This window comes from Aquila chrysaetos, chromosome 6 (assembly GCF_900496995.4).
Source record: "Aquila chrysaetos chrysaetos chromosome 6, bAquChr1.4, whole genome shotgun sequence".
NCBI lineage: Eukaryota > Metazoa > Chordata > Aves > Accipitriformes > Accipitridae > Aquila > Aquila chrysaetos.
The window spans coordinates 12,804,883-12,926,778 of NC_044009.1; the positions used below are offsets into that span (position 1 = coordinate 12,804,883).

At 46.3% G+C, this 121,896-nt stretch overlaps 1 protein-coding gene and 1 long non-coding RNA gene across 7 annotated transcripts; one reads left to right on the forward strand and one right to left on the reverse strand.

Annotated features, from left to right (window-relative positions):
• The first annotated feature begins 14,661 nt into the window (after nt 1-14,661).
• LOC115343347 lies at nt 14,662-44,591 on the forward strand. Of its 2 annotated transcripts, XR_005932735.1 has the most exons (9): nt 14,662-14,908; nt 15,811-15,931; nt 17,216-17,331; nt 21,423-21,508; nt 21,604-21,679; nt 23,422-23,563; nt 30,009-30,186; nt 35,979-36,123; nt 42,776-44,591. It is a non-coding gene; the product is annotated as an uncharacterized LOC115343347 (long non-coding RNA). The 2 variants fall into 2 exon arrangements; XR_003924086.2 differs by lacking the exon at nt 21,604-21,679.
• Nucleotides 44,592-56,953: 12,362 nt separating this feature from the next.
• COL6A3 (collagen type VI alpha 3 chain) lies at nt 56,954-120,610 on the reverse strand. Of its 5 annotated transcripts, XM_030018412.2 has the most exons (46): nt 120,292-120,610; nt 111,651-111,799; nt 110,090-110,707; nt 105,664-106,266; nt 100,917-101,519; nt 97,469-98,068; nt 95,588-96,154; nt 92,256-92,876; nt 90,527-91,126; nt 89,312-89,914; nt 88,309-88,911; nt 86,520-86,866; nt 85,967-86,045; nt 85,478-85,623; nt 83,998-84,090; nt 83,509-83,562; nt 82,420-82,491; nt 81,438-81,464; nt 81,276-81,320; nt 81,117-81,170; nt 80,872-80,934; nt 80,399-80,464; nt 79,655-79,708; nt 78,961-78,996; nt 78,384-78,446; nt 78,013-78,075; nt 77,235-77,297; nt 76,493-76,555; nt 75,673-75,723; nt 75,117-75,152; nt 74,948-75,010; nt 74,740-74,802; nt 74,056-74,088; nt 73,912-73,948; nt 73,792-73,803; nt 73,136-73,629; nt 72,395-72,494; nt 71,193-71,891; nt 69,852-69,960; nt 68,814-69,094; nt 67,314-67,574; nt 65,429-65,503; nt 63,087-63,266; nt 62,921-62,974; nt 58,055-58,225; nt 56,954-57,842 (listed from the first exon to the last, which is right to left on the reverse strand). In XM_030018412.2, the coding sequence occupies exons 2-46, from the start codon at nt 111,736-111,738 to the stop codon at nt 57,802-57,804; spliced, it is 9,654 nt and encodes a 3,217-aa protein (XP_029874272.1). In that variant the 5' UTR covers nt 111,739-111,799; nt 120,292-120,610; the 3' UTR covers nt 56,954-57,801. The 5 variants fall into 5 exon arrangements, with proteins under 5 accessions (XP_029874272.1, XP_029874261.1, XP_029874268.1 ...); XM_030018401.2 differs by lacking the exon at nt 110,090-110,707 and having other exon boundaries at nt 120,292-120,605; XM_030018408.2 differs by lacking the exons at nt 105,664-106,266; nt 110,090-110,707 and having other exon boundaries at nt 56,955-57,842; nt 120,292-120,600.
• Between the last annotated feature and the right edge of the window lie 1,286 nt (nt 120,611-121,896).

The window sequence follows — 121,896 nt, forward strand, 5'->3', positions numbered from 1 at the left end:
AGGTGTTGTTTTATTGTTCCCTGTGCCAATTCTGAACATTCAGTGATGTTGAGTATTGCTCAGAGTCTGATTAATATATTGATGTGCTCATCCTCAAGTTGCCTAAACAGGAGAGGAGAGTACCTGGGCTGAAGTTCAGGCAGATGGGATGGCCCTGCTGTGAGCTTTCCAGCATTTAAAATCTAGGCTCTATGTGGAGCACACTGAGCATCCCCCTTGCATATGTATTCCCTAGCAGGGGAACTGAGGTCAGGACAAGCACCAGTGTGCTTGGGAAAGATCATTTCCAGTCTTAGGCTGAGGGCATGTGCAACTACAGTAGCCCATGATGTCAGGGAGAAATAAATCCTGTGCTGCTGCAGCAAAGTTTGCACTCTAGTTTTCTAATGGTTGCTGTCTCTCAGGCCCAGCTACTGCTGAATTTGTTCCTCGGGACCATTCAGCATATCTATATTGGGGATTTTATTTGGAACTGGAGAGAAAGCGTGATCCTTCTGCATTTTACGCCTTCTTGAATCAAGGGTTGGATGAATTTTCTGTCATCCTTTGCAGTAGTTTCAGGAAATGTTGTTTTGTTCCTGATGACGCTTCATCAGAGTTGCTCTGAGGAGACGCTCTGGCTGACACGCAGCTCAAGCCTTGGCACTTGCTCCAGAAACGCTTCTGCCAAATGCCTCGCCACTGAGTTACTGCTCCTGGGCTCCAACTGTTTGCTCTTTGCAAGGTGGGGAACTGCTGGGGAAGGGAAGCATTTAGTGAATCACAACTCCCACGCCTTTGCATACCCACTAATTCCGAGCCAAAATACTTTCACCCTTACTCACACCAGATACCACCTTTACTCCAGAATCTTTTCCATCCATCCTGTAGGCTGTGATGCATAAAGGAGATGAGAGACTCTGGGGCTTCTCTGAAGACAGATGGCTGACCTAAAGCCATAAATATGTGTGTGCCTGCATCAGACATTCGAGTTACCTTAGTGACTTCTGTTCTCTTCTGTTCCTGCTGTCAGCTGCCATCGCCAACACAGGAGCAACAGCAGAAAGAGGACTGAATTACCCATCAGTTTGGCTGTAGGAATATCTTGCAGCTTGACAAGGGGCAGTATCAATTTTTTAAATGGGTGCTTGAAGAAGCTTTCTCAGCTCTGCTAGCTTTCACTGGTACTGTGCTAATCCTTTGTCAGATGTATGTTTAATAGTAAGCCAGAAAGAATATTTCTTCTGCGTCTTTAGCTATATAGTGACAGGGATTTGTTACAGTATGGCCTATTTTAAGCACCTTAAAACATGTGCTGACTGGCATAAAACACTCTAAAATGGCTTGATTTTAAGATTCATGTGTGTTGATGCCAAACAGGACCCTTTCAAAAATTTGTCTGAACTCTTAGACACTAGAAAAATTGTAGTCAGTGAAACAGATTGTATTGTGTTTGGTGCTGATGTGAGTGGTTAAAATCCATGTTTCTTAAAGATAGGACAGGTCTGAGAGGAAAGTGCTTCCTGGGTCTTCACAGAGCTGACTATCAGAAGTGAAACTGTATAGCATGTAGTAAGCAACTCGGATAATTTCTTCTGTGGCCCCTTGGACAGTGAAGGGGGTGAGTTTGGTGCTGTTTGTACCACTGAGATTTGAGGCAGCAGTACAAGATCCAGGGTGGAAGCAACATGTGTGGAGACCCACAATCTGGAGCCACCAAGCCTGAAGCTGCAAAGGTGGGTCTGAACCCTTCTGCTGGGCCAGACATGGAGCATCTTCTGGCACAGGGTCAATGTCAGAACATGGCACCAGTCTGAATCTGTGGTATTCATGGGATGGAAGCTTAGCCTCAGAAAATAGGGAGCATCAAGTCAGATATTCTCTTCTCTCCATAACTATTTGAGCTCATTGTGTGGAGTAAAGGCAGGTAATGGTGGTGTTACTGGCACAGAGCGTTTGAAGGACCTAGATGTGAGTGTTGGGTAACACCTGAAGCTCACGTGATCTTATGACATTAGCAGAGCCTGGAAAGGAAAAGATAGTGGGTTTTTTGCTGGTGTGAAGTGGTGGAAAAAAACCCCTATTGTTGCAACATTAATCATGAAGGTATTGATAGCTCTTTCTACCATATGTTGAGGTGGTAAGAGTGGTGTTCTTGCCACAGTCCTTTTCTTCTTTCTTTTTCCATATCTGTGAAATAAGGATGGTCTGCTTACTTGGTAGTCTTCCTAGATGTAATGAAAGGTATTTGTCTTGTACTTTGAGTTGGTATTTAGGTACCCAGTGAAATGGATAGGCGTTAACTGGCCAAATCCCACTAGGCATATGTTGTCCTCAGAGGGCTGAATCTGCTAGCTAAAATAAGTATTGCTCAAATATAAATAGAGCCACTTCAGTTGGGTTGATGACGTTGAAGGCTGGTAAAAGTGACTGCAGCTGGCTCATGCTTTGAGGAGGCAATGCCAGGCAGGAGTTTGTCACTAAAGTGACTGATACTATTCCCTCCACCCTGCTCCCCTCCCTCAACCTAAAGCTTTCCATGGAAATTTTAGCTGCATTGGCTCTGGCTAAGACTTCAGGCTTAAAAACATCCTTGCACTTCTGCTCGCATTCAGGTTTTTACTAAAACACAGCAGTGAGCCAACCAGTGTGAGCTTGCTGGCTAGTGTGGCCTTCCAGTGACTGATGGATAAAAAGTTGGCCCTGGCCCCCAAGACGGTGGTTATTTTCTTTATGGTCATGCCTAATAGTCTCCAGTGTGCTCAGGTTACAGAAAGGGGGTGACTCAGCTATATCAACATCTGAACAGCCTTACAATGTTCTCTGTCTCTTCATTAACCATGTAAAGAGCTTGAGCAAACTGGGAGTGGAGGTCAATGCCTGCAGTTAGCTGGGTTGAATCTTGGCCATGGTGAGAGGCAGCTTCTTTTCCCCAATTCAATGATAAACCGTTGACAAGTTCGGCTAGCACTAAGGATTAGGAACGTTTGTTTTGGAAAGAAATTCAGCATTAGAAAACAGTCGAGATGCTTATTTTGTTCAGGACTGAGATACAGAGAATTTCAGGATGTGGTTCTGACTTCTTCTCAACCACAGAGTAGCATTTTATTTTACTCACAGTTTTATTTAATGTGAAGGTCTACCCAGGCTTTAAAGAGTTGGTTCAGCCAGAGTCAGGTCTTCAAGAATCTGCAGAAGCTCACACTGGCTATGTGTGGTAGAGCTAGAAATAAAACCCATGTCTCCAGAGACTTGGTTGTCATCACTATAAGGCAGTTCTCAAGGTGCTTTGTTTTCCTTGTGTTATATGAAAAGAAGGCTAGACTAGAGTGTCTGCCTTGACAGTTTTTCCTTTTGCAAGGAATGAGGGGAGATTCACTCCTTCCAGTGGTGATGAGAATTGCCTCTGTGTTAAAGTCCATAAACTGCAAGAGATTAAGCTGAACATTATGTACAGATTAGAAATGTAACTTTGCCCAAGAACTAAAGATGCAGGAAAAAACAGAATCATGGCCTTGGCAGCAGCCTGGAACATACAGTAAGTACTTACGTTGGGTGTGGGATGTAACGCCATTACTTACTACCGTTACAGTAAATGCTTCAAGTCTGTCTTCCAACAATTGCTGGAGGCTTCTTGAGAGCAGAGAACTCAACAAGGCCATGGGGGAATACTGCGGGATTTCTCTAAACCAAACCAACCACTCATTAGCCATTGCCTTAAGTCTCTAAACCTGCTCTGCTCCCCAAGCTGAACGTGCTCCACCGCTCCAGGCAAATCATGCGGTTTAAGCACTTGAATTAGAAAGCAGGAGGCATTCTGGTTTTTTATCTGGGAGACAGAGGTACAAACATACCTAGTACAAACTCTTGGGTTTTGGTTTTCTTTTTTTCCTCTTCACTGTGTCTGGGTGGGGGAAAGTTTTTTTTAATATGAATGATAAAAAGATGAGCTGTAATTCTTTTTCCATTTGGAAACTGAGGGGGTAGAAGATAATAAAAAAGGAGAAAAATATGTTACTGGACCCGTTGAGGGCGTGAAAAATTTCTTACCTTTCAGTTCAGCTTCAACAGCAGAGCTTGGAAAAAAAAAAAAACTGTAGAAGAAAGAAACATTGTTTTAAGTGAAGCCATTTCAGGCTCTAAACTTGGAACTTTTCCCTTGAAAAATGTTACAGTGCAACATCTTGAGAAATTTGAAACTTAACTCATCTGAAGTAACTCTTTCCTATGAATATTTTCATTTTTAGTGAGGTGTCCATTTGCTCCAATGTCTTAATGAAATATTCCTAAATAAATTTTATGCCCCCGAAAAAAGTGTCTCTTGCCTGCATTCAAACCAACTGTTATTGAAAGAAGGTTTTGGATGAAGGGAGAAGATATGTCAAGTTATGTTTGCATCAGGTAGCACTTAAAAGTTCAAAACCCATTCAGTCATTCTGATCAGTTGGGTGGTACTATGCTCGAGACTGCAGAGACCAGCATGCTGAAAGCTCAGTGCTTTGTGTGTTTCCTTCTGTTTTTAAATTCCTGGCTACAAACATCACAGAAATTGCTGCCATGCTTTGAACACTCACGTGTCAGAACTTAAACAAATTTTCCCATCAGTCATCCTCAGGTACCCAAGGTACTTCAGGCCAGTGTGGGGAAAGGTTCCTGGCTGGGGGCAATCTGGAGCACCTACAGAATGTTTCTGCTGTGTCTTGCCCTCTGGAGTGGTCTCTTTCTCTGTTAAGTGACTGGAGAGAGATTCTGGCTGGCTGCATTAGGTCCCTAGACAAGCATGATGCGATAATCTCCCTGTGCAATTCTGGCTCTTAGAAGTGATGAGAACGTCACCATTGACATCCATGCACCCAGGGTTTCACCTACAGTGACTGAGCGTGACATTTTTATTCCATCCAGTTCTTTTGGGGGCTCTGCTTGTTGAAAGCACAGCCACAAGGAAGATGTCTGGCACTGTGCCTCCTGGGTGACGTCATGGACTGTGATTCTTAAAAGGCTGCTACATGCATGGGAAAAAATTTGATCTTGTACAAACAGGACAGCCACATGCAGTTATGGTCAACTTACATGTTCTCCTTCCCAGTGAATAAAGGCTGTTCAGCTGAGACGCATGCCTTCTGTTTTCACTTGCCAGCAGTTTTCAGCTGATATCACAGTCACACGAAGGCAACACCAAGTAGGAACTGTGTTAACCAGTTTATTTTTTTTTCTCCGATCTTCCAATTTTATCCTCTTCTGTTCCTCTCTGTCTACCGTTTGATATAAAATGCTTTGAGTAGAAGCATACTGGGGGTTTGTTTTTACTTGCTATTAGTTGAAGATAGTGTAAGACTCTAAGCATGCAGGCAGAGAGAATGGGACTCTGAAAGGTGGTGCTGGGGTTGATGGGACTATGGTTCTTAAAGTTTTTAGACCAACCAGGCTGCCATCATCTGTCTAACTTTTCCCCAGAGCACCCTCAGGCAAGAGGTAGAAGCAGGACCCTGTGTGACACTTGACGTATGCTATGAGACCAATCTGGTCACACAGTTGGGGTGAGTTTAAAAATCCCTGATGAATTGCATCCTTTGCTGCAGAAGGGTCTGTGTGTTTCCCAGCTGCCAGAGAGGGAGCAGTGCTCCACGCAGCCAGGGATGCTTGGTGTCCCGTGGCTTTCTGGTGAGCTGGTAACATGCTCTTGTCTGGGTACCAGTGGTAGGATATCGATGGAATCTCTGCAGAACACGGCTTGTGTAAGGCTAGATTAAAGTATGAACTTGCAAAGGCTGTGAATTCCATTAGTCAGACTCAAAAATGCAAAGCAAAATCAGTTGGAACCAATAATAGGAGAAAGCAGAAACTTGTCTACATTTAAAAGCATAAGAATGGCTCTGCTGGGTCAGATCACAGGTCTGCCTGGCTTGCCATCTTGTTCCTAGCATGGTCTGGGTGTAGAGGTCTGGAGAAAGTGTCAAAATAGAATATGTATGTAGCGTTACTTCCCCTGGATACTTTCCAAATCTCCAGCAATTCTAGCTGGAAGGCTTCCTGAGCCAGAGATTGTTTCTTTGTGTTTATTAATTCTAATTTTTATTTCAGAAGATATTTGTGCTCTCCTCCAGCATAGGGAATTGCAGAGGGTCCTGGGTTGCAGAAGCAGCAGTGTAACTAGCCTTGCCCGAATGCAGCATGACCTCCTGGGCAGGACTGCGAAGCGCTGTTCCGCGCGCAGGTCGGCTTGGTCCGGCCGTTCTTCGTCCCTGTGAGGCTGTTTGTCTGGCAGCCTGGCTGTGAGGACAGCTCGTGATCACGGGGTGCAGGAGGTGCCAGTCTGCCTTCAGCTCCTGCCTGTGGTGCCAGTGCAGGTCTGAGGGGTCAGTGGGGTGGGTGGAGAGGAGATGCTTCATCCTCATTCAGGAATATCGGGCAGGGAGAGGGTGGTACTCTCAGCTCTTAAACTGGTAAGTAAGGAAACCCAGGCTATGGTATATCCATCACTGTAATTGAAAAGACTGTTCTCTGCAGAGGCTGAATTAGCTCTTGGATTAGGATATCCAGTTTACTGCTGCTACAAGCAGCCATGTGTGTGCTGTCTCTTCATGAAGTTACCTTGGGTGCCCTGGCTTTCTGTGTCCATAAGGTGGAACATGACTAGGCTTTGGCTTTCACCAGGGCAGCAACAGGCCCAGCACTTTTACAGGCACTTTGCAGTTGAAACCAAGTCAAATTTGCATTAGACATCACAGGCTGAAGTCAAAGACATGTAGGGATAATGCCAAGCAATAATCCTTGCCATATTCCTGGACTGTACTAGAAGTCATTCTTCTTCTGTACTGAGGCTGTTCTAGTAACTAGCTGGCAGTTAGTAAAAAAAAAAATGTCACCATTAAAGATGCTACTAAGCCTAGCCCATTTGTCTGCTGGTGGAGACATTCCTTGTCTGGCTTCCTCGTGAATCACAGGGAGAGTGAAAACTTACTTGTCAAGCCTCCTACTCAAATTTTTCCTGAGAATATTAATCTAGGGTCCTGATGCTGTTCTCCAGAAGCCTCCTATGTAGCCAAGCCAAGAGAACAGGAGGGACTTCAGGAGCTGGTCCAAAGTCCTACAGCTTCCAACCTTGTTTGTGCCATGAAGTTTCCACTGTGGCTTTGCAAGATCAGAGAGAGAGAGTCCAAACACCAAACTGACTAGTGTATAAGATGCAGTTCACTAGTTTCAGTGCATCATGCTGAGGTCAGTGGGATCCAGGTAGAAAGGTACGCTTTTCCTCTCTATCCAAACTGTGATATGATGCAAGGAGCTTCAGGTATGATTACCGGAAGCACTGTGTACCACTTTTTCCAGTGTAATCACTGTGATATCAACTCTATTACTTTGTTTATCTGCCTCTAAAAGAGGTACTGTAATATTTACTTCCCAGTATGAATTTACAGTTGTTTTATTGCTTAGGAAGAGTGGATAAGGATGCAGATCTGAATGAATAGAAAGGTCTTAGGGTCAGAGTTTGAATCCAGTACTCAAGAGGGTGACATACATTTTCCCTACTGGTTCCAGGAAGATTAGAGTAAGTACTTTGCAAAATGGGTGACTTAATATTTTTGGATTTTTCTGTGTCTTGGTGAGCTACCATGCTAATAGGAATACTGTTACTTTAAAGATTGTTGCCCTCCTTTCCTTTTTGTGCACCAAACTAAATGCTAGACCTTCAACCACAAGCCTTGCTTTAATTAGGTCTGCTTCAAACAGACATACACACATGCTATGAAGAATTATGGGCTGTCGCTGCCAAGGATGCCATCAAATGACTGAGTGAAAGGGAACATTTACAAACAAATAAAACCTGTTATTAAGGGGATTATTAATGAAAGGTCTTTGAACAAAATAACCCTCTCCTCCTCAAAATGTTTGAGGTTATTTTTTTTGTAAGCTCCTCTTTTTTTTCTTTTTAGTAAGCTTTATGGGAAAATAAATACCACACAGTTCCTCCAAAGGAGTGACTGAAGAAGCAGTCAGCATCATATGGGTCAGTTCTTTGGGACCTGGAGGTTTCGCAACAGCTCATGTCATGTGTCTGTACACCCCTGCCATTTTGCACAGATGTACTGAACTTTACAATCTGGGCTAATTAGCACCAGGCCTGATGAGTAGCTGTGGAGTGGGAATTCAGGAGCCGGGGGACAGAGAAAAATAATTCATAGGGTTATTATTTGGTTTTGGTTAGCTAGGGAAAATGTTTGCAGAGCTGGAAAATACGACTTGGCACTTAGGGTTTCATTTAGCAAATGGGGGTGAATAGCTGGGAGACAGGGGAAGTGGTCTGTTTTTCTGGTTTTCGGATCATGTAGGCAAGAGTTTGCCTGTCATGTCGTCTTTGCTTGCCATGCTAGATATTAAGGCCTTGCTGTACTGAGCACTGAGCTGACAAGGTGAGAACAGTGGTTGCTTGCTTTGTTTTGCTGCTGGGAGGTCACTGCTGCTGGGCAGAGCAGCAGCAGTGTGTGTCCTTCCCCAGCAGCTCCAGTTCCTTATCCACAGTAATTGGTGCTATTTCCTAGTGAGCGTAACATCAGCAGGTCAGCAACACGTGGTCTGTGTGCCTGAGAGAGCTCTTCATATACTGGGCTGGATATAGCAGTGCCTGAGGAGCAGATGTTCTCTCTTTTGTACCATGTTTGCTGTGGGAAGAGCTGGGAGGACAGCGCTCTCAAATCACTGAAGTTCTTGCTTGCTGTGAGAACCCGGTCCTGGCTCAAAGATGGCTAGGCAGATGAGGAATGCCAACAAAAGAGGGGAGGAAAGAGAAGCCCTGAGAAAGGAACTGATTTCTCCATTAGCCTTTTCATCGGGCAAGTGGCAACATGAAGAGAGCCCACATCTCCTGAGGGTCTATCTTCCTTTACGTTTGCTCAGCCAGTTGCTCATAGCCTGAGTTACAAGGTGACTCTACATTCCTTGTCCCTGTTACGGTACTCCACTCCTGGTGTGTATCATCCATTTTGAAACCAAGCAGGGCTGATGGACCAAGTTCAAAGACACTTTTGCCGACAGTAGCACCTAGTTTACCTACAAAAGCATGCGTTGTTGCTGAGGAAAAGGACAGGTCTTGCTGTGCAATTCTGACTGTCAAGGGTGAGGTGATGCTCTCCCATGCTGATGTGCTACAGGCAGGGTGAGGGAAGCATATTTCTGAGCTGGAGACTGACTGGGGCTTTCAAGGGAAGCCAGGGCTTTGCTGGGAAACTCAGAGCAGTTTGGCAGATGCTTGGGGGCTGGAGGAGGTACCCAAAAGAGAAAGGCAGGAGTTGATCAGTGTGAAGAAGAGGGAGGGCAAGGCCAAAGTACCTGGGATAGGGGAGGCAGCCTGTACTCCATCAAGGGACCTAGTTTGCTTGTGCAGCTACAGGAGTCAGGGTCCTGCAGCTTTCTAGTATTGCTTCTGGTCCGACTCTGGTCGTGAGCTCAAGTAGCTGGTAGAAAATGGATGATGCAGAAGAAGCATCTCTGGAGTTGGAAACGGTAAAAGGCTTGGCTTCTTCCACAGCAAAAGTTTCCGGGAATCAGGATGGAAAAAAATTCAGCTGGATTAGGAGAGTGCAGCTGGGAGCAAGGACCCTGCCAGTTCCTCCCTCCTTGCTGTCACTGCAAAGGAAAGCAAGGGAATGCGTTTAAAGGGATTTCACATGATGCAATTGCATCCCTTTCTTTGGGAGGCAGAGGCCTTGCTGATGTCTGTCTTGCTTGCATCCGATGTGGATTGCCCCTGAGGGCCACATGCTGCTTGCTCTCTGCCTATGCACTCCAGCTGCCGTTTGCTCCAGATGAAAACCCCTGGTCTATGAAAACCAAGGAGCTGACCTGTTGCTCTGATGAATGAAGCACCTATTTAATGTGTGGCACTGCACAGCTTAGTGGGAACCTGTGAAGGGGAATAAATGGGATTTGCTCTCTAGTAGTGCTCACTGCTCCTTTCCTGCCATCTCCGTAACATAGTAGAGCCCCCACGAGGCCTAATTCAATGCATAGTGCTCTCGGCACTTCTGAGCACCAATGTCCTGTGTTACCTAAGCTGTGCAGCTCCTACAAATGCCTGGAAATGCCACCTCCTGACTGTGGCTGAACTGGCATTCGTAGGAGCACTGTGTTCACCAGCAAGCAGCTTGCAGTATTTAGACTATGGTCTTCAGTGGCTGAATACAAAACTGAGATCCTCAAGTCCTCCTGTTCAGGAGCTGCCTCATGTCAGAAGCATGGGCTGGTTGCAATACTTTCCATGTTGTACCGTCACAACTCTGGCATCTGGTGGGGCAAGTGCCCAGCACGGCTGCTGCTGGGAAGGGAGGCCAGTGTTTAAGGATTTGGATGCAGCTGCAGCAGAAGAGGTCCCAAACCTCCACAACCTGGCTTCATCCCTCGCTGTACCCAATAAGGCAAGCCCCGAGCACAGGATTTACCTTATGGCTGAGGTCCCCCACCAAATCTAGATAAAAGAAGGCAGCATCCTGCCTTTATTAGGTGGTTGGCTTATTCAGAGATGGAGACAGGCCTTTTGCCTTTGCTGCTCAAACACTTCCCTTGCTGGGAGCGTGCCTGGACAGACTGCAGAGCCGCTCTAGCTCTTCCAGGCCAACGTTTCCTGGGCGCAGGAGGCAGGGAGAGCTCAGCCCTGCACCTTGAACGCTTGCCTGGTCTGAAGGGAGGGCTCAGTCCTGGCTCCTGCTCCAGCAAAGGAACTTTAAATGAAGTCTACATGTTTGAATGAGAAGCACCAAGAGCAGCCTTCCTGCCCCCTTCATAGCCTGTTGCCTGGTACTTACTGTGTGCTCCTACCATGTGTGTTTAAACCCCCTCCAGTGAACAAGAGGATCTCAAGGAAGATATAAGAGCAAGCAGTATGTAAGCATCGTCACCTGGTAGGGCTTTTGACTGGCACAGGGAGCAGGGGGTAGGTGTATGAGGGGTAGGATGCAGTGGAAGATGTGGACAGAGAGATCTGTGAGTAGTTAACTTGTTGTTTGGAAGTGATTTCCTGGCTGCTTGCACTTGAGATGACATTGTTGGCTTAACTAGAGGGGTTGCTGTCTTCTGTGCTGAGCAGGAGGGGAGGATCATCAGTGCAGCCTGCATCCTTTGAGTGATGAGAAGGAGCAATACTTCAACAGACATCTTTCCCTTCTCTCTTAATAGTGTAAGATGATCAGGGCAGCCGTGCTTTATAGTTTCTGGTCTAAACCCATGCCACCTTTATTTTGAAAGCTTTCTTGTGTTGAGTGCTCACGGTCCCGCCTGTACAACTGTGCTTCCTGAGATCCTTGCTCATAATAGTCCTCTGCACTTTCTTTCCTTGGTGGTTGATACTCTCCAGTTTTGCTTCTAGGTTTGCTTTTGCTCTCTCTGCCCACTTTCTGCATACCCTCATTGGTAGCCTTACATTTGCTTGAACCTCTCCCAGCTGTTAGTATGACTGGTGTCTGAGCAGCACGCAGTTTCATGTGTGACTTGGCACACAGTCAGCTGAGGACCATATGCCGGCAGCACTGTGTGATTGAGGCTCTTTGTAAGTCCACTATTCAGTACTCCATAGCAGACTGCAAAAGAAAACAAGACTTAACATAAGGCCATAGAGAAAACATTGCACTTGGGTGTTTATTTCTTTTCTCAGGGTCCACCTGTCCACTATTTCTTCCAGTCTGCATGCAAAGAAAAGCCCTCCATGTCAGTAGGTGCACACAGTGACGCTCTCAAACAGATCTAAGTTAGTACACAGGAGGTCCTTGGGTTCCCCTTAGTCTGGGCCAGGTTCTGCCACCTCAAGTGACACCACGGTGGGTGCATAGCTAAGCAGTATCCACGGGCTTACTCTGTGTAGGTAAGGATGGCAGAAGGATGGGAGCATAGTAGGCAGTAACTGCGCCATTAAAGGTTGAGTGATAAACGTATCCACAGGGATACACAGCTTGTTGTAGTCAGATGTGTGAAGAGGGAAAAGTACTGATGGAGAAGGTAGGATTTGGGTAATTTGTTTTCCCCAGATATAGTTTAAGAACTGTTATTTGAAAACCTTTAGATTTAACAAATCAAAACAAAAAAAGGAAATAGATTTTTTAATTGCATCTAATTGATAATCTGGCTATTTTGGAGAAGAATAAGTCTTAATGCAAAAATATCTGTTTTGGTCAGAATAAACATTTTCCACTGGAGTAAAGAGTTGGAACATTTTGACCCATTCCTGCAGCAATGTCTCACTCCTGACTGCATGTAGTTTGGAAGAATAAGCTTATTTAAGGGTTCAGACTATTAAAAACATCTGCTTTCCCATGTATCCTGAAACATTGCAGTATTTGAAAATGGAGAACATGTATCATGCTTGTCCTAGCCACCATAAAACATCGGCTCCACAGTTTAAATTGTGGGATTTTAATTATGGTGTGGATATATTATTCAGTCTTATGTAATGCGCTTTTGGTTATGGTGCTGTGATCTCCTTTCCTTGGTTGGAACTGGGCCAGGTGACCATATTTGCAGTGTGTGGCCAAACATCAAATGCATCCACATAAGCAAAGTAATCACTTCCAGACTAAACACATTTCAAATTTGTTTAAAGTATTGAACAAGCTTCATCACTGGGAGATGGCTCTTCTGTGACATCAAGCTATGTTGATGTGTCACTGCTGATGCCAATCTCTTTTTCTCATGTTTAGGTCTAAAAGCACTAAGTCCCCTGAACTCCACTGAAATTTTCCTTTGACTGTGGTAACTCTTGGCTGAGGGCTAATCTCTCTCTTATGTCTGAGCATCTCTAAGTATTAATAGCGATGTCTTCAGTGGCCCCTGTGGAGCAAAAAGTTATACAGTTATCTTCCTCTTTCAGATGGGAAAACTGGATCATGAACAGACAATAATCCTCATCTGTTTAGCTTGGAATGGCTTGGGGGAAGCTGGTGACAGTGCTAGAGGAAAGCAGAGGTTTGGCATTAGTTGAATTCACTACAAGACCCTTATTTCTTTAGCAAAACTGCTGGTCATCAGTGAGAAAGGCAAGCAAAGATGCTGCAGATCTCAGCTGTGCTGGAAGAGCAAGTAGAGCCCATGTATGTGTGTGACTTCTATCCCTTCCAACTAATAGAGTTTCATAGTTATGATTTTTTTTTTAGGCTTTTTTCTGTTTTGATGTTTTGTCCTGATGTTATCCTGACAGCATGCTCTTCATTTCTTGCTTTCTTTGCCTTTTTATTTAATTCTCCAAAGCACTAAAGTAGGAGTCTCTACATTTATATTGTGGTTTTGAGACAGAGCAGTGAGCAGCGAGAGCTTCAGCTGAACTGCACATATTCTACATCCATTTATGTGCTGATCTGATCATGTCTCACACTGGTATGTCTGGCACCAAAGGCAGTGAGGATGTCCAGTGCTTGAAGGGTCTTTTGTAAGTGGTCCCACAGAGAGAGGGCAGTAGTGCCACTGTAGGTGCTGGCCATGAGATGTGATGCTTGGCTAAAGCTCTGCTCACGTTACAGAATAGGGGTAAAACAGGACAGCCCTCCCGCCTACATATATGCTCTTTTGCTCATTTGGCCGTCTTCTTGCTGGCTACATTTCTGCGGTTGTGGAAAGAGTTTATAACGCATCTGTGGTCCTTAAAGATTCTCTGGCTCCCTCTTTCTCTGGAGTTAAGGGTGCTATTAAATATAGCCTCCCACCAAATTCCAGTGACTAATCACACACAGACCATAGTCCCAAACCAGCCATGACTCAGACACCAAAGACCCCCTGAGTAACACTGCAGGAAGAGCTAACATGCTTCTTCCCTGGCCTTGCACAGGCAATGGGAATGCTGAATAAGAGCAACCCAAATAAACACAAGGGTGGTTCCTGAGACAAAAAAAAAAAATAGGCGCCTGCAGTCACTAGGTATTGTCCAATGTTAACGTTGAACTTTCACATGGCCACAGCTGAAGCACAGTGAAGAGGCTGAACATAGATGCTGTAAAGGTCTGGTGCAGAGTCAGCTGGCTGGCAGCGTGATAGGAGAAGTTCCCATCATGAAGCTTTCCTTTATGTTTAACAAGATATTTAAGCACATACCTCAGGGCAGAGAGGAGGTCTTGGGCCCAGTGACACAGTGTTTAAGCTTAGGCATAAGTTTGAGCATCCTACTGGAGTAATGCTTTGGATGAGAGTTAAAGGATGAGTTCCTGATTGAGCTCTTTCCCACTCAGAGATACAGTTTTCATCTTAGACTTCTTATGTTCTTTACAACTGAACCCTGCCTTCCCCTTTTAAAATAATTTATCTTGAATAGCAATGTACTCGGTTGTTTCAACCTGCTCCTGTAATGTTTGTGCTTGCTGCAAATATTTTTGTACATTCAAAAGGGTAATTTTTTTCTCTGATTGTACCTAAATAGTAAAGGACACATTGAAATGGATAGCATACAGGTTTTTTTCAAAATCATTTGAATACAAGAATGAAGATGGAGAGTTTGTGGCAAGTTGCTGTGTTTATTAACAAATGGGCTCAAAGGAATTAGCTTCCCAAAGCAACTGCAGCTGTTAAAAAGTCCTTCTAAATGATTCTGGCTTTTCTGAACACATTCTTATCAGTATGTTTATTTAAAAAAATACTCTTTTATCTACTGAGAAATGTCTATTCTGTTTTTTTCAGAACATGAAGTTTTGAAACTTAAAAAAAAAACCCCGTTTATATACCAAGAACAATCAAGATTTTCTTTAAGAAGATGCTTTCCTCAAAATTTTTATTTTGTTAAGAATAGGGCATTCAGAGATGAGGCTGGATGCATAGTTTTGTCATGTTTATGAAGTCATGAAAACATCTGGATACATTATGGAAACCCTCAACCAAAAACTTTTTGGAGTCTCTTTTTTATGTAATCATCCAGGCTTACTCCACTGAACTATGTATTTATTGGATTTGGATGGAAGATGAGGTAAGAATCAAACTGATATTGTTGAATTTAAGTGTATTGTTAAGATTGCATCACTTTAGGGATGTTAAATTGTGAATGTTAATTGTATGCACTTTTCAGTACATAGTTGCTACTTCTACAATTGATTCACAACTATCATGCTCATCAAACAAATCAACTAGAGAGCAATGCCTCTTCAATGTGTACTTAAAACAACATTGTGGGATGCCCTTTTCCTTTTTTTAAGTGTCAGAGAGCAAAGAAACAGAGTAAACTGTGTGCATGTCCCTGAGTTTGCAATGCCTCACTCATGCTTGACTTCATTAGCATCAGTTACTTAATTATGAAGTGGGAATATGTTTGTAGAATGAAATATAAAGTTTTTGTTTCTGTTGAATTTTTTTCAGAAATTTAAAAAAATTTTCTAGTGCTCTCAGATACCTTCATCTTTTTAACACCCTCCTTTATCTCATTATAGTCTTCAACTTTGGGAAAACTATAGCCCCTTGAAAGTTAATTTAAAGAAAAACTCCCCCTCTGCTTCCATAGACATCAGAATCTTTGAAGACACTGGACAGCATATCTGTACAGGCCTGACTGCTTCATTTGCCACTACCTTTTCAGTGTTTCAGTTTTACTTAAGTCACTTCTAAATAGCAAAAGGAAAAGTCAAATAACGGTAATAAAACCTGAGGCACCATTTAGTATGCACTGTCGCAGGATGAAGAGCTTCACGCTGGCTCTGTTCCTGTGTATCTCTATTGCTGCTAAATACCAGTGTATGGAATAATGCAGCATGTAGTGTATCAGTGACCTGTCCTTATTATCATTCACCTCTCTCCAGTCTTTGTCTCCTATAAAATTATTGATAATGTTTTCAACTGTTCTTGAAGTCTGATATGTTATAATACTGTTACTTGCAGATGTGATGATACCCACTCTGTTAAGAATAGCTGTATTAGGTGGGCCCAAGGGTCCATCTTGCCCAGTATCATGTCTACAGCAGTGGCCATGAGTGGATGCCTGAGAAGGGTGAAGCTCAAGGTTGGTATATGTGATATTTCCCCCTTACATTCTCCTGTCCTTCAGCAGTTTTCAACCCAGGAGTTACTTGAGTCTATTTATCTCCAGGTTCTTATATGCTTTCTTACTACTATGTCTCTGCCTTGAAATTTTTCAGATATCACAGATATACCTAGGAGAGTGTCTGTTTCCAGGCTGAGCAGAAGAGTTCAATTAAGCTTCTTATTGGAGTGACTTTCAGTTTTCCCACACAGCAGCGTCAGAGCAGGTTAGTCTGTAATGAGAATTACACCTCTATAAGTATTTCCAAAGAAGCCCGTGAAGTAAACTACTTGAAATGATAAAATGAAAGAAGAATGTGATAGCTATAACATTTATTTCTTCCTGTTTGCAAGGCCAAAACAAGCTGGAAAAGAAAGGAGGAATGCAAACAGAAATATACAGGAATATGACCGTTGATGACAGTAACTTTGTTCTTCATGTTGGGAAGTTTTCTGCTATCAGCCCGCTTCAGGATAGCTGGTGACACCTCGGGTTCCCTGTATACACAAGTCATTCACTGGATTCAACACAATGAGTGAGGCCTTCAGTAATCAGTAGAGAAAGACTGATAGCAACAAAATGGTGCCAGTTTACACCAACTCATCTTTGGTTCTAGGGTTAGTCTCTGCTTTTGTTTTATTTGAGCCACTGCTGAAATTGCTAATCAGTGAAGGAGCTAATCAGTAGGACAAAACACTTTCATGGAGCAATTATTTCCCCACTTTCCAACACTGCTGATAGTGTTGGAAAAGGCCATGTTTTCTCTGTGTTCTTCAGGTAGCACACAGGTTTGAAGTGTTTCAGTTTCTTGCAATCCAGATATACAATGGTGTAACTGTATTCAGTTGTGCTCTGCAGGGAAAAGAGGTGGTCAAAGAGTAGAAAGGCATTCCTTACTACAAGGTGGGACGTAACCTGGGATGCTTTCCAACAATCTGTGCCTGAAACTGAAGCCAGCCAACGACTGGAGGAGAGTTCCCAGTCTCTTGAAATCCCATGTCTTAATCTAGGCTTGGGGGGTTGCTGGACTGTAACAGCTAAGGGAGACCAGAGCAAAGATAACTGCTACCTACAAAGCTGCTGTGGGAGAATGGCTTGTATCTGAGCTGAAAACAAGTCAGAAACTGGCAGATCAGTGCCCAGCAGCAGCCATGCAGATGGCCTGGAGGAAGCAGCTGAAAGCAAACAAGCATTGGTTTTGTATTGTTTCCAAGAACTGGCTAGGTCACCTCCTTATCTGTGATTTATGTATCTCCTGAATAGGCTGCTCAAAGGTCTGGATGAGAGGGCTCACCACCTTGGAATTAAAGCTGGGAAATGCTTTTGGAAAAACAGAAGATGTGCTGGATGAGGATAGTGTTGTCCCTCTGGCCTGGCAGGTTCGTATAAGGGTTTTTTTTTTCGATTAAGAGGAGAAACTGATTATATTATTTGGAGAGAGGTATTCCTTGGAAGAATCATGATTTACTTACATGCCATGTACGTGATGTCCTGTTGCTATGATCTCAAAAGAAACAAAACAGTTTCCTTGTCAGAAATCTCCAACTCTCTTCAGCAGGCTCTGTGCCTCAAAAGCTCTGTCTGCCTTCCTCCTTATACAGGCGTGCCTCCTGCTGCTTCCTTTAGGCTTTCTTCTTTGCTTAGGTACTTGAAAGACAGGATGCCTTGTCTTTATTTAGGTCTTTGATTGTCTGTGGATCTCATAGTCAGTCGTTACCAGCTTCCAAAGTAATTGTGTGTTTATAATATTCTGGAAGGACAGAGATTTAGCTCTGGAGTAAAACAAGACGACATTTCTACTGACTTTTTTTTTTTTGCATCTCACTCTTTGGACTGTGTATAGCTTTTCTACTTGTCACCAAATGGTAGATTCTTCACCCCTTGTGGACTTTAGAATAAGATTGAAAGATAGGCATGATGAAGGATAATTGGATTAAAACCAGTGTTTGGTTGAGGTAATGTGATGCTTCCTTCTGGCCTTAGTTTCCAAATTTATAACTGAAGGACATGCAGTGCCTAGTGTCAAAGCTGTAGTGGAAAGTAGGTAAGTGTGGAGGACAAGAAGAATGTAGCACTGAATTACAGGAGAGAGACTATCCTATAGCAGGGTGGGATAATCTGGTCCAGGTGGGAGCACATGTGCTATCCACAGTGTCTCAGAGCACAGTTATTGCATGAACGATGTTACATGACATTATTGCATGAGTGGACTACGCTCATTCATTTCAGCTCTGTTCTTAGGGCTGACAATAGTGAGAAATTTTGTGCCAACCACACCTCCCTGGGGATTTCTTGGCTGTTTGTGTAATCTGTAATCCTTTATATACTGGGCCAGATGATCTCCAGCAATGTGGGGCTTCCCCTTCCTAGGGCGGCTGCTGTTTGCTCTGGGATTTCCCAGCATATTCAGGCAGCAATGAGTCTACTTCTTGCATGGAAGGCTCAGATCTACTCTGGATGCACAAATTGATTGTGTGGCATATGCGCAGCCCTCCGAGAGCTGGATTTCACTGAGCTGCCGTTCACCATTGTGCAGGTCTGTCAGATACTTGCTGAAATCTTTGACTAATGGAGAGAATCTTAAATGCCTTTCAGACTCAGTCTGTGGGCAGGAAAAAAGCATAAATATGAAGAAATATGACCATATCTGACAGACTGTAAACTGCGACTGATTTATATTCTGTAGTGCGACTGGGCCCTGCCTGAACTGCAATAGAAGGAAATTTGCCTTGCAATCAGAGAGTTTTTACATGTGTATCTATTTCTGTCAAACCAAGTGGGAAAACCTTTGGATCCCATTCAGCAGGTGGAGAGTGAGAAGACTCAGTCACCAAACTTAGAGTCCGAGCAGAGCTGGTTACTCTGTCCCAATACATACAGTATTTGACACAAAGATTGATTTCTGCTGGCTCACTTACTGGGGATTTTTTTTTGTTGCATGTTGCAAAATCATGGCCTGTTAATGGCCTGACAGCAGCTTCTATTCTCTGCTGTGCACCATGGTGCGAGCTAGACCTTCATTACTCTCAACGTGTGATGAGGAATGGGCAGTTTCTAACTTAATTGCGTGGTCTTGGTCTCCTCCTTATCATCATTCCCAGGTTCCGTAGGACATTTTTCCAAACATCTCATCTCTTACATATGGCCTGCAATGGGGGACAAGATTTTCATAAACCCTTAGCAGCTGTGAGACATAAGATGGGATTTTTCCAAAGCACTTACCCTATGAACTCCACTTCTCTTGAAATAAGTGGTGAATGATCTCCATTTCCGTCGGTCAGGGTTAGAACAACAATAGGAGTTTTGTAAAATCCCACAGATGAAGCCATGATTTTGGCATTCACCATCCTGAATGAATTCTCTTTAAAGACAAGAAAGAAAATCCCAACAAGAGACCCTAAATGAACATAAAATTTTCCCCATTCATTTCAGCACACAACGTGGGAGCAGAGAGCTCTTGTGAACTTGCCTGAATGTTCCTGCCCTTTTATCCTACAAAACAGATACAAACCAAATGATCTGAACAAAAGTTGATGAATTTTTCAGATAGGTAAACGTGTAATCTTCAGTTAAATGAAACTTGGCCTTGAAGTATCAGGACTTTTTGTGAACGGCCTCCGCTCTAGAGATTGTGACATCTTTCTTAGGGGAGACAGGTTTCTGCTAAAATTATCACCAGTAGCAACCCTGGCCCTGAAATCTGTCATTAGGCTGTAGAGTTAGTTACAGAATTCAGGTCACTAGTGGGTATAGTATTCGGTGGATACGTTCACCAGTTCAGTGGGTGTAGCAGCTACAACCTGTGGTCTAGACTCCCACCAGAATTCACCCCAGGCTGACTCAGCTGCCCATGGTTGTCTTCTCCATTGGCTTGAGGAATGACAGCCAGCAGGGTATGATGCTGTATCACTTCCTTGCTGCTAGCCAGCCCAGAGGGCCATTAGGCATGTTTGACTGGGTCCAGTTCTGGGAGAAAGGCTGAACTTCAATTTCATTGCTCCTGGGGCCTGTTCCTTGAGGCCTAATGTAGTGTTGTACCCCCTCAAAAAGAGGCAATACAGCCTTTTCCTGTAGCTGATTAAAATAATTCAGTATCCTCAATATCACCTGGCTTGGCAAAATGCTGAAGTTTGAGTGAAAACTCCATTAAAGCCAACTTTTATTTAAGTTCTCCATCTCCCAGATGTATCACTGTAAAGGCTCCAGCTGTCTAAGCAGGCAGAATAGAGCTGCCGCTCCCTGTCTGTGTGCAGTGTGTGTTCCTGGCTCTGCATGTCCGTGTGGTAAAAATAGACATATTTTAATTCTATTGGAAATATTAAGGGCTTAATTATCATCTGCTTTGGAGCTTTTTTCAGCCGAGACTAAAGAGATATGAAGAATTTGGCTGCTGTTCTCTGCTCCTGCACCACCCAGCCATAATGAGAGCTAGAGCAACTCAGTGGCTACTGTATTTTTAGTGGCCCCTCTGGCAGGAAGAGATTACAGGGAATGCAGCTACCTCAATACCCCCTTGTTCCAGGCATGTGTCTGTCTGTCCCCAACAGACCCCTTGGCTGTGTGCGTAGCTGTTGTAGGAGCTAGCTTTATATGAAAGAGGGAAAGAAAAATCTATTTATAGGCAGTCTGAGCGGCACATTATTCAAGGCTAGGTTGTTGACTCATGCCCATCTGATATCATTTAAAGGGTTAGATATTGCCAGCGAACAAAAATAAGAGCTGTTACTCCCTTCTAGTCAATAGAATTAACTGTTCTTAAGCTGACGTTTGCTTTACAGCAGAAGAAGCATTGTGTCTCAAGGGTCCTGTTATAAATATATATATTGCTGAAAAGGTGTTAATCCAGATTTCCTTGGGATTATGGTGATGGAAACAGAAATATGAGGGCAGCAAAACCAGCAGAGAGCCTTCAGCTCTGTTGTCTGTCGCTTATGTTCATGTCTTAAAAGGATCTGCAGAAATCAAGGGGGAAGGAGACAAAAGGCAGCCCTGTTAACGCCAAGTGTTCCTTCTTTTCCACGGTAGAGTCTTGGAAAGGCCCTTCCCTCCTCCCCCTCATCCCAGCCTGTCTCAGGAGTGTTCTCTTTGTTAAACAGAAACTGTTCTGTTTCCTGTCTGTCTTGGGCCATTGGCTTTTGGCATCAATTTTCAAGCCCTCAATCACTCTCTGGGGATGCGCACTGGAAAGCTGATGGGAACTGATTGCCTATCAGCAGCTGAGATGCAATTCTTGGCTTCACTATTCTTGGGAATCACAGTGTACAGACCTGGAGAGCATCATGCACATAGCGTAAGAGACCAAGCACCTCTCGTGGGCTGAGTGCATGAAATCCTGAAGCAAATGCTTATTGCAAACTTCAGGGCACGAGGGAGGTGGGAGGGAAAAATACCAGCTCATAAAGCTTTGCCTGTTGGCTCAGGAGCAGGGAAAGAAATACAAAAAGAATGACTGTAGTTCCTTTTCTTTTAGGTCACAACTGAAATTAACCATGAGATATTTAACACTGAAGTGGAGGAGAAAGCTGAAAAACTAGGAGAGCAACTACTTGAAAACTGGTGAGCCAAATGTCTCTTTCCAAAAAGAAAGTTGCAGGACTTCCTTGGTGTAAGGTTGCACTTATCAAAAATATCCTTGTCTTTCTTTCGCACAGCTGGGATAAAGAAACTGAGGCCAAGGCTCCAGGCATCCTGCTTGAAATGTAGCATATGGGGAGATGCGTCAGGCAGGTGGGGAAAACTGGCTGTGAAACAGGCCTCCCATATACACCTTACACTGTGGCTGCTCTGGGCCAGGTTGACTCTGTGAAACCAGAGCAGAAGCCATAGATGAGAGAATGAGAAGACAGAGCTGAACTCCTCCTTACAGCTGCTTTAATTCCCTTTGCTGCCCAAGTCTGACCATGATGGCCATCATGTCCCATTGAAGGGATACTAATACCTGCTCTTTAGAGAAGGTGGACCCTTTGGCTCAGAGTAGTGGCAATGGTACCTTGACTGTACTGTTATAATCAAGCCTAATCAACACCAAATGGTGTTTTGCCTCTAGAACAGTTTGTATATATCATGATAATAATAGCCATCTCAGAAATATTCCTGGAAGTGTTTGGTTTTTTCCCAAACGAGGATGGGGGCAGAGAAAATGGCATTCATAAGAGTCAATACCCTAGTTGATCCCAACCCTTTGTGGGGTCTGGAAATACTTCTTTAAAGGGCTGCTCTGTCTCAGTAGATGCATTAAACAAAATTTAGTCTGCTGCTCTTCGGGTTAGAAGTGCCTATGCTGGGCTGTGCTCTTTCTATCTAACTAGGAAACTTATCCTGGACCTGAAAAAAAAAAAACAAGAACCCTTCCCTGGTACAGATAAATTCCTTTGTAATAAAAACACATTTTCTTTTTCTGACAAAATGAGATTTTTCATGAGGTGAGTGGGAGAAAACTGCATCCAAAAACACACAGCAAGAAAGCACATCGCAAGAATATAGGCAAAGTAGTCATCAACAATTAGAATAGTCTCTTGGAGAGGGGCCTGAAATATCAAAAAAGCCGCTGTCTTTGTGATATGTTCATTAATGATGTGCTAATAGCTGAGACATGTCTGTAATAACTAATTGGTTTTAAAAAAAGCTAAGCAGAGCCAGGATCCTCTTTGGACTGAAAGGGCATTTACAGTTTGTCAGCAAGGCAGACATTAGGATTGTACCCAGCAGCTCTGTTAAATCACAGCCATGGTTCAGCAAAGCCCAGAAAGCACATGCCTAACCCTACCCTTCCTCCAAAAAAACTTGTGATATATATAGACAAGACAGAGCAAAAGAAATATTGCTGTTATTGGAGAAAGGGGTAAAGTTGAAGTGAGTTGGCCAAGTCAGGCAGGAGGCCCATGTCAGAGCCAGGAGCTGAAATCACCTCTCCCGAGGATGGTCTTTAATGTTGTTGCCAAAGGCAGGCTCCCCTCTAATCAAGAACTGACCTCCCTGCAGCTCCTTGTGTGAGATCCCCATTCTCCATAGGACCTGCCACTTGGATCCAGCTTCTTACTTTTATTTTTTTTGCTTGTCTGCCCATGGTCAGCTTTCCGAGTGGACCATGCTAGAATAAGCATCACCAGTGAAAGGCTTTGAGAGGGCTTTTCCTATTGGAAAAAACAAGCAAACAAACAAAAAAACCCCAACCCACAAAAAGCCTTCTCTGATGTTCTTTTTAACCCGAACTCCCAGAAAAGTTTAATGCCAGGGTGGAGGACTAGGTTGTGCAGTGTGGCCCAAAAGGTGGGGAGGAGAGGGAGAGCAGGAATTAACCCTGTGGCATGTAGTGAGCAGAGATCCCAGCACAGGGCAGGGACTTCCAGGATCTGCTCTGCAAAACCCAGGGGGAATGGATGAAAGCTCAGCCCTGACTGCAGGCAGGAGGGATGGAGTTAACCGAAAACAGAATTTCACCTCTTTGCTCTTCTGCTCCTCCCTTTTAGGAAATCCTTGAAGAAAGGAGCTGGTTTTACAGAAACGGAGGTGGCCCTAGGAGTTTGAGGGGCTGCGAGGACAGACTGCTTGCCTGCCTGCCCGCTGGAAGCCCTGCACCAGAGGCAGAGGCTGTTCCCTGGAGTAAAGGAGGTGAGTGAGCAGGCTGAGCCAACACTGCTGTGCTTGATGGTGGTGAGGAGCATGTCAGCAGCAGAGACATGAAGTGTGCTGAGCAGCAGTGGAGAGCACAGGGTGGCCATGCCTGAGCAAGGTCCCTTCCTGCCAGCTCAGCTGTGTTCAGCAGGAGGAGTGGGCTCAGGCCCCGGGCGGTGAAGCAGGTGCAGGTCTGCATCCTGTACAAGCAAGCACATTTCAGTATGTTGATAACAGACCCCATTCACAGGCCGATTGTTGAGAGCAAGAGGCAGAAGGAGCAGCGTGAGAGGCAGTAACTTAAAACGGAACATTTTCAGAGGAGCTAGTCCAGTCCACCCTGCCCCAGGATGTTCACCTTACAGATAGATGCTTTTCAGTGGGGATGCAGTCCCTGCCTAGTTGCATTTGCCCAATCCCTGACCTTTTAGGTCAGTGGGAAGAGTCCCAGGCAGTCAGCAGGCTTGGGAAAAAGCCCCAAATGACAGAGGAAATTAGACTTTGGGATCTTTGAACTGTTATTGCTGTTTGACTCATGGCTGTGGGTATTTTTCTCTCTGTGCAGCTGTTGGGAGAACTGGGGGTGGCTACTGGGAGATGATGGAACACATGTGATGTCCCTGAGGTAAAAGAGCTCTGTGGTGAGACCTTTAAAGTATTACGGCAATCCTAACAACCAGCAACTCTGACAGGCACTGCTGTCTTGCAGGACTGTATCTGGGGGAGCAGACATTGGCTCTGTTGTGAAATTCCTTGAGTTATTTGTGCAGTGATAGCACCCATCGCCCCGAGCGTTACGTGAGCAAGGTCAAAGGGATGGTCTGTTGCCCTCAAGAAACTTACTGCTTACAGAAGAAATAAGAAATAGAAGTAAAGGGGCTGTTGCAAGTTTTAAATCCTAAAAGGAAGAGGATTGGTCAAATGTTGGTGGTGAAGACCAAGCTCCTCTAGCTGCTTTTAGGTGCTTTCTCAAATGGGGCTGGCTCTCTAAGGACAGTTTTAATGAAGTGAAAAGGAGCTCATCTGCTCCAGAAGTTAGGACTGAGGATCACCCCATCCTTGTTGGCCAGGTCCTCTATCACTCGTACAGAGAAAGAGAGGCACTTAGCCTCTGACTGCTGTCAGGCTGCAGCTAAGGAAGCCGCATGGCTGTGCTCCTCGCAGCTGCTGGCTCCTCTCTCTTCCCAGCTCTGCTTCTAAGAGGGGTCAGAGTCAGGGCAACAGTCGAAGTGCCAGGGAAAACTTTCAGTGGTGATAGCTGTAGTTTCTCCTCCATCTGCAAAGCTGAAAATGGAGAGAGACCAAAAAAAAGTCTGAAACCCCATAATGGTGATGATAATCCCCAATTGCCTCATAGTCAGTCTCATCTCACCCCACCCTTTGCTTTCTTCTCCAGAAGGAAAATGTTTCCCCAGCATTGCTGGCACCCTTAGCAGGACAGATCCGGTGCAGGAAGTGTGTTGGGGGTCAGGCAGGGAGATAGCATGAAGGGCTGGGATGGGATGCTGGGTTTCTTTCAGGACAGTGAGTTCAGATCATTGCTTTGCCAGAGGTTTTTTCCACGTGACCTTAAGCCTGCCTTTTAAACCCCTTTGCTTCAATTCTCCAGCAATTAAATGGGATAGTACTTTTGTCTGTAGCTGTTTGGAGTGTAAGCTCTTTACGGCAGAGGCTGTTCCTTGTTCTTGTGTACATCTCCTAGCATGCCTGGTCCTGGCTGTAACCGCTCCCGCAATATCCCTTTTAATGAGAGAGAATGAGCACATGTCCTCCTCTCCCTGCTCAGGATCGGCCGGTTCTTCCCCTTTAGGTTTGCTATCACAGCAGTTGCACCAGGGTCAAGAAGACAGGAACTGACTCTGAATTGTCCAAGTGTGAAAGCACAGCATGTGTACTGGTCAACCCTGAACTTCACGCAAATCCATTGCCTGAGCCGGAGGGGAACACAGCAGCTTCCCCAACATATGTCTAAATAGAATTGCCGCACAGTATAAATTAGCCAGGCACATTTGCAAAAAACATGAGGCAGTCTCTGCTCAGAGAGGGAAGTCCCTGAAGGTTGTGTCTCAGCCCACAGCATGCCTTGGGACAGGCTGTGTGTATACTGAGCATCTGGGTCCCTCTGGACCGCTGGGCTCTCACTAGCAGAGCTGGCCATAGGACTCTGAACAGGTGTTGCAAATTTTGCTCCTTCTCTTTTACAAGCAGGGCAAGACCAGCTGTTATGCTCTGAGGTCATTAATGATTTCCAGGATTGCCAGGAAATAGAAAATACTTCTGCAGCATACAATGTGTAGGGCAAACAAATAATATACATACACATGGAAGAAAACAGACCGGGGTGTAGTATTGTATGAAATATTACAGTGGAGTGGCTTCCAGCGGTTTTGCCTTAGGAAGCTGCACAGCTGTTTCAAGCTGTTGAGCACTTGGGGAGATGATCTGTATTTGCATGACAAAGGCAAAAACAACATAGTTCTCTACATTACCTCTTTCTTGGTGTGCCACGCAGGGGTGCCTTCCAGCTCCTTGCTCAGAGAGGGGATAGGACTGCCTCTGCCTGCAGCCAAGGATCTCCGAGGTGTTACCTTGTCACTCAAACCCACCTCTTATCTGGAGAACTTGGTGTTTTGGGCTGTAGCCCAAAAAGCCAAATGAAAGCCTGCTGAAGCCAGTGGGAATGTTTCCATTAAATGCTCAAGGGCTTGCCTTGGATTTCATTTGCTTTCTGCAAATCTGACCCAAAGCCAGTGGAATGACTCTGTTTTGGGATACTCACAGTGTCCCTTAGAGGAGTGTTGCAGAGGTTAGGAAGAGCTCGCTTCCAGCCGGGAAGCAGGGCCCTACCAGGAGCACGTGGGGTCCCATGGACCTAATCACCCCTGAAGCCTTAATGAAGCACTTTTATGGGGCAGGGTCGCTTAGCGCTGCTGTCAGGCACTCGGGTACAAATCATCTGCTGCTCCCAAGGCAGCTGTGCGTGCTCGGAGGTCGGCTGCGACGTCCTCTGCTCGTGCAGTTTTGCAACTGGCCATCGACATCTGTCTCAAGGAAGCCGTTGACTTCTCTGGGACAGGCAGGATCAGGCTGTACTCCTAAATCAGTTATCAGGAGTCTGACTCAAGTGGGAGGCAAACGGGCTTGTGATAAAAATGCCTGGATGTTTCATTTGCGGCCAAGAAAGGGAGCTTAGTTTTCCTGGACTGGCGTAGGTTTCCTACGTTTTGACAGTACAGTTTTTGTTTTGACACTATCAAAACATTTCATTTTTATGTACTATGCCTTTTTGATGGAGATCCTTTTATTAGAATATGACTTCAGTATGCTATATACCATGTTCTATTTTTTAACTGTTATTGCAACAAACTATTTCTGCATCATTGAAAAGGAGAGGGTTTATGTTACCAGAAAAAAATCAGCATAACTTAAGCAAACTATACTATATTTCTGTGGTTTTTTTAAGCAATTCACTGATAAATTTCCACAATGCAATTTTTATTTAATTTGCTGTGTTCCATCTAGGAGCTTAGACAAAAATATTGGGGCTTTCCAGAGAACAAAGATTATACCTACCAGTCCTCCTGAGCGTGATTCTTTTTGCAGAGATAAGGATGCATTCATTTCGTTAGTGTGAGAGTCCCTTTATATACCTATTTCATGACCCATGTGGTCTGGCAATCAGAACCTGCAGTAATTTAACATTACCGCTTTCGTATCAGTTATTAAATGTACCTGAATTACAACAGCACCCAGGAGCTTTAACTGACCCTGAGGTTGGATACCACACAGAGTCAAAGAGTCCCTGCCTAGTGTAATTGCATAAAATAGCCGAGAGAGATATTGTTAATCCTCCTATTTTATGTCTGGGGAATTTAGGAGTGGAGAGAGGAATTATTTCCCAAAAGTTGTGCAGGAAATCAGAGGGAGATGAAACCATGAACACTGGTCCCAGGACTCCCACGTAGGAAGAGGATCCCCAGTAACTCTGGCAGGTGCTACCTGTGTTTCCCATTCTGTTTTGCCAATGGTTTCTCCAGATGCCAACCTTCTGTAGTGAGGTGCTGTAAAGCTCTTTCAGGAGCAACCACTCTGTCCTGTTGTTTAAAATTTTGCTGTGTTCTTGAGGTAACAGAAGTTTTCCTCCCTCACTTGAAACTTGTGGTATCTTCAGCTGTAGCATCACAGGAAATCAATCGATATGATCCTGCATAAAATTGTTTTCTCAACAGCTTCATCCTATCCAAAATTCTTAATTTCTGAAGGTTATCCCAAGAGTGATGGTTAATACATGCATCTTTTTGAATTTGCTCAGAGTTAGTGGCTTACCAGGATTGTTCCAAACTTAAAAGTCAAATTTGGGAGTAAAAAAGTGCTTAAACAGATTATTGTGGTTTGATGGTCCTACTTGGGTAGATGAGTGCATCTTTGCATCATATGTATGGCCTCTACTCCAGTTCATCTGAAGGATGGCCTGATTTCACTGCCAGCAAACTTTTTTACTCCATCTGGGTGAAACTGGATGAAATGACGAGGACTGGCCAGTCAGATTGCAACACAAGGGTAGGGATTGCAATATTTGTGGTATGCTGAAGTAGAAATCTGGTGCAGTGGAGTCTGGCTTGAAGCAGAGACTACAACTCCTGCCTGTTCTGGAGACATTCCTACAGTCCCATGTAAGGAATTAGAGGGCGTTTTACTCAGTAGATGCACAACACTGCTAGTGCTTTAGGACAGATTTACACATAGGGTGATTGGCGACAGACTACCCTGCAGCATGATTTGTTTGGGTTTACAGATTTCAAAGTGTTCTAATCGCCTTTTAAACAGCTATTCCTTTATTCAAGGAAACCTGCCGCAGGCTTTCCCAGTTTAAATTCCAGATTCCCATGGAAATCCAGGAGTCTGGAGACATGTCAGGCTGACATTTATGCTTTGTGATGTCTCGGCTTTGTTCAGGCGTGTTAGATGCTACATGTAAAGCAAATGCTAAAGTAAAAGATCTTAGGAAAGGGTTCACCTTTAATTTTGTTTACAAGATGAGAAATATAGTCCAGCTTCCAGCCTTTCATCATGTTGCAGTTACCCAGGCTTAGAATAAACAGTCTGTTAAGATAGCATAATAGCATGCAGCTTGCCAAGGGTCTGCTTCATTCCAGTCTCACCTACCAAATGTTTGGGCCAGGCCAGCTCCATCCTTTATGTATTATTTTTTTTTTTTTTTTTTTTTTAGCATTCTGTGAGCTTTCTAGGAAAAAAAAAAGGTTCCTGTTACAAGGTCCTGCAACCAAATATAGTTCTAACTCCTACACTAACAACACTTTTGATGTGTTGTTCAAAGCAAATCCATCGAAGCAGGATACTGTTAATAAAACTCGGGAGAAACAAGAGGTCAAGTGACGTGAGTAAATAGACCTTTCAGTCTCTTTGGAGCTCCTATTCAAAGCCAAGAGGAATTGCAAAACACTATCCTGACAAAAACACTAGTTTTAACTTTGGAGATTGCTCTTTGAACCAGAAAGAACTACTTTATGCTAGTGGATTGCATAAAGACACTTATCCACATCTTTCCAGTGCTCCCAAATGTATCCAGGGACAACTATTTTTTTAATATACTTTTCCATCAAAAGAAATAAACCCCAAACCAGTATATTTACACCTTTGGTGTCCTCTAGACTTGCGACAGCATTTTAGCATGTCAGTAGCAGAATCATTTGTAACATGAGATGAATTGTCATTGTTTCTATTTATCATGTAATAAAAACTTATATTGGACAGTTCTTGTGGTAGTACAAGCTCTCTCACTTGGGCAGTAGGAAAATTCAGTGAATTTAAAGAACTTCAGCTGGTAAAAATTGATTCTTCCTTAAGTCTGTCTGGTTTCACCTGGCAGCCTTTTGAGAGAGCACCTGTGACTTCATACAGAGGTGAATGTCAGCCAATACGTAAGTCCTAGACCTTTTTTGGCCTTTGAACTTCTTAGGTTCATACATAATTTCTGAATGTAGTCCAAGGTGTTTAATCTGAGGAAGACATGCTGGTGATATGCAAGGGTTTACATGGGATGGCAGCTGGCCAGGGCTATCTTTATCTAAGGAGCCTCTATTTCTAAAATCTGCTGGGTATTTGTTGGTTTTTTTCCCCTGAGAGAAATCCATGACACTACTTTCTTTTGCACATGACCCAGTCAGTGCTTTTAGCTGACTTTCCACCTTCCCCTTAACATAACTGAGATAATGCCAGCATGCAAAATACTGCATGTCTTGCAGAAAACCTATGCCCCCAACATTTTATATACAAGTCACACATGTGAGGTTCTTATTTGGAGGAACTGCTGCCTGCCTGTAGGATGTCTGCCTTGTATATATGGTAGTGGGTAGGACTTGACCCACTGGGTGGGCTGCCCTCTTCTGCAAGGTTTTCACCAGCTGTATCTCTGTCCTAGTTTCAGGTTGGTGCCACCAAGATGTGCGTCTGCCTTAGCCAATGAGCATCCGTGCATGCAAGGGAACATGTCTGTACCCAACAGCAATGACCTGTCCCACTCCTTCTTCACGCAACACGTGGGAAGCCATTTACTAATGCTGTTACTTCCTTGTTTTCACCGGGATGGGAAACCAGAGGTAAGGAAGATGACTGTGGCTGAAAATTTCATTTCACGTGGCCCAGGCCCACCCAGCCCTGTGGCTTGTCTCTCTACCTCTTGTCAATCAATAGCCTTGAGCTGCTCCTCAGTATGGTGACCGCCAGCAGTGATGGAGATGTGCTCATCTCTTGGCAAAGATGTTTTTCATGTAGCCACAAACCCAGAGCACTCCTGTAATGCTCGCTGCTCCCTGCCACTTCCTGCCTGCTCCCAGGGTCCAGAATTGACCTTGCAGAGGCCGCTTGCAGGTTTTTCAGGCCTCCAGTAATGGGAGAACTTTAGCAAAAAAGCACGCCTCACCAAATTTGGCTTTCTAAGTCTTGTATCTAATTCAAATATCTTGGTGTGGGCGCTGTGTCAACCATGTGGGCTGTCAGCCTGGCAAAATGCTTATTGTGTGCAAGCTTCTGCATGTCCTGAAACCTCAGTCCCACTATTTCCATGTAACCTGAACTTGTAATTACTGCCTGGGGAGATTGAATTAAGAGAAGCCTGTGGTATCCTTCAGGGATGAAAAGGAGCATATCGGAAAACCTGAGCTGGCCCCAGCCTGTTGAATGTCCAATGAATACTTGCTGATGGGAAGATAGTATGTGGGATATACTCTGTGGGGACTTTCTCCCTTCTTGCCACTCCTTTGGCTCTGTGCTTTTTGCTAGCAATTTCCATGGCTGTCATCCTGGTGACATTCTTGTCAAATTCCTCCCTTGGCTAACAGACATGGTCATCAGACTCACTGAGCAAAAATGTTGCCCTGGTTTGGCTTGGGACCCAACTGGTCACCGTTTCCAGCCCTCCCCCAGCCCCTGCCTGGATTTCTGTGCCCACAGACGCCTATGGCTCTTTCAGACTTACAAGCAGCCCTGTGAACCAGTTACATCCCCAGGTCCAAGGGGCTTCCCTTTCCTCCCAGTGACTTACGGCCTATGTGGATAGAGGCCCTTTCTTCCAGAAGGCTCCTAAAGACATTGGACATGTTGAAAAAAAGGACAAAAGTCATTTGGAAATTACTGTATTTGGGGGATAAAATGTAAAAAATTGCAAAGTGGGGTTTGCCTTCCCAAGGGAATGGTAGGCTGGCTCAAATATGCATCCCTCCCCCCTATCTTTGGACAAACTGACTCACCCCTTGTGGCTGCATCTTTCTCTTTCCATCGGCTACAGAGTCCTGCATGCCTAGTTTAGATGGATGTTTAACTTTTAGCATCTTTGCAGGGTGCTATATTATCTTAATTTCTCTTTTCAAATGAGTTTGGTGCACTCGCTTTGACACACTATCTAGTGACTTACTAAGTGAGTGTCCAGAAATACTGAACCATAGCCTCAGCTCAGTCTAGCAAAATGCATGGGGAAGTAAAGAGCATTAGGAGCTTGCCTGGGCTCTTTTTAGGCTCCTGATCGTAGTGGGTGAGGATGGAAAGACAATAGCCACTGCTGGGGTGGATGTGTGGGGAATGAGCAACTACTGGTGGAGACCGGACATCCCTATTCCCACTCTGGGGAAAGCACAGGTAGAGGCTCCCCTGGTTTGTGAAACTCCAGACTCAGAAGTCTTCAGTTACACTGCAAAAACTGTTATATCTGTGAGAAGTCTCAGAAGTACAAATATATTCACCTCTTGTGGGTGTCTTCACTGTCAAGGCATGATAAGGTGACCCTACTTCCCTGGTACCTCTGTGGGTTGGCAGTAGCCAGCCCAGCTGCTGAGCAGCTGGCTCGTGCTTTAATGCAGTGCAAGAATAAACATGTAAAACTTCTTGTTTTAAGCCAGGCACAATTATCTGGGCACTTATGAATGATGCTTGCAAGTTTTGGTTAATGTTGTGTGTATCTGAAGGCAGAGTTTGGATTTAAAGATTGATTCCCTACAATGCTGAGTGAGAGGAGGCTAATTTTAACAAAGATATTTTTCCCATAATTTTTCATACTTCCGTGACTGCACATCCAATTTACTTAAAGTACAGCCCTCACCACAGTTATTACATCATGAACTTAATATCTCTCTCTGGGAAAAGAAACACTTTTTAGGAAAAAAAGAAAAGGGAGGCAAAAAAAGAAGGAAGTGTTCGAAGAAGTTCAGAAAGCCTCAGATTCCTCTAGGGTCCCCAGCTGTGCTGTATGTTGTCCCAGCTGAACGCCAGATATTTCCGCTCTGCACATTAATGCATTCAAGGAGAGATCAAAGCAGCTGCCTTGAGTGTGCTTTGGGCCAAGTGTGTATGTCCTACCTCAAAACAGCCCTGATCCCTAACGTTACAGCCCTTTATATTTCCTTCCTTATAGGCCTGGGGCTGAACACGAGCTCTCTGGAGCTCGTTATGGCTACCTGCCCATCAGTGCGTAAAGTGATAGACAAGTCTTCAGATGCTTCATGGTCCCAGTGGCCTGGAAGCCACATCCTCTGCCGGACCATTTCTGGTGATGCAGCAATCTTTCCTTCCCTGTTGAGGGGAAGAAGAGCAGTACTTCTCTGACGGTCTCATCGCATCACATGTCCTGTTGCTACCACTCTTCACAGAGGTGCCTCCTTTGGAGGCACGTGCTGGTGGGTGGCCAAGCACTGACGGTGTTGCGGCAGCCCTGGGTGGCAATTAATCCAGTGTGGTAGGAAGGCTGTGCCAGATACGTTGCCCCATGGGACTGGTTTATTGGTCTAATGTTAGCTGGGCCCAGACGTTAGCACAAAGCCAGATTTTGGTGAGTCATATCTGCAAGCACAAACCCTTGTCACAGTCACCCTTTCCTCACGCTCCTGATGAAACTCTGTGTAGGGTTGTGGCCATGCAGCAGAGCAGAGCAGGGCTGTGAGCTGCAGCACCCTCAGTTGGGAAAGCTGGCTGGGGGCTCTGCAAGGTAGCAAGTTCTATCCAGCCCTGTGGTAGCGTCAATGCAGAAGCATTGCAAAGCAAAGTAGAAGTGCAATAAACTGAACATCTGGCAAAAATCATCTGGTTGCCTCCTTGATGAAGTGAAGATGCAAGGGCCTGGGCTGACCTGGACTGGTCATGCACATGGTTTACCTGGTTCCTATATCTCTGAATTCAGAGCTGCCGCGGCTGTCATTCAAACATACCCCTGCTGTTGTGTTATTTACTGTCCCTCAGCCTTCAGTGGGATGGGTGGGGGTTTTGTGTCCTTGTTGGGGGACCATTTCTCTGTATACTGTGTCTTGTGATTGCTTGCTTAGAGGATACGTTATGCAGCTCAGATCAAAGCCATGTCACTTACTAGCTACTAAATGATTCAAAGCAGTATTTCCCATTTTCACAATAATTGTTCACTCGAACTATGAAGAAGATTGTTCCGAAATCAGTCCTTGCATCTGCCTTTCTGTTTGTAACCGCTCTAAGCAACCATCACTGAGTGCAAAGGAGACAGGGAGATCTGCTGAAAATTGAAAGTACTGTAGACAGTAGAGTGTGTTGTGCAAGGGCTCTGTCCCTCATCAGTGTCAAATTACATAAATCAATGTTGGCCAGAAGAAGTGAAATAACAGTTCACTTCCTAAAATGGAAATATCCCCATATGTTGTTCCTGGCCGAGGACTACTCTCGGGGGCAAGATCAGCAAGCGGACGGTAGTGGCTGCAGCATGCGCCTCCCTGCCGCTGGCCCCCATGGTGCTCAAGGGAAGGAGGACAGCACCATTTGCCATAGATCTGACAAGTAGCAGGGGACTTACTTTGCACCCTCTAAAATCCCCTTAATTTAACTGTAACTGCCAATAAATCAACTTTAACCTGAATAGTGTATCTTTCTTGAAAAGAAGCTACTGTTCTCTGGGATCCAACCTCTGCCGGTTAGTGTGTTACTGCTCATGTCGCTCCAATATTCCCTAGGGCTTAAATGTTTAGGGCATGTTGTTAGCACAACAAATTAAAATGGGAGCTTGGAAAGTCCTATACTGGGAGTTTATTTGCACAGTTTAGCAGCAAAAGACTGTGTTTCAATGGTGGAGAGAGTCAAGGGTCCATCTGTGCAATGTGGGGAAAATGACTGGTAGGTGACAGTGGAGGAAACACAAATATACCATGGGACTCCTCACCCTGGGAATGATCCATCAAGGCCAGAGGAGCAGCTAGACTTTCTCTCTGCTTGAGGTCCCCAAGATTGCAGGTCTTTTTTGATTTTTAGTTTTAACTACTGTCAACATTTTTAGCCTTGCCCCGAGGCTTTGGTCAACATGACTTACCCGAAGCCCAAGGTGTCAGTCATGTTCTGCTATCACAGTTTTTACCTCTTGTTTTTAGCTTAAATGGCTGCAGCAAGATTGTATCATGAAGGAATTTACAGATGAGATATTTAGCCAGAAAGCATATTTGTTTAGCAGTAGCTCTGGACACTAGTTTCTTCCAGATGTCCTTAAGAGTGTCTTGCCCACAGCTGTCTATCAATTGTGCAGTCTGTGCCTTGCTTGTGGACGGCATTTGTCCTGATGTTGCTTCCAATGTATCTGAGCATTTTTATCCATTTAAGGACTAGGGACTTGAATTGCTTGTCTTTCCACATGAAGTTCCCCATAATTTAGCCATTTGACCAGTGCAAGCTCTTATTTTGTAGTTAACTTCCCTCCACATTCATTCCCCCATTACGAATTTGCCCAGCCCCTCATCTCTCCAGAATTTTCTCTCTCCCACGCATTTTCTTCCCAAAAGCTCTTTAACAGTATCTGTGGACCTGTTGTCTCGGCTTTCTGGAGCCCTTTGGCAAAACTCATCTGTTTTGTGATGCATCGTGTGGAGTTTCACTGGTTGCCCCTGCAGTCTAGCTCAGCTTGCTATTTCATATGTGTATGTCACCCCAGCTCTCAGCCCTGCTGTGGCCTGTTTTGTATCACCCACCTCTTACATCTCTTAGAGTCTGACCCTCCATATGGCTCAGTGGAGATCTCCAAGACCTTGAGAGGGGGTCTGCAGAAATCAGTTTTTCTACAGAATTGATGAAAATTGCATCCAGGCCACAGCTTCCTTCCATAGCTTAGTTTCAGAACCAAATCTGGCACCAGCACAGCCAAAGCTAGCACATCACGCTTCCACACAGATGTTCCCACCGGGTTGTCAGGCATGGCTGTGCAACTAAACCAGAGCTAGTTAGCAAGTCACCGAGCTTCATCGTTCTCTTGCACAGTGTCCGGTCCTCATTTACTCCTGTCCTGAATGTGTGAGCAAAATACAAGCAAATCAGAAGAGATACAGATCTAATTCAGGTTGGGCTGCTGCTAGCAGGGTGCAGAGAAGCAGCAGCAGCAGAGATGTCAGGATCAATAGGGAGCACGCAGCTGCTTTCGCATTATTGTTCCACTTATTTTAAGATCGGGGATCAGGAACAGGGATATTTGCTCCAGGAAAAAATCAGCGGAGTGATTCATGCACATCCAACCCTGATTACCGAAGTTAGATTTAACACGTTATATGTCTCTAGGTGCAGATACATATACACACATTATATAAAGTCAGCATGGTTCTTCAGCAGAAAAAAGGGGCAAAGTCTAGTCCCGATTCATGCAATGGACATTTGCAGCTGCGTCTTCCAGCACCATGACCCAGCCAAGCTGGGCATGGAGCTGGAGGGTGGAAAAGTGAGGTTTAGTGTTGGGAGGCCTGAATTTCGTCTGCCCTTGCTCCATGGTAGACTTCACTTCAGCACCCTCTGAGCACTAACTGCAGCAGAGACTGGTTCAGATGGTGTCAGCAGTCAAACTAGGAATTTCTGCTTTAAAAACAAGGGAACCATTTAATGGGTTTTTCTTTTGCTTTATTTTTTCTTTCAGAAATAGGAAAAATAAGAGTGAAAGCTGTAGCAGTCATTAGGATTGTGGAGCTGCCCACTTTTAATATACAGTTCCACAGGTCTGGGGTCTGCCCTGAAATTCCAGCTCCCAGGAGCCTCTGGTCCTCCTGGGGAAGGATTCACAGGTAAGCTTCAGTATGAAACCCCTAAAAACCATGGGAATCAATGAAACAAAGATGACGCCAATTTTTCTTTAAAACCCCCGCATTTTAAGGTAACATCATGATTTCCCTGAGGTTTGACTCATTTTTTTTGGAAGGCTGCAGCCAGAGAATGGAAGCACAGGTTCCTGAGGGGTGGTGGCAAGACTGGGGCGGGAGAGCAGAGGGAGACAAGGTCTCCAGCATTGGCTGCTGTGGGGAGGGAGGATCATTTCCATTTCCTTGAGGCAGAGCTCAGAACTTGTGTGCTTGGGCAATACCTGATAACACAAACTTCTTTTCAAAGTCCTCAACTTGTGGGTTTTTCCTATTCGCTCATTAGCCTGAAAGCTTAAGTTTTTTGGAATCGGAGGTTCCTTTTATTCAACTGAGAAGGTAGCCGTGTGGCTAATGCTCTCTTGCCTGGGATAAATTCCTAGGGTGAATGTCTCTCTAGCTTGTTAACTCTGGGCTGGGATTCAGTCCATCGACTGGCTTCAAATGTGGTTGTTTTCATTTCTGTCCTCCTTGGCACAGGAGGGACATAGGCCATGACTAAACTTTTCTGGCTTTGGTGCCAATGCAATCGTGTGAGAGGTTCAGGGGCTGCAGAAAATGATGAAGAATCTCATCTGAAATAGGAGAGCTTTTCGCACATCAGGCTGCAGATGAAAATGAGCAACCTTGGGCAAAATTCAGGCGAAAGCTGTTTCTCTTCAGCAGGCCAAGAACCATCCAGCACTTTCCTAGTACTGCTCAGAAGTAGTAGCAAGAGCAAAGGGCAAATGCAAATGGCGTTTGCAACCTTTCTCCTGGGCTGGCCCAGAAACCTCTGCCCTGATCCACCAGCCCCAGCTGGCCCGTTGCCGGAGGGTGGGAGCCCCTAAAGATGCAGATGGGTGGTTGTTTAAGGACTGTTGCAGCCAGGCCATGCAGGCTCAGGGAAATGTCTGTTATTCTTAAGCTGCCCAGGTCAGCTGGGTGCTATCTCAGAGCCGCTTGGTCAACAAACTCTGTGAGTTGGGTCCAACAGGAACTGCTAGTCCGGGAACTCCAGCTGCTGTCTAGCATGGTGCAGGCTTGGGAGACTTCAGTAGCAATAATGAAATGATGGCGACGACAAAGTAGATACCTCACTTCTGCATTACTTTGACTCTAGAGATAGCTGACCAAGACACTGTTTATATATATTTTAAAAATACAGCACACACTTACACTCTTTTCAGAAACAGCAGTGCCTGCTAGAGGCACTGGCAGTAGTCAATCTCCCTTACAGTAATTAGCAAAGGCACGTCTCAAAGCTGTCAGTGAAGCTGTTTTCTTCTTTGTGCTTCTGTTAATGAGGCTGGTTTTGGCCTTGGGTATAATTTCACTCACCATACGTGATTTCCTTTTCTGTCCCAAGAGGGAAATGGCAAGTTGCTGTTTGGTGGACAGTACTGGAGCACCCCAAAGCCGGTGCAGAAACCCACTTGCAGGACAAAGAGACAGTCCTGCTCCAAAAACTTGCAGTCTATGTCGGTGGTTGCACCCTTATGGTGGACTTAGCCCAGCTGCAAAATAAAAAAATTTAAAAAATGCCCTGCTGTCTTTTCTCCCTAGTGATGCACACACACAGGTTATGTTAGCCTGGGAGAAGCAGAGCTGTTGTCCTTTCTGTGCCCTGAGAGGGTTGCTGGGGAATGCCAAGGCATTAAGACAAGCGTGTCCTCGCTTGCACATACCACCCCGATGGCTCCCCTGAGCTCTTCCAAAGTCCTTTTGGAGATGGCTGGAGGAACGTGTGGTGCATGCTAGCAGTCCTTGGCGTTGGCCCAGGACCTGCTGTCACTCCTTTCTGCCTTTTCTTCATGTTTTCCTACAAACTGATGGAAGGCTTCTAAAAACACTGTCCTGGGACTTTCATATTAAACCAGGTCACACTTTTGCTTCTTCTAGTGGCTTGGCTCCAGCTAAGCTCAGCTCAAGCCACAGCAAATGCTGCAGAAAGCTCCCTGGCTTTGCCGAAAGAAAAGGCAACACAGGCTGGTGAGGGGCCAAGCGTCTTAGTCCAGCAAGCTGGTCCCGAATAGGGACCCAGAAAATCCATGTCACCCCACTCCTAGCTCATGCCTTGCCTCCCTGGACAGCTTACTCTCTGCTACCAATCCCTTAGATTGTGGAGGCTGAACTGGGGGAAGGTTTCTTATCTTGCTTAGATGCTCATTGCACTATTGGCAGCACCATGCTCCTGCTTCAGACAGAGGCAGATCGTGCCTCTCACCATCCACCTCCTACACTTTGGTTTTCCCTTTTGGTATCTACCTGGCTGTCATTCATTTGAAGGAGTTATGTAGCTGTCTGATATTGCCTGGTCCTCACCATGATCAAGCCACGTCAGCTCTTCCATCCTGTTGACAGAGGTAGGTCCTGTAGCCCTGCCAGCCACCAGGCAGGACGTCCCTGTGCATGGTCGGGGCTGCACAAAGCCACAACAGCAAATAGTCCCCACCCAAGTTGTCTGAAACTGTTATTTTGCAAGACTGGAATTATCTGGCCAAAAATTAAATATATAAATGGAAGAATTGGTTTTCTTTGGGGGATTTTTTTTGTGGTGAATATTTTGTACCAGGAAAATAAACTACTTAAAATCATTAATCTCAAAAGCAAAAGAAGTGAAAAATGCAGTTGAACCATAAGGTGCTCTAAAAGCAGCTAGTACATAAGGTACTAGTGCTTTCAAACCAGGATTGGACATTGCTGCACTGCACCAGGATGGTGGAGAGTGGCAAATCACGAGGCAGGGATTTTTGCACCTCTCCAAAAGCCTCATGACAGACGAGGAGAGAAGAGCATCCTCTTCTGCCGAGAGTGCAGAGGCTGCCTCTGTGGGTCTAAGCGGGGGTACAGAGCCACATGGAGGAGATGCCATGTGCTTAGATCAATCTTAGAAATCTTGCTTTTTGCTCTTTTCCTTCTCTTTTTGTCCCTTCTCTGAGCATGAGAGACTGATCCTTCACCACCAGCGTGAGCAAGGGTTGTGGTGTCCTGTGCCAGCAGGAAGGCAAAGGGAAACACAAAAATCCCAACACGTGAGCACTATCGTTATTGTCTTCACTTGGTGAGACAAACTGTTAAAAGCCTTAAATGAAAGGCGACTCTAGGGAGAGGCTTTCAGCCAGTGTATAAATCAAAAAGTTCACCTAACTTTTTCCCTCCCATTTGCGCTAGTGTTTTAATTCTGTTTGATTTGGCAGCCCATGTTCATTTTCAGAATATTCAAGAACTGAATTAAATAATTGAATCTTTTCCTACGCAAACTTCGTTCCCCGGCTCATGTCCAGGTCCATACCAGGATGGGGACCAGCTACTTCTTTCACCAACAAAAATACACAGCAAACAGCGGGATGGCTTCTTGGTGATCTGCCTGGCCAACCGGCACACATTTCCCCATTGTTTGTGTGCCCGAGGGGAATGTACCCCAGCTTTGGAGGTCCCAAATCCCAGTGGAGGGATGTGGGCCACTGAGCAAGCTCCAGCATCGCCAGGGCAGTGTGTGTGGGCTGGGTGCAGGGTGCATGTATGAGTGAACTCTCCAAAGCATCTAACAAGCTGACATCTATTTAATTTAATTTTTTTTAATGGCCCACTTATTCCCTGTAGTATTGCTATCCCATAACAGAGCTGTTCCTGAGGAACCTTTGTTCGAGGACTTTTCTGTAACAGTGAGTGGGTGCTCCGTGCCACATTGCTGTTCCCTCTGGCAGAGTGGGGAGCCCCAGCATCGTGCCCGTGCCCACCCTGCTCTGGCAGCACACACAGCCTGCTTCAGCCAACCTCCTCAGTGACCCACACCACTTCTCAGGTCCTTGTTTTTGACCCTAGTGATTTTCCCCTTGCCAAAATAACATCAGGCTCTTGCCTGTGGAAATAACTTTTCATCATTGCTGCTGTTTGATGATAGTGTAAGTGAAGATGAAGGGGTGGCTGCTGGATGTATGTGAAAGTGGGATGATAAAAAGAGGAGTCAGGAGAGAGACTTCTGCTCTCACATGGGATTTGGGGTCAAAGCCTGATGTGTTTTAGTGACACTTGTCAGCCCTGGCTTAGTAGGTGCCCAGTGAACATGGAACTCCACATGGCTCCTTCTCCTCTGAGGATTTTAATGAATTTTAAAGAACTTTGCAGGACTGTTGTGCTCTGTTACACACCTGATAACATTAAAGCTGGGCTTAGCAAGCTTAAGTCTATCCCAAAAACCAGAGAATGCAAACGCAGTTTTGCAGCAGTATGATACAGGCTCTTTTGTATTGGTGGGAATGGAGCTGCATATTTAGGATGACATTTAGACCTATGGTGATGGTTTCCAGGCATGCCTTCTGAAGTCCCCCCCGGCACCACTCAGCGCAGCACGTTATTGTAGATGCTTTTTCCTGAAGAACCCACATCTCCCCGCCGCTGGTGCGAGCTGTAGGAAACCTGGCTTCTCCAAGGGATGCAGATCTCTCCACTTTCCAACCACATTCGTTTTATTGCCTTTTGCCCATGTGCCAGCTCCCTGCTTTTTTTTCCCTCCTTGGGACATATCAGAGTCAGCCTGTGGTCAAGTGTCCACATTGTAGGGATGAATAAGCCCATCTCTCCCCGTGCGCCCTTGCAAAAAGGCTCTCAGCAGGGTGGCCTGGGCTGTACATTTGCTCACCCCAGCAAAGGGGATGAATCCTCCAGAAAGGGTGTTTTTGTGCAAGTTGAACTTTTTTAAAAATTAAGAAAGCAAGCAGGAATGTCTTTGGCTCCTTCACCCATCAGCCTGGCCTTGGTAATAATTCCCTGTGTGCTGGGTGCTGGCCTTTACCTGCTTCTTATCTGTGTCTGTGGTGAGGAAGGAGCTCAGAAACCTTGCTGCCAGCCAGTTTGGCATTGCACCCCTCTCCCTGGGTTTTGTACTTTTTTCCTGCCCCTGTGAGAAGTGGGATATTTAGGCTTTCATTAAGTTTTTGCTTTTAAGTGGTTTCATAGAAAACCTTGTTTTCTCCTGTCCAGAGGGTTAGGAGAGGGAGGATTAAGGTTTTCAGCTTTGAATTGGTTCACAAGTGGGACAGGAACATTTTTTTCCAGCACAGCCCAGCAGCATGCAGTTACGTGCCAGCTTCACGCCCCGAGTGGCTGCCAGGAAAGTCGGGCTCTCACGCCTGGTTTTATTTGCTGCGAAATATCGCCTGGACGTTTCTTGTGAAAAATGACAGGGAAAACAGCCAAATAACAAAGCTTTTGAGGACACATTTTCAGCCCGGCAGTCAACCCCGTGCTGCTGGGAGGTGGGGGAGGCATTTTGAACAAGCAAAGGACTCTGCTGTGTCTTTTCATATGGCAAAGTCACCAGGAAATCAGAGGGGGCAAAGTTAAAGTAAAGCTCAAAGTTTTTCCCATATTAAGGTATTACTAGATTAAGGTATTACTAGAAAGCACGGAGTTTCTTTAAGCCCAGCCTGGGCAGTCTGTTGCTGTTTCAAGGTGTTTGGCTGTCCCTGTAAAACATGAGAAGCCACATGGTATGGTAAAGCTTTCTACAGAAAGCTGTGTAAATGAAGTAAAGGAAAAAGATACTAATTGGAGGAAATTACTAGAAATTTTGCCTTGGATCAGCTGGTAGCAACCCCTGAGTTTCTGGAAAACGGCAAAGACAAGGGCTCAGAGTGCTGGATGGGTTATTGGCTTATTTTTACTGTTTCCTGAGGATTAGCCACGCTGGTAGGGCTGCAGCGGACATCCAGTGTGGGGCTGTATCAAAGCTTGTTTAGTGGTTTGGTTAATGACTGGGATGGTATGAGCGCACCGTGAGTTAAAAAAAAAGATCGTATGTAATTTTTGCGAATAGCTTCCCAAAAGCAGCTTGTGGCCAGGAAAACGAGACTACTGAATAAAATAAGTGCTAGCCATCTGAATCACTCGGAGTGCAACCTAATGTATTTTTTGCTTTCCAAAGAGAAGCAGCTTGGGACTGCACTGGAAAAGGTCCATCTCCTGGGTATCCTTGGGGTACTGGACAGGGAGGGTCTTGCTGCTCGTGATTTATGGGGGTCTGAATCCATCTGCGGCTGCATCAGCTGCATCTGGGCTATGAGGAGGTTTCCTCCCTCCCGAGCACTCATCCCTTTCCCAGCATTTGACACCCGAAAGCTTCCCCAGATGCCAAGAGCCCTGCAAGGACCAGACCACGATTGGGGTCAAAATGGGCTGGGGCTTTGCTGCTGCCCTTTCCCTCTAAAAAGTCAGTCTGTAAAAGCTCTAAGGATGCAGTAAGGGTTTGCATAGTGAGCCTCCAGCAGGACCTGGCCTTACAAGAAGGGGTCATAAAACATTTTCCATTTTAAACAGACAGTTGCTCCTCTCGCTCCCACCCCACAAGGGTTCGCTCTCCCCACTCTGTGGGAGATCCTGATAGGGTTTCAGCACTGCCTTGTGAGCCTTCGAGCCTCTCCAGAGTGTCACTCCGCCTCTCTATATAAAAAAAAATACAAAGCCACCAGCTACAAATAAAAGGCCCTGAAAATGCTCTACCACTAACTGGGCATGTTGGCAAGAGGTGCTTGCAGCGTGGTGGTTCCCCTCCAAAAATAACACCCATTTTACAGTTCTTCCTCCCCTTGCCTTGCAGATGGGTCCGAAATCAGAGCAGCCGATGTTGTCCTCTCCTGCCAGGAGGGTGAGGACCACCATCACCATCACCATCACCAGCAGTGTTTCCCTAAGGCAAGTGCTGGCTGGACACAGTGGACAGCTCTGCCTTGGAGACAGGCGAGGTGACCTCAGCAGAGGAGGGATTAATGTATAGACAATGCTATATAATCTCTAGTGTCAGCAGGTGGCACTCCTACTACTTGATCTCTACACATATACGGCTGCTTGGGAGCTGAAACCTGCAGGATTTCTGGTCCCAGAGCAGGGCAGGTGTCTGGGGATGGGAAGATCTCGGTCTCTGGAGCTGTTGCACTCACTGGAACTTGAACTGCTGAACTGTTTCTGCCTTCTGATTCCTAGCAACGTTGTTAAACATGATAGAAAAAGAGATAGCATTTACCCTGCACTTCACTGCAGCTGGAGCCTGAGGGATGTGCCTGCCCTCAGACTTCATCCTGCTCCGGACTGCAAAAGGTTTAGGAGATGCTAATGCAGCCCTTGGCATCTCCCAAACGCATGGTTTGGCTCTCTCCTTATTTCCCATATGGAAAGCTGGTAAAAGGCCTGGTCCTGGTCTATGAACACAGCTCAGCAGACAGACAAGTCCTGGGTTTCTCTCATATATCTATACATGCCACACGTGGTCCCAAGGAAGGAAGGGCTGCATCCGTGGAGCCTGACGGTGTAATGTGAGACCATGTGCACAGCAGCAAAGCTGCTGCCTCTGCTCATACCTAACCTAAAACTCCCCTGCTGCAATTTAATTGCAATCTAATTAATCTCTGCTCCTATGCAGAGCATACAGTGCATTTTACACTCTGACTGGGAATACACAGGAGGAAACTTGCGTGGAATGAGTGCAGGAATGTATGTGATGCTTCCTGGGGTTGCGATACCTGGTGCTCATCATTAGGAGGATTAGCATGTTTTCTATAGGAAATGTGTTCTGGCACTCTAAAACCTAGGGCTGGAAGAGGTGCATGGGGTCATCAAATCTTTTTCTGCGTCAGCACAAGACTTCCCCTGCAGCCCTTTTCCAGCAGATTTCCAGCTCGCTGTGCATGTCCCGGGCGGCCGGGCTGCTACCGCCGCTGGGCTGATTACAAACAGGCTGATGCACTGGGTCATGCATCTCCCTTCCTCGGTAGCTGGCCGATGCACTCACATCATGCTTCTCATTCCTCCTTTTTGCTCTTCCAAACCATCTCCGCTCCACTCCCTTCTCCGTGTCCCCACCCTCCCATCTCTTCTCGCGGGTGTCCTGCCCTGACCCTTTGCCGCACACAGGGTTCGGCTTTTCCCGGCCCTGGCGTTGGCACATTGGAGGGGCTTCAGGAGGTGATGATAAGCTGCCTGTGAGTCTGATATTTTCGCCTCCGGCCCTGGGTGATGAGCTACGAGGTCAGGGTGTCCCTGCTGGACCCCCGGGCATGGGGAGAAAGCTGCAATGGGAAGGGTCGCTACTGCAGAAGGATGGCAAGCCCCATTCTGCAGGGCTGGGTGCAGCTGTCACCCCGTTTAGGGTAGGATAGCATCCCTGTGGGTGATGCACGGAGAAGCAGCCCCCCTGCTCCACCCCAAGGTCCCCACAGCACGCCTCCGATTCCCACGCTAATGAGAAACAGCTTAAAACATGCTTGAACCTCACTTGCTTTTCACACATTTTCAAGACATTAGCAGGGCTGGGTTCACCGTCAGGAGGAAAGGCTCCTTATCCGCCTTGCCTCGCTAATAAAATCACTTCCAGAAAATCGCAGCGCAGGTGGGACGGCTATAGCTATGCAAGGGCTGGATTTTCTCACTCACCCCATGTTGGCATCGTCGATATTGTTTGCACAGTTTGTTGAGTCTGGGCATACAACCTGCCTCCATCGCCGTACTCTGCCTGGTGCTGAGGATGAGCCAGCCCAATGGTGTCTTCTGAGCTGGCTCCCACAGCGACAGTACAAATAAAATCCTGTCTTGTAGACGCTTTTACAGTTTCCAGAGGATGGTTAAGAGGCTTTATTAGTGCTTTATCACACCGTGAGGTAAGGAGTACCAGAGTACCCAAGGTACAGGCGATGTACTGAAATAAATGATGCTTCTTCCATCAGGCCATGTCGTAGCTGATCTGTGGAAGCAGGTCATGAATGGGGGCACAAAACATGGCCATTGTACAAGATGATGAGAGGAATAGCTGTTGAGCACAAATAGAGCAATGAAGAGTGTGTGGGATTTTGGTAATAGAGTTCATCTGTGACTGAAGCATATTTCTGCAGAGTTTGTGCAGTTTTTCTGGAAAAATGTAACAGTATTTTTCACTGGATGGACCGGCTGTGATGTGGAGAGGTAGGGGACAAGCCACCCTGCAGGCTTTCCCGTGGGACCCTGTCTCCCTGACGTGGTCCTGGTCGTGTGGGAGCCAGAGCAGACAATGGTGATTGCACAAGTGTTAAAGTTGTTGGGGATGTTGACCAAATTCTCCTTTTTTTCCCCACCAGCCTGGCCCTTAGAGCAAGAGACAGCAGCCATAACGTCAACAAGGGACCTCTTCCAAATCTCATGCAGGGATTTGTGGCCGCAAATCATCCTCCTGTCTTAACCAGCTGAGAGAGGAGACCGGTCAAGCAGGGTCTTCAAAAAACACTTGCTTTTCCAAACAGCAGGTTATTTACTTGCATCACTCATTGTCTGAGTGCATGCTGCCATTGGTCCCCACCAGGAGCCTCACGGTTAGCAAAGAGGTCCTTGAAATCCCAAAGACGACCGCCAGCCCATTTGCCCCTCTCCTGGGCAAAGAGGCAGACCTGTCTGCCTGTACAGGTATTAAATACATGCAACGCTCAAAGCACTTCATATGGACTCAAAAGGCGTTGAAGGTAATGTGATTTTTTCCCCCGATTTCTGGGCTTGGCAGGTAGACTGTTTTCAGCAGAGGAGGGACTCCCTTGGCTTGGTGGCCTGCCCTGGTCCCCATCCCACTCCTTGTCCCTTCCGTGAGTTGCTGTAGACCTGTGTGGACTTGGCCTCAAGTCTTTTCCTTTTTCTTTTGTCTTTTGTCTTTTTCCTTTTCTCTTTTTTTTTTTTAAATAAACATATATATTTTCCTTTGTCCTTTTCTCTCTTTTCTTTCCTTCCTTTTTTCTTTTTAGTCCTCCTTTTTCTCGTGCTGCCTTTTCTCTCCTTCCCTTCCCTCCTCAGTCAGGCTGGCGGCACCCCAGCGATGACCTAATGCGGCTTGCCGCTGGGTCCCGGATCTGCGTGGGAGGCAGTGAGACGATGTTCAGCCGTGGCTCAGCCCGATGCCGGCCACGGTCAGGGTCTGGCCCCAGCCCGGTAAGCGTGGGGCTACCGTGTGCCATCACACCCAGGGTAGGCGAGGGGCAGATTGTTTTGGTGGTGGGGCTGGGAAGGGATTGCAGAAGTCAGACGGAGTCTGAGCTTGGGGTCGGTCCTGGCTGCTGGATGGAGGAGCGCGAGGGAAAAGCATCACTGCACCCTGCAGAGGGGAGCAGGGCTGGCTGCCCCGAGGCCAGGGTGATGGGCCCTGGGGTCTGGCTCAAGCCCACCCCATTGTGAGGAGGTAAAGCCTGTGGGAGGGTGCTGAGCAAGATGTAACCCCCTCAGTTCCTGCCAGAATGATGGCAACAGGATGGCATGAAATCGCCAGCACAGGGAAGTGATGGTAGCTGCCGGAGAGACGGATGGGTGGGCTGACAGCAGGGTGAGCAGCGGGGGCTGGGGAAGCAAACGGCTCTGGTGTGCCGGGACAGCCCTGGCTCTTTGCAAAAGCGCTCGCTCCTCTGTAGGCTGCCTTTTAACTTTGCAACAAGCATGCATTCACAGACTCCTCACCAAAAATTAAAAAAATCAAACCAGGGAGGAGTTGGGCAGCTTCTTACATTTACGGAGCACCTCCTGGCCACCAAGGTCTGCGGTGGCCAAGTCACCATGACTCCTAGGGGCGGCAGTGGGCTATGAGGGGTCCCAGCGGTTCATAGGAGGTGCAGAGCATCTCACAGGAGCCAGAGGGATTAGACAGTGCTGTAATGGCTTGTAGGGGGATATGATGTACACCATAAAAGCTGGATGCCCTTTGGGGTCCACGCTTATTGCTTTCTTGGCTGATCATGTTCTCCTCCATTTCCATCCTATTGCTCATGTCTGTGGTGTATCCATCATACTCCAGCTGCTCAGCAGGCTGGACAAACTTCTCTTGTACATTTTAATGTTAGAGTTCTTTTTTCCTGTTTCCAACCTCCAAAATGGGGCAGTTGGGTGTTATTCCTAGGGGATGTGATCAGTGACAAACTTGGGATTGCACTATCTCCCTTGGGATAACCATCTCAATCCATTTGCAAGTGGCTTTCCAACATATCCATAAACTTTCAGCAACACTTCTTGGAAAAAGTGTGTGCTCGTTTTAAAAAATGCAAATATTTATCTTCTTAAACCAGCCTTATGCCTTGCCTGAAATCAGGTGTCCAGAGGTGCTGGTTGTATCTCGCAGCAAAAGCTCCCGTCGGGGCTCTCGGCCAAGGCCGAAGGTGGGTGAAATTGCGGTGCGGGGTGCTGCGTGGCGGCCTGTGCTCAGCTCAGTGACAGTCACCAGCTTTCCTTGCCAAGGCGTTTTCTTGCAACATATATCCCTGTTGCACTCCTTTGAGCGAGAGGGGGATTGCCTCAGGTGCAGATGTAGTGATACACAGAAAATGTACATAAAAAAGGCAAAGAAAACACCTCCTCAGCCCCCTTTCCACTAGACCGTCTCTCTCCTGCATCTCTTGCTCTGCATCTGCATGACCTGCCCGCTACCCTCATCTCTGTGCAATACAAACCTGCTCTGGTTTTATTTCAAAACACTTGTAAGAAATGTAATTCCCTGTTGTCCCCAGGTGCTGGGAGCTCTTAGAAGCAAAGAAATGACCAGAAGGAGGCTTGGAAGATGCTCTCTCCTTCTCGGTCCAGTCCGACACATGTTCAACTTCCAGGTGTTGGACCTTCAGAGCAAATTAACGACCGATGAAGAATTATTTGTGTTTTGTGCTCTCCAATACTGTGCTGCCAGAGTCTTGCGATGGCATTCAGTGGGAAGATCACTGCAAAATGCTCCTTGGGCACTGTGGCAGTATCTTTCCAGCTCTTCCAAAGTCCACCATGGGCCGCTAGCAACATTCCCAGGGCTTTACAGCTGGGAAATAGCAGTGACCTCCTGAGAGAGCCTGATGTCATAAGATTTTTCAGCTTGATTTCCAGAGCAGTGGTCTGGATGTACTTCAAACTTCTGACTGCTTTTTCCAAGCAGAATTGTTACTCGGGATTTTTGTCTTTTTTTCTTTTTTCTGGACTCTCCCTTCCTCAGGACTCAGACCGTCTTGTGCAATCGGTGTCCCTTCATAGACACGTCTGTGAAAAATGCAGAGATTTCCTGAGAGCAGTGCAGTGGAAATTCCTGAGATTTCTGGTGCAGACAGACACGTACAGAGCTGGGGCTGGGGAGGAGGAGGCAGCAGTTTAGGAGCTGCCTTTTCTGCAGAAACAAATCCTTTCTACTCATCCTCTTTAGTCTGCACCTGCATGGTAAACCAGAACTGCAGGTAGACTCAAGCATTTGCTGCCGCACCAAGTTTTCGTAGCTACTTTTGTGTTTCTGGCAGGCTGGGGACTTGCAAACAGGTGTCGGACCTCTCCCTGCCGTGCATGGCACGGTCAGCTCAAGCCAGCCCTGGCCGTGCACGCTGCTCCCTGCCATTCAGGAGATGCTCTCCTCAGCTTCCAAACATCCAGGTGATTTCCATGTGTGGCTGAAAAATGCCAAGGGAGCAAAGGTGTGATGAAAGCTCTTTGGAGGTAGTGGATTTTGGCAGTGCCCAGGAGGCACGGCTGCCACCCCCACCCCTTGTGCCAGCTCCTCCCATGCTGCTGCTGAGGCTGGAAATCTCATCACATGCAGCCTCTCACATGCCTGGAGGAGCTCGGTGGGATGTGCAGCTTTGGGGCATGCAGCACCCCAGGGTAGTGAGGGAGGCTTTGCAAACCAAGTCAGGATGAGACCCCCAACTCAGAAGCTGCCCCTGCATAGGGAAACCTGTCTGGGAAAAGATTTGAGCCCACGTCTACGTGGAGGGGAGCCGGGGACATGGGCACCCAGGGATCAGCACGGCACTAGTTTGGTAAATCCTTGAGCCCCTGTGGAAGGCAGCTGAGCTTGCCACTTACAGGCATAGGCTGTCAAAGAAAATTTGCAAGGGGGATGTTCTCCTCCCCATCTTTACGTGACCACCAGCGTTAGACGGCCCTACGATGGAACACAGCTGTAGGGACAATGCACAGGGCTGACCAGAGTACAGCCTGCTCTTTTGCAATGAGTTTGGCTCCGGACTACAAACAAAAATGCCTTTTAATTCCCAAAAATAAAATTAAAAAAAGAAAGAAAAAAGGAGGCAGCATTCCAGCAACTGCCTCTTGCAGTAGCAGAAGAGGAGGGGTGGAAATGAGGTGCCGTTTTCAGTGCACTGCTTCCTAATCAAGCGATGCTCAAATGCCTGTGGCCAAAACTAAGGTCTCAAACTGGGGGCTTCGGATGAAGCAGGTCAAAGTGACCAGGGACACCTTAGAGAGATTAAAAAAGCTATTGAATGGAACCTAACTGGGGGAAAAACACCCTCTGGGCTGTTAAATGGAGGTGTGCTGGTGATGGGCACTGGTTCCCGAAGCTGCAGGGTGCTGCAAGCCCAATGTGGAAGGGGTCCCCATCCATTTCCCTATCCTCACACCCCTTCCCAAAGCAGCTGGGGCTGGCCCATGTTGGAGGCAGAAAAATGAGTCAGATACAGCTTTGGTCACATTAGGGAAAAAGCACTAAAAATGGGAGGTAACCCTGAAATCAGGCTCTTCAATCTGGGGTTAACCCCATCCCTGAGTCCACGCAGGCACAATGCCTGACTTCTTTGCTTGCCTCCCACTTACAGGATTAAGCTGGCTTTAATACCAAGTTCTTCAGAGCTCGTTAAGCATTTCCAAACAGCAGATATTTTTCTAGCACTAACAAGATTTTTGCACTTGGCTGCTAAACCCGGCTTAATCTGCCCTGTCCTTCTGGGAAGTGGGTGAAAAGGGGCTCTGGGCTGCATTGTGAGGATGCTCTGACTTGGCCTATTTCAAGAAATAGCCTCCCTTGGGAGGATAATTAAAATTTTCCTTGCTAGGAGAATTAGCACATATTTCTTAAGATTACGGGCAATATGCAGATACCACCTAATGCAGCTATCATGAGCTCCGAGATTCTCAAGCTGTACTTAGTCTGTGTTATACCACTATATAACGAGCTGTTACTGTTCTCAGAGACCTTGTGGGCTTGTGTGCTGAAGTTTTTCAGGGTAACATTTGCATTTTTAGGTTTTCCTTTGGACAGTTTGCTGCTTTTAGTCCCAGATTGACAGCTACAACTTGCTCTGTATCCGCAGGGTTTTAGGTGTGAAGAACGAGTGCAGCTTCCAGGCTGCTCCTGGTGATGCTCCTCTGCCTTTCACCCATGGCTGCTTCCATCCTGGGGGAGAAAGAGCATTAAATAAAATATCTAAACTCAGTAAGGAGCCAGTCTAGGACCACCTGCATCCATCATGGGGATGGCACCGACGGTGACACAGAGCTTCAGTGCTTTTGCCCATGGTCTGCATCCCAAGGAAGAGGGGTGGAGGATGAGGAAGCATGGAGAAAACAAAGCAGTCTTACAACACAACTGGGGTTGGTGGGGATTTTGAGTAATTATTTTGGAAACGGCTTCAGGATCTGGCAACTTTTTGCTGTATGTCAAACTGTCAGCCGGTCCGTCCAAAATCCACCCCTGCATAACTCCGAGCGCCGCCAGCCCAGGATTCCAGGGAGCTGAGCGTTTCACCTGGTGAGCCCTGCGGGGACCCTGGCACCCAGGGCAGGAGCGGGCAGCCAAGCTCGCTGGCTTTTCCAAAATCATTTCTCGTTTCTAGCAGCCTTAAAAAAATGAACTGCGGCAAAACGCAATGCCATGAGTGCAGCAGCGCTGTGGATTAATGGGAAATGTCAGGCTTGCTGTACTTAATCCTCCTCCTGCAAAATGCCTCTTTTAAACCATTGATAATCTTTTACTTAGAAAACCGTTCTTGCCACAAAAAATGCCAGATTTCTGGGGAAAAAAGTGTGAGCAGTGAGTGAGTGTATTTAACTTTCCTTTCCAAAAGGCACTAGTTTGAACTTTTAGTTGCTAGACAGTAAGTGGTAATGCTGTCATCCGAGATTTACATGCACTGCAGTTAAACCATCAGTATATACAAGGATGCTCTAAGGGAGGGAAGCAGCAGCAAGCTGGGTAGGGGAGCCTGAAACACGTATGCTGTAGAAGAGCTGCCACAGCCGTCCAGTTATTTCCAAAGCAGGCTGTGTCATGGCCTCTGCAATATTCCAGTCAATCTAATGCAATGCTCATTTTTTTTCATTAACCTCCAACGCAACCACCCCATCTGCAGAATTAATCACTGCTGGAAAACTAGACAAGTATTTTAGAAATAACAAACTACTGCTTTCGACCCTAGCAACATTTTTTTCAGGCCTTTCAGTTCCACTTCAGTTCATTGACCACTCATAATCTTGCAGATCCCATTTATAAGGCATATATATTAATTGCATACACGCTTAAATAATTTCTACCTTTTTTCAAGAGTGACAGCTTATTTGGCCTTTGCCCACTAGGATATCCTAAAATTGAGACACTCGCATCTCAGATGAGATTCCTAGCAGCACACTGGAGTGCTTTCACCCCAGGTTTGGAAGCTAATTTTCAGGGGGTTCAAGCTGGATGCTATTCCTTGGGTATTTTCCTGCCCGTCTAGGCACTGAGCTAGGAGGGTCTCAGTTTGGAAATCCCTATTGCTTGCACCGGTCTGTGAAACCATGTGGTGTGGTCCCCCCTTGGCACAGCCTTCCCAAAAGCTTTTCATCACGGGTGGCCAAAAGTCGCCCCTTCCCCAGGAACACAAGGAAGAGCCTGCGTTTCTCCCACACGTCTCACTTGCTCCCTGGGTGGGAAAAAATCCCCAAAGGTGGCTGCCTTGACATCCTGCCCTCATTCCCCCTATACCTGCCCTTTCCAGCCCCGCTTTCCTGGAGACCACAGCAAAAGCCATGCCTATGTGCAAATCTTCAATCATCTGCCCAGGTTATATCTTTATAATATCAGATTTTAATAGAGTAATACAATGAGGTCATCGCAGCCGGCTGCACTTTTATTTCAGCACGGTCGCTATAGCAGCAAAGGTCGAAACAAAACATATAGTTCACCAAAGCAAAGTTTCCTGGCTGATGGTATTCATTTTTCTTTATGAGCTGACTTTGGAAGACAGCGGAGCGGCAGCTAATGGAAACTCGAACGTCTTTCTCTCTCCCCTGTCTGCTCCTCCGTCTCCGCAGCAATCGAGATAAAGGTTAGACATCTGGTTCGGATCTGCTCTGTTTAACCAAAGAAAAGACCCGCTCCTGCCTTCTCGTAAATCATCCCGCAGCTGGAGCACAGTCCCAGCTATTTGCTGGGGCTGTTTACCCCGCCACATCCAATTTAGCCATGGGTTTTGCTTTCGGAAAGGCTGCGCTTCCAGCGAGCTGCCTGCTGCCATTTTGTGAGTGGTCCCTAGCTGCTGGGCTGGAGCTCTGGGCGGGTGGGTTCTCTGGGCTGAGAAATTATCATGGGTTTAAAATTATCTTGGGATTTAAAGCCATCCGGGATGCCAGTCTTGGTGGCAGGCACGCCAGCTCGTGGGAATGGTGCTTGCTTGCAGTGAGCTCCCTGTGAGATGCTGCTCCCTGGGAGTGACCACCCTGCCCCAAAGAGCTTATGGGCATGCAGGAGCTGTAACTCATAGGCAGAAGGAAAACGAGCACCTATAAAATCTAGCATCTTCCAAATCCCCTTATCTCAGCTTATCACCTCCTTGTTACTCAAGAGGCTTAATGATTTTAAGGTTGGGAGATGTATTATACCCATCTCACAAGCGGGAGGCTGAAGCAGGAGGGGACAAAGGGTAGGGTGATGGCCACACAGAAGACCCGTGGCCGAGGAAATGCCCACACTTATGTCTCAATTATCTGAAGATCCTTTTCTCCAGGCTCAGCTGCTTCAAGTTTATCTGCATCTATGCTGAAGCACTTGGATACAGTCCTAATTTCCAGGACCGCCTGGCATGGAGGACATCCTTTTCCTTAAACTCTTGACCTTGCAATGTCAACACTCGCAGTGTAGGGCATTGCTTTGGCATGGTGTTGCTGGAAAACCTGCTTCAACTGAAAGGAGCTAGGCAGGTACATGTGTACATCCATATACTTTTAGACTGGCTTCCTTTACTGGTGTAATAAATTTAATACTGGCTAATAAAATGTGTCAGAGCCACTTTGCCTCTCCTTGTAAAGGTTTCCCGAGAAGGCTATGATTAAATGCAAAGCTACAGCATTTAGAGAACCTAACCAAGCATTAAATGCTGGTGCTATCCTAAATTTAAGGGTCTGGCTGCAATGCTTAATTCTGCTACATGTCCTACCCTTCATTTTTATGATACCATCGGTATCATAAAAGGTTATGTCTCTGCTCTGGTGTTGAACCCTGTGGTTTTCACCAGCCAACTTGTAGCTCGCTTGCCTCCAAGGGCAGCATGTTCATCCAAACCCCTCTGGTTCTCAATTAGAGCAAGTGAGATTTGAGACTGGCTATTGCAAAAGCCATGTAATAGCTTGTCCAGGGACTGTCCACTATCACCCTTTAGGGCAATTGTAGAATTGCCCTAAATCTCTGGAGTTTTCTGGGAACAGGTTAGACAAACCTTTGCAGGGCTGATGTACGTCGGGTTGACCCTGCCTTGGAGACCCGCATAAAGTCCAAGTGAGTCTTGGATTTAGTGCTTTGTCTTCAAGTCCTGATGCTAATTCTGTCCCAGTCAGCAGAGCCATCAGCCCTTATTTTACCAATCTGACCCTTCTCATGGAGTATTTCACAGTCAGGTTGCCCAGAGGAAGACACAAGAAGTCCTACATCCCCTCCTGCATCCACACCTCCATGTAGGAGTGGGTCCTGGTTGCCTAAATGTTAGCCCCTACTGCAAGTCAAGACGCTCAGTGGTGGTTGACAATATCTGCGTGGGGTTGGAGACATGGCAAAGGTTAAGGACAACCCACCTGCATTGTGTAACTAGTGCCTGAGGGTTTCTGAAATGACACGTCACACCCAGATGTGGATAACCATATCCCACCTGTACTGTCTATATCGATGCTCAGACCTTCATAGCATCGCTTCAGGGTGCCTCAGAGCACGAGTCCCACATGCGAGTTATGCTAAAACATGTGGCCAAGCCTATCCAAAAGAAGATGTGAGCAGGTCAGAGCAGAAGGAAGATGCCAGCTTACCCTCTCCACTGACACTGAACTTTTTAACAAGACATCTTGGCCATTAGTAGAAGTGATGTAGCTGTTATGGTCTGGCAATGAGAGATGCAGTTTATAGGGAGTGGTAGTATCTTTTGTTAGGCTGATGTGCCTCAAGAAAGCAGGCTTTCAGGCACACAAGTCCTTTTCAGGCTACAGCCTGCGGGTTTGAGAGCATCAGCCCAACCACGGGACATGTCCTCCAGCAACTTTGTCAGGGCTCATGCTGAAAGGTGGAGAGACTTTCTGAACAGCATTACACCACAGAACAGGTCTTCACCAGGAGACTTTTCTTCCAGTGAAGCTCTTTTATTTCATGACATGCCTTCAGCTTATGGGGAAATGCTAGGCTTGAGTCCAGCTTTTATGTCTTGCTCTCAGGCAGGGGTGGAAGACCGACACTGTACCTTTCAAAGCAAAGTGATGGGCATTTTTGAAGCATATTTCTGCATAAGAAGTCCTCCTTAAAGGACTACATCCTCTGGATTACAGCACACACATCCATCACATCCATCTTGAGTTCAACACAGTGTTTCTTTTAGGATGCCACAAAGAAATGGTTTCACAAGGGGATGAGAACTGTTTAGCCAGAGCTAATTTGTCTGCAGGAAAAAACACATTAGGGGAGCAGCCCCCTCCCCTGACATGGGGGACTTGGTGACTGGGGGCGGGGGGATGCTAGCTGGATCTGCAGCACAGGGGTGCTAATAAATGGCGGTGGGAGGTGGTGAAGGCCACCTCGAGAGCAGCAGGGTGCTGATGTCGGGTCTCACCATCGGCAGCCAGGAGCGGAGCGCGCTGCTTGGGGCTCTGCTGGGCTGGGCTGAGCTATTTTTACTCCTGGTCTGGCCACGCTGGCAGATGCGCTCCCAGCTGCAGATGACTTCCATGTGTAACCCCGTGTGGCTGCTGGCCGGGGGCCCGGGGCGTAACGTGCTTCCTTAAAAGGCTTGGGAGAGGTGACTGCAACACCCCGCAGCCCCAGGGATGGGATGGGGTAGGAGGGGATGGGGGGCCCCCTTCCCAAGCCGCCTGCTCCCCCGGCACACTGGGAAAACCCGGGCTGCACCTTCACATCCTGGAGCGCTGCACGGCCTGTCGGAAGGAGGTTTCCCAGGAAATGGAGGCGGCACTGGCATTGGGAAAACCTCTTCTGTGCTGCAGAGGGGTGGGAGGCTGGAGGGAAGGGTGATTTGCGGGTCACTTTAACCTAGCTGCAATTTTTATACTCCCTGAGAGCAAAAGAGGGGGTCTTGGGCATGCCCCCGTGCACGGTGAAATGCAGGGCAGGCTGCTCTGTCCTCCGGAGCAGCCACAGCTGGGTGCAGCCATTGCAAGAGCCAATTATAATAATGAATTAAAAAAAATTTACCCATTCCCCTCTTTTTTAAAGAAGCCCTTGTAATGTGCTCAGAGAGGGTGCCGAATAAACAGCGCAGCTTCGCAAGCGCAGCTGCCAGGGCTCGGCTCATCCCCAGTCGAGCAGTGTCCCTGCCATCCCCGAGTCCTGCACAAGTGGCTTGGTACTGATGGGAAATTTTGGGAGCTGGCCTGCTCCACATGCCAGGAATGGCATAAAAGCTGGGACACCTAAAAATGTAAATCCCTGCAGGGACAAAGCCCAGAGCAGCCCTACTCGCTCCCCTTGCCACAAGGAATCTGCACACAGACGAGTCAAGGTGTGCCTCTTTGACCCCTGTGGATCATATGCGGCATTGAATGGGGAACCTGAGGTGCCTGGCCAGCTTAATTTAGCCTTGTAAATGGTGTTACGGAAGGCAAGTTGTCCTGTTGGGACGGCTGCTTTCAAAGGCATCATGTACGACACACGTGGAGTGTCTCATGTCATGGTCCTTGAAGACCCACCTGAAGTGCTTCAGAAAGTAGCACCCCAAAGTATGGGGCAGGTGAGCACCAGGTTGCCTTCTCCTCATGACAGTCCCACCCTGACCCACGTAGGAAGACACTGGATAAGCCTTAAATCGTAGGCTTGGTCTCCTTTTCAAGATTTAACCAACGCAACCCTGTGGACCTGCTCTGGTTTTGGCATTCAGCTGCCTCTTCTATGGTGTGTGCCTGCAAGGCTCACGTCTTCCTTCTCAGCACCTCCACCGGGCCATGGGAAGTGTTCTCAGCACCCACCTGCAGACCACAACTGAGGCTTGGGGAAATTTAGGACCTCAGCCCCACAGCCCAGAGCTGCCCTGTGCCCTGGGGGGCATGAAGTTCATCTGCTTCATGCTCTTAGGAGGACTTTTTGGAGGGGCAGGGAAATGTGCATTCTTTCTGTGAATTTTGGCTTCCTTAGGTGAGCTCAGATAAGGACAGGAATACCCTGGGGTAAAAATCATCATGGCTGTGGACAGCAGAGGAGACACCCAAAAATGCCCATGGGGTCATTGAGTCAGGCAGGTTAGAAGAGACCTCCAGATGCCTGTGGTCCAACACCCTGCTCAAAGCAGGGCCAGCTGAGGCCACATTGCTCAGGGCCATGTCCAGCCGAGTTTAAATTCCTCCAGAATGGAGATTCCACAACTGAGATATCTCAGTTTCTACCTTTTTCCAAGCTGGAAAATTCCAGGTTACAGGCAGGACCTCAGTGATGTCCCCCTGAATATCCATACTACATCCATCCTCCCTTTAAGGGCCAGTGGGATTTCCCTCCAAATAAATGCTTTTCAGACCCTGGAAAATTATTCCAGTGATGCCCACCATGGCTTTTACAAAGTCAAAACCACGAGTTTCTCAAAACCTCCATTAGACTTTATTTAAAAGTTCTTTGTATAGACTTCCTGACACAGAATCCACAATAAAAATAAAATTCCCCTCCCACCCACCACCCCGCCTCCCCAGATTGCTTTGCTTTGTATTTTATAAAACATATAACATCAGAACAATGCCAGAGGCATCCTACACCACAATTTAAAATTTTTTTAACTGAGGCCTTGGTCCCAGCAGTGCATTTGCATTTGGAAACCTTGCTTCCTTTTCCTTGCTAGTTCGGTTGGCCATGTATGTTACAAATGCATACAAGAGATCTAGTTTGAAATTTAATCCAGCAAAAAGAGAAAAAAAAAAAAAAAAAAAGGAAGAATGAAAAATTGAATCGCTTGTTTATCAGAAGTAGCTACTCTCTTACATGAAGGCTTCCTCTGTAAAGTTATGCTCAGTTATGAAAACAATAAAAGCAAGCACGTAACAGTTGCAGTGAAATTATTATGGGGGGTTTTTTTTGTCTCATTTTTACAGTGCCTTAGATAGGCAGGATGCCGGAATCGGAAAGAAAGGGTAATTTAGAGACGTGTTGAGAGACAATAACAATCTGCAATTAGGTAAATATTTGGTAATGTTGAAGCTATACAATATAACCCGGACACATGTAGCACTCAGTCCACAAACAGTTTAGCACCATATTGGTAGGTCATGCAGCAAAACACTTTCTTCAAGGTTTGCTTGGAAGTTAAAAGCATGAAATAGTACAGTGCAAGGTAGTCTATACCCTTAGCTTCTATAGGGGTAAGGTGGCAACAGCTGATGCTCCTGGCTGTCTCAGAGGTATGTGTTGACAGGTCGCTGGCTCTATGTTCCTATCGTTGTCACCACGCCAGGGTTGATGTTACCTGAAAAGGTTTTGTGGAGAAAAAGAAAAATAAATGAGGTTATTCCACACATGGAAAGCCGTGCAGGACGTTGAGGGAGTGTAAATGAGTTAATTGCCAGGACTTGCTATGGAGCTCAGAGCACAACAACCAAGCTCACCCCAGCCATGTACCAGACTGGAAATGCCAGGGACTTGGCTGGCCCCCTCTCCAGCTGCACATATGCTGCTTACCAGGGACGCAAACTTTTTCACATTCTTTCTGTGTGTTAAATCTGTTCTCGTTGCCTCCGCAGCCGCCGTACCAGAACCGGGCGCAGCTCTTGGTCTCAGGGTCGTAATACCATTTCAGCACAAAGTTCCTGCAGGTCCCCTCATCTTTTTGCAGCCGGCAGATATCTGTGACTGCAGATAAAAGCAGGAGCAAGAAGAGTCAGCAATAGCACTCCTGGGTGAAACACAGCCTCTCTGAATGTATTTGTATGGCAGATAAATGCCTGCGAGAAGGGCTGGCATGCAAGCTTGGAAAGGGCAACCACAGCATAGACTTTGCACATCCGCTGTGACTAAATCCCATCTCTTAGTTTGCAAAGAGAAGGTCTTTGTTTGGAGGTCATCAGCCCTGATCCACAAGCCCTCAGCCATGTTGCTGTCATGCATTCATGGAGTGATGCTGAGATAAAGGAAGAGTGCTGCATAGCAGCGGTTGTCTGCAAATCCCCTGGATTTGCAGGAAATTAGTCGGCAGGTCTCAGAACTGGGAGAGGACTGGCTGTGCTGCAAGGGAAAGAGTATTGGTACCATCATTTTCCCATTAAAAATACTGTCTTCCCTCAAAAAGAGAGGTCTTCTATCTGAAGATGCTCCTGGACCTACTACACACTGCCCCGTGACATTCTGCATCCCTTGCTGAGTAAGCAAGGAACAAAATAACAAAGTACTTGGATGTGTTAAAATGAAATTGCCAAATAGATTTTAAAAAATAAAATAAAAGACTCTGATATTAGCCACTAATTTACCATGAAGTCACAAACAAGGCATCCCTTGCACACAGGGACGCAGAAGCAGCTCGTGCCACCTCTGCTCAGTACGGCATAACCATCAGCCATCATGGTTTGTCCTGGAAAAGTCTTGTTACCATAGCCCTGAGTCAGGCAGATCCTAAAAATTTCTGGTATCACGCTCATCACTGGCCCTTACCAGTGGTACGCCTTCAAGCTCTTGCTGTCCAGCCTTGGGCGTGAGTAAAAATCATAAGTCATCAGTCAAACAAGTAAATCAGTATAACAGCCAGCACCAAAAAATGAATTGGGATGAGGGGGAGTCAGACAAGCAAAGCGTGGAATTCCTCTTACTAGAGGGGTATTTGCAATCAGGACCCCTTTTTGAATTAAGAACAAAAAGGTCCTTTACCTTCTTTTTTTTTCCAGAAGCAAAGCTAAACCAACAGGTATGGAGTACACCAGCAATGACTGCTGGGGAAATTCAGGTCTTGAAGTTATCTTCTGATAATCTTGTCTTAGGATCATGCCTTTTGTAAACTAGGTGCCAGAAATCAAGCTACTTAAGAGACTTGTCTGAAATTGTGGTTAACAGCCCCAAGCCTTCTGTAGCCCCCTTCCAAATCACACAGGGCCCCCAGAAATAGCTGTCTGCTAACAGCAAAGGTGCCTGAACTAGCTGTGGTCCTCGGATTGCTCACGTGAAGGCAGGATTTTGTGAGATCAAGAGCTCAATGCTGGTAAAAAATAATTTTATATTCACTTTTCTATGATTCTGCCTATCCCAACCAATAAGAAAAAGCAATTGGCCACTAGTTGCAAGGGGCTGAGAGATCTTACCAGGCCTCTGTCCTACCAGAAACAGAGCTCCAACATACCCACAAATAGGAAAGAGTATATAGATATAGGGTGAATATATAAAAAGGTGCATTTGCCAGCAAGTTTCTTTGGGGCCTAATGAAAGCAAAAGCATACTAAACCCTTCTAAAGTTTTCATGGGAAGAAAGGCGCAGAAGATTATCCCTGAAATCCCAACTAGAAAGTAGGTCTGGCAATGGACCCTAGGCAATAAGAAAGCCCTGGCAACGGGTTTACTTTAAAGGAAATTGTGGCTGGTGCTGGCGGCTGCCCAGAGCCCAGGAACGCTGCAGCGAGGCCGGGATGCTCCCGGGATGGACAGGGAAATGCCCAGACCAGTGTCAGGGACCTTGCAGCCCAGCCACAGGTATGCTTCTGGGTAGACCTGGCCAAACATCTAAACCCTTTCTGCCCACTCATTTTAGTTGCATTTTTCCCTCTTCTGCACGCAGGAGTCCCTCTGTGCTGTGAGCGACTGAACGGATCGCTGCCAGAACAGCGCTGTCGTCAAAGGGGTCAGACTCAAGTGGTCCGTGCTGCGGTCATGACGGAGATTGGGTGGTTTGTTTGAGCAGTGGGTTTACTGTTTAGGTAGGAGGAGCTGGGAATATGTCCTTTCTGAGAGAGGAGACATGTCTGAAGGGACGCTTCTGCCCATTGTCCTGTTCTAAATGTAGCTTTTTGAAGCAGGATTTCTTTTTTAATCTCCGTTTTTCCTTGGAATTTGAAATCAATATAGACTGTCCAATTCAGCTTTGCTTTTGGGCTCCTACAGCCAAAAGCTTCCCCATGCCTTTGGCAGACTCTTTGCCTTTTTATATTCAGACTTTTTTTTTTTTTTTTCCAAAGTCCATCTCCCTTCTTCCCTGCCTTCCAAAACACTGAAAACCAGCAGATGTGAATACAAGAATGACTCTACCCGAAACCCTGCACACCCTTTCGGGAATCCAACCAGTAATCAAAACATTCAGCTGATGGGAGGTATAATACAATTTTTCTCTGTGGCATGGCATCCAGGCAGCTCAGCTTTCGCCCCCCTTCATCCCCTTCGAGTGGAAGCAGCCTTCAGGATCAGCAGATGCACAGGGAAATTCAATCAGCACTTTAGAGGCAGATCTGGCTTCAGGAAAACTGCTGAAAATTCACTTGTATTGTAATCTTCGGTTCGCCTGCCCTAATATTCACACTGTGTGGACTTGTGCCACTCTTCAGTTTCAGAGCACCATCAAACACCATCTAGTAACTCCTCTGGCTGAACCACTGGATGGCATTTTAACCCAAACCTCCCCCACTACCAAAAATCCCAAGCCCAAAACACAATAAATGAAACAAAAGCTTATCCAAAAATTTGAAAGAATTGATGGAGAGCAAGAACTAGGGGGCTAAAATGTGTTTTAAGGTGTGGCTGGCTCTGGCTGGTTCAAAAGATGGGGACAGCCACCATAAGCCAGGGTTTTAATTCATCCCATGGAGAAAATGTGTCTGGGCTCCTCAGTTGCACTTACAGTTAATTTTGTCATGGTAAAAAAATAATAATTAAAAAATCTATATCTAAAAATTCAATAATTAAAGGTTACCACAGCATTTAAAAGGCTTCAAAGGGGAGGTGGGTCTGGTGCATGTTTTTGCACCCAAAGAGCCCTAAGGTTTGGGAGAGCAGCTCATTTCTCGGTGTTGCACCTGGCTCCAGTACCTGGTGTAGGCTGAACCGAGAGCCTGACCCAATGCCCAGCATTTTAAAAGCTGAGCTGTACATGAACTCCTGTGTCTCTTTTTCCATGGTGGATTCAAGCTCTGGTTTTGCAGCAAATGAAAAGAGAATAAAGTGGTGAATAGCGCGGGGCGGGCAGAGATGCGAGCATCCCTCCAGGGCCCCTCAGTTGCTTTTCTTGACTATCTGCCCAGGGCAGAATGGCGCCAAGTTCATGAAATATCACTTTAGCCTGAACAACAGTTGCTGGAAACATCATCAAGGCATGTGATGATGATCAGAAGGGGCTGGCCCGTGGGATGGGGCTAGCAGAAACATGCACCCTCTGGAGAAAAACACATCACGGAAGATTCCCTACTCTGTGAGGATGAAATTCTGCTCTAGATTGAAGGTACAGGTTTCTGCACAAGCCATACGCTGCTTCCTCTGGCTGAAAAGTCCTCAAACTGCAACCAATGGACCTTTGTCCATGATGCCCGTTTGCAGCCCAGAAGCACCTTGCAATCTCCTTTTGCAAGCAGCTGCCACTCCAGGCATCTCCATGGCTGGTGGTGGCCCCTCCTCACTTGCCTGCATGTTTCTGCAGGGGCACCCACAGCTGGACTCAGGCTGCACTGACAATTTTGACAAAAATTCTCAAGTCTGATTTGGGGAGCCTAAAATATACCTAAGAAAACCAAATTGTCGGGGGGGGGGGGGGGGGGCAGACCTTAGTTTGACTTTTCAAACCCTGTCATGCCCCCACGAGGATTAAAGCCCTGCTGTTAGGTACCAGAGCTTGCCTCACTCCTAGGTTTCCCTCCCATCTCTGCAAAGGGCCTTGAAACACCACTAGAAGGGGGAAGCTGCTATGATAGCAAGGCTTTTCTGGGGTCTGGTTCCCATCCCAACCCCTTGCTGAACCAACACAGGTGATTGCAAGTCTCTACTTCCTTCCCAGGTCTTGAAGAGATTTGCAAACACAACCCCTAAATCTCAGAAACTCCTTGAGGAGAGGAGGTCATTGCCATTTTCCTGTGGGCTCCTCCCTCAACTTTGATTTTTATCTTTTGGTGCAAAAGGAAAATATCTGCAGACAAGACCCAGGCCCCATAGAGTAATTTTCCGTCAAGTGTTTTGGTTACAGGCAGTGAAACGTTTGCAATTCTTTGCATCTCAGCAAAGGCACGCTACTGAATGGTGGCATTGCTAGTCATGCAGTGATGACAGAAACTGCTTTGGGACCGTGCCACGCTCCAGTTCAGCAACCCCATGCTACTCATGAAATCCAGTGCCCAATTTTGCCATATAGCTGTGGTTTGCACTCAGGTCGTGCAAACACAACATGTCTTGGTGTGACAACACGCATGCAAGGTGATTTGTTCATGCAAAGCAGATGGTAGGGCATGGTCATGTCAAGGAGCAAATGAAAACCAAGTCTATACTACTGGTGATCTTGTATCGGACAAGCTTGGATGCATGCTATGAAATGGTGAAGGTGAAATAATGGATTTGCTTTGGTTTGTGATTTTTTTTTTTTTGGGGTGTTACCTGATGACAATCTTTTCTCAAGGGGTGGCTGCTGCATGGCTTTCTCAGCTGCTGCTGGAGGAGAAAGTGCGTGGGTTTGGATTTTAAACAACGTTTTCTCTCCAATCCAAACATTATTTGACAATATGATAAAATGCAAAAGGATTAATCCCCACACGGTACTTACATGGTTTTAAGCATTTGCTAATGCACTCAGCTTCGGCCTCAAATCTATTGGCATTACCACCGCAGCCACCATACCAACCCTGGCTGCAGATCTTGTTTTTGTAGTCAAAGAACCACACAATCTGATAGTCCTTGCACTGCATGCCCATGTCAAAGTCCAGCAAGCAAGGGTCTGGCCAATCTGCATGTCAAAAGGTGCAAAGGTTAAGTGACTCTGAAAGGGTTAAAAGCTGAAAAAGCAAAGAGATTGAAAAGAAAAAAAGCCCGGTACAGGACTAGTGGCATTTCCTTGTTGTGTGATTTCTTTTGCTAAATGCAAACCTTCCCCAGCCTCCAGCTTGCCTCTCCCTGCTCTTCATTTCGTTGCACATCCAAGCCCAAAGTCCCTGGACCAAGGTGGTGGGAGCCCCTTACTCCCCACTGGTGCACACAGGATTGGTCCCTCACACAACTTCCCCCATCTATTTTCAAAGCTGTTTGTCTTGGCAGTAACTTTGAATCCTTAAGTGTGTTTATTTTATCTCTAAAGGCAGGCTGCACCTGGTAGACTTTAAGGCTTGATGAGGATTTAAACATATGTTCCTTTCCTGCCCAGAAATGATAATTTAGGTCCAAATCCCAGAGTTTTTATTAGCAAAGATAGGCCATCCATGCTAGGAGCTGCTTTGCCTATATAAGGAGGGCAGAATCTGGGGCTTCCTCCGAGGTCTGTTGGAAAAGATTTATGCATGGGCCTCTCCCGTTGCACAGAGGACTAGAAAAGACTCAGCTACACAACCCATCCCAAATCTCCTGCCCTGTTTAATGTCCTTAGCCTGTTGAAAAACTTCAGATTAGCATCCCCGGGGAATGTTTCCCCCAAACTGCTGGCTGCCATAAATCCTCGGGCAGAGGCGTTTGCTGCAAGTGGGTCAACAAGAGGAGCTGAGATTGCGAGGTCTGCGTTGAAGCACAGAGGGAGCACGCAGCACATCCATTTTCCTTCGGGCAGACCTACACACCTTGTTTCCAAAGGGCTGGCACAGAATGGGTTAAACAAAGCCACGGGAGTGCGTGTCACCTGGTGGGGACAAGCCAAGTGAAGGCTTCAGAGGGGATGTCAGTGCCAGGGAGAGGGACCCAATGAGTGGGAACACATGGGAAGGGTGGGATGATGGGACATGCAGCAAGGCAGAAATTAGATGGTCCCTGCCAGGCGCAAGCCCTCAGCCCCTCCGCTGCAGCAAGCTCCGGTGGTACCACCAGCCAGGCATGAGGTCCATGCTCATCCCTTTCAACGCGAGGAGCCAGACCCCAACAGCAGCTTTGCAACTCTTGTTGGCTGAACGCACTGAGCAGCAGTATCTCCACATGCTCTCAGACCACCTCAAGAAGAAAATGAACCACAGTGCAAGCAAAACGCTTGAAGAAAAACATGAGAGTGAAGATTCAGGGATGAGTTCCAGATGCCAGATCCATAGTTGGTGCCTGTGACAGGGCTGTGCCTGTGTTGCTTTATGAAGGCTGATAGCCCTTCCAGCCCCTTGGAGGAGGGGTTGCAGCCTGGCACTTACAGTACAACGGACTGTAATAGTGCCGATATAATGAGCTTGATGTCAACAAAAGCAATGAGATGACGTATTAACAGCTACAGTGATTATGGGTTATTAACACAGGTTAACAGCATTAACAACAGAGTAGGAGCTGACAGCTCACTCATTTAGCAGTTTACTACATACACCACTGGTGACAGAGAAACAGGGGATGGGCAGATGGGTGAAACTGGAAGGAGGCTACCAATTAGTCAAATTTATGCAAACGTTTGATACTAACTCCTCTGCAATCCCTGGCTGTTGGTCACACCCTTCTTGAGACCTGTGTGTTAAACCAAGGAGCCAAGACCTATTCTTTGCCCCAAATGGGGAAAGAGGGAGCGAGCAAACATCAGGTGATGTTCTGCATCCACACCTGCATCTACACATGCCGGGGAGGCCATGGGGCACAGCTTGTCCCTGGAGAGCAGCCAGCGCTTGGGCCCTGGTTCACCTCCCATCCTTGCGATGGAAACAGGACCCAGTTTGAGTCTCCCATTAGGATCATAGCAACTTCAGGGGGCTCTGGCTCCAGCATGGGGCAGACACCCCAATACAGGGCTCAGACCCGCATGGCCAAGGATGTCATCTACATCGTGATCTGTTGGCTCTGCAGAGCAAAAGACTCGCAGATCCTTTGGTCCTAGCAGGGCTCTGAGAAAGGATGGGTTTAGGTGCAGGCAAGGGGAAGACCAGTGCAAATGGCCAGGCTCTTGCTGGGGGTCCTGGCAGAGCCCCCCAGCCCAGCACTCCCACCATCACCCATACTCACCACTCTCGGGCCCTTCCAGCGGCTCGGTGTTGAGCATCATGTTGGCCAGGGACACCTTGGGCTGTGCCTGAGTCTCTGGGGGGAAGAAGCAGCGGGGTCAGCCAAGGGGAAGGGGATCTGCAGCAGTGCCCTCTGCGCAGCCATAAACAAACTCACTGGCCCCAGCTGCAGCACAGGGGACCCACACAAGTCGCGGGAGTCGGGTCTGGATCTGTTTACCCTAGCACATACATTTCAGAAATGTTTATTGGAGGCAGCTGACAGGATGAGTAATCCACAACCACCCAGCCGCACAGGGACGGGTTTGCCTTGCTCTCCTCAGCCAGCAGCTCTGCTGTGTGGTCAGGCTTATCCTCAGGGGTGACTGCAAAGGAGCATCTTCAGGGGCCCATGCAACTGCTTTGGATGGCCGCCACTCACCCCACAGCATGCGACTGGGCAGGGCTGAAGGAGCCGGATATGGCCTCTCTCTCACCAGTTTAGTTTTGCTCCTCTGGCCTTAAAGATGGCAGAAGAAAAAATGGCATCCTGCAGGGGATCAAATAGTTCATGATGGATCTTCTCTTGTTCCCCTGCAGCCCTCAAGGACTGTCCATGCATTGCATGCCTCTCCTTGACCACATTCCTCCCATCAAGGCCTTAGGAACTATGTTGTTGAGGATTGTCACTGGGGGAAGAAAACCCTTGTGATGGAAAAGAGAACATGGTTCATGTTGCATCATGCTCTACATGACTGCACCTTATGGCATCACGCCCCTTCCCAGGGCAACCTGTGGCTCATTTTCCGTGGGGCTGGAGGGCTGGAGGGGGCTGCAGCCACAGGAAGGGTTGGATTTGCTTTTCTCTGGTGGAGGGCATGGGTGTGGGTAAGAGGGACAGTCCTTCCCACTGTCCAGGTCACAGCCTGTGAGCAAATGTGGTGTCACCACTGCCTACCCAATTCGTTCCCATTTGAGATTTACTCTATGTGAAATGCAGCTTCCCTGTGCATCAAGAGCTCCAAGTCAGTGCATGCAAATGTTGTTTCTACGCATTGATGTCTTTTCTCAACATTTTTGTGGGCATGTTTATTGCTCGTGAAGGTAAGAGACTTCAGACCTGATCCAAACCCACTGAAGCCAGTGGAAAGGCTCTCCATGGGCACTGAAATTGGCTCTGAAGTGCCAGAAGAAGCCAAATGCAGCACTGGCAGGACCAGCGCAAACTTCTCCACACCACCAAGCCAAGTCACCTCTATGCCAAACTATATATATAAAAAAAAACTGGCTGTGTCTTACATAGCAACTTTTGGCCATGCCAAAGGGGTTGGTGAGGTTTACATGTGATCTGTACACATGTAGCTTGGAACCCCAAAGGACTAAACCCTCCGTTTAATCTCCTCTTTGTGGGGTTTTTTTTTGGATAATATAGTATGTGAAGCAGATAGGTGGCTATGGAAATGGCGATTGGAGAAGAAGATTTTCTTGCTTATTTTGCAGTCAGGCTGGACTGAATTTATTCTGTATTAACCCAGTTTGACTCTTATTATTAATTACAGCAATGCCAACTGGACCCCACCAAGACCCATTGTGCAAAGCCTCCTGCATGCACAATAAGGCGGTCGCCCCTCTGGGACTGGCTTTAATTCTCCCACAATCTGTGTCAATTTAGCACCACTGAAGTGTCAACTTGCATTTGCCAAAGAAACGCATTCGCAGAATTTCGTAACAGGGTCCTGCTGCTGGACTGGAGGATGCCAGAATTGCAGTGACACAACTGAGCATCGCCAGGGCTGGGTTTGTTGGCATCAACTGATTCCCTGTCCCTTACATGGGTTTTTTTCCATTTTTTGTGTCCATTTTATGAAAAAATAAATGTTTGTGTGTTTTCCTTAAGAGGTACTTACTTGTGCTGAATGTCCCTGTGTAGGTTACTTTAGGTTGGGATTTCTGGTAGCCGGTAATGACAACAAGGTATTTCTGTCCGCTTCTGAGTCCTCGGATGACATGCTCAGTGCCGGTCAGGTTTTGCTTCTGCACAAGAGAGTGGTCATGTGCTAAGGTGACAGTGATATCAAAAGCGTAGCCGTTGTGTGTCTCGGGGCTGGCCCAGCGCAGCCTGGCACTATTCTCGGTGACATCTGTGATCTGGATGTCGTGGGTCTTGGCTGCAATGCAAAATCAGAAGAAACGCTAAACAAAGACTTGAAGAGGAAAGGTCTCAAGGAAAAAGTGTCTCAGTGCTGCAGGATCTCCTTCCCAGTCCACAGCAAATAAATTTATCTGCAGCCAGTTGTGGCATGTGCAAACCGGGTTGTGACTTTGCTATCTCAGATGCCCAAGCCAGCACACTGCAGGGAGGCTTTTTTTCATAGCCTAGATGATTTACCCAGTGGTTTATTTATTTCTTAATAATTTTTTAATGAGATTTACACAGCTTGAAATGTAATTCCCAGCACAACTTTCCCAACAACTGTGAACGTGTCCAGTGAGATCCTTCTCTAGGGTGCAATGGATTCACTGAGCTGCTAAAGATCTTCAAGAAAAGCCTGCTTAAGATTGAACAGGTCAAAGAAGCTGTTAGGGAAAGGTTTTCCTGCTACAGCAGAGTATTGGATGAGACCTTTATAAATGCTGCTTGGAAGCAACAGTGGAGCAAGAAGCACCCAGAAATGATTGTTCCCTGCAAGCTGATGAAAGCATTAACCTTGCGAAAGCTGCTTGCTTTTATTTATTGCTTTTTATTTATTATTTATATGGGGACATGCATTCATTGACTGGTTAAGCATCCCTGTGCTTTGACACATGTTCTTTGTTACTTGTTCAGCTACTGCAGAGCTGCCTGCACCCCCTTGCAAAAACACATGGGAAAACTCCTTTACATGAACTGTACTCACATGAAGGAGCGTTAGCATTCCCAAATAGGTCTCTACACTGATTCAGTGAAGAACTAACTATTTATATTAGCTGATGGAGAATTCAAACAATGCCATTGTATGAAACACCATAAATAGCAAAACTTAGCCAAGGGGTAATGCTACGGGGAAAACACAGAAAGCAAATGGGCCACACTACAAAGAGAAATGCTCTGTCGCTGTGCTACTGAGCTAGGCAGCAGAGGATGAATTGTCCCGTGTTTAGACGTCCTGCTTGTGTTTTGCCTAGAGGCAGCCTGTCCCCCACCCAGTTTTGCACAAATTTCTCAATTCAAGTTGACAAAGCCTTAACCCCCCCCCGTGCAGATTTCCAGTTTTGCACCTAAAAACTTGTTTCTGCAAGCATGAAATTTAGCCTTTCGGTGACATTTCCCATAGGAATAATCCTCGCAGGGAGGAAGAAAAGCCACAACCCGCTGCTGTACAGACAAGCAAGAGGTGCTGCTCGCGTGGGGACAGCCTTTCACGTACTGCCTTGTCTTCTCCTGCCACCTGCCGCGGCGGCCGTGGTGCTCGTGGTGGTGCGGCCGGTGGCTTTGGTGTGGGTGGCGGTGCTTGCTGCGCTCTGCGTGGTGGCGTTCACCTGGACAGTGGTGCCGGCTGTGGTCTGGCCGGCGGCTCTGGTCTGGGCTGTGGTGCTGGCGGTGGTGGTTCTGGCACGGGTGTTGGTGCTCGCAACAGGCTTGATGCTCGCACTGACTGTGGTGCTGGCACCGAGGGTCCGGCTTATGGTCGCGTTGGGTGCTGCGTACCTGTCAAAGCAAAAGCAGCTGATGCGGCTTTTTTTTCCCCCATATAAGCAGAATTTGGGAAGTGGAGAGGAGTTGACATAGAAACCATCGGCAAGAACCACCCCCCGCCCCAAGGTCAATAGTCTTTGTCAGTTTTAGAAAGGCCCACAGCCAAGCAGTGAAAAGTGCTGCAGGGCACTGCCTATCCCTTGAGGCACAAGTCTGTCTATACACCAACTTCACACACAGAAGAGTGAATTCAGTAGGCAGCTCTGTAGCATGCCTGATTTCAGGGGGCTTAACCTTCTAAAGCCAGGACAGCTCTGTGCCAGCGATGAGTGAGTGCTGGTGACACAAGCTGTCACTTCTGTTCAGAAAATATTAGTATATATTCTATGATGGATCCTGGATATCAGATAGTCCAGGGCAGCCCAGCCTCTGAAAATAGTTTGTTGAGTCAAAAACCCCAAATTAATAGTAATTTCTGGAATTCCTGATGTGCATGATGACAGTAGCATATACCTCCTTCCTATCCTTTATACTTATATAAATATGAAGTTTAACTCAAATTTAAAATTATGTGTACTTGTCTACCCTTCTCTAGTAGATATATCCATTGCTCTTTTGACCCAGCACTAAAAGAACTAGTAAAATGCTGATAATCCTGATGGTTAGCGTTGAAGTTTCTTTTTCCAAACAGAGACTGGGAAGTGAAGGCTTCCCCCCCAAGACAGGCTGTTAGCAAAGCTCATTCTTTCGCAGACAAGCCACTACTTACACTACTTTATGCCCGGCGTGCCCGGGGCTCTGTCTCTTGGCTTGCTGATCACTCTGGAGCCCCTCGCACTGTTTCCTTATCTCTGGAGACAGGTAGAAAGCAAAGTCGCCTACAGACAGAGAGAGCCTGGCATTAAACAGTGGTGTTGTGGACAGTGGTTACCTACCAACAGCACATTACATATATTTCTTGTTGATTTAAAAACCCCTCTTCTTGCTTGCTCTGATAAAAGCTATGGAATATCTCTTGACTTTTGGTGTGGTTACTGCAGCATCCTGGGCTGGGAGATTTGTTATTCCAGTTTACAAACATGAGAGCAGTAACTACAAGATACCAGAGGGCTGTGTGTCTTAGTCTGTCACATGTAAACAGCTTTCTTATAACAAGGCACTTCCAACCACACAGTTAATATTTTTTTCAAGCGTTAGAAGTTTCCAGGACCCCTGCAAGCAGTAAATGGAAAAAGCAAACTGAGAAAAACTAAGCATTTATTCCCAGGGAAAAATGTGCTTATGTTTGCTTCCTGTTTAGTGCAAGATATTCTTGAATCAGTGGTTTATTAGACCAGTAGACTGATTTTCAGGACGTTTTTTGATATACCTAACTTTCCTAGAAAAGGCCTATTTCTTGTGCTTGCTGGCCAGGTCTGTTTAGGATCTCTGGCAGCTGGCTGTAGCTGGAGATCCAGCCTGTGGTCTCTAGCTAAGCTGAGATGCAAATTTTCAAGGCACATCTGCATATCCCAAACACAGCAGTATTATTTATCCCTGAACAAAGAATCCTGTTCATCTAGTCCTTAAATCTGCATACAGTAACTCCAGCTCTCAGCCCAAGCCGTCCAAATGCCTGCTAGACACGATGTTTATGATGAAGCTGGGAAGAAAGATTTGATGGGTGTTCAGGGAGCTCAGGGGGAGTGCTAGCAGGCTGCGGGGCCAAAAGCCCCAGCAGGACCAGACCCTATGGGACATGTTGCAGATGTGACCAGCAAGCCAGGCAGGATTAGGTCAGATCCCACAGGTGATCCCATAGAGACCAAGTCAAAGCAGACAGAAGTGCAAACTCTACTTGGCAGACCAACAGACTGTATGGGATAACCTAGGGAGGGCAAAGTGAACAAAACCCAGACATATTCAACTAGGTAGACTTATGAGCAGCAACAAACAGACCAAATATTACAGAACATATAAAAAGAGACTAACTTTAGTGGGCTCCACTGCCCAAAGAGGTGGGGATGCTAAAGCCCACACAACCAACAGTCAAGTAGACCAACAGATTAACCCCTCTGAGGTCATATGTTGCCCCTTCCATAATACTTTGGCTGCAGGATGTTATACTTACTTCTGATAAAAGACGGCAGCAGTCTCCCAAAGCGTAGTAAGGGCTCTTCATGAAGCTCACCTGGTTTATCGACCAATTTGAAGAACACATCATTTGGCTCGCTAGCTAGGCTATAGATATTCTTGGCATTCACTTTCCTGCCAATGCCCAAGACAACAAAGAAGTACCCTTTGCATTTTGCATCTGTAACAACCTTCTGCAGGTTCTCAAGTTCTTGTTTATTAACTTTTCCAGTCATCATCAGAACCATGACTTTTAGATCCCGAGGGTTTGGTGCACTTTCAAAAATATGAGCCATTGTGTGTTTAATTGCACTTCCTATAGCCCTCGTGCCATGGAGCTGGGTCATTTGGTTGTGAAGGTAATTAACGATCTTCTCTTTGGATCCATAATCAGTTAGTGAAAACTCAGTTTTTACTGGTGGGAAACTTGAGTTGGTTTCGTATTCATAAGGAGCTTGCTGGAGAACTGCCACTCTTGCATGGTGCTGAGATACTCTTGGCTCAGAGCTGATTTCCAGGTTACTTACAAGGTGGGAAATGTACTTCTTCATCTCATTGAACTGCAGAGGGGTGGTGGACTCCGAGCTATCCATGATGAAGGCTATGTCAGTGTCTACATCTGTTGGGGCTGCTCTTCTGTCTCTGAATACAGGTCTCTGACTACCAAAACCACAGATGGGATCAGGGTCACACACATCTAGAGAAGAAATACAGTAGGTTTCACCTGGAGGAACTGAAGATGACCCTCCCTCGTCATTGCAAAAATCCCTTGTGTCATACAAAATACTATCAAGCCATGGACGTTCACTGGTCCATTACCTGATACCAAAGTCATTTCATCCCAAAACACATTCAGTTATGCATTTAGTATTTTTACATGCTCCTTTGTCCAAACAGATCCCTGAAGCACTCTGTCATAAATGGCAGGCAGCCATATTTTGGTGTGTTTACCTATCGGTGTTTGGGCTGTAAAAGTGGGAACCAGCCAAAAAAGGAGCTTTTCTTTACAAAGTGGAGAATGCCCAGTGAGCCTCATTCACAACACCAACGTTTTCTGCTCAACCTAAGAATGTGCATCCCTTGTCTTCAACAGCAAAAGGGCTGACTCCCAACTGGGCTTCCCTTCTGCACCACTGACAACTGACTGCTGCCTGACCAGAAGGATTTGGCACTGTATAGAGAAGAAATTGGATGCTTTACCCAGACAAATGTGACAAGTCAAGACCCTCCGGATAGTTTCATTCAGCTGACCGCCACTGGCTGGAAGAACAATTGCATGTCCAACCGCTGTGTTGTTGATCTGGTTAGACGCAAACAGAAAAACATAGTGTTGGTAATGCTGCCTTCTGTTAATTTCAGCTCGAAGTAGGGGAGGGCAATCCACAACTCTAAGAGATTCTCTACTCAGCACGCTGCTTTTGGTGAATCCCATTTGGAGGAACCTAATGCCCCCAACATCAGTTAGTGGGACTAGTTTAGAGACATAAACTCCAAGAAAAGGGCCAAGCACTTGAACCAGTGCTCAGTGTGCTCATCTGCAGCTTTTTTATTGCTTTAAATCTCTGTATGTCTGCTCTCCCTCTGCCAACAAAGCTACCGTACTTCTACCTTCCCACCATTTGCCTTTCTGTCAGACCTTTCTCGATATGGGGACTGTCTTGTCTTCTGTTTCATACCACACCTGGCACCCTGGAGCCATGGTCTGGGAAACAAATGACTCATCATAACCTCACTAGCGTTTCACAGCATGCACTGTGTTATGGATTAATCTCCTAATAGATGTGCTGGATGAGTTTGGCCAGCACTGCTTTCTCAGAGCTAAGTGCTTGAAAGGCCTGTGGAAGCCAACCACTGCCTGTAGGAGCAAACGCCATCACTCTCCCCAGCAAATCAGACTGAGATCATGAGCAGAAAATGAAAGAAAGGGTGAACGACTCCAACCTCCAGAGCTCTGGTGAGAACTGGGTCCTGCCTGCTGGTGAGGAACACGGGCATGACCCCAGCATCGTAGAGTTGCAGCACGGCGTCGTTGAGCTGCGGGGAGGCTCTCGTGTCCCCGTTGCTGAAAAAGACAGCCACCTTCCTCATAAGGAAGCCACTCCGGGCACGCTTGAAGGTATTCCTGGCCACAAAGGACATGGCGGTCTCAAGGCTGCGTGGCTTTGTGGTCAGGGTCGCCTGGAAGTTTTGGATCTGCTGGAGGAGGCTCGATTTCTTCCTGGCGTCAGCAAAGCGGATCTCTGTGGTGACCTCGTTGTTGTAGGTGACCAGAGCCACCCGGGCACCCCGAGGACAGTTGCTCTCAGCGATGGTTAAGTTGTTGACCACTCTGAGCACGGTTTGCTTCATCCTGTTGAAAACATCCCTCACAACGCCCGAGGAGGTGTCGATAGCAAAGGCCAGCTCAGTTGGGTAGACAGGGCACTCCTTGGGACCTGCCGGAAACATGTGTTGGGAAAAAATAGTGCCCCAAATAGTTGTCAGGGTGCAAGGACCATGTCCTTGGCAGGGGTAAATCATTCATACCACCTGTGTGGGGAGAGCAACAATTCTGGCAAGCAGTCACACTGGGGTTTAAAGGACTGAAGGTGACTTACCATAGCAGCAAGCTGTGGAAAAGACGGGGGAAAAAAGGCAGTTTGATCAGTGCCATTCATGTAATATGATGGGCATACAAGGGTAGAAACAGGGAATTAGCAAAGCACTGATGTACTCACGGCATTTGTCTTTGATGTTCCGCACAAGCGCACATTGCTTTAGAAAATAAAACGAAAGTGAGGGAGAAAGGGAAAAAAAGAGATATGTGACACAGCCAACAAAAGAGTATTTCAAAACAAGAGAGTAATTGTGCCAACACTTACATCTCTGGATTCTCCTTTATCGCCTTTAAGTCCCTGTTTAAAAAATAAAGAAAAATTGAGTGCAATGTGTATTTTCAGAGTGCCTCATGAACCCAGTTGGAATAATTGTTTAACCATGGGTCATGCAGAAGCTAAGGGAAAACCTGCCTGTTTTCAGTCGTGTTTCCAGCAACAGGGGGAAATGTTTTCCCATGTGAGGAGTAAACCTAGTCGAGGCCAAACCCAAAAGGGACATTTACAATGCTCTAGGTTCATGTGTAAAGCAAGCCAAGTCATCTTGGCCTATCTACGTCAAGGATTTGGTCATGGACCATATCCTGTGTGTGGTGATAAATGATAAAGAGCTGAGAACTTCCTAGAAGGAGCTTTAAGTGGCATATTGCCATGGGGAAATCCTAGTGCCTGATAAGAGCCTGTATCTTGACTTTTTCCTTCTGTTATGCATTGCGGTTAGAAGAAGGGGGGAATATTTATCAATGATAAACAGCTAGTTAGGAATTTATAGAGACACATCAAAGACAAATAAAGAGGAATTTGCCCAACTTGAAATCAGCAGGAGATGGTGATGTGCATATATTTCAAGCCCTGGCACCAACAGGGACTACCTCATTTCTCAGAGAAGCAATGAGGAGTTTCTGCAGGGGGAAATCCAGAGGCTCCATCAGCAATGCAATGAACACTTACAGATGGTCCAGGGTATCCAACCTCTCCTTTCTGACCGGGTGTCCCAGGATCTCCTGCATTTCCCTAGAGAGAGAGAGAAGAGAAGTCCTCTCCATGAACATCTGCAGGAGGACTCCCAGGAGCATGGATCAACACTTGGGGGAAAAGGCGTGTGCATCTTTCAGGTAGTTCATGCAGAAGCAAAAAATTATGTCATGGTCCAACTTACTCTGCGGCCTCTGTTTCCTTTAGGACCAGGGCCTCCAGCACCACCGCGGTCACCAGGTCCACCCTGGTTGGGGAAAAACCACAAACAGTAGCTCTAAATCTGCACAGGACCATAGGGAAAGGCTACATTGCTTGGAAAATAAATGCATAGCTCATGGGCTGCACCGTACCTTGGGCCCTGGGTAGCCTAAGAAGCCGCGTTCTCCCTGAAACAACATGAAGGTTTAGTTGAATATGGTTTAGAAAATGAACCTGATTTTGCAGGCAGATCTGTAACAACTGAAGGAATTAAATGTTGGAGGGAAAAGAGAGAGAGACTGCAAATTAATTTTTCAATTTTGTTCCTCATATGATTAATAAAAAGCAAATAGCCACTCTTTTTAAGGTCTGGTTGCTCCTCTAAGGATAATTACAACTGTAGAGGAGCTGTCAGAGATGCTGGCGCATTGTTTTCAAAGTCCCACAGACATTCATGGGGCTCTCTGGCTAAAAGGTACAAAAACATTATGCTTCCTCCTTGGAGAAACCAAGACAAGGGCAGAGGGGAAAGTTTGAAGAGCCTTGCCTGATTTTTCTCACCAGGGTACACATAGGGCTGATTTTTGTCCCTCTATGTGTCTGACTTCACCTAGGCTCTGCCCTTGCCTATCTGCACTGGAGACCTTGGCTACTTCCTTGTCCATTGTAACTCATGTTGGTAGATGGGCATGATGAGCATACACCTACCTTTCTGCCTTTAGGACCTGGGCCACCAATTCCATCTCGTCCATCATCACCCTAAAATAGGAAAGCCAAAGTCATTAATATGCAGTCATATGCGAATATCTTAAACCTCACAGATCCAGCAGCATCAATAGAAAGAACCCACTGATGTCACAGGCCTTTGAGAAGTCCTTCTGTAGATGAAATTATTGCAAGAAAAATAAAAACAAAAAGGTGGTGCCAAAACTACAAATGAAAACCTGCTTAGTATAAGCATATAATGTGTAAAACCCAGGTGGAAGTCAGCAGTGGGGAGCAGGTTAGGAGGTCAGTCAATGCTAAGGGTGTACTTACAGCTCTGTCTGACTCAAGCTTGTCCTCCCTTGCTTTGCGCAAACCATTTTTTCCTCAGTTGGCTCCTCATTATACAGAGTAATGAGAATTAGGCCCCATAAAAGCGCTCACTTACTCCATACATCCTTTTTATAGGTTGCTTTGGGCTAGCACATGGGGTCAGCTCAGGGTGTCTACCCACACCTCATGCAATGAGCTGGGACAAGGCCAAGAAACTCCGGACAGCCTCTGCCCTGTGGACTGATCTCTGAGATGTTAAAAGTCACTTTTCAAGTGAATATGATTCACCTCCTCAGAGGGACTACCCTTACCAACTCTGCTTATGCCAGCTGAAGACATAAAGCTGATTTCCCTCTCTCATATTGTAGTATGGAGGATGCAAAGTCTGTAGGGGAGCTAAACCCTCTGCTACGAAGGGCTGCGGCCCATTTCCCACAGGAGACAGTTTAGCCCAGCATCCTTAAAGGTGTGAATGCACGGCCACACTTACCATCTCTCCTCGTGGGCCCTGCTGTCCATTTGGCCCTTTGAGTCCAGGGTTTCCAGGCTCACCCTGAAAACAGAAGAATCTGTTAAAGCATGTGCTGAAACTCCAGGCAGCTCTGAGCCTTTCCCATCCCATCGGCACTGGTGTCTTTACATAGACCAGTCTGCAGTGGTCCTTGCAGCAGAAAGTCATGGCTGGACCTACACAGCCAGCAACGCTACAAAATGCTTGCTCTTTAGTGGGACCTTTAGTGGTTTCAGGAAAGGTGAGCAGTGGGACATGGGAGACCAGTCAGCTTCCACCACAGAATGGTGTTTGCTTTTTTAAAAATACTGCAAAAATAAAAGCTCCCAAGCTCTGGGGATTTTGCCAGTGCAAATGGGCAGTGGAGCAGACATAGAAATGAACCAGTGTGTGTGAATCTGGAGAGATAAAACCATACAGAGGGTCTGGAGAGATCCAACACAACCACCTTCCCATGTGGGCATGGACTGGGAATCTGCCCTGGAAAATCACTTGGGAATCTCAGTTACTAAATTACTTTTGCCTCTCTGTTCAATGAAACAGGAGCCTAATGAAACAAACAGAGCACAGACCTTGCTCTACTCCACACTGTGCAAGCCAGTGAAAACAAACTAATTTCGCTCCAAGAGGTTCATCTCAAGTATTTTTTTAAGCTCACTCCTATCCAGAAGCTTTTCATTGCTGTTTTAGTTGCTGATGCCCAATGCTCATGAAGACATACCTTTCGTCCCAGGGGACCGATCCTGCCCCGCTCTCCTGGGGTTCCTGGTAGTCCACCACCGGCCTGGAATGGAAACAAGGAGAGGCATGTTGGCAACATGTCAAGAAAACTGGGTGCCAGAAACTAGGGGATTGAGTGACCATAGAAATTATGTATTAACTACCAGGGCTGGTGCCTCTCAAAGCACCTTAGGAAATTCAGAAGTCTAATTGACAGTCAGGAAGAGCTGAAGGACCAGGTCAGTTCAATGCAAATGTCAGCAGCAATTTATATTGTCCCTAGAGAACCCCCCTGAGAAATGTGTGAGGGGGAGGGGCAAAGTCCTGCTCAGGATAGGGAAATGCAAGATGTGTCTGGCTTTATGGCCATGAGTCTTGCTGGGGTATGCAGAAGGAGGGAGAAATAAATGCATGGGGGCCCTCCAGCAAGCATGTGAGATGACCATGCTCTGGCTTCAGAAGTTGAAACATCATGGAGGATTCCCTGCCAGTCACTCAGGGATGTTCTTTAATTAAGATCGCAAACTATAATGGGCCAAATGCTGAAGTCCTGACCCCTTTGTGGTTGCTTTTAACTCTTTCTCTTCTGTAACTCTTGATCAAGAAATCCTTAGCGTAAGTTGAGAGGAGAATCGTACTAGAAGGGTGTGTTATAAGAGAGTGAATCAGAGCTGGAGCCCTAGAGAGGGGGAATGGAAAGACACATTGGCTGCATCTTATTAGCTCAGCGAGATGTTCTTGATAAGCATAGTTGGGTGAGAAGCAGCAGAAGGGTTTACCCTGGGTCCAGGAATGCCCTGCTCTCCTCTTATGCCTGGCGTGCCAAGCTGGCCAGGCGGACCCTGTGCAAGGAAAAAGAGAGATTGTGTCAACACATATGGGCAGAAACACACCAGTGCTACACAAGATCACAAGGGAAAGCAAACGCTATTGTGCCTCAGAGATGGTTTTCAAACATGTCATAGCTTGGCTGGTGTGAATGCAATGGCAGGCTTGATGTCCCAGGGCAGGACAGCCAGGCCACAGCATACCCAAAAATACCCAAATCCTGACAGTCCTCACGGCTGAGACTCTTTGAGGAAGCGGCTGTGATGAAATAACGCAACAGCATCATGAGGTAAGACATTTACTTTGCTGTAAGCTCACTGACCTGTGGTCCTCTCATGCCTTGTTCTCCAGCTGGCCCTGCTTGACCGAGTGAGCCCTTGGTACCCTTGAAGTGCAAAATAGGACAAAGCAGGTTAGCATGGGGGGGGTGGTCAACACCATGGGGAGGGAAAGGAGATCTCAGGGCATTTACAGCTGCATAAAGAGCAAGGAAGAACAGTTGTTTGGGGATTTTGTTTGGCAGAATATGCTTATAACAGAGAATGTGCACAGAACTGGCGGGGTAATTTGTCTCCTGCAATCAACAGGCATCAGTCTCCTTTATGCTTTGGCCCCGTTACATTGCTCCAGCAGCACACAGAGACGAAGCGTCTGACCAGGGAATGCTGCAGAGGACGGGCAACCCCAGGCATGTGGATGGCTGGTTTTGCACCAAATCCAGCAAGGAGCATATGGGGAGATGAGCCTGAGGAGGAGGAGAGAAATTTGGAGGAGAGAGGAGGCAGAGAGGAAGAAGCAAAGCCTGAATGTCTCTTCTTTTGGTACATCCCTCTGGGTGCCGTGGCTGCTTGGCCGGTGGCGTGGCAGGAGCCCCAGGTGTCGTCCCCATCACCACTTACCTTAACTCCTATCGGTCCCCTTCGTCCTGTCATACCCTGCAAATGGAGAAATTATGAGGCTTGTTAAGCAAGTATGTAAGCACATGTTTCTCTATTGCTTTTAGATTGGTGTATTGCCACTTCTTGTAGTCCAAAATTACATTTGAATAGTTTGAACTACTGGGGAGAGGGAGAGAAAGAAATCCACATGGCCAGCTCTCTTAAATCAAACTTTGGCATGTTTTCTCCTTCCTTGCAGCCCCCAACCCTCCACCACATAGGTGAGTTGCTCCCTCACACATGCAGGAGCGTGCCACAGTCCCTGGACCACATGCCCCAAGGGACAGGTGGCAGCAGAGCAGCAGGTAACACATCCTCAGCTGTCCCAGCTACACCAGCTCCAGTTTGGTTTTTGCCTTTTAAAAACCAGCAGCCAAATGCAGATGCATATGCCAGAGTAAATCAAGTGTAGCTCCACTGATCTGAGCACTGAGTTACTTGCATGGGAATAAATTAAGGATTAGACCTTTAAAGTCTATACAAGCCAGCAAACCACCAGGCATTTTCCTTTTGAGGTTTGGTGGGGGTCTTTTTGGTTTTATTTTTCAGGTTGAACTCCTGACACTTGTGAGACAAAATACGTGGGAAGGCAGGAGGGAAAAAGTTATTGTCAGTCTAATCTTGGCCCCCACTGACTGCAGGTCTGGCAGCTCACCTTCCTCCCAACTCCACCGTCTTGGCCGTCCAGCCCCACTGGTCCTGGTTCTCCCTAAAGCAAAAGCAAAATTCAGGTGAGAGCCCTGAGATGAGCAGGCACTGGGAAAACAGGTTCCATTCTCAAAAAATGGGTCCTTTCGCACTCTCACACAAGTTACTTGATATTCCCACATCGGTGGAAATCCCTCTAACAACTCACGGAGAGTTTCCATCAAGTTTCTGAGCTAGCACAAGCCGACATTCCCATTCTTTGGGAAATGCCTTCTGACAGTTTAAGATGCATTTTTATTCTGAGCTGATATGAAAAGAAATGGGTTTTGAAATTTTCCAAGGAGCATGTGGGGTTTTTTTTTTCAAAGATTTCAGGTGAATCAGGATATTCAGATTTGGAATCATCTAAACAGTTCTTTGCTTTTGTATATGACCCGCAAGAACATATGAAGTTAATTTCCAAGTACAAACTTGTTTTCAGTGACAATATCCCAAAAGGCATTGTAAACTAATAACTAAAAAAAAAAAAAAAAAAGCACTTTTTACACAAAATATCTTCTAAACTGATGTCTTCCCAGAGAAAGTTTTGGTTACAAACCAACAACATTTTCTAGTGGAAAAATATTCCATCTAAGGCACGATGAGTTTAAAAAATTTGCACCTTTTTGGCAGCATCCTTTTTTCTTACTTTTTCTGTCCCATCCTATTGTAAAAACCAAAAAAACAACAAAAGACAACAAAGAAACTTTACCATTGGTCCAATTTCACCCTTTTGGCCTCTGGATCCCCGTTGAGTATTATCAGCTCCTGAATCTCCCTGAAAGCAATAGAGCAATAAGAAACATCTGTGTAAGTGGGACATGAAAGTCAGACATCATAAACTGCTCTGCTATAGCTCAGAACCAACATTACTTTTCTTTTTTCCTTTTTTGACTGAATTAGATGAAGTATTATTGGTGTTTTCAGACAGACACAGCTTTTCAACTGAGAAATAATAATATTGAAGAGGAGGAGGAAGGGAAATTTTAATATAATGAAACAGTGATTGACAGGTTGGTATCAAGAGGCATGTGTTACCCACGTGTCATCTCTGAGTCCTTGCTCTGTCACTGTACCTGCCACTGTCAAGGGGCATTTAATAAGCCTGAGTGCATGCTTGCCGATGACCTCCAGAACAGGTAGAAAGTGGGTGAAAAATCAAGAAGATGCCTTAGCAATATTTACCGGGTCTCCACGGAGCCCACGGTCACCTCGTTCTCCTCGTTCGCCTTTGATTCCCTTATCACCCTGCAGAAAGAGACGGAGAGTTAGCGAGAACAGCCCTTGCCTGCTGAAAGCATCTCTGCTGCTGCGTACCTCTGCCCAAGTCCTCAGCCTCAAGGGGAGTGTGATGGCTTTCCACCCTCCCCTGGCTCAAATCCACCTTTTCACCATCATTTAGCCCCATCGTAAAAGTGACAAAAACCTACCCTCCTGCCGGAGTATCCCTTCTCTCCAGAGGATCCGGGCAAACCTTTGTCTCCCTAAAAAAGAAAAATACTTTAGAATATTTGCTACTTTCAAGGTGCTTCTTAGATGCTTCACTGAAACATCTCATTATAAAGAGAAAAGCAAGTAAAATGACTGACCTCTTCTCCATCAATGCCATCCAGACCCATTTCTCCCAGTTCACCCTGCAGAAGAGAGGCGAGGGGCAAATGCTCACTGAGGGAAAGGGGAACAAGGAGGGGGATACCAATGCATCCATAAGTTCACGCTCATGGCCATGGCATAAGGAAATAGCTCCATACCTTCTCTCCTGGGAATCCCCGAGAACCCTAAAGAGATCAGAGAAGGGAGTTACTCCACTTTTGCCCAGTTCATCACTGTGGGATGTGGTGAGCAAGGGGGGCTGTGCTTGGTGGCAGACCCAGAGCCAGGACCAGGGCAGGACAGCCAGGGCGTGCTGCACCAGGGTTTGACTGTCCCTTATTTCTCTTATACCAATTTTCTTCTTCAGCTGCCTCCTCAACACTCGTGCCAAGACGAAATATGCGCATCATGGTGTTTAGCTAGGTGATCGAATAAAACAGCTTACTCCTTAGCCACAACTCTTTCTCCACTGACTTTCTGTTCTCCCTGCACCCGTTTTTATATTAATTCAGATCCAGTCTCGGTGCCTTTGTCCAAGGCTGGACAGCTTTTTAAAGAGACTCAGTATCTCAGCTGCAACTAATGGGCTTGGTTCACGCACTCCTCTGCTCCTTGCCAGAGGACCCTATAGTCAGAGCAAATGGTAGGAAACATCCCCTTAATATCGCTGAATATTTCCCATAAATATTGTACATTTCACCACCTTTTCTGGCTTGTGGCACGGCTGCTGTCCTGAACCATTTGCTCAGCGTTCCTCTTCAAAGCAGCGGCTGTGTCTCACTTCTCTCCCTCCTCCCCAACAGCAGATTTCCATCCACATGCTGTCCCAGCCCTGGGCCAAGACACGCACACATCACTTCTTGGTGTTAAGAACAAATCCATCTCTTCTTACATCTTTTCCCTAGAGCCAGACTGCAGAAAATAAATCAGCCTGGGTCACTGGGCTGCCCTTTTGCTCTTCATAGCAATTCTAAAGCCATGACACCTGCTGAAAGCCTTGGTGCTTGGCCAGGTGGACATCACCACTTGAGTGGACTTGGCAGCTGTTGCGTGACATCCCAAAGCAGCAGGAGTTGCCCTTGGTGGAATCCCACCAGCTGGACTCTGGGTCTGCTCCATGCAGGCTCCTTCCGCACATACCTTGGTTCCTCTGTGCCCGGGGCATCCCTGGAAACCCTGCGTCCCGTTCACTCCTGGTGGTCCACGCTCACCCTGTTGCATGGAGGGTAAAATGCAATGGTCAGGGTTTCCCTGCTGAGTGCCTTTCTTCAACTAACTGCATGCATCAGCAAGCACAGGAGGTGGCTTGGAAGCACAGGAGCAAACAGAGCATCAGGGTTTGAAAGGTCAATGCCCGGCCACCCCACTGTCTTCTGCCCGCAACCTTCCTCGTATAGAGACCAACTGCAAGTCTTCATCACCGAGAGAGAAACATCCTTCCCAAACTCTCAGCTATGGAATAGCTTTATAAAACTTCTCCTTCAAAAATAAAATGACAAGACAAAACCCTCAGAGCTCTGCATAGATGTCTAATCTCATCCTGACCTTAAAGCCCCAGGAAAACATTGCATCGCACGTGATATCTGACAGCAGCGTTTGGCCTCTGCCTGTGCTATTGGAAAAGCGATGAGCACCACCAGCCCCTTGGCCCCAGCTTCACCTCCCAGGCCTGATGCGTGGGGAGTTGTTTTCTCCAGGGGTGATGTGGGATTCATGAAGTAAGAGTTTGGATAAAACAGTGCTAGTAAGAAGTCATGGGACTCATGTTGTCTGCCACTGTGATGGATAGAAACACCCCTTCTTGGTCCCATTCTTGGACTAACTCAAATCTTTCAGCTGCATTTGGTATGGATAACTTTGGCATAGGCTGCAGCTTTAATGAAGTTGGGGATTTTATTGTGCTCACAGGCATTTGGAACCAGCTGCAAACATTCCCACCTGCCTTGGAGGAATAGCACAGAGCTGGGTCACATCAAATAATGGGCGTTATTCCCCCCATCATGCCTTCTCCAGCTCTCAAGGAGCTTCTTACTGATCTTCTCCCAGGAGCAGCTGGGACCAGCAACTCAGGCCATTGGATGGGGGAAACACAAAGTTCTGCTTGCTCTCTCATGTAATCCATGCCCACATCCCCAGCAGAAAATATTTAGTGAAAAAGCCTCCAAACGCTTCAGTATGGTGAGGTCCCTTATTTCAGCAGTACCATGCAGAGCAGGAGCAATCACTCACCGGTCCTCCTTCATCACCAGGGTAGCCTCCATAGCCGAGATCACCCGTGGTACCCTAGAAGACAACAGAGATGATCCTGCATTTCTTTCATAGTTCTGTGATCTTCCTCTAAATTGATATTAAGATTTCCCTAGATTTGCCCAGAGCAGCTGCTTGGTCATCTGTGTAAACAATTTAATAAGAGAAACCATCTCCCCTTGACATTCCTAAACTGTTTCACCAGACGCTTCACTCCCTCCTTCCACCCACTCATCCCTGCCCTCTTGGTTGTTTTACAACACAGAAGCTGTGAGGAAAGGGAAGGAGAGCAGCTCTCAACTGCTGTGCATGGCCCAGAGCCAGTTTTAAAATGGGGGAGTAAGTGGAGATGACCTCCCTGTTAGCATCACCCATTACAATGCATGCAGCCCACACCTCACCCATTCAGCACCACCGTGGTGGACAATGACTTTGCACAGGGAGCCTTCATCCCCACATGAAGGGACCTACCTTTGGTCCTATGGGGCCTGGCACACCTCTGTCCCCTCTCTGCCCCGAGCACTTGCATGGGACCTTGCAGCACGTCCTCTCTGCGATGTTGTCCTGCAGCAAAATGCACATGACACCATGGGAAGGTGTTAGAAACCTGGCAGAGCCCCAACACCGTTAACTCCTGCAAGCCCTCAAGTCTGTGCAATGGCTCCTATGCCAAGCATAACATCAGCCTGGCAGCATTTTGGGGTCTCTGCCTCAAAACACCCACAACAGCAGGAGAAGGAGGTGTGTTTTGGCAGACCAGTTAGGTTGCATGGTTAGGAAGCAGCAGTCAACATTATCTTTTGGACATCAGAGGCAAGGGTTTAAATGGGAACTGTGTGAGGCAGAATTTGTAGAGAGCATTTAGTAGGAGATCAGTCCCCAGAGCGGTGCCTGTCACCAAAAAGAGCAATTTCATCTCCAAAGAAACAAATCCAGGCTGTGGAATAGGCCATGAGAAAGTCATTGCAATAAGTAGCTCACCAGCAACCCGCAGGCTGAGAACATTTTACAAGCACACAGCAAAAGAGGAAAAAGAAAAAAAAAAAGATAGATATGGATTCAGAGAAATCACAGCTTGGTTTTGCATCATCCAATAGGAAGAAAAAAGTTGCTTTCTTTGCCAAGTACATTGCTGGCTGCAAACATTTCCTGCCAGCTTTGCACATTTACATTTTGAAAGGATTTTCCTAGGCAACTGAATTACTTGGGGATGGGCTGAAGACTAGCTCTTAACCCAAAACCCAAGGTTCACTCCCAAGTGGCTGCACTTTGATTTGCAAAGAAGGGCCCAGGAAGGTTACCACAGGGATCAGTGGTTAAGCCCAATCTTATTAAATTTACTGGAAAAGGAGCTTAATGATGCTGGTAGCAAATGTGAAGCTGGGAGGAACTGGACATACCGAGGTTGATAGCAAATTAACTCAACAAACTCGAGAGGGACTACATACATGGGAGGGAAGAAAATCTATGAAGAAGAAAGAATAACTCCTTCATGTGTTAAAAGCATGTCTGAAATACAGGCAGTGTATCAACTCAGGGAAAGAAACCTAGAAAGCAGTCCTTCTGCAAGAGATTTAGCACTGACAAGGCATGACAGTGCATTACCCATAAGGTTAAAAAACACAACAGCATAAATGTGGGTGGAGGGCGGGCCTTTTGGCACAGCAGCTTTTGATGGCATCTTATCCCATCCCATTCGACCTAATCCCATGTTCTGTAGCGTCAGCTGGAGTAGGGCTTCTCCAGGAGTGGTACGAGATGAGGTAGCGCCATGATCTGCTCTTAACTTTACTTTCTGTGGCATCTGTAAAAAGAGCTGACGTGAGGTAGGGAGGGGAGAGGACCAGAGCCAAGAGAGTGTAATTCAGCCACGGTTCAGCCCCGCAGGAGATCCAGCCGTCGGCTTTCGTCCAGCATTACAAGGCAGTGCTGCCTGTGCCAAGTTACTTACGAGCTGCTCTGCCAGCTCGAAATCCAAGTCCAGCAGATTAACTCTGAGCGGTCTGTTGTAGGTGAACCCACGACCAAACTCCAGCTGCATCACTTTGTCAAAATTGCTCACTCGGTCCAGCCCAACGAAGATGAGAGCATTGACACCTGAGAGGGGGAAAAGCAGAAGAGGTTGCATGATGGGGCAAGGTACTCTGCAGAGCCTCCCCTGTAAGGATGGGTCATCATCTGCCTCTTTGACTGCAAGCAGAGCTTATTCAATTGAGAACAAGCATCTTTAAGCACATTCAGTGCAAGTTACCCACATGCTTAGGTGCCAGCAGGCAGCTGAATGTGACAGGAAGGCAACGAAGAACAGCAAGTGCATGTAGAAATCATGAAATCCTTATTCATTACTATCAAAAGCTGGTGGACTCATGAGAAATGGTTGTAAAATGGGCCTCATGTTAACATGGACCATAATCACTGCCTTGAAGAGTAAAAAAGTTACCTTCTGTATGCAAAGCAGACGAAGCAGCCTCCAGCTCATCTATCGAGTCATCTGCACCATCAGTAAAATGAATTATGACCTGGGAAAGAAATTTATGTCAGGACCCAGAACATTTCAGGTATGAAACACAATCACTGCAACCTGAAGGGCCTTCTTCCAAGGCATGCTTTGTCTGAGAGAAGATGGGGGAATTGCTGTGCCCTTTCCAGCCCACGAAGCTTTGAATGTCTGTGCCAGGTTTCTGTACATAGCATCATGCAAGTGTTTGTTGCACGAACAGGGAAACATCTGGAAAGCAGTAGTTTGCAACCAAGCAGTGCTCATGGATACCAGCTGCAGTGATGCTTAGCAATTGTCAGGACTGGACCTTGACAATGCAGGGAGAGTGCAGGAAACAAGTAGGGCTTAAGTGGCCAAATTTATTATGAATAAATTTATTTAATTTTTTTTATTATTATTTATTAATGAATTTACAGTTTCTTTACCAACTAAAATACGTCAGAAGTCAGCTTTCCTGGCCAACACCATCCCAGTGGCCTTGGTTTTGACTTACTTTGGTGCTGCCGGAGGGTGCAGATCTGAATTTGTTCAGGTAGGACTTCAGCGTATCTGCTGTGAGGAAATAGGGCCCACGGGTGCGCATGCCTTGAAACTTCTCGAAGAGCTCAGGCTGGTACTCGGAGAAGTCCAGTCCCTCCACGGGTCCCCCCCGAGCCTGGGCCATGATGGCTACCCTGACGTTGGGTGCCTGGTTGCCGGTGCAGCTGATCTTCTGCATCTGCGTTATTCTGTTCAGCACGGACTCAACTCTGGACTCCAGACCTCTCTGAGAATTGAATATATTTTGGCCAGGCCCAACATCTGTGACATCGAAGCCAAGTATCACATCTAAGTCGCAATCTGAAAGGGAAATGCAGAAAGAGAGGAGGGCAATACCGTTGAGCAATAAAATTGCTTTTCAAGTAATGACTTTCCTAATTATTCTGTTAGTCATTAGAGAAGACACTCTCTGCATCAAGAACTGCTGCCATTTGATACACAATTGCCTTCTACTTCCTTTCATCATAGCAATGATAACCTGGGAAAATCTGCATTTTATTAATTTTAATTTTTTTTTCCTGTGCAATTGTTGCATAGCATTGCGAGGAGCTGACTAAATCAAGCCCAACAGAAATTTTCATTTTCATCAGGCAGCCAAGACTGTTGCTTTCTCTCCACTGCATGAAAACCTGTCAGTACTTGCACAGTGTGCATGCACCTTCTGCCTGTGCTTGAAATGACCATCTTCCAGTCATGGGGATATAGAGGGAGGTGACAACCAGGTGACTGATCTCAAGTCCCTGAAAGGTGTAGCTAGGATTTATATGGGATAGCTGGGAATTAGGGCAGAAAGAGGCACTGAAGTTGCTCAGCCCAAGCTAGTGAAGCGATGCACGGTCTGCCTTTTGGCAGGAATATTTAGCGTGGGCTTGGAGCCACCCTGCAGCCAGTGAGCTGCCCGTTGGTCTGGAGCATGTAGAAATCGAACTCTTGGATGCCTTTCATCTAGATTTAATGTCTCCTAAACCTACGTAGGCTTTCAAACAGGGAGGTGTTTGAATTTTCTTTGATATTAATCACACTGGTGCTGCGTTCAGGAAGCACTCATGGTTACCACCAGCAGTGGTTTGCTTTTCCCTGCACTCAGTTTTTTATCTTGGGTGGAGCTGCTGCTCAGCTCAGAGCTCCTGTGGCTCTCCTTCAGCTTCTCCAGAGGTTCGGGAGATGCCTTTGCTCAACAGCCAGAGGGTTGAGCTGTGGTCAGTTGTGCTGGGAGTAGGACTTGCTGTACCATAGTAAGTTAAACCAGCTGCTGGGAGTCTGGTTTGACAGCAATACCAGCTCACTTACTCAGCCCAATTCCCCTCACTTGGCTTCTGAAGTAGCCAAATCATGGGATTCCTTCTTAAGGCAATTTTACCTTAAACTACAACTGCTTGTGCCCTAGCTTTTTCTTGTAAACTTGCCACGAGATCAAGCGGGCACCCCGAATGATCAGCAAGACGAATTCTGATTTCCAGCACACGATGCATGCCAGGGACTGAATGGCCAAGAAGTGCCATGATGGCACCTCTGCAGTGACAGTACACCAGTTGCTCACATGCTGAAACACACAAGCAGGCAGCTTTCGTACCAAAGGTTTGCAGCCTACCACCACATTCATGGAGGAGGTCTGAGCCCATGCTGCACCTCCGGCTATAGGCAAAGCACAAGAGCAGGCTAGACAAGCCATCAAAATGCATTTGATATTAAAAGCCACCCTCGGGAATGACCTGAGCACATTATGAAAGGATCGTGCCTACCTCTTGTAACGTCCGTCGTTCCTGGGCACAATTTCTCCTCCATAGCAGCTTCCAGCGTAACCAGGACCTGCTCATTCAGCTCAGACAGCTCCTGGACTGTGGACACTCTGAAACCTGTAGCGCTTTCGCTGGCCAGCCTGCTGACTTCCTTCAGGTCAATGTTTTTCACGCCGACCGCAAATACCTTGACGCCTTTCTGTGCAATTTCCAAGGAGGCACTCGGCCCATCATCCGTGGACTTCCCACCCGTGACGATGAAGGCGATCTGGGGCACCCTCTGGTCGATTCGGCTGCCAGCCTCTTTCACAAAGTGTTTTGCCTGGAGGTGCTTTATAGCTGCGCCAGTGTTTGCCACTCGGCCGCCTTTGTAGATGACTTTGTTGATGGCATCTAAAATCTGAGGTTTGGTGGAGTAGTCCTTGAGGAAAAACTCATCGGTGACATCTGAGTTGTACTGGGCCAGTCCTACCTGGATAGAGTCGCCATCCCTATAAATGGCGTCCACCACAGAGTAGACAAACTGGATGACTTCCTGGAAGTTATCTCTCCCCAGATTGATGGAGCCATCCAGCAAAAACACAATGTCAGCCTGCTTTTTGCCTCCTGAAAAGATCACAAAGAAAACAGTTTTAATAATTTACAGCATCTATAATATTTAAGATGCTTAGTGCTTTGTGAAGTAGCGTTGTGTTTCTCTCCCGTTTCTACCTTTTTAGTTTCATCGGTCTTTGGCATGATTTTACATCTGTGCAAGAAGAAAGGTTTTATACAACACTTATAACACTTCATACATTACTTGTTTTTGTGATAGACACCCTCATCTCATTTCAAATTTAATTCTGCTCTTTCCTATGCTCAAAAAAATCTTCAAAGTGTTCTTTAAATCAATGCGGCTAAAGGGTTGAGAATCGAAAGGTGTTATTATAGAACCATTTTCACATTACACAAATTCTATCTGTGCTCTGCCCAGAAAAGTATACAGGATGAATAGCAGCAGTCTTACCAGGTCCTAAATATCCAGGGGTTTCTGTTGTAGGTATCGGAAGCTCTTCAAGAATACTCTGCACCTTCTTTTCTAAAGTTGGGAGTCCCGTGAAGTCCTGTACCACAAGCACGCGCTCAGGATCATTGGTAATGATCTGCAGCTGGTCCCTGTCCACATTCCTGGCTCCAACACCCAGAGGTTTAATGTTCGTTGAAACAATCACATTAGCAGGCCTGTTCACGTCATCCTGGGACCGATCTCCAAGGATGACGATTAGGTGCTGAGGCACTCCATCTTCTATCCTGCTCCCTGCAGACTTGATGAAGTAGTTCTTCACCACGTAGTCGAGGGCTTTGCCAGCATTCACAGGGGACCCCCCTCTAAGCCTCAAGCGGCGGATGGCTTGCAGGACGGCATTTTTGGACTTGTGGGTCTTCAAGTAGAACTCAGGGAAGACATTATTGCTGAACTGCACCACGCCGATTCGCACTTTGTTTGGCCCAACTTCCAGCTGCTGAACAATTCTGCTGATGAAATCCCGAATGTGAGCAAGCCCATCAGGCCTAACACTGTCAGAGCTGTCAATGAGGAAGACTATGTCCTTTTCATCACCAGAAATATCTGCAGGGAAGCAAGAAGAGAGGAAATTATTTGTGTGCCAAGTCTTTGCTTAAGCTTTTCTGGAGGATTTCTGTGCTATCTGCTCTCATGTGATGTAAAACTGCACAGCATATTTTAGCCAACTTTAGGCATGGTGTTTCAGGGAGCCTCTCCAAAAGGGCTTGTGTGCAAGCGTGCATGTGTGTGTTAACAGTCTGCCTAATATTCAAAGCATGCATTACTCAGAGCCTTATCTGTTTCATTCATTAACACTCTCCTCTGGATTTGTCAATGTTTCCAACTTCATTTTGCCCCAGATTTAAGTCTCTTTCCTGTAGAGCTACTAAATGGGAACAGGCAATTGTACACATTGAGGTATTTGACTTGAAAATCAAAATAGGTAATGTATTTAGGTACTTGACTTGAAAATTGTAAGTTATAATGTATTTAGGTACTTGGGCAGAATTTCCATGTATCTAAAAGTTTCCTTCTAAAACTGTACATGTGCTACACCTTTGCTTTTAACTGAGGAAAACCTTGGTTTATAGAGAAGGGATGGAAAGGTATTTACACATTTGGGCAACATTTACTTGAATAGCAACCCAGAGGCAGCAGGTGTTGACAGAGCCTTACCTTCGCGGATTTCCACATCTCCCAGCAGCCGTCTGATTTGGTCCCCAGTCAGGGTTTCAATAGGAGTCAGCAGCTTCTGCTCGAGGCTGGGAAGTTCCTGGAAACTGGAGACTTGGAATACATAATCAGGACTCAGGGAAATCTGTACCATCTCCTCAGGATCCACATTCTTCGCTACTACCATGGGTGCCACGCCCACTTGTTTGACTTGGAGTGATGGGTACTCTAAGTCATCGTCGGACTTGCGGGAGGAGAGGATGACCAAAAACTGAGGGATGCCCTCCTCTATGCGGCTCCCGGAGGGCCGAGTGAAGATGGTCTTTGCCACAAACTCAAGGGCCTCCCCTACGTTCACCTGCTGGCCACCCTGCGGCCGCAGCTGCCTCACCGCACTCTGCACCTCGTCCTTGGTGGAGTGGGCATTGAGCAAGAACTCCACGTGGGGATGCTCGCTGAACTGGACCACTGAAATCCTGGTGGTGTCAAAGCCCACATCCAAGTTGTTCACTATCCTCTCAATGAGATCACGGATCAGGTAGAACTCCTGGGCAGCATAGCGGGAGCCGTCAACCATGAACACGACATCCCTCTTCACACCCGCTGCAGGAAAGAAGGCAGCAGTCAGAAGATGCATCAGGCATTGCTTATGAAGAGCAGCTGAGCTCATCATCTACATCACCGGCCCATGCCTTTGGTCATGGGGAGGATACTTATTGTTCCGCTGCCTGTGATGTCTCCTGGGAGCCACAGCAGGCAGCTCTGGGTTCAACCCAGAGGCAGGACCAGTCTGCTAGGCACATCCCCAAGCAGTGCAAGAGCAGCAACTTCCAGAGCAAAGGAAGCAAGAGGGAGCAGGGGAAACCTGCAACAATCATTCCTTGTGGGATCTCCACCCAAGGAAACGTAGCCTGGTGATGGCCCTTACTCAGGGCAGGTTGCCAGGCAGCATGGGGTTGTTTTACACTCAGTACACTTTGTCCTCTAGGAAAGCTTCTATCCTATTGTCCTCTCAGCTTCTGCCTTTCCAGGATGACTTTTTGCTTCCTAATAAAATGTTTTCTGCAGTGGTAGTTCAGGTCAGAGCCTGAATTATCACTGAATATCACACTGGTAAATGGGGATGGAGGAAAGCAGTCTGGCTCTGAAGGGAAGGAACAGATAGAGTAGGATGGTGGACTTCAGAGGGACTGATCTGGGGTGGGTACCCTTCATTCCAGGCATACGCTGGCTGGATTTCATTCCAAGCAAGACCAAAAATGGAAGATCTGATCCTTTTCCTGATGCCTGCTTCCAGTTTCCCTTCCCCCAGTGAATGAGTGTGGCAAATGTAAGACACGTCAGCAGGTCTTACATTTAGCAGAAAGCTGACCTTGATTTATAGTGGTGTGAAGGTGTCCCTGTAGCATCTAAATGATGCAATTTCCATTCCAGGAGGAATAGCATGGACTTAAAATCCATCAACTTAAAATAACATTAAGGTCATAGCATTCACTTTGTGGGTCTTCCATGTGAATACAACATGGACCACCTTGAGGGACTGGGCTTAAAGGTGGCTCAGCTTGATTACATAGGTCCTACCAACCCTAAGTACATCAACAGTAAGACCAAGATGGACTTGGAGTCTTAGCTGTGACCATCTTTGCTTTTCTCAGTTTGTGTTGCAACCATGATGTTACTAAACATCATATTTTGCCGCTGGCTGTCGGTGCACACACAAACATCTCCTCACCTGGGCTGGGTGATGTAAAAACCAGATCAGGGGCAAGTGACTCTATCTCTTTCTTGGTCAGCCGGATGACTCTGTTCGAGACGACCTGTTGCACCGTATCCAGCTGGCTGAAGTCAGGCACAGATATAGCAAAATCTGGGAGGAAAGAAATCGTCTGCAGCTCTGTGAGGTCGGCATTTCCAATCCCGATGCCGAAGGGCACCGTGCCACTCGTCTTCAGGACCACCGAGGGCCTCCTCACATCGTCCTGGGACCGGTCAGCGGTCAGCAGAATCAGGAACTGCGGGACACCCTCCGCTATCCTGCTGCCACTCGACACCGTGAACACATTCCTGATGAGATAGTCAAGGGCTGCTCCAGTGTTCAGAGGAGATCCTCCCATAACCTTCAGCTCCTGGACGGCGCTGATGAGATCTGCCTTGTCTTCGTGGGTGTCGAGTAAGAATTCTGGTTGTATGACATTGCTGTATTGTGCAACGGCGACACGGACCTTGTCACGACCAATATCCAGGCTTTCAACAACTCTTTGGACAAATGTCTTCAGTAGAGGGAAACCTCTTCTGACACCATCCGAGCCATCGATTAGAAACACCACATCCTTCTTCTCACCTCTCTCAACTACTGTTTGAGACAAGTAAGGGAAGGGGGGAATAAGTGAGATTCTCTTTTGCAGTGATTCTTATTCTCCACATAAATTGAACCGAAGGAGTACAAAAGCTCGGGGAGGGGGAAGCGAGGTGTCAGGATGGATGGTTCAGTTCCTTTGCCATCGGATGCAATCCCTGGTGAAGAGGCAGATGGGTGGAAGTCGGTGGAAACCGCAGTGCAACGCATGCCGTGCCTTACCCACCGAGTCATAGAATCATAGACCCATAGGAAATAGGGTGCCAAGGGACCCACGGTGCCATCTCCTACCTAAGGCTGGCAGAAGCCATCTGCTCCCAAGGGGGCTGGGAATCTGGCACATGGCTTTGCAATATGCAACAGGAGTCTGGGGCATCATGGATCTTTTGCTCCCAGAGAAAACTGAATTTCTGAACGAAATGGCATACTGCAGAGAAGGCGCTCACAAGGAGCCGGTGAAGAGAAGGAGAGAAAAGATTTTTGAGGTATCACTGAACTTAGAAATAGATAATCCTGCACATGCTCAGACAAAATAAGAATTTTTCTGGAAAGGACATCCAACTGAAAATGCTGAAATGCTTTTCTAAAATGCTAGACACTGAATTTTTTTTTTTTTTTTACTAACTTCAAGCACAAAAAAATGCTAATTGTGACTAAACATTCTTTTTTTAAAAAAAAAACAAGACTGTGAAACGTCAAAGATCAGAGAACCGTTGATGTGTTCTGCTATAGGCTAACAGAATTGCAAAGCTTTGGCTCAGCCAAGCAGAAAACATCACTGCCTCTCAAACACAGCAACTGATGGATGACATCCCCAGAAGTGCTGTTGGCTTTTTTATAGCAGGGTCAAGTAGGACAAGCAGGAGCATGATCCATCCCTCTGAAGAAAATCTTAAATATCTGCTTATGGATGCTAGACATATAAAGAATTAACAAGGGCAGTTGAAGTCTTAATGCAGACTTCAGATCAAGTTTATTATTTAAGAGGAATGTTGGAAACTTGGTGGGTTAATGCACAGGACTGGAATTTTAAAATACTTGTGTTGAGCAATACAGGTAGCAAGAAGGAGCAGACATTGCCTGGTGTATCCCAGTTTCATACACTTCCTCTAAAGTTTAGGAGCAGGGGAAGAGAGTCCTATCAAAAGTGTCTGGGTAGCAGATAAAGAAGAAAAAAATATGGGTGCTCTTATGAGGTGGCTCTCTTTTAGCCAAGAATACTAGGAAAAGTAGGTGGATGCACTATTTGTGAGCAATTAACACAATTATTCACAGCACTTGGTGGTCAAAGGGATTCCAAATTATCTTGACAAGACAGAAATGGTGTGAAAAGTGAGGATACAATTCAAGATCACTAGTTGCACTCGTCTATGTTGAGACAGAAGTTGCACAAACACGGGAAGGGCGATGACTCCACATGGAAAGGATGGGGTAAGAGATGACCAGAGGACACCATTCTTACACTATGGTCATTTGGAGCAGGCTGAAGTTGGAGGGACAAGAGTGAAAAGCTAGAAAAATCTACAAGACCTACAAGGAAAGATCGAATGAGCTAGGTACACAGCTGGTGACATGAAGGCTGAGACAAGACATACATGGCAAGCTTAAAGTAAATGAAAGGCTGTCACACAAAACACACAAATGAGCTGACATCTGTAACCTCTTGAGTTGAAGGAGATGTAAAAAGGCTTAAACTATGACTAGAAAAGCTGAGGTTTGACACTAAGGAAAAGTATCTACTGACAGAGATAAAAGCAATTGAGGAGATTGATTATGGAGGCTGGGAAATCTCCTCCACCGGAGGGTTTTCAGAACAGATTAGACCAATGTCAGCTGGTTCTGGACAAGAAGATCCCATTGGGGACAAGGGTATGTAGCAGATGGCACCCTGAGATCCCTTCCATCCCTACTTTTTTTTTTATGTTTCTATGATTCTAAGTCCATCTGCCCAGAGCTTTTACGGAGAGATGACGTAGATGTTATTACACTTTTCCTTGTCCCCACCTGCTGTTGGGAGACAGGTTAATTCTCAAATTAGGGCTGCCTCAGGAAATCACACAGCTGGACATGCATAATTCCCAGTTCTGCAGTGTGAATTTATAATTGTGGCCGTGTGATTCTTTTTACGATTTTTTTTTTATTCTTCAAATTAATCCATACTCATCTGCTGAGCTTGTAACGGTAACTGAGTAAAGAGCATCTAATTTATTGGTGTGTAGGTACAAAATGTAGAAACTGCCGTCATATCCTGTAAGAAATAACAGAGCAAGAGTGAATCCAGTGTGCTGCAGTGCTCCTTACTCCCTACCACTCCTCCAGAAAAGGGAGGATGGAAAGAGAAATCGAGACAAGCCTTTATTTGCTTCTTCTAGGCCTTGCCCAGCATTGCACATCAATTTATACAAGATCTCTGGGGCAACGACTCTCTTTTATTTCAGGTTTATACCATGTTTTACACACTGGTAACAGCACCTACTGCAACTCTTGCAGCCGAACAAAAGGCTTTTTCCTTACTCAGCTTTAGAATTCAGTTTGGACCTTAATGCTCTGCTGGATCAGGGTCTGACCAGAAGAAAATCCAAGTACAATAGCAGTTTCTACATAATTGTTTTAAACATCACCAGACACAATTGCACCAGTTACCAAATTGAAGGGGGGCATGTAAGTGGTGTCTTTCAGCCTCTTGGAAACCCTGGGGGTCCCTGTACCTGTTGGCTGAAGCTGAATAGTTTTCAACAGGTTGACTATGTTTGGCTGAAGCTCTGAAATCCGAGGGAGGGAGTCAACATTCAGAATGAATTGTGGGGCGTAAACGATCCTTTCCAGCTCTACGGGGTCAGCATTTTTGGCTTTGATAGCAAAGGTCACAACTCCAGCTTGCTTCAGAGCATCTGATGGTTGCTCCACATCGTCGGTTGATCTCCCAGCAGCAAGGAGGACCAAAAACTGAGGAACCCCTTCTTCAATCCTGCTTCCAGCTTCCTTCACAAACAGCCTCCTTATAGCTTCATCTAGCGCAGCTCCAATGTTCAGTTGCTTCCCGGTTTTTATCTTCATCCTTTTCACTTTGAGAAGCATGTCTTGCTTAGACGGAAGTTCAGCAAAGTCAAATTCAACTTGGATGGTGTCACTGAATTGAGCTACAGCTACTCGTGTGGCATCGGGACCCACGTTCAGGTCAGAAATGACTTTGTGTACAAAGTCCCGGACGGCAGGAAAGCTACCCAAGAGGTTGGCTGAGCCATCAATCAGGAATAAAATATCTTTCTTGCTTTCTAGAATAAATTCACAAATGAAAAGAGGGGAAAAAAAAGATATGAAGGCATTTTTCTTCTTAAACGTCATCCTAGAAACTTCTCTGCAAATTAGCTGGGTGTCAATATGCAAAGCAAGTGATTTTCATTTACCAAAGTGTTCAAACACTACAGGACTAAACAGTACCTTAGACTTATTTATCTGAGGAAGAAGGGAAAGCAAGGACACCTCTATCCTAAGACTCAATAAATTCAGGCACCAGATAGTCATATCATATATTGTATCACATCATATCAGTCATATCATAAATTGGCTGTTTCAGATGAGGCCAGTGATGTTTATGGTCTAGCAGTATGCTGATAATACAGACATGAAGTACAACAGCAGTGGAGAGTCGGGGGTTTTTTCTACTTAAAGGCTCAGTAGATAACAAATATGCATTAGTTCATACATACATACACACACAAAGCATTTTCTGTATTCTCTTAAAGTACCTCTCCCATTTCCATCACAAGGAGCATCTAAATACATAGGCGAATTATGACTTTGGAGGAGAAAAAAACCTATTACCTGTTTCCATTTGATGCCCTGTTAATCTCCTTGAATACCCAAGGCAAAACCAAACATCTCATATCTGTGTCTTAACATCTTTCATATTAATCTTAATGGTCTCCTTTCCATACTAAACAATCCTGGTTGTTCTTATGTCTTCATATGCACATAGCTACAATAAGGGAATTAGTGAGCAAATACCTGTTTAAAAAGGGTTAAACTTGCCAACAGCTTTTGGGTTTAATGTTGGAGGATAACTTTGAATATCTGGAGTCAAATTCAGCCTCTGTGACAGCATGACAACACCACTTTGACAAAGTGCCTTTGGGGAAGGATTCGGCCATCTGTACCTGACTAGACCTCTGCTCCTCTGTGCTCTTTGGCACAATCTTAACCTTTCCACACCACAGCTTGTGGCCAAAAGTGCACGCTCCCATTGCCTGAGCTAGTACAGACAAAGCATTTACAGGCTGTGACATTATTATGGCAACAGAAAAGGAACACCTGAGTAAGCAACTGGTGGGCATAGACTCACTCGGATCCTCCTTCGGTCCTGACCTGCCAAAAGACTTAAAATTGTACTGTCTTTAAAGTGTGCTAGCAATGACTTGAACAATATTAAGAGCTGACAGTGTCAAGCCACGTACTGATGGTTAAGCACAGCCCTAACCGCTTTGATGACTCAGGGCCTTGGACAGATGTAAAGGTGTACATTGGGAACAAACAGTCAAGAAAAACAAGATTAACTTAATGCAGTCAACATGAAGGAAGGTAGGTATTACCTGTTGGGGCGAGTGGAACCTCTTCCACACCTCCACTAACATATGTTGTTATAGGCTTATTTAACTCCTGGGGTAAAGCTGCCAGAGCACTGAAATCATCCATAAAATATACCATTCTTGGATTAAAGGCAATCTGTTCAAGTTCTGCCTTATCCGCACTCCTAACGCCAACAGCAAAAGTCAGCACTCCAGCCCGAGCTAATTCATTGGAAACGTGCAAGAAGGGATCGGCAGACCTCCCTGCCATCACCAGGACTAGGACCTGCGGCACTTGTTCATTTATTCTGCTCCCACCAGCTTCCGTGAAGTGATTTGAAAGCACAAAGTTCAGTGCAGAGCCAGTGTTCAGCACTGACCCCCCCTTGGGCCTCAGCTGCCCCATACGTTGAATTATGTCTGATTTGGTTTGGTATGAATATAGAAAGAACTCGGTTTTAGGAGTGTCGCTAAATTGCACTAAGCCAACTCGGATTTTGTCACTGCCGACATCAAGGTAGTTAACTAGGGTGGCAACAAAGTCACGCACAAAGGGGAAGTTGGCATTTCCGACGTTGAGTGATCCATCCAAAAGAAAGATGATATCCCTTTTGGTTACTTGAACTGCAGTAGAGCACAGAAAATAACATGAGACATCACAGAAAACAAAAATAGAATTATTTTTCATGTGTGCATACAGCATACGCTGTACACGCATGTAAACCTTGTTAGGAGGAAGTGGGGAGAAAAAGAGAAGAGAAAGAGTGTGATGGGCACAGAAGTAACAAGGACCTTGCTGGAAATTACTAAATTGGGCAGGGGAGGTTTCTGACTTGTATTGAAAAGTCTTTTAAATGTCAGGTTTATCAATGGGGCTCAGTCTCTGTCGTGGCAGATGTTTTCAATGGCTGCTAATGCCAGAGTTGCATGCTGTGGGCCAGACCCTGAGCCAGCAAAAGGCAGCTTCATTGAGTTTGGTGGAGCAACACTGAATTATGCCTACAGCCATCTTACTTATCTGCAAGTCACCATGCATTTACTCGGGGCTTTCCAAAAAAGCTTTAGGGAATGTTTTTGCTTTCTGGCATCTAAAGTGTGTTTTGACACCCAGCACTATCGCCCCCTTATTAAGCAATCCCCTGTTCCACAGGGATGCTCCCATGCATCCCTAGATGTAGAGAACCATGTCCTGTCCTGCAGTGACTTCCATGGTCATGCTGTGCAGCCAGCAGTGGCTGGCCCGCGGCACAGACTTAGGCTCCACTTGCATGGGAAAACACTTCTGCCAAGCAACCAATTTGGTTGGTATTTTGAATGCGTATTAAAAATAGCTTTTACTATTAGGCTTAGAAAAGCTGGTCCAGACGAGACTGCAATGGCTGCCTGAGACACCTGCCTTTTTGGCGTCTGCATTTGATGCAACAAACTGCATTTTGATGTCTGCAGTTATAGCCATCCATTTTGTGGGCTGTTGAAGAGGGAGAAATTTCCTACTTTTGGCAGTAACCAGCCAGTTCTCGGCTCCTTTTTTAAGGTTAATCCTTCCTGGGCTGTCTCCCAGCATCTGAGCCCCAAGACACAGATCTGCAGTGTCACCCTAAAGACACCACAGGATCATGCCCCGTGTTTTTTTTCTCTAAACACATCATGTCCAGATGACAGACCAAAATGCTGAAACTTTAAATAAGATCTCAGAGAACTGATGAGTGGGCTTATCCAATGCATCCCCCCTGGATGCCTTCCTCCAAATAAGTTATTTGAGAATATATTTGTGCCCATTGCTAATACTGTTCATTACCTTTCTGTTTAAAGCATTTACTTACTGGTATATGTCTATATTCATCCATCTCTCTAGCTTGCCTTGTCCCTGTACGCTTCCTGTCCTATATATAAATTATATAAATACTGAGATATTAAAACCAAAAGGGATAAAAGGGCTCTTTGGAGTACAGGCATTGCTCTCAGATCTTACAGATTGTCTTGGCTTTCTGTAATTTTAATTTTTCCCAGAAAAGTGTCATTCAAGGCCCAGGGTGAGACAATACCTAGCTGAAATGTAACAGACTGCCCAGTGTCAAAATCAGTTATGTTACTAATGACAGTTATTTTATGGAGTAGGATATGATTACTTGCTTACTGTGTATGTGAATAGCTGTGAGTACAGTAGAGCAAAAGGACTGGAAAAAAAGAGAAGCTGCATGAATGAGCTTTAAAGAACAAGGAAGTATAGGAACATTTTTAATTTACATTGAAAAACAAAAATGTCAGGTTTGGTGTATAGCCATGCAAAACTGTATTAGCAGGAAACACATTCTGAAAAAAAGCTTATGAAATGATAAGTCCTGTGATATTCATCTTAATTAAGGACAAGTATTGGCAAACTGATTTTAAAATGTCTTCTCTTCATGTAAATCAGTCATAAGCTTTAATTCTTTAAGGACCCTTTCCAAAAACTCAGTTTCTTTTGCACTGCATTTTATAATTTTAAATTACTTGGAGAGACTAGAAAAAATATGGATGTGGATCAACACCCACTTAGGCCAATGGGAACCTCACTATTGACCTTACTGGCAGCTGGAAGAAGTCCTGTTTTTCTAATGTTTATATGCCATGAGACAGAAATGCAAGGTTCAAATATGACCTAGCGCAACATTAATTCAACCTCAAGCATCTCTATTGGGAAGAAATCCTGAGAAATTTGGTATAAAATCTCTATGCAGCTAGAACACCTTTTGAAATGCAGGGGAAACTGCCTCAAAAGACATGACTAGCGATTGGATTGCTTCCAAAGTCTACTGATGTCAATGGCAAGACCAAGTAAAAAGAATCCACTGGCTTCACAGGGCTTTGGATCATCTTCTAAACAGATTAAATTAAAATCAACACTGCAATAGTCTCGTGAGCCTCTTAGGGCTTGAGCTGAGTAAGTGATAAGAAAACTGTAAATATGTTCTTAAAGGGTAAGTTTCAGTCCAACAATGCCAGGCTAGCTTTCTCTGAACATCTCCATGAACAAACCTGCTTATTTTCTTTACACTCAGAAGAAACTTTTAAGCTTTCTTGAGCAAATATCTACTGTGGATGATTTTCAAATTGGGGAAGAGATTATAACATTCACAGTGTGTCCTGTTCATAGGTTACACAAACCCTAAGTGAGAGAAAAAGCCTCCACTGAACGATTTCAGTACCTAACTAGTAAAGCACATCTTCCACATCCAGGCCTTTAAATGTTGGTGACAAATTGGGAATGGGACAAAAATCTCCAGAAAGGAATGACAACGCTGTAACAACCACCATGCTATCAAATTCACCAATCTGTTCATGCACATTTTGCAAGTCCAAGAGACAACATTTAGCTATGCTGAAACATGTGCTTGATGCTTTTTTCCCCCCTTATCACTACATGTCATAGAATAAGAGTTGACAAACATATAAACCATATCTCCTTAATTAGAAAAAGGTAATTAATTACCTGATGGTGGTTCTTGGATAATCAGTCCTCCAGAGAGTGTCCGGATAGGTGACAGTACTTCAGGAAGAATGGCTTGCATGAACTGAACACGGAAGTCATTTGGGTTGAACACAAAATCTCTCTCATGGGCAATTTCTTGAAGTTCTGCCAGATCGGCATTTCTCGACCCAATGGCAAGGATCACTATCCGGTTCCTTTTCATCTCTGCCGCGGCTTGGTCAACAGCATCCCTGGACTTACCACCAGTGATGAGTACCAGCATAGGGAGCACCCCTTCCTCCATCCTGCACCCAGCAGCACTGGTGAAGAAGTTGTTCCTCACAAAGTCCAGTGCCGAGCCAGTGTTGAGTGCCGTACCACCCATGAGCTTCATTCTCTTCACGTTAGCCATCACATCCTTTCTGCTCTGGTGGGTGTTAAAATAAAACTCTGGCTTCACAGTGTCTGCGTACTGTGCCACTGCAACTCGGATCAGGTCGGGTCCAACCTCCAGCCTTTGGACAATTTTGGCAACGAAATCACGAATTGAATTAAAGGGGCCAGTCCCCAGTGCAGTTGAGCCATCTATCAGGAAGACTATATCCTTCTTGTTCACTTCAATAACTGCAAGTAACACATGAACATAATATTAGCAGAAGCCTTCACCACACTTTGTGCATCAATTCTATGTCAATAGTTCAGCAATGTTTAGGACTTCTTGTTTGCTTGAAGTACTGTTACTCTCAACACCTTTAAAAAGGTCTTGCTTTCAAAACAGAATTATTTTTTAGCTTCTAACAGACGGCTAATAAGAACTCCAATTCAGTGTTTCCCCTTTCTAAAACACAGAAGAGTTGAAGAGTTGCAAGAATGGCATTGTTTATAAAACGTAGTATTAAAATGCATATACATGTCAAAACAAGAAAGAAAGGCAAACAGTCAGGAGAAATCTTGGCACTCAGCTGGCACATGAGATAAAATAAGCAGGAGATGCTCCATCTGCAGTGGAGCCATCTGAATCATGCCAGAGTGTGGTTTGGTCTCAGAAGGATTAGGTTCCCAAGAGCAATGACACAAGAAAAGAACAGTCTTCACTTATTCAACATACCTGGACTTTGGGTCTTCACATCCTACATCTTATTCCTTATCTAACAAAAACAAGTTATGGTTTTTCTTGGCACAGCTAGCCCCGTCATGGAAGAGCTGTATTATATTCTGGTTGCCATGTCTTTAACAAAACCGGTTGCCTAGGTTGTAATCTCTGAAACTTTATTATTGATGATGGCATAGGACACAAAGAGCACAATTAGCTTTCCAGTTCCCTGGCTAAGTTTGAAGAAAGGTTAGGGAGGAAAAAAAAACCTGTTGTGCAGCATTGGAACCAAAGCATCATCATATTTAATACAGTGAATGTACACAAAAAACCAGTAAATACTAACAAGACCAATACCATTATGATAAAAGCATTATACATGATCATCATGGGAGATAATCTTAATACCATCTTTTAGACAACCCCACTCACATCATCACCTCCCCGATTTCGTGCCATGTAAGTGAAAAAGGAAACCTTGTGTTGCTTCCAAGTTATGTTGGGGCATTATGGATCACTGTGTTATGTTAGACTTGGGGTGACCTTAAATCACCTACCCACCTAAGAGCTCCTGAGATGGGGTCAATATTCAAGGTGGCAGGTCCATCACCTCCCAGGCTCACTGCTACACCCAGTGCACTGCCTGGGGGAAGAGGAGACCCAGCATTGTCGGGATCTCACACCCCTCAGGGCAAGTGGTAGCAAACACTCTCTTGTCCTGCCTGGATGGAAAAGGGCAGCCACTCGGCCCATCAGGGCTGCTCTGTGTGGAGGCTATTTACTTTGGATTTGAACAAAGAACAAAGCTTTGGCTGCAGTCCTCCTTGGCCGGACACCAGCTGGCCACAGAAAGCAGTGCTTCCAAGGCCGGTCTCTGTCAGGTTTCTCATTACGGATGAATGCCATGAGATTGGGCTACCCCAAGGAGTGACATAGAGCTGGAGATGACAACTGCAACTTGGCTGCCCCTTCTGCCCTTGGACCCTGAGAGACCTGCCTCTGCCAGCTAGTGTGAGCTTTTGCAAAAGTCTCTCGCAGAGTCTTGCTGGAAATTGTTTGATTAAGGACCGATTGTCAAAATTTAAAGCTTAAAATAGCCCGCTGTGGTGTTGGACACAAAATGATGACAACCTGCATGAAACAGATGTGGTGGTACCCTCCCCGAGATACAGCCTCACATGAGCTGACAGTGTCTTGCAGTTGACTGCCCAGGCTGTCAAAACAGAGCTACTCACAAAGCAACAAGGATTTGTTTAAATGATCCCTTTCCCAGAACCATGATTTCCAACATTTATCCCCCCGGCCACGTTTTTTTCCTCATCAGTTACTCCGAGGAGGAGAGGGCTGAAAACAGGAACCTTTCCAAATGGATAACAAAGGCTGAAGTTTCTGCCTTGTATCACCCAGGAGAGATGTCCAAAGCACTTCCTTAGCATGTCAGCAGCTAGATACCCAAAAATGGAGACCGTGGAAACTTTGACTTTATATAGAAGTTTGTGGGAAACATCAAAGGGGCTTTGCGAAGTTGAGGGAGGCTGGGAAGGAATAACTCCCTCCACCACTCATTCCTCTTGCAGCTCTCAAATCCTGCAGTATGTTTCCTTAGAGAAGAGGAATGCAAGAACCGAAACCAAAACCCACAGGAAGAAACACCCCACGGTGCTATTTTCAATGGACACAATTAAAGCAAAAGCAGTTAAGCAAGGCTGTTCACATCCCAGAGGGTCTGATCCAGAGCCCAGTAAAGCTGATGGCAAGTCTTCCAGGAATTTCAAAGGATTTGGGATCAAAGCATTATATCTTTGACTCTAAAAGTTGGGAATGTTGGAGGGTGTCAATATTGAACCCAGCCCTACATAGTTCCCTCCTCATTGCCATCTCAGCTATCTTTAGTGAAGCACCTCATCTAATTTATCATCCAGGCTCCCCCAGTAGCTAAAGGAGAGGGGAGAAGAGAGGCAGAAAGGCACTTTGAGACATCCATTCATCCCAAGAGGACTAGCATACAGCCAGAGAGCTAAAGTGAAGCGAGGTGACTTCAGTATTTCACAGGAACGCTTGGCACCTCAATGGATTTGGCATTCCTTTTGGGCTGCGGTGTGTCTCCCAAACCAGTGCTTTATGCTGCAGACTTCCAAGGCACTGATGTGAATCAAGCACACCAGTCAAAATTAATTTCCATGGATGCTAGGAAAAGGAAATTCCCTAAAACTCCTTTGAAAATACCCACTTCTCCATTTAGCATATCCATCTATATGTAATTGCACAGGCTGATGCTACTGTAGTACCTTCTTAAAATGAGCTGGCATTTTAAGTGAAAAATATGCGAGTGCAGATGAAACCAAATGTACCAACATTTTGAATCTTGCCATTCAAACTGTTAAAAACTAGAGGGGCAGAAAGAGAGGTTTTCCATTGACTTGGATGGGCCCTGGCATGCTCATTTTAGCTAGACACACCAACTTAAGCTTATTTAGCTAAATATGGTTCTTGTAGGGTACTACAGGCAAAAGTTCTGTATGTCTTTCCTGGAATAATCAAGGCAATGTCATAAAATGATCTTTTAGGAAAATTCCTCCCTTTGATTTGAGCCACAGGATAGCAGTCATGTTTAGACATAGGTCAGCGAAGACATATGGAATGCAGTTTTATATGTCAACGTACATCACGAGTTGAACAGTATGTACAGAACTCCAGACTGGCACTTGGATCCCAAAAGTGTTGTTCGCATTAAGCGTCCTGGTAATTAAATGCAGCAACTCCAGCCGGGGCCTTTCCAGGGGCCTCTGAAATACGACATACTGTGTCTTTCATAAAGCCTCTCTATCAGTAAATTTAACTTAGTCATAAAACCATAGGGTGAGAAACTCTTAATCACCTGCTTGCTCCATAAATCCAGGTATCCTTTATTCTACTGCACCCAAGCTAATGCTAGTCCAGAAATAATGTCAATGGGGACTTAAGAGTGCCAAAGTGACCTAAGTGGAATATTGACACCTACGTTTTCATTTCCCATGGCCTCATGGAAAGCTGTAAGCTTCCTCAGCTTACACATTGAAGGGAAATATATGTTAGCAAGGTAGGGATTTCACTTCAGAAGAACTAAGGGCTGTTTTGCTTTTAAGTTCAACAACACAGGAATTTCACTCTTCTCCCAAGGATAGTGCAGTTTCAATGAGGTATGGAATTTTACTGCTTTAGCAAGCTGATAACTTCAACTCTGTGAATAGGGATCCATTTAACATCCCTGTTAGCTTCCCCCAACAAATTTCATTCTCATGACACTTTCAACTGACATATAATGTAAGCTTACATGACATAAATGTTTTCAGAACTGACCGTGCTGCAGTATTTACTCCTGGGGTGCTTAGATACCCCAATAAGGATTATATGAGATTCTTTATACTCTGCTTGTGTCCTTTAAAACCTCATGCCATGCCAGTTATTTGCACAAAACCTCACAGTTTTCAAAAGATAACCCACTGAGCAAATGAGTTTCTGCACATTAGCTGCAAGACTATTTGTCTTTCCCATTGTTTCTCCATGACCAGACCAGAGAGATGCATTGCAAAAAATGAAAAATTTAAATTTAAAAAAAAAGTGTTTTTAAAGCGTGCAAAAGCTCATTCATTCATCGATTCATCGAAATGCAACAGTCTAGAAAGGCATACATACCTTCAGTCACAATGGTTGGGGCCTCTAACAAAATGAGTCTTTGGGCCACTCCAACAATGTTGGGCAGTAATAATTCTCGAAGAGCATCAAGGTTATGGATATCCAGGGCAGTAAATGCGAAGCTTCCATCAGTAGCAATCTGCTGCAGCTCTGCACTGTCAGCATTCAGGACCCCAATGCTAAACGAAAATATACTAGCTTGCTTCACCGCTAACAAGCCCTCTCGGATATCATCACTAGACTCTCCACCACTTATCAGCACTAAAATCTGAGGCACCGCTTCCTCTATCCTGCTGCCTCCCGCCTGGGTGAAGAGGTTCTCCACCACAAACTCCAGTGCTGCACCGGTGTTCGCTTCCTCGCCACCGCGGAAACTAAGTGCCTTCACGGCATCCAGAACATCCGCTTTTGTGGAGTAGCTGTTCAAAGCGAACTCGGTTCTGGGTTGATCACTATACTGCACCACCCCAATGTGTATTTGCTGAGCTCCAACTCTGAGGCTTTCAATCAAATTTACAAGGAAATCACGTATGGCTTGAAAATTGACACTTCCGATGTTGTTTGATCCGTCAATAAGGAAAATAAGGTCAGCGGACTCTTGAGCTTTAAAAAAAGAAATGCAAAAGGTGAAAGCATTAAAATGAGTGATTACATGCGGTTGTACAGTGTTCTGACATGTTTCTTGGAAAACCAGTAAGAAACACGAAAATGAGAAAACAAAACACATGTTCACTGAGGAGGTGACATTTGCCTCTTAGTTCTGCATTCTGATTGAATACGAGCTCCCAGCCCCATCCCAGTAGCATCCACTACCCATCAAGAGACGGCTCAAGTGAACACAACCGAGCCGGTAGCTGCAGTTACACGGGGGTCAGCATTATTGGCATGCAAGGAGAAAACTTGGCAAAATATAATTTTTGGAAATCTAGATCCATTCCATCAGTGGCCAGTACTGTCCAAATATTTATTCAGAGCCAAAAGAATAAGGTGAATTTTAATGGTAATTCAGCCTGAAGATAGCGGGTGAGGACAGTAATATTCGTAGGCTATTTTCCTCATTGGAGTCTTTTTTTTTTTCTTTTTAAGAAAAAAGCCACCATTTACTGGATGCATGGAAAGTTTCAGCCTCTCTGTTGTAGTTCTGCTCTTTTGCTGGTTAAAAACAGCAGCTGAATATATTGGCTTCTCCCACCACGAAGGATTATTATTTGAAATGCATTTGCTAGAAACAATTGAAAAGGTTTTGGTTATTATTCTTGCACTGTAACTCTTTTACCAGCTGCCAGCATACACACGATGGTATTTGTCCAGCAAACTGACCCGCACAATTGTCAACATGTGCCATGCAAAAATTGTCTTGCATTAATTATTTTGCACAAAGATGCGTTGACTATCGATAGAGGGGTCTGGTCTGTATTTTTCATATGGACTCTGGATATTCAATCAAGGAATGCAGAATCAGGTTAAAACAGGGTGATGAAATCAGTCATGACACAATTATCCAACTCTATTTGTTGTGACCATACCCAGATGATCGTAAGCATCTGCTGAGATTATACACACAATGAACAAAACTTTTATATGGCATGAACATGGTTGTTGAGGGAAGCATTTTTGCTGTGAGACTTACCGAAGCAGACCCAAAATGTCCTGGTGTCTGCTCTGACTCCTTTTGCTCAACTAATTTTACCATCAAAGTCACCAACAGCTATACGCATGCAAAAAGGGGGGGGGGGGGGGGAGAAGACCCCAAAGCATGCTCAGATGTTTCCATGCTCTTACTCTCCAATCTTGTTAAGAAATCAAATTTCAGACTGTTTGCAAATGAATGACAAGCAACATTTGGAAATCCAACCCAGGTCTCAACTTTTGAAAGCCAAAGGTGAAACCAGTAGCAAAACTGGCATGTAGTTTAGCAAGGCCAGGAATAAACCTGCGGTCTTTGCTATTAACCAGCCGTGTCAATAATTTTTTTTTTTTTTTTTGCCTGTTCAGTTGTTTTTCTAGTAAATATTTTCATACATCCCAATGCCACCAAGAGATTCAAATAATGCTACAATTCTAGCGACAAAGGAGAAGGTCTCCAGGGCATCATCTCTTCCCTGGGCTAACTCAATAGCCAGTGTTGGCTTCGAGAACATCAGCGTGGTTCAGAATTGCAAAGGGCTCCAGGATTTATTTTTCCATCACTGAGTTGAAATTTAGGGGTGCTTAGGGTTGTCTTTACTGTGCCATTTTCAGTTGGGATGTACACGTTCTACTTCATCATATAAATAAAAGGGAAATCTCAAAGCGGTTGTACCCAGCGCTGCTTTACATGCCCTGGACATCTTTTTGAGAAATGAGATTTCAGACACCAATGGGTGTCATCACGGCAGCACGGGTCACTCACACAGGAGAGAAAATAGATAGGAAACAGATGCGTTGGATAATTTGTCATCACTGTAAAAAAACCTTGTACTTCAGTGCACATTTATGGAACAAGCTGGTGCTGGAGAACAAATAAAAGCATGCTTGTTACACAACTAAGCAAGGAGGGTGAGATGAGACAGACAGCTAAGATTTAACGAATACATCAGGGCAAACTTAGGGCTGACTTCCATACTTACGCTAGTCAGCTCTGGGGACTGCCACAGACCAACAGCTTTGGCACTCTATACTGGAAATACTATAGGACTGGGGTTTTTTTACATTTCTGTTTCATATTAGGGCTCATTTCTAGCATAACTTCCATGGCTTTTTTAATACTACATGGAGTTATCAGCTGAATAAATGACTTCTTAAACCCTTATGCAAACAGTTATCTGTACCATGCTTTGCACACTATTGTCATCCAATGTTTAGGACCCTTAACATCTTTTCCCAGGTTTGATGATATTCCGTAGATCGCCCATGCAAGTCACACAGGGGCAAAACTACAATAGTAGGATTAGCTTAAATTTGTATTATAGTGGGTTAAGGAGACACTTGCAAAAAATATCTTTCAGTAGCAATGAACTTGGAAATGCATGATATACATGAAGTAGGAATTTGCCTTTAAAGCTTTTAAAGAAATGTCTGTGACTCCAGATGTTTATGTACTATGGGGTTACCTGCTGGTGTGCCCCAGAGGACCACAGCCAGCCACCAAAGACCAATTCCCCTGTTGATTTCAACAGGGAAGCACTGGGGTCCTTCACAGCAAAGATGCCAAACAGCCGCTGCAGCGCTGTCAGCAGGTTGGGTATAACATTCATTTTTCACATATATTGACATGATTTTCTTAGAATTGGAGAACCTTATGTCATCTTTCTGGGGCGGCTGCTTTTCTTCCCTGTGGCTTTCACGTCATCTGGATAATTGCCCTGTCAAGCACTTTGCACAATAAAAACACACGTGAGCACAGCCTTTTGGTGTTGCTCGGTGTCATGCAGTGATGGAGAGCACCCAGTGGGGCTGGCGTGAGGGTTAATCAGGCAAGACAACACAGGGGGATTAATGTCACACTGCCTCATTACACTGCTGTTGCCTTACATCACCCCACAAGCTATTGACCTTCAGATGGAGTCTCAGGAATAAAAAGAAAGGTTTGATCTCTGGGACTTCTGTTTTGAAACACAACAAAGCTGCTCAGAAGGCCCTTTGCATGCTGAAATTTCGTAAACAGAGAAGGGATGGAGGAAGACTGTCTTATTTTTCGCCAGGCAAATTGGGCCCCTGGCTTGTGGTCAGCGCAGATCTGTTGAAGCCAACATGGTTTGCAGAGAGGTTTCAGTTACAGGAAGGGTCCAGCGCTCCAGCGTGTGGAAGCCATCGGTTTGTATAGAAGGCATGTGAGTGGCATCGCAAAAGGGACTCTACAACCACACACCTTCTCCAAGCGGATGAGGAGAGAGGCTAAGGGCCAGCTCAGGGTTTCAGCGGAGAAGTTCTCCACCGATCTGCTTTTGCTGTCTTCAGCCAAGAAGGTGACTTTTTGGAGAGCACATTGCCTATCTCCCCTGCTAGCTGCAAAGGGACATCCTTCATGGTGTCCCTGCAGCCATCAGCAACCTTCTCAGTCTCCAGAGGGTTTTTGGTCAGGGCTTCAAAGAGTCACCATCACAGCTGGTGTGTTCCTCTCCTAGTTCCCTGCCTTGGGGCAATTTAATAACTCTGCAGATCTTCCTACGTTTGCATTTCCATGCCATGGGTGCGAAAGCATGGCCGCAGCAGGCTGCTGCCCATCCAAGGGCTCCTGTGTTACCTCCTGGCAGCTCTGGCAGGGATGCCAGCTCAGTTTGCAAACAATGGCACGCTCAATAGCTACAAACACGGGGCCACACGCTTCAAACCTTTGTTTTTAAACCTCTGAACGTCCATCTCAGTCTTGCCCCTACAAAGGCTTTAAACAGCGCAACGCCAGCAGATACCATGCTGATGGGAGCCATCAGCAGTCAGCCATTACCTGTGATGTCTTTAACCAGTCCTTTGGCCCCAGCCTTTTCTGGAGTCATGGATGAACGGACACTCGCCACTAAGTCTCCAACTATGCCGTGGAGAGCGGTAAAATTCTCTAGGTTGAAAAGGTGCATATCGAAGGGTTCGCTCGCTATTTCCTTTAACTCCCCTTCCACTGCATCCTGCATGCCGACCGCAAACATGTTTACATGGGCCGATTTAAGGACAGATGATGGCAGAGCCACATCATCCTGGGATCGTCCGTCCGTTAACACTATAATAACCTGGGGGATGCCTTCACTGGCTCTGCTTCCAGCAGCTTTAGTGAGGTGGTTCTCGATTAGGTACTCTAATCCTTTTCCAGTCTTGGTGCCTCCCCCCATGTAAGGCATGTTGGCAATATGGGACAGGACGTCTCGGGTAGAGGGGTAGGTATTTAACTGGAACTCTGTGTGGGGGTTTCCGCTGAACTGGACCAGGGCAAAGCGAAAATCATTTCCTCCCACATCTAAAGCTTTTACAACATCATACAGAAACTCTCGAACGAGTTGGAAATGTTCCTTCCCAATGCTCCAAGAGGAATCCACTAGAAATATTATATCAGCCACGGCAACGGTTTTGACAGCTTTAAAAAAACAGATGGGGGTTTAGGATTTTCTATCAGTCAGCGCAAGCAAGCCTCCTCCTCCTCGCCCAAACGACCGACGGCCTCTTTCGCATGGTGAAAGTGAAGCTTAGCTTCCCCTTATCGCCCGCAGCAAAACAAGAAGCTCTGGGGAAAAACCAGGCAGCCATCAGCGCCCCGACAGCGCAGGCGTTGGGAGACAGGAGGGGACAGCATGCGACCTACCCTTCAAGGGGAGGAGGAGGCGAGATGCTTCTCCCCTCCCGAACCCTCGCTGCACGGGTTTGGACACCAGCCCTGAGCCAGACAAAGACGCCTGCGGCTTCACGAATTAATTTGGGCTCGCTTGGCTTCAAACCACCCGTGGCCTCCTGTGCTTTTTTTTGCTGGTTCAGGGCTTTGCCGGCTCTGCGGTGGTGCTCAAGGAAGAAAGAGCTGCTCAATTTAAGCAGCCTAGGTGCCGGCATGAGTTTTCCATATTTTTTCTGCTGCTAACAGCCCCCCCCTCCCCGTGACACCAGCTACAGTCCCAAAGACACCAGCACCTCCTCTTAAAAAAACCAAACAGCCTTTCTGCAGGTTGGTGGCAGTGTTTGTCTCACTGCAAAATGCCCTCCTACACATGCAAGGAGGGCAAAACAGCTCTGCCCAGGAGAAAACCCACTTGGGGCCACCCTGGGTGCACGTCCCACACCCCCGTCCCCCACAGAGCATCCTCAATGGCACGCCACCGGCCAGCGACATGCTCAGGAAGGCATCGCGCGCACGTTGGCCAAGGTCTGGGTCCGAAAGGACCCTCAGCCGAGCGGGAACTGAGGAGCAGAAGGTAAACCACAACGTACCATTGACATGCATTTTAAAAACCAAACAGTGCAAATGCATCGGTGTGAACTAGCGGCACATTTGTACTGGGGCAAAGTCAGGTAAAGCGGTCCGGTCTTACCTGCTTGCTGCTGGGCATGAACTGAACAAAAGCCTGAGAGTAGGAGGCAAAACATTGCCACAAAGGGCAAATGTCTGTGTTTCCTCATTTTGGTCTTTTATCTGAGTTTTCCTTTTATTCTCTTTGTTTCAAAGCACCCAGTGTGAGACCTGAGGGAGAAAAACAGGGAGAGTAAGAAACAGCGGCAGTGCTGGCCAGGCATGGATGAGACACGAGATAGAAAAGCCAAACCACGTGGTTTTGCAATGCTTCTGTGGCACTTTGGCAGGAGAAAAATATTTTAGTGCTGGCCAGTCTACTTCGTAGCAAGCATTTCTTTGGAAGAGGAATCATCCTTCACATAACTGGCATTTAATCACTCCTGTGGACCCAAATGACTTTCTTCATACCTATGCTGTACCAGGTAATACCTAATATATAGCAAAATGGTCAGCCTAGGTTTCTACCACCAACCCTTAAAATATACGATGACCTTTCACCTGTCCTCCTCACCCATGGATGACCAGCTGAAACATCTTGGCCAACGTGTTCCCTCTTGCTGCTGCCCTTTCTTATTTTATTTTTTACAAACGCCAAAATAATAATTGCCCTAAACATCCCCCTGCCTCAGCTCACCTTTTCAGCTGTCCCAAACATACAAATGGAAATTTAATTACTCCAGACCCAAGTGAGACACATGATCTGGCTGTACAGCAAAAAGCCCTTGGACTCCTGCATCCCCGGCAGTGGAATAGCCTGTGCTGCCTGATCACATTTGGGAAAGTCACCAAGAATAATATTTTACATGTTAGAGCCAAAAATGTAATTTATGGAAGTTTCTTATCTGTGATCCACCTGGCAAGTCTTCTGAAACAATGTCTCCTTCAGGAAAGCTATGTATCTGTTGTCATAGAGATGGCCAATTTATTATTTAATCTTCATTTCCAAGCCTACAGAGCAGAAACCAGCAAGGCTTGCTTAACGGAGAAAATATCCTCCCAAAAGGGAATGCAGTGATTTAATACTTTTCACTCCCCAAAAGGAGCTCAGTTACTCAAATGAGCCAAAAGTGATTCAAATACATCTATTAACCAGGTCATCATAAAAAAAGTATAAACAAAATCAATTTTCTTATTACCATCCTTGCTAACTCCATCAATCCAGAGAGTTATGACCAATACAAGAGCCTAGAGAAGGCTGGGGGGAAGACTAACTCCCTCTTTAAGGACAGCCGTGGTAGTTACACAGATGGCCATCGTTGGCATGGCCAGAAACAGAACCAAGTGCCAGGAATTAGGGAAAAATTGGAAATAAACACCTGAACAGATAATCCCACTTCCACTGAAGAGATGCTCCTCAGGGCTATCAGAGGGGGAGGTGTCAGTGGAAAGGAGGGGATAACCTCCACATTGTTTCCCAAACCTTGATGTGATCCTGACACTTCCACTGGCTCCCTGCGTGTCAAAGCTGGGTTGGGGTCTGGTCCTTCTTGGGAGAAGGGGTTTGCAGCATTCGCTCTTCCTTGTGCTCCAGATGGCATTTATGGATGCCATATATCATGAATCAGGCAAAAGCTAGCCTCTACCTTTCCCCCCACATTTGTGTATAATAATAATAATAATAATAATAATAATAATGCCAGGTGGAGAGACATTTAATAGGCACCCAGAGCCAGCAGCTAGCACACAGCATTAAGATGTGACAAGTCTTCTCTGTTATTGGCAACTCCTCGATTTATAGAGGCAGCTGCTGCAGCCCAGAGGTATCACTACCATTCATAAAAAGACTAAAAAATCATCCTTGTTAGCTGGCACCCATCCATCTTCCTGGCTGTTTCAGTCCAAGCCAAACCTTCCAGTACCTCCAGTGGGAGCGAACCCGCTCTGCTGGACTGTGTCCCTGATTTACAGCTTGCTCCCAGAAAACCTGGGTACACCCAAAGGACACATGGGGAGGGGAAACCTGGGCTCTGCTGCCCCATGGGTGCAGGATTAGCCATGGGCACTGCTGCAGGGTTCCTCCTCTGAGCACACAAATACAGAAAGGTCTGTAAGTCTCAGAGCTGAGGTTTGCAAAAAGCATTGAGCTTGTGACAACCACCCATCCAACCCCATTGGACCATCTCCCTCCCCTCTGGGCAGAAGAGGTTTATGGAAGAGCTGCAAGTTTTTTGGACGGGCTTGCCTTGCAGCATCCATTGGGAGTAAAAATGTTGCTAGCAAAGAATGAAAAATGTGAAATAAAATGTGCGCTACAGAAAAATGGCCTGTTAAAGTAATGTATGCTCTAAAAGTGCTAGTAATTCTTTTCCGCAACGCAGGAAGTTATGTTATCATCCTGTTTATTAGCTGCTGGTATCCTATCCCTCTGCAGTCGGAACAGCTGGGGGTGAACAGAGCATCAAGATAAATGAGTGAAAATTAATGTCTTGCCAGCTAATAAATGACAGGACCGAAGCAAACATTCGGGGGTTTTTGGTTTGAACATTGAGCAGCTGCAGAGCGCCTTACAGGGCTGTTTACAGCCATGAAACACAGCAAAAGGGAAAAGAAAATCTCCCCAGCGCTATGAAATCTCCCCTGCCAGCAGCACCCCCCATGACCCTCCCGCAGTGGTGGGCAACTGGGCTTTACATCAAATGGGATTTCCAAACTCAATGGTGGATCTCCACCTACATCTTTAGGGCTGCCTTGCCCATGTTCAAACAAGGAGCCTCGGGGAGAGCCGGGGCCGAGCCCACCTCCGTTAGGTCCCTCTGGGTCGTGGTTCAGTCCTGAAGCTTTGCGGCAGAGAAACCACCGGCTGTATTTTAGGTACTTCCATTCTGGCAAACACAAATGGCTGAAAGTCACAAGTCAGCCCATGGGGCACCATGAGATAAACCTGGATATCACAGTGTATTAATACAATGCCCAGTCTCAGCTTTGGTTTATTTGCCCTGGTCAGCTGGGAAATACAATGCTTTTTTAAGGCAATAAGTCGACTGTTCTTTTTAGTTACCTTCTTTTCTATTTTAGCCTTTAGGAGGCCGCTAGATCTATTTCCAGCTTTCTCTGTGACCTCCATCATGGTATTTTTAGTTATATGAAAGCAGGGGGACTAGTTCATCAACAAGAAATGAGTTTTAACATCATGATTCCCCAAAACCATCCTAAAATCACAGGAGCTGAGATTAGTTACTAGATGGAAAGAAGCAGCAAAGCCTTGTAGAAAGAAATTATTGGTGTTTCTTAGAGACTGACTTATAACTTATGGAAAAGAGGCGCATTTAAGCACAGGTGTTCCTGATCAGGGTTTTCTCTTATATGACCCCCTCCATGGCCCCCTTGTTAGCAAAGGAGGAAGAGTTGGGTGTTTGCAGAAAGGGGTGGGTGAGGAAATTATATTCTTGTAGAGGATGGCCCTTGAGAAGAAGCAAGGATAGTAGCTTTTTTTGTAGAGGTAATGTGCTCCTTGGGAGGGTTTTGGGTGGGTTGAACAAAAACTCTGCTCAAATCTAGTTTGACTGAGCCAACACCAAGTCTCTGGCTTAGTGAGAAAAGTGGGTTTAAGACAATAAATGAGGTGATTTTTATTGCTTGGAGGTAGGTCTTACTTGGCTTGCCTTGGTGAGGTGCAACAAGTAACTTGCTTTGCTCAACATGTTCTTGCTTTGTGTCCCAGATTACCACTGGTCACAGAAGGTGGAGATAACACCAGCTCGCGGGGGGTGGAGGATAAAACCAGGGATGTGAACTTATGTTAATTCATTTTAATTCTTGATTATGGCAAGTATCTGTTTTGCAACTTTATTCTTCTGGATTGTTGTTATTTTCAATAAGGCAATTTCATCCTGGATTTTTTTTTTAAATGAAAAGGTCCTTACAGTCCTGGTGGGGGTGAAAGCTCTGGTTGAACTTTTGATATAATCACTGTAAGCTGGAAAAAAAAAATGCTGAAAAACCTGACTGCTGAGTACCCTTAGAAAAGCCAAGTATTTTCCTGAACTGTTAAGAATTAGCACCGAAACCTGGGTAGCTAGTTTCTTAATAATTCATGTGCTAAAAGATTAACTCATGTAGTCTTCAGTAATCTGAAGTTTTTATGTCTGTCTAGAGTTTATTTAGTATATGGTGACCTCTTAATATCAGAGTATGTTCTCCATTTCATCAGAAGACATACATCTGTTACTAATAATGCTTTCAAAAGGCAATCATGTCTACCACCAACACAATGAAGTGATTTCCTTAAATATTTTCCCCAGCAGCTATTTTTTGCTTATTGCATACTTCTCTGTGCATAAAGTTTGACATTTTACATAATTTTTTTATTTGAGTGGATGTTTCAAATTCACTTTCTAAGCAATTGTTTGCTTGTGTGTGTTTTTTCACTAAAGTGTAGTTAAAATAAAATCTGTAAAAGTGCAAAGCAGATGAGTAGACAAAAAAAAAAAGCAAAACATAAAAGGCAGGGAAAATTACTACAGCTGTTACATATCACTTTGATTCATTATATATGCCCCTCAGCTGGGCTGGCTGACTTTGAGAGGGAGGGAAAGTATCTATGGGTTTGGTGTGAATAGAAATGTGATGTGTGTCCTGTGTAGATATAGATGGGTGCAATGGCAGCTAGAGGGAATAACTAATGTTGTTGCAAAATACCTCTTAAATCTGAACTCCCAGCTGGCCAGTGCTTCAGGCACTCATGCTATCTGTTGTGCTGGACTGTGAGAGAAAGCAATCAGCACAGCTTGAGCTGTCAGAGGGGTTTTCTGTACAAGCCTTTTGTAGTTGCTTGATGCTTTTCTTCAGGGCTAAAGGACTGAGCTGGGCAGAACTGACTCTTGGGGTGTGATAACCAGGAAATCCAAAACTAGTGATTTATTTGTGAAATCTGTTCCCAACAGCTCTCCCTCTCCATGACACGTTGCTGTGGAGAGGTGAGCAGCCTCTGGGAAAGGACAGAGGACCCAAAGTAAATGTGGTAGGCAGAGCTATGATTTGTGCGCTCTTCTTCTGGGGACAAATGGCCTGGGTTTGGGCTTGGCCTTGGGCAGCCTGTGCAGCTTTGCTATCTGGCACAGCCAGGGAACTTTAGGATGCCTCACTGCCCCAGACCACAGTACATGTGGTCCAATTTTCCTGCCCAGCCCTGGGGCATCCCCCAAAAATATCTCAAATAAAAACCTGAAAAGCAATTGCAGCCCTTAAATTCCCTTGTGCATGTGGGGTGGATCATCTTGTGCTGGGAGAAAGAGGTGGATTTGCACCTGGGTCCCAACAGCTTTTCTGAAAAGGGATCAGGCAGGACATGAGGGAGGGCAAAGCATCCTACCACAGATGGTGCAGGAGATGAGATACTGTGAGCGTCACCCAGACCCCTTTAAAAGTCTGCTCCACAGGGATGTCAGGGTCAAAACCAAGGGGCCTCCACCTTCCTTTGCATTTGCTTTGTGGGGATCTCCTCATGCCTCATCATAACCCTGTTTCCCAACCAAACTGCTCAGCCTGAAATCCCTTTGACTTGGCTGTTTTCTGCTATATGCATGTCCCTGGGAGGCAGCAGTGAAGACATGAGGCTGCAGCAAGCCTTGCCAGCAGCTTGAAAGTGGTCACTGGCTACCCAGAACAATTATTTGCAGCCCCAGCAGTGGGATATACATTCAGTCGTGGCTGCAGAGCAAGCAGGGAGGAGAAACAGCTCCTGAAATCCTGATGTGGGGCTGTGGTGGCACAGATTGCCATCTGGAGGTGATGCATGCTCCTCTCTCGGCTGGATGAATCCCCCGCCTTAAATTTCTCTGCACTGTTAAGAGCTCTGAGCTGGGGAAAATATTAGCCAAAAGCTACTCCTAGCAGTGATTTGGACACCTAAGAGGCTAAATGCCATGATTTTTCTGTGTGAAATAGCTCAGGCGCCTTTGAAAAGGGACATAAGTGTCCCAAGCCTCTAACCTGGCCACCTCTTCATCATAGAGCACTAAATCTCACCTGGCCCCACAGCCTCCAGGAGAAGCAAGGCTATTTCTAGAGACACAGGATGAGCTGTATAGGACAGATTCTGAATTTATTCATGGCTCCAAGTGGAGCCATTTCAATTTGCACCAGCTCTTTTGAAGGGTTTCCATTAATATTGCTGCTATCTGGCATTCTTGGCATTGGGAAGGTGAAGGTGGTTGGGCTGAGGGCTGCTCCTGAAAAAATTTCTTCCTACAAAGGTAGAGCTGAGCATTAGAAGCAAACAAGCCTTAGAAGGGTGGAAAATCTTCCTGCTTTTGCAAACCACTTGAGCTCTGACTTTGAAAACCAGCATTCAGCAAAGCGACAGAGTTCTGTTGCATTTATATCCTACCCAGGCAAGTTCCCTGGATGCTAGCATTTAATATGAATCACTTATTCATTTCTGTTCTTATAAGCATGCTGTTGGCTTAAAATCTGGTTGTTTTCTTCATCTGAACACTGAGACTAAAATAGAGTAGTTAATAAGAGGAAAGGGAGTATTTGCTAAAAAACGAGGAAACTCCCTCAAAGATCAATGACTCTTTATGTATAGTAACCTAAGCCTCCTAGAGCCTCTCCACCCAAACAAATCGGATCCTTAATGTGGAACACAGATCACTTAAAAAGGTGGAAAAAGTGATGGGCACGTGGAGTGGTAAGGCTGGCTGTGATTCACAGTGGAGAGCAGGCATGCAATGCCACCCATAGCCAGCCCTGTGGCCGTGCACGCCCAATATGGGGGCAGGTTCATCCCTTTGCTGCAAATTAAATGCGTCCAGGCTGAGAGAATACAGTCCAAGGCTGGCAAGACTGTGTAGTTACCAGAGTTTGCACTGGTGGAAGGAATAAGATGTTCCCTTCCCTCCTCTTCCCAGACAGGCACGTAGCAAAAGTTAGGACAGGAACAACTTTTTTTTTTTTTTTTTTTTTTTTCCTCCTTGACATGTGGGAATACAGTGGGGGCTGGTTTAGCTTGCCCTGACATCAGGGAAAGTTAATGCATTTAAATGGAAAATTGCAAAGATGTTTGAAAAACCAGAAGGGGAACCAGGGAGACTGCTGAAAAATGGGAAGGGAATGAATGAATGACAAGGGGCCGCAGCAGTAAGCGTGCAGCCCTGCGCTCCTGTCTTGGAAATGCTATCACACCCCTGCTCGTGGTCAACCTCTCTGCAAAGACCAGGGTGGAAGGAGGGTTATAAGGTTGGGGATGAAAAGCCTGTTTCCCCGAGCTATGGTACTGGTGATTCAAGGGATGGTGCTGGGGAGATGCAGAATTGGGTCTCTGCTCTGCCACTGCATTCCTACGTGACCATGGAGAGTCCCCCAGCTCCCTACAACAGCCTCTGGCTGGAGACATCTCTCTGGCCTCCACAAAGCTCCTAAACTGGGTAGTAGTGCCCCTGAAACAGCACTATATAAGCACAGTAGTTATCCAACCATAAATACCGGTGGTTGTTTTTGTGTTTGTTTTTTTTTTAAACCAGTAAGTAATGGTGTAAAGCCAGAAGTTTGAAAAATGCAGCATTTCTCCCCTGAGAGCACACATGAATCATCGCAGCAACCAGAAATGAGCTGAGAGTTTCCCACTGCACCCGCTGGAACCAGAGTGGCTCTGGCCACCTCTGCTCCAGCCAGTTTTGGCCCCTATGCCTGGTCAGGAAACCAGTTTGGCCGCAACTGTTTCTCGCCCCAGGCTCTGGTTGGGAAGGGAGGGCTTTGCTGAGCCAAGAGGGACAGTGGCGGGGTGTCTCTATGATTAGTCATAGCCACCCCCTCCGCAAAAGCATCTCTATGTGCAAAGCCCTGGGGAGCTGAGGGTGACTGGGGCTATGGGGGCAAAAGGCTGGGAAAGGCAGGAGGGAGCAGGAATAGGGGCTGCGGAGAAGGGAGGTGGCTCCGTGCAAGGCTGGAGAGCCCTTGGGGGGAAAAGTATCTGATGTTTGGCCAATTTCCCTCTCCATAGATGACCACAAGAGGATGAGGATTGTCCCTGGAACCACAATGGTGCTCGCCCACCCTGGAGCAGCAGGGACATGCCCGGCAGTGGGACCTGTGTGGGGTGGGTGGGCTGAAAAGCATCTCTGCCCAGCTCATCCTACCTCACCTTGAGGCAGGAGGGGTGAGGGCTGCTAGCAAACACCCCCCAGCCCTGGGGGCATGCCTCGGGAGCAGGAAAGGGGCAGTGAGACACCCCCTTAGCTGGACTCCTCGCAGGGTCCCATTCGTGCACCCCCCTCCTTGTGCCCAAGCAGCCCCCCAAACCACTACATGCCCTCCTCGGGGCTGCCACCCCGCTGCCATCCCACCAAGCTGCTGCTTCTGGAGTGATTTCAAGGCATCAATGGCAAACACCATCCTGCAACAATGGGGGAAATACTCAGGGCTTTTGAATTAATTTAATTCCCCTGCACCAGTGGAGCCAAGAGTGTCCCTGTGCACCTGTGGTGCATCGGCTCGGGGAGGAGGCTCCTGGTGTGAGCAAGGCACCTACATGGCTCTGCTTTTCCAAGCGCAATGCAAGCCTGGGGGTAGCTTTCCTCTGAGGACACCGCTCTGCTCATAGGATGGGTTTTGTCCAAAGCTCCTTGAAAACTCCCTGAAGACCCCACCGAGGAGGGGAAATGCAGCACAGCAGCTGCTGAGCCCAGGCTAAGGACTCCTGCGTGGAAAGCAACACTTACCCCTGAGAGAACCCCCAGAAAAGTCGCTTGTTCCAGGATTTTCCACTCCGAAGTGCCTCTCACCCTTGCTTCATGGTGTGCTGGCGCCGCTCAGCCTTCCCGGTCCCCGCTCGCCTTGCTCGGTAGGGTGCGAGCACCAGCGGGGTGAGAGAAATGGGGGTGCGCTGGTCCCCGCGAGACGGTCGCCGCGGGTCTGAGTGAGGTCGGAGGCGGCGGCTGGCGCAGGAGTGCGGGGGGCCGGGCGATCTGGCGTCGCAAATGGGATCCAGATGGTTGGTGCTGGCGTTCCCGGGGCTGAGGTCAGAGCTGCTCATCACACACGGTCCCGTCCCCCCCCACCCCCGGGCCCAGGGGACGCCTCCGTGCTGTGTGGCTTCCCCTTCCCGCGCTGGACCCGCCATCTCCAAAATGCTTCTCCCTGTTATCAGTGAGAAGAAATATATATAAAAAAAAAGAAAAGAAAAAAAAACTCCTGCAGGGTTGCAGGAGCCGATTTAACTATGCCTTTCAGTCACGAAGGGCTGGACTTGGACGTTTGCAGGAGCCAGGATGTGCCAAGGACCATACCAAGTTACGCAGGGCTCCGGCAAAGTGCCGTTTGCAGATGCTCGAGGCTGCAGAAAGTTCAGCCTCTCCCCCTGAACAGTTACGAGCATCAGCGCGGGGGGAGAGAGCCTCTTAATGCAGTTTCCTATTTACATGTAACAGTGTTGGGGTTTTTTTGGGTTTTGGGGGTTTTTTACCTGCCCAGATGGGGAGGAAGTGGGGGGGTTACGTTATAGCATAACTTATAAATAAAAGTTAGCCCCTTAGCATAAAGATAAATATTTAAAAATACATATAGCCTACTGAAAGGTTTAAAGTAAAAGTTTGAAAGGTAACAAATCAAGTCAGCAAGTTCCTGATGGGTAATTTTTTTTTTTTTTTAAACCTATGTGCTGTGCAAAAAATACCTTTAACCTTTTATTACGCAGAGCCTATCGGACAAATCTGGGGGGCTGATTTTAGCCCTCTGCCTCAAGTGATGGCATGCCACTGGCTGAAGTTAAACATTTCAGTCTGGACTGGGTTGTGTTTTGCAAGAAACGGTGGTATGGAAACATTAATTCTTATCTCTTGCCCTTGTTTGGTTCCATATAAGGCTGGAACCGAGATGGCGTCCCTGGAATCAAATAGTCAAATTCTCTTCATTTCAAATGGGGATTTATTATGTTTGCTCTAGGTTTTGTGCTGTTTGAAAGACTAGCCGCATAAAGAAACAGCTGGAATGCTTCAGGAAAGTGCTGAGCCCTTGAACTGATGCAATAGCTCATTTTAGAAATGGTGCTTGGCTTGGCCCTTGCAGAGACTGAGCGCCGGCCTTGCAAAGGGATCCAGCGCAAACATCCCCAGCCACACACCCAGAAGCAAGCAGGGTGTCATGTGCCCCCCAAATCTGGCAAGCTGGAGCTCAAAGGCAGGTTGTTCACAAATAATAAATGTGCCTGGCAAAAGGGAGCTGCAGCTCCTTGCTGGGTGTTGGTGGGCAGCTGAACAGGGGATGGAGTAAACGGTGTCGTGGTTTCAGCCCAGCCAGTAACAAAGCACCACGCAGCTGGTCGCTTG

Bases quoted from the DNA above. Each gene is read 5' to 3' on its own strand.
- COL6A3 (XM_030018412.2), bottom strand. From the start codon at position 111,738: ATGAGGAAACACAGACATTTGCCCTTTGTGGCAATGTTTTGCCTCCTA. The intron at 82,492-83,508 runs GTGAGTGATTGC...TCCATGCAACAG, and splicing joins CTGGTGATGAAGGAGGACCG to GGTGAGCGTGGACCACCAGG. The intron at 75,011-75,116 runs GTACGGTGCAGC...TTCCCCAACCAG, and splicing joins TAGGCTACCCAGGGCCCAAG to GGTGGACCTGGTGACCGCGG.